Source organism: Oncorhynchus gorbuscha, linkage group LG10, assembly GCF_021184085.1.
Source record: "Oncorhynchus gorbuscha isolate QuinsamMale2020 ecotype Even-year linkage group LG10, OgorEven_v1.0, whole genome shotgun sequence".
Classification (NCBI taxonomy): Eukaryota; Metazoa; Chordata; class Actinopteri; order Salmoniformes; family Salmonidae; genus Oncorhynchus; species Oncorhynchus gorbuscha.
Window position 1 is genome coordinate 18484384 of NC_060182.1, and position 125000 is coordinate 18609383.

General features: G+C 44.0%; 7 protein-coding genes across 14 annotated transcripts; 4 read left to right on the forward strand and 3 right to left on the reverse strand.

Moving 5' to 3' along the window:
- Positions 1-8260: 8260 nt before the first annotated feature.
- Positions 8261-29207, reverse strand: slc17a9b (solute carrier family 17 member 9b). Its single transcript, XM_046365036.1, has 13 exons — positions 28456-29207; positions 27385-27582; positions 22319-22458; positions 21874-21973; positions 21350-21480; positions 14809-14905; positions 13193-13289; positions 12642-12729; positions 12483-12517; positions 12242-12357; positions 10447-10502; positions 10299-10328; positions 8261-9853 (listed from the first exon to the last, which is right to left on the reverse strand). The coding sequence occupies exons 1-13, from the start codon at positions 28587-28589 to the stop codon at positions 9675-9677; spliced, it is 1401 nt and encodes a 466-aa protein (XP_046220992.1). The 5' UTR covers positions 28590-29207; the 3' UTR covers positions 8261-9674.
- Positions 29208-29485: 278 nt separating this feature from the next.
- On the reverse strand, positions 29486-32199 carry LOC124045023 (glucose-induced degradation protein 8-B homolog). Its single transcript, XM_046364226.1, has 5 exons — positions 32119-32199; positions 31463-31591; positions 31165-31361; positions 30781-30978; positions 29486-30415 (listed from the first exon to the last, which is right to left on the reverse strand). The coding sequence occupies exons 2-5, from the start codon at positions 31581-31583 to the stop codon at positions 30242-30244; spliced, it is 690 nt and encodes a 229-aa protein (XP_046220182.1). The 5' UTR covers positions 31584-31591; positions 32119-32199; the 3' UTR covers positions 29486-30241.
- On the forward strand, positions 32146-33777 carry LOC124045024 (40S ribosomal protein S23). Its single transcript, XM_046364227.1, has 4 exons — positions 32146-32291; positions 32992-33151; positions 33246-33366; positions 33595-33777. The coding sequence occupies exons 1-4, from the start codon at positions 32288-32290 to the stop codon at positions 33739-33741; spliced, it is 432 nt and encodes a 143-aa protein (XP_046220183.1). The 5' UTR covers positions 32146-32287; the 3' UTR covers positions 33742-33777.
- Positions 33778-34280: 503 nt separating this feature from the next.
- dnah12 (dynein, axonemal, heavy chain 12) lies at positions 34281-73364 on the forward strand. Its single transcript, XM_046365037.1, has 72 exons — positions 34281-34337; positions 34681-34889; positions 35074-35161; positions 35316-35342; positions 35522-35711; positions 37020-37089; positions 37242-37400; positions 37513-37708; positions 37800-37988; positions 38141-38294; positions 38417-38508; positions 38611-38789; positions 38879-39014; positions 39412-39537; positions 39666-39800; positions 39886-40079; positions 40182-40416; positions 40936-41121; positions 41258-41458; positions 41643-41837; positions 41943-42064; positions 42750-42885; positions 42992-43138; positions 43317-43436; positions 44630-44786; positions 47923-48095; positions 48197-48349; positions 48470-48709; positions 48811-49056; positions 49691-49810; positions 49919-50028; positions 54624-54807; positions 54996-55136; positions 55250-55333; positions 55433-55621; positions 55754-55873; positions 55973-56161; positions 56252-56403; positions 56543-56681; positions 59610-59776; positions 59888-60143; positions 60321-60623; positions 60711-60889; positions 60989-61181; positions 61343-61504; positions 61697-61891; positions 62015-62148; positions 62340-62502; positions 62718-62975; positions 64069-64200; positions 64290-64379; positions 64488-64870; positions 64989-65136; positions 65221-65581; positions 65688-65880; positions 66104-66296; positions 66389-66561; positions 66689-66829; positions 67006-67164; positions 67290-67434; positions 67614-67764; positions 67861-68114; positions 68208-68348; positions 68615-68752; positions 68910-69143; positions 69362-69550; positions 70177-70280; positions 70404-70608; positions 70726-70863; positions 70999-71090; positions 71176-71243; positions 73166-73364. Exons 2-72 carry the CDS (start codon positions 34705-34707, stop codon positions 73357-73359), a joined length of 11895 nt encoding a protein of 3964 aa, XP_046220993.1. The 5' UTR covers positions 34281-34337; positions 34681-34704; the 3' UTR covers positions 73360-73364.
- Positions 73365-73437: 73 nt separating this feature from the next.
- On the forward strand, positions 73438-78192 carry asb14b (ankyrin repeat and SOCS box containing 14b). 4 transcript variants are annotated; one of them, XM_046365038.1, is made up of 11 exons: positions 73438-74403; positions 74533-74763; positions 74873-74928; positions 75341-75472; positions 75549-75707; positions 75812-76057; positions 76286-76451; positions 76557-76889; positions 77068-77269; positions 77379-77532; positions 77655-78192. In XM_046365038.1, exons 2-11 carry the CDS (start codon positions 74645-74647, stop codon positions 77822-77824), a joined length of 1737 nt encoding a protein of 578 aa, XP_046220994.1. In that variant the 5' UTR covers positions 73438-74403; positions 74533-74644; the 3' UTR covers positions 77825-78192. The 4 variants fall into 4 exon arrangements, with proteins under 4 accessions (XP_046220994.1, XP_046220996.1, XP_046220995.1 ...); XM_046365040.1 differs by having other exon boundaries at positions 73438-73955; positions 74598-74763; XM_046365039.1 differs by having other exon boundaries at positions 73439-73809; positions 74598-74763.
- A 602-nt stretch (positions 78193-78794) lies between these two features.
- Positions 78795-95333, forward strand: LOC124045619 (protein TASOR-like). 5 transcript variants are annotated; one of them, XM_046365045.1, is made up of 20 exons: positions 78795-79233; positions 80858-81003; positions 81459-81551; positions 81768-81840; positions 82568-82659; positions 82908-83202; positions 83437-83542; positions 84505-84608; positions 85282-85391; positions 85902-85974; positions 86080-86154; positions 86277-87071; positions 87699-87988; positions 88068-89306; positions 89762-89884; positions 91411-91570; positions 91910-92018; positions 92782-92960; positions 93041-93175; positions 93402-95333. In XM_046365045.1, exons 1-20 carry the CDS (start codon positions 78924-78926, stop codon positions 94757-94759), a joined length of 5865 nt encoding a protein of 1954 aa, XP_046221001.1. In that variant the 5' UTR covers positions 78795-78923; the 3' UTR covers positions 94760-95333. The 5 variants fall into 5 exon arrangements, with proteins under 5 accessions (XP_046221001.1, XP_046221003.1, XP_046220998.1 ...); XM_046365047.1 differs by having other exon boundaries at positions 93041-93142; XM_046365042.1 differs by having other exon boundaries at positions 78796-79233; positions 93399-95333.
- A 21207-nt stretch (positions 95334-116540) lies between these two features.
- Positions 116541-119695, reverse strand: LOC124045025 (amphoterin-induced protein 3-like). Its single transcript, XM_046364228.1, has 2 exons — positions 119251-119695; positions 116541-118833 (listed from the first exon to the last, which is right to left on the reverse strand). Exon 2 carries the CDS (start codon positions 118812-118814, stop codon positions 117375-117377), a length of 1440 nt encoding a protein of 479 aa, XP_046220184.1. The 5' UTR covers positions 118815-118833; positions 119251-119695; the 3' UTR covers positions 116541-117374.
- Between the last annotated feature and the right edge of the window lie 5305 nt (positions 119696-125000).

Here is a 125000-nt window from a genome sequence, read left to right on the forward strand (position 1 = left end):
AGATAGAGAGCGAGCGAGAGAGAGAGAGGGACACCACTGTTTAGTGTGAACTTCATGTTTCATCTCCCTTCACAGGGACAGTAGAGATGCTGTCAGCCACATTGCCAAATTACAACAAATCACAAGCGGCAGTGGGCTGATTTAGACAGGAGGCGACTAAGATCAACTGAGAGAGAGCATGGGGCAGGCTAGGCACATAAATTAAAGGCCTTATTCAATCAAATAACCCAGTAACGAGATCAAGAGGATACGTAAAACATCTTGCTGTGCATCTTTGTAGGCTATTCATGTACTCACCAACACAATGCATAGCCTACTGTGCCAACCAAGAAGACATTTGACTAGGTATCATTTCATAAACCCTTTCTCGCTGTGCTGAAACCACATTATTTCTGACATAGGCTATCCCGGTAATGTTTTCATTCTATCAGGCTGCAAAGTCTAAAATGAAGGAAATCCCTAACTCCAGGCTAACAGGCGCAACGCAATTAGTGTTTAAACCATGTCAATGGCCTTCCAATACAACGAGTCTCAGAGGACTTCTGGATGTCGAAGGCCTTCTGCTCTATTACCAGTGAATGATTCATCCTCCACAACACAGTGCTCGGTCGTTAACTAGGTCTTTATGTCATTAGTTAGTGTTAATATACTCCCTATTCCTTTCAAAGATGCTAACTGCCGTTCTGCTAATTAGCATTCCAAACAGGGGATCAAGAGAGGGAGTGAGAGACTGAGAGAGATTGGTAGAGGGAGAGGGGGAAACAGTAGAATAGGCTCTCCACACGAAGGCAGGACATCCGATGAAACGGTGACACGGTGACATTGTCATTAATTTGATGTTACATACGAATTAATGGGGCTATTTCATTTACAAGTATCTCTGGCTCTGTGATGAGACCTTCTTATAGTAGGTTACTCTAGCGAGGCCCTCCTATAATAGGTACCTCTAGCGAGACCCTCCTATAGTAGGTTACTCTAGCGAGACCCTCCTATAATAGGTTACTCTAGCGAGGCCCTCCTATAATAGGTTACTCTAGCGAGGCCCTCCTATAATAGGTTACACTAGCGAGGCCCTCCTATAATAGGTTACTCTAGCGAGACCCTCCTATAATAGGTTACTCTAGCGAGACTCTCCTATAATAGGTTACTCTAGCGAGACCCTCCTATAATAGGTTACTCTAGCGAGGCCCTCCTATAATAGGTTACTCTAGCGAGACCCTCCTATAATAGGTTACTCTAGCGAGACCCTCCTATAATAGGTTACACTAGCGAGACCCTCCTATAATAGGTTACTCTAGCGAGACCCTCCTATAATAGGTTACACTAGCGAGACCCTCCTATAGTAGGTTACTCTAGCGAGGCCCTCCTATAATAGGTTACACTAGCGAGGCCCTCCTATGGTAGGTTACTGTAGCGAGACCCTCCTATAATAGGTTACTCTAGTGAGACCCTCCTATAATAGGTTACTCTAGCGAGACCCTCCTATAATAGGTACCTCTAGCGAGACCCTCCTATAGTAGGTTACTCTAGCGAGACCCTCCTATAATAGGTTACTCTAGCGAGACCCTCCTATAGTAGGTTACTCTAGCGAGACCCTCCTATAATAGGTTACTCTAGCGAGACCCTCCTATAATAGGTTACTCTAGCGAGACCCTCCTATAATAGGTTACTCTAGCGAGACCCTCCTATAGTAGGTTACTCTAGCGAGACCCTCCTATAATAGGTTACACTAGCGAGACCCTCCTATAGTAGGTTACTCTAGCGAGGCCCTCCTATAATAGGTTACACTAGCGAGGCCCTCCTATGGTAGGTTACTGTAGCGAGACCCTCCTATAGTAGGTTACTCTAGTGAGACCCTCCTATAATAGGTTACTCTAGCGAGACCCTCCTATAATAGGTTACTCTAGCGAGACCCTCCTATAGTAGGTTACTCTAGCGAGACCCTCCTATAATAGGTACCTCTAGCGAGACCCTCCTATAGTAGGTTACTCTAGCGAGACCCTCCTATAATAGGTTACTCTAGCGAGACCCTCCTATAATAGGTTACTCTAGCGAGACCCTCCTATGGTAGGTTACTGTAGCGAGACCCTCCTATAATAGGTTACACTAGCGAGGCCCTCCTATGGTAGGTTACTGTAGCGTGGCCTTCCTATAATAGGTTACACTAGCGAGACCCTCCTATAATAGGTTACTCTAGCGAGGCCCTCCTATAATAGGTTACTCTAGCGAGACCCTCCTATAATAGGTTACACTAGTGAGGCCCTCCTATAATAGGTTACTCTAGCGAGGCCCTCCTATAATAGGTACCTCTAGCGAGACCCTCCTATAATAGGTTACTCTAGCGAGACCCTCCTATAATAGGTTACTCTAGCGAGGCCCTCCTATAATAGGTTACTCTAGCGAGGCCCTCCTATAATAGGTACCTCTAGCGAGACCCTCCTATAATAGGTACCTCTAGCGAGACCCTCCTATAATAGGTACCTCTAGCGAGGCCCTCCTATAATAGGTTACACTAGCGAGACCCTCCTATAATAGGTTACTCTAGCGAGACCCTCCTATAATAGGTACCTCTAGCGAGACCCTCCTATAATAGGTACCTCTAGCGAGACCCTCCTATAATAGGTACCTCTAGCGAGACCCTCCTATAATAGGTTACACTAGCGAGACCCTCCTATAATAGGTTACACTAGCGAGGCCCTCCTATAATAGGTTACTCTAGCGAGACCCTCCTATAATAGGTACCTCTAGCGAGACCCTCCTATAATAGGTTACACTAGCGAGACCCTCCTATAATAGGTTACACTAGCGAGACCCTCCTATAATAGGTTACACTAGCGAGACCCTCCTATAATAGGTTACACTAGCGAGACCCTCCTATAATAGGTTACACTAGCGAGACCCTCCTATAATAGGTTACACTAGCGAGACCCTCCTATAATAGGTTACACTAGCGAGACCCTCCTATAATAGGTTACTCTAGCGAGACCCTCCTATAATAGGTTACACTAGCGAGACCCTCCTATAATAGGTTACACTAGCGAGGCCCTCCTATAATAGGTTACACTAGCGAGACCCTCCTATAATAGGTTACTCTAGCGAGGCCCTCCTATGGTAGGTTACACTAGCGAGGCCCTCCTATGGTAGGTTACTCTAGCGAGGCCCTCCTATAATAGGTTACACTAGCGAGACCCTCCTATAATAGGTTACTCTAGCGAGACCCTCCTATAATAGGTACCTCTAGCGAGACCCTCCTATAATAGGTACCTCTAGCGAGACCCTCCTATAATAGGTTACACTAGCGAGACCCTCCTATAATAGGTTACTCAAGCGAGACCCTCCTATAATAGGTACCTCTAGCGAGACCCTCCTATAATAGGTACCTCTAGCGAGACCCTCCTATAATAGGTTACACTAGCGAGGCCCTCCTATAATAGGTACCTCTAGCGAGACCCTCCTATAATAGGTACCTCTAGCGAGACCCTCCTATAATAGGTTACTCTAGCGAGGCCCTCCTATAATAGGTTACTCTAGCGAGGCCCTCCTATAATAGGTTACTCTAGCGAGACCCTCCTATAATAGGTTACACTAGCGAGGCCCTCCTATAATAGGTTACTCTAGCGAGGCCCTCCTATAATAGGTACCTCTAGCGAGACCCTCCTATAATAGGTTACTCTAGCGAGGCCCTCCTATAATAGGTACCTCTAGCGAGACCCTCCTATTATAGGTTACACTAGCGAGACCCTCCTATAATAGGTTACACTAGCGAGGCCCTCCTATAATAGGTACCTCTAGCGAGACCCTCCTATAATAGGTTACACTAGCGAGACCCTCCTATAATAGGTTACTCTAGCGAGACCCTCCTATAATAGGTTACTCTAGCGAGGCCCTCCTATAATAGGTTACACTAGCGAGACCCTCCTATAATAGGTTACTCTAGCGAGACCCTCCTATAATAGGTTACTCTAGCGAGGCCCTCCTATAATAGGTTACACTAGCGAGGCCCTCCTATGGTAGGTTACTCTAGCGAGGCCCTCCTATAATAGGTTACTCTAGCGAGGCCCTCCTATAATTGGTTACACTAGCGAGGCCCTCCTATGGTAGGTTACTGTAGCGTGGCCTTCCTATAGGCTAGTAAGTACTCTAACAGGGCCCACTGAAGGCCAGAAGATGTGGGGTAGGTTCCTCTTGTGGACCACTCATCATGATTATGAGTAAGCTGCATGACCTCTGCCATTTCGAGACAATTTGAGTCTACCCATCTTAAAATGACAACTTTGTTCCACCCTTCCCGGTCCCCACCCTTCATAACTAAACTGGCAAGTCCAGTTAGATCAGAGGTCTCAGAGGAAAGGAGACAAGAAAAGGTATCTGTGTTCAGACTATTTGAGGCATGGTGTAAAGTGCATTTCCTGCTTGCCTTCCATATGGGACCTGTAGTCTGCAGTCTTCAGATTGTGTTGCAGGTGTAAAATAAAATAAAATCATCAACAGTGTCAGACTTTTATACATTTACAACAACTACATTGCCTAAAAACCCGCAACTCCCTGCTCCAGCCATCATAATATTTTGAATTCTATGTTGCCTATCGACTAACTACAGAACTCAATGGCTTCAACCACAACCATCCAATCCTTGGTCTCTGACTCCTCCCCCCCACACCACCTCACCATCCATTGCCCCTGTGACGGCCACAAGCCACCGGTCTCCATAGTAACCTGAGCCTTTGGTCCCTTGAGAGTGGTGTTGTTGGGTAGGGTTGACTGGCGTCTGGCCGTTCACACGTGGGGCTGTGCCAGCTAACCAACATGGCACACAGCGTCCTGCCATATGGTGCCACCCCATACATACCGCCAGCCTGGCTGAGGCTGGGCCTGAAGAGAGGGAAGGGGAGTGTGAATGGGAGAGACCTGCCTGCACCAGTTGCCACTCCACAGCTGAGACACGGAGAGATCTGGGGATGGTTGTTTGAGAGCACATGGTGCCCACTATAAGGTGCATGTTGCTTCTCTGTTGTTTTACTATTGCTCATCAGTTATCACAACGTTGTGTGTATGTACAGTTTCTACAACAAGTATGGTAAAGTACAAAAAACAGAAAAGAAAGTAGAATCCTTCTGAGTGGCCATGATACAACAAAAAGGAAAGAAACATCTGATTGGGGAGGAACAAGTCTTTGCAATCTTAAAGAAATACATAAACACACACTGGTATTTCTTCTTTCTAAAGTGAAGCAAAACAATAACTGTGCTGCCTTTTTCCAATGAGCTACTTTGTGTCTGATTAAAAGCACAGTGCTGCCCCTGTGTGGTAGGAGGTGAAAGTAAATGTCAAACAAACCACATCACTCAACTTAAAGAATGGTCAAACAACTCACTACAGATGACAAAATAGTTATTTATTTCAAGTTCAATAAAATAAGCTTACAAATACAACAGATTTTTGAAGCAATAGAATACTGCATTTCTTTTGCATAAACATGTTGCAATCTTTTATTTTATATATAATTAAAATACATATCTCACATTATCTTATCAAAAATAATCGTTAGTACGCTTTAGCAGGAAGCCATACAGCTTGGTGACATGGTGGGCGGAATCATAAAGTCAGAAATCTATGGTTCTAAGTCTCTGGACAGAACTACAAAGCTGCGTTGTGTTACTGTGTTTTACAAAATGACACAGAAGCAAAACAAAGGACGGCATATGAGAGTGGGTTGGGATCAATTCAATCTAAAATCCATTTCAAGAAAATAAAAAATCCTGATTGAGATGCCATTTTTCTATTAGAATTTCAATTCGCTCACTGATTTGACTGAATTCCTACTGGATGGACATCAACGCTGATTTGACTGAATTCCTACTGGATGGACATCAACGCTGATTTTTACAAAAATCAGACAAGCAATGAAGGCATTTCAAAACAATCATCAGCTAAGGCAAGTTAAATGAAAAGAGCTTTAGAATAAAGTTCTCAGCCAGCTTATGTACTCTAAAATGTTGGTTATTTAGTTTACAAAAAAGTAAACACAAATTGGTCAGAGAAAGAATGGCAGCGCTTTTGTACAGTAACCTGTCACTAATATGTGCGTTACCTCTTGTATGCTAGGCCCTAAGGTATAAAGCAGTTATATATGTGAGTTTACTTCATCTATGCATCTACAGGTAAACACTGATTATGCTTTCAGTAACAAGAACATTTCTATCAAAAGTTCAAAAACAGAACTCTGATTCGACGCCATCCTGTTTGACCTTATCGTGACCGGACCATAATCAAGGCCGTAGTTTCCCAGAATTCAGCTGCCCAGGAGCCTTTATTTTAGCATCAGTGGACTTTACTGATCGGTTCTCCAAGTATACCCCAATCTACAAATCCCACAATACCACTGAGGTCAATGCCAACACCATCCAGGCGTTGTACACATGACTTTTTGAAGACATTCTGCCTTCAGACAACTTTCTATGGGTTTAGCTTAAGAGCCTATGTGCCCACTCATAATCAACTAGAATAATAAGAAGACAGATGATTCAAATGATTATACTGGAAAGGGTAAGAAAAGAGTAGATGAACTTCAGACTCTTTCTTATTCAGCGAACGATCAGCAATTGGTAAAGCATTTGGTGACATGAAACAATATCAGTGAAATAATTGCCTTCACTTACATTACAACAACTGATAAATAGTGATTTTGAAACAAATGTGAAGGTGAATAAAGATGGTCCCCATGTACTAACCACAAATTCCACCATCTTGAATCATAAATACAGTTGAAGTCAGAAGTTTACATACACTTGGGTTGGAGTCATTAAAACTCGTTTTTCAACCACTCCACAAATGTCTTGTTAACAAACTATAGTTTTGGCAAGTCGGTTAGGACATCTACTTTGTGAATGACACAAGTCATTTTTCCAACAATTGTTTACAGACAGATTATTTCACTTATAATTCACTATATCACAATTCCAGTGGGTCAAATGTTTACATACGCTAAGTTGACTGTGCCTTTAAACAGCTTGGAAAATTCCAGAAAATGTCATGGCTTTAGAAGCTTCTGATTCTGAGTCAATTGGAGGTGTACCTGTGGGTGTATTTCAAGACCTACATTCAAACTCAGTGCCTCTTTGCTTGACATCATCGGAAAATCAAAAGAAATAAGCCAAGACCTCAGAATATAAATTGTAGACCTCCGCAAGTCTGGTTCAAGCAATTTTCAAACGCCTGAAGGTACCACATTCATCTGTACAAACAATAGTACACAAGTATAAACACCATGGGACCACGCAGCCATCATACCGCTCAGGAAGTAGACGCGTTCTGTCTCCTAGAGATGAACGTACTTTGGAGTGAAAAGTGCAAATCAATCCCAGAACAACAGCAAAGGACCTTGTGGAGATGTTGGTTGGAAACAGTTACAAAAGTATCTATATCCACAGTAAAACAAGTCTTATATCGACAGGAAGAAGCCACTGCTCCAAAACCACCATAAAAAAAGCCAGTCTACGGTTTGCAACTGCACATGGGGGCAAAGATCGTACTTTTTGGAAAAATGTCCTCTGGTCTGATGATACAAAAATAGAACTGTTTGGCCATAATGACCATCATTATGTTTGGAGGAAAAGGGGGAGGCTTGCAAGCCGAGGAACACCATCCCAACCGGGAAGCACGGGGGTGGCAGCATCATGTTGTGGGGGTGCTTTTCTGCAGGAGGGACTGGTGCACTTCACAAAATAGATGGCATCATGAGGAAAGGAAAATTATGTGGATATATTGAAGCAACATCAAGACATCAGTTAAAGCCAAGTTAAAGCTTGGTCACAAATAGGTCTTCCAAATGGACAATGACCCCAAGCATACATCCAAAGTTGTGGCAAAATGGCTTAAGGACAACAAAGTCAAGGTATTGGAGTGGCCATACAAAGCCCTGACCTCAATCATATAGAACATTTGTGGGCAGAACTGAATAAACATGTGCTAGCAAAGAGGCCTACAAACCTGACTCAGGTACACCAGCTCTGTCAGGAGGTCTACAAACCTGACTCAGGTACACCAGCTCTGTCAGGAGGAAAATTCACCCAACTTATTGTGGGAAGCTTGGGGAAGGCTACCCGAAACATTTGACCCAAATTAAACAATTAAAAGGCAATGCTACCAAAAACTAATTGAGTGTTTGTAAACTTCTGACCCACTGGGAATGTGATCAAATAAATAAAAGCTGAAATAAATCATTCTCTCTACTATTATTCTGACATTTCACATTCTTAAAATAAAGTGGTGATCCTAACTGACCTAAGAAGGGACATTTTTACTCGGATTAAATGTCAGAAATTGTGAAAAACTGAGTTTAAATGTATTTGGCTAAGGTGTATGTAGACTTCCTACTTCAACTGCACATGTATTTTGACTCAGACGGAGCAGCTACTAGAAGCCTACTGTGTCAGTATCCCACTGTGGCTGATAAAGCTTTACACCGTAATACATTCACTTCTTGTCACAGTTGGATTTCCTCACCAATGACATCACATCCTGTCCAGACTATGAAGTAACCATAACAAACAGGGAACCATCTATTACATGACAGTTGGTTGCCTCATCAGCTGTGGGGAACTGCAACAACCAAGTCTCCTTTAAGTGCCCAAACTCACAGCAAATATGACAAAATCTCAACCGAGTCTCTTTCTACATACATTCTGGATTGACAACATAATTGATATATACTGTAAGTCATAATATAAATTAAAGACATTTTAAAAATCTATATGATTGAGGTATCTGTATTTGAACATGTCATGCAATTATGTTCATAAAAATAAGAATAATAACCTTAGGTCTTCTTAATTTAATACAAAACAAATCCTTCTAGCTAAGTGTATGTTGAGGCTACAGTCTCTCTGTAAAAGCTTGAGATGAAACATAATGCAGTGAGGCACACTGACAAGATGATGAGCATGTAACCATGGATATGAAGACGATGGCAGATCAATTGTATAGAACATCAGAGTGGGTTTATGGGTGATTAGTCCCCTTCTAATTAGATGTCACTCACTGTCATGTCTGAGGCTGGGAGAGGGACTGAGTCTCACCTACTAGTGCCCCCCCCTCCCCAAACAACCCTTTCTTGTTCAGTCTACATTCCCCATACTCTCACCAGAGCAACGCCTCTCTCCACAACCACAAACACACATCCTGCTCCGTCTACAACTGTCAAACTGACTAAACCAACTCAAACATCTGTCATTCTCCAACATAGACACAGACCTGGGTGTGAAACCAGTTTCCATGACTACTACTCCACAATCCCAGCCCAACGACGGCTGACGATCAAACATTCAAACACTTGACTAGAAAGATGATTTAAACAATATAGATAATATGTTGTAGCACGATGACCTGACATGCTGCTTTTCAAACAGCTCTGGGGCTGACTCATTCACTTCTGTTATCGCTTCCTCAAATTCTGATGTGGACGTTTCGTTACGTTTAACAAGCCAAGGTTCTCTCTCTTCTCATCCCATAGTTAAGACTCCGGTGTGCATTCTGTGGTAGACAGATGTGGTTTCTGGTCCTATTTGAGGGACTCAGATGTGGATAGTGCTGAACCTGGTCCCGTTTTGGCCCCTCAGTTTCATGGGTGGATGTTGTGGTAGCAAGCTGTGGTTCCCATATCCCAACGTATGAATTTAGATGTGGATGTTGTGGTAGCGGCCCTTGGAAGAGTCGATGTCGACCCGGCGAGCCTCAGCGAAGGCCAGGAAGGTGACCAGGCCCACCAGGTTCACCACAGTGATGAGGGCAAAGACAGATGCCCACGACCCTGTAGCCTCGATCAGATACCCCGAGAAATAAACCATCAGCACACCTGGAGAAACCCCCACACACGATCAGATACGCAGAGAAAATACAACAAACACAATACACTCAGACACACTGAACAATTTCTGACAAAGGCATACCAATTTAGCACATGAAACAAACGCAGACCGGCACAAAGAGTTCAGCCTCCCATTCCCAGCTGTGTGAGGTATCAGTAAATCGATTGAAATGTCAAAAACCTAACTGAAGCCATAACTGTCATGCTCTATTCCCTCAATGAGTTCTGACAAACTCTTTTCATTCCAGTATGAAATATGCATAGAGGCAATGCGACTGGTTAGAGACACAACCCAAAGCTTTGCCTTCAGAACAACCAGATTAATTATTTGTATCAGAAGTTAATGAAAGGGTAAACCAACTAGTTCTGTAACTGCTGGTGAAAGATTCATCACAGAGGCTTTAGTTTATAGTCCCTCGGTACAGATGCTTACCTGAAAAAGCTCCACAGGTATTCATAACACCTGCAATGGCAAATAGACACATTTGTAATATCTGACAGGACTATAATATTCATTAGAAGGAATAAAGAAATGTGAAAACTGTTGAGAGGTTGATGAAGTGGTTATTGGTGTATCATACCAAACAGAGCCCCAGCACAGGACGGAGCCAGGTCCTGAACGTTCACAGACACACCACTGGAATCCAGACACAACAGTATATAAGGGGCTATATAAGGTGCTATACAGACTCCCAATCTGAATGTTACATGAATTGCTTCAGGTATTGCTTCATATTGAGTCATAACTTATATGTGACAGACCAGAGTCATACAAAGATAAGTGGACCTACATAGTGGCTGTTTATGTTCACATGATCTATTCCATGTCTACATCCTACATTTATCAGTCACATCCTTAAAACTTTTTGGGCAACCTGACCAAATTCACATAGAAATGTGAGTTATAGATCTGTCATTCGCATTGAATGCAAGTATAAGAAGCAGTAGATATGTTCTATGCTGCCCTTTCTGAAGTAACATTTTTGTGTCTTTTACATTTGGTTTTGTACACCAGCTTCAAACAGCTGAAAATACCATATTTTACGTTAGTATTCAGACCCTTTGCTGTGAGACTCGAAAATGAGCTCAGGTGCATTCTGTTTCCATTCATTATCCTTGAGATGTTTCTACAACTTGAATGGAGTCCACCTGTGGTAAATTCAATTGAATGGACATGATTTGGAAAGACACACACCTGTCTATATAAGGTTTGACAGTTGACAGTGCATCTCAGAGCAAAAACCAAGCCATGAGGTCGAATGAATTGTCCATAGAGCTCTGAGATAGGATTGTGTCGAGGCACAGATCTAGGAAAGTGTAGCAACACATTTCTGCAACATTGAAGATCACCAAAAATACAGTCATTCTTAAATGGAAGATATTCGGAACCATCAAGACTCTTCGTAGAGCTGGGGTCCCGGCCAAACTGAGCAATCAGGGGAGAAAGGTCTTTGTCAGGAAGGTGACCAAGAACCTGATGGTCACTCTGACAGACCTCCAGAGTTGCTGATGGGAGAATCTTCCAGAAGGACAACCATCTCTGCAGCACTCCACCAATCAGGGCTTTATGGCAGAGTGGCCAGACGGAAGCCACTCCTTAGTAAAAGGCACATGACAGCCCACTTGAAGTTAGCAAAAAAGGCACCTAAAGACTCTCAGACCATAAGAAACAAGATTGAACTCTTTGGCCTGAATGCCAAGTGTCACTTCTGGAGGAAACCTGGCACCATCCCTGTTTTTCAGCGGCAGGGACCGGGAGACTAGTCAGGTTAGAGGGAAAGATGAACAGAGCAAAGTACAGAAAGATCCTTGATGAAAACCTGCTCCAGAACGCTCAGGACCTCAGACTGGGGCGAAGGTTCACCTTCCAACAGACAACGACCCTAAGCACACAGCGAAGACAACACAGCAGTGGCTTCGGGGCAAGTCTTTGAAAGTCCTTGAGTGGACAAGCCAGAGCCCAGACTTGAAACCGATCACACATCTCTGGAGAGACCTGAAAATAGCTGTGCAGCTCCAACCTGCCAGAGCTTGAGAGGATCTGCAGAGAAGAATAGGAGAAACTCCCCAAATACAGCTGTGCCAAGCTTGTAGCATCATACCCAAGAAAACTCGAGGCTGTAATCACTGCCAAAGGTGCAGCGATTAAAGGGTCTGAATACATATGTATATTTCCATTTTTTATTTTTAACTTAAAATGTCTCTGAATCTGTTTTTGCTTTATCATTATGTAGATTGATGAATATATTTTTTAGAATAAGGCTGTGGAAAATGTCAAGGGGTCTTAACACTTTTCAAATTCACTGTAGTCAGAACCTAGGCCTAGGGGATAGTGGTCTAGAGGCTAGGGGTGTAATTGGGGACGTGCATTAGTACCTGTGGCTGAAGGTGGTGAGACCCATTGTGACAGAGACAAAGGCCACAGCCAAGGGGAAGGTGGTGGTGCCACACAGTAGGAGGGTAAACACACTGGACACACCCATGGAGAAGAACTGAAGAGGAAAAACAGAGGAACAGACACACACACCAATTTCATGAAATGGGTCCTTCAGGCAAATCCGAAGTTAACTTGAAATGGTCATTTGTGGACTGAATCTGGAACAAACTACTACAGTACCTGCATAAGCTTCCTCACAGCAGCTGTGTCATAACCTAGAGAGAGACAGAATCAATGGGACAAAGATCCAGATAAAACCCTTGACCATCACATAAGGGTACCAAAACAATGAAGCTTTTATTTAGCTTCCTGATGTCAGACCAGCATTCCGATCTGTACCTTTGCTGATGAGGTGGTCAGAGAGACAGCCACTGAAGAGTGAAGAGGGGATGGACACAAACCACGGGATAACGTTAAACACCCAACCCTGAGGGGAGAACACCATCACATTTAACACCAAGAACATTGATAACAGCTCAGAGAATGACATTAAGACAATTGGTTTAAGTGATTATAGGAATATCATTAATATGTAGAGACAAAAGGCCCAACTTGATTTACATATTTTTTTCTACAACTTCTTTTGAAATGGTTTTCTTGTAATTACTTTATGTCGTTGATTACATGAGGGAATATCTCAGTTCCTTGGCTAGCAGGGTTTCACATCTGCACCATGTCTACAGCACCCTCTATTGGTGTTACACAGGTCTGTCAGATGCAGGGTCTGACTAGCTTTGAGTCAATTTCTATGAACACTTAAGAATGTTTGTTCTCTTTGTCATTCCAGCCTTGAACTGAAATATGGAATTTCAAGTTTTGTTTTGTCTTCTGAGGGGTTGGATTGGGAGAGGAGTGAGAGGGGTAGGATAGTGGGGGGGTTGTTAAGTTACCTTGGCATCAGGGAAGGTGTCCTTGAAGTACGTTGGTAGCCATGATAACAATGTGAAGAAGGTGCTTGCCGTGCAAAGGTGCGTAATAATCACAGCACTGAAGGGAGGATAATCACAAAAGAGAGAGAACAAAAATATATGAATAAGTTAGTGTACCACTTCTATGACTCATATGCTACGCCATTTTAAAGCCCCAAAATACAAGGTGCTACATTGAGTGTACAAACTTTCCATGACATAAACTGACTTGGTGAATCCAGGTGAAAGATATGATCCCTTATTGATGTCCCTTGTTAAATACACTTCAATCAGTGTAGATGAAGGGGAGGAGACAGGTTAAAGAATGATTTTTAAGCCTTGAGACAATTGAGACATGGATTGTGTATGTGTGCCATTCAGAGGGTGAATGGGCAAGACAAAAAATTTAAGTGCCTTTGAATGGGGTATGGTAGTAGGTACCAGCTGCATCCGGTTTGTGTCAAGAACTGCAATGCTGCTGGATTTTTCACACTGAAGTTTCCTGTGTGTATCAAGAATGGTCAACCACCCAAAGGACATCCAGCCAACTTGATACAACTGCAGGAAGCATTGGAGTCAACATGGGCCAGCATCCCTGTGGAACGCTTGACACCTTGTAGAGTCCATACCCCGCGAATTGAGGCTGTTCTGAGGGCAAAAGGGGCTGTAACTCATTAGGAAGGTGTTCCTAATGTTTTGTAAACTCAGTGTATACACGAGTCATTAGTGGCTATAATGACTCATGTATAGGCCCCCACCACAGTTTACTTAATGTGCCTATTCAACATAATATCAAGCAATATCAGACTGTTGATTTGATATTATATATTTTATCAGACTGTTTCAATAGGATCCTGAGTGGGGCAGCGGTATAAGGCACTGCATCGTAGTGCTAGAGGTATCACTACAGACCCGGGTTCGATCCCAGGCTGTATCACAGCCGGCCGTGATCGGAAGTCCCATAGGGCGGCGCACAATTGGCAGAGCGTCGTCTGGGTTAAAGGAGGGTTTGGCCGGGGTAGGCAGTCATTGTAAATAAGAATTTGTTCTTAACTGACTTGCCTAGCTAAATAAAGGTTAAATAAAATACAAAAATAAATTAAATGGCTCTCTCCACTGACCTTTACTCATTCATGAACTTAACAGTGTCGGTCCGTGATATTAATCCACGCTCACACCAACCCTCACCCACATAATCGGCAACATTTGCTCTTCTGTTTAGTTGTTAGTTCAACTATGAGCCATTACAGGAAATGAAACCAATGAGCCTGACAAGTCCTGTCATTGTACACAGGGCGGATCAGTTGCATGGTCTGCTATATGGTTCTATAAATAACAGCCAATAGAGAGGCACAGAGGATATGAATGAAGCCTTTGAGATGGGAACATCTGCAGGGAACTGAGCTGATCAGAAAGGAGAGAGACTACAGAACTGAATCAATGTACTAGACCTCTATTTCAGTCAGTTAGGTACAGGCTAGGATGTTATTATATCTCCACCTCATTCAAGACCGCAGGCTGTCAGCTGTTTAGACTGTCCATTCACTCTCTCTCTCACACACACACACACACACCATTGAGTGTGGGCCTTATCTCACCAGACAGCAGGTTGTTTGAAGAGGCGCAGCCAGTGTCTCCTGGACAGTTTGGACTGGGGCCCTCCACTACCCAGTGACTCCAATGTGATGATAGGTCCTGGAACAAACAGACAGGCAGACAGAGAGAGCAAGAGAGAAAGAAAGAGAGAGCGAGAGAGAGAGAAAGAGACGCAAAGAGAGAGCGAGAAAGAGGCAATTCTGAGCTCAATGTGGTGCTTAGAGGTAGTTCATAACAGCGATAAGGTCAGATGGCTAACCCTGTACATAGCATCTTTATTCATTGTGTATTTATTCCATGTGTTATGATTTTTTTCTATATTTTTCTCAGGCATTGTTGGGAAGGGCCCGTATGCATTTCAGTGTTGTTCTACATATGTTGTTTACAAAGCATGTGACAAATACAATTAGATTTGAGTGACATCAAATACCACCACTTGCAGAAAAAAGTTGAGCTGTGAAATTGAACATTTGTTAACTTTGTTAGATATGCATATTCTCATCACCACACAGATTCATAACACACCCAGAATACACACACGGCATCTTGGTTAATCCAAGATGGCGTAGCAAAGCAGAAGTGTTTTGTCATTGTCCCGTGTAAATTAGTTTTTTTCTGTCTTTTTTGTATATATTTCCTCTCTTTTTCCATTTTAAAATTTAACATACCTTCCGGCAACCCACCTCACCCAATTGTGATACGGATCTGCTATTTTTAGACCTCATAGCTAGAACCTCCTGGATAGCCTGGATAATACCCGGCAGTCTGCACAGCGCGATATCAACCCTGAGCTTATCGGATTGCTTTTCTCCACTACTTCACCAGATTCCTGCCGTAAGCATTGGACCATTACTCCAGAGTGGCCCAGCTCCGAAGCTAGCCTTGAGCCAGGCCCATCTCCCGTCCTGCTCAGTGGACCCTATGATCACTCGTCTACACAGTTGATACCTCCCAGACTCTTCACTAACACGACTAGAAGCCACGACATCACCGGATTCCTTCCTACTCCAGCTACAACTCCTCCCCCTCTGGCAGTACATATTTTGCCATTTGGCCTGGACCATTTGTAGACAGAGCCCCGCCGATCCATCACGATTGGTCTGCCAATGTTATCCTGTCCGATGTGCCCTCAACCGGCCTTTGTTGGTGAAGACGCTTCGGCGCACTGGCCTGCTAACTTTAGGAATGCCATGTCCCCTGCTTGCTAGCCTAGTAACAACTACCTAACGGCTTCCCTGTTTCATCTATTGCTGTTCACTGGACCCTGTGATCACCTGGCTGCATATCTGATGCCTGCTGGACTGTTCATTCATTCATTAATCACGGTACTCCATTTTTGTTTATTTTGTTTATCTGTCGGCCCCCGCCTCAAACTCAGGCCCCGTATGTAGTTAACTTACCCTCTCTGCCCATTCATTGCCATTTTACCTGTTGTTGTTTTAGTCTTAGCTGTTCTTGTCTTACCCGTTGTTATCTTAGCTAGCTCTCCCAAACAACACCGGTGATTGCTTTATGCCTCGCTTTATGTCTCTCTAATGTTAAAATGCCTTGTATACTGTTGCTTAGGGTAGTTATCATTGTTTTATTTTACTGCAGAGCCCATAGCCCCACTCAACATGCCTCAGATCCCTCTTTTGTCCAACCTCCCACACATGCATTGACCTCACCCAGCATAACTAGTGCCTCCAGAGATGCAACCTCTCTAATCGTCACCCAATGCCTAGATTTACCTCCACTGTACCCGCACCCTACCATACCTATCGGTACATTATGCCCTGAATCTATTCTACCACACCCAGAAATCTGCTCCTTTTATTCTCTGCCCCCAATGCACTAGATGACCAGTTTTGATAGCCTTTAGCCGTACCCTCATCATACTCCTCCTCTGCTCCTCTGGTGATGTAGAGGTTAAGCCAGGCCCTGTGTGTTCTCAGGCGCTCTCATTTGTTGACTTCTGTAACCGTAAAAGCCTTGGTTTCATTAATGTTAACATCAGAAGCCTCCCCCGAAGTTTATTATACTCACTGCTTCAGCACACCAGGCCAACCCTGATGTCCTTCCTGTGTCTGAATCCTGGCTCCCATCCCTAACTACAACATTTTCCAATAAAATAGAACTGCCAGAGGGGGAGGAGTTGCAATCTACTGCAGAGATAGCCTGCAAAGTTCTGTCATACTTTCCAGGTCTATGCCCAAACAGTTCGAGCTTCTAATTTTAAAAATGAATCTCTCCAGAAATAAATCTCTCACTATTGCCGCCTGTTATAGACCCCCCTTAGCTCCCAGCTGTGCCCTGGACAGCATATGTGAATTGATTGCCCCCCATTTATCTATCAAACGACCACCCCTCATCACTGTCAAATGCCCCCTAAAACACTTATGCGAGCAGGCCTTTCTAATCGACCTGGCCCGGGTATTCTGGAAGGATATTGACCTCATCCCGTCAGTAGAGGATGCCTTCAAAAGTAATTTCTTCACCATCTTAAATAGGCATGCCCCTTTCAGAAAATGCAGAACAAAGAACAGATATAGCCCTTGGTTCACTCCAGACCTGACTGCCCTCAACATGCACAAAAAACATCCTGTGGCATACTGCACTAGCATCGAATTGTCCCCGCGATATGCAACTTTTCAGGGAAGTCAGGAACCAATACATACAGTCAGTTAGGAAAGCAAAGGCTAGCTTTATCAAACAGAAATGTGCATCCTGTAGCTCTTATTCCAAAAAGTTCCTTTGACACTAAAGTCCATGGGGAATAAGAGCACCTCCTCCCAGCTGCCTACTGCACTGAGGCTGGGAAACACGGTCACCACCGATAAATCCACGATAATTTCAATAAGCATGTCTCTACGGCTGGCCATGCTTTCCTCCTGGATACCCCAACCCCAGCAAACAGCTCTGCACCCCCCGCAGCGACTTGCCCACGTCTCCCCAGCTTCTCCTTCACCCAAATCCAGATAGCAGATATTCAGAAAGAGCTGCAAAACCTGGACCCGTACAAACCAGCTGGGCTAGACAATCTGGACCCTCTCTTTCTAAAATTATCCTCTGAAATTGTTGCAACCCCTAATACTAGTCTGTTCAACCTTTCCTTCGTATTGTTCGAGATTCCTAAATATTGGAAAGCTGCAGCGGTCACCCCCCTCTTCAAAGGGAGTGACACTCTAGACCCAAACTATTACAGACCTATATCCATCCTGCCCTGCCTTTCTAAAGTCTTCAAAGGCCAAGTTAACAAACAGATCACTGACCATTTCGAATCCCACCATACCTTCTCCGCTGTGCAATCCGGTTTCTGAGCTGGTCACGGGTGCACCTCAGCCACGCTCAAGGTACTAAACGATATCATAACCGCCATCGATAAAAGACAGTACTGTGCAGCTGTCTTTATCAACCTGGCCAAGGCTTTCGACTCCGTCAATCACCACATTCTTATCAGCAGACTCAACAGCCTCAAATGACTGCCTCGCCTGGTTCAGCAACTACTTCTCAGACAGAGTTCAATATGTCAAATCGGAGGGCCTGTTGTCAGGACCTCTGGCAGTCTCTATGGGGATACCACAGGGTTCAATTCTCGGGCCGACTCTTTTCTCTGTATATATCAATGATATTGCTCTTGCTGCGGGTGATTCCTTGATCCACCTCTACTCAGACGACACCATTCTGTATACATCTGGCCCTTCTTTGGACAAAACGAGCTTCAATCCCATACAACACTCCTTCTGTGGCCTCCAACTGCTCTTAAAACGCTAGCAAAACAAAATGCATGCTCTTCAAACCGATTGCTGCCCACACCTGCATCACTACTCTTGTCGGTTCTGACTTAGAATATGTTGAAAACTACAAATACATGTGTCTGGCTAGACTGTAACCTTTCCTTCCAGACTCATATTAAGCATCTCCAATCCAAAATTGCATCTAGAATCTGCTTCCTATTTCACAACAAAGCCTCCTTCACTCACTCTGCCAAACATACCCTCATAGAACTGACTATCCTACCGATCCTCGACTTCGGCGATGTCATTTACAAAATAGCCTCCAACACTCTACTCAGCAAACTGGATGCAGTCTATCACAGTGCCATCCGTTTTGTCACCAAAGTCCCATATACCACCCATCACTGCGACTTGTATGCTCTCGTCGGCTGGCCCTCGCTACATGTTAGTCGCCAGGCCCACTGGCTCCAGGTCATCTACAGCCTTGGCCAAAAGTTTTGAGAATGACACAAATGTGAATTTTCACAGTCTGCTGCCTTAGTGTCTTTAGATATTTTTGTCAGATGTTACTAAGGAATACTGAATTATAATTACAAGCATTTCATAAGTGTCAAAGGCTTTTATTGACAATTACATGAAGTTGATGCAAAGAGTCAATATTTGCAGTGTTGACCCTTCTTTTTCAAGACCTCTGCAATCCACCTTGGCATGCTGTCAATTAACTTCTGGGCCACATTCTGACTGATGGCAGCCCATTCTTGCATAATCAATGCTTGGAGTTTGTCAGACAAACTTTTGTTTGTCCACCCGCCTCTTGAGGATTGACCACAAGTTCTCACTGGGATTAAGGTCTGGGGAGTTTCCTTGCCATGGACCCAAAATATCAACGTTTTCTTCCCCGAGCCACTTAGTTATCACTTTTGCCTTATGGCAAGGTGCTCCATCATTCTGGAAAAGGCATTGTTCGTCACCAAACTGTTCCTGGATCGTTGGGAGAAGTTGCTCTCGGAGGATGTGTTGGTACCATTCTTTATTCCTGGCTGTGTTCTTAGGCAAAATTGTGAGTGAGCCCACTCCCTTGGCTGAGAAGCAACCCCACACATGAATGGTCTCAGGATGCTTTACTCTTGGCATGACACAGGACTGATGGTAGCGCTCACCTTGTCTTCTCCGGAGAAGCTTTTTTCCAGATGCCCCAAACAATCAAAGAAAATGACTTTACCCCAGTCCTCAGCAGTCAAATCCCTGTACCTTTTGCAGGATATCAGTCTGTTCCTGATGTTTTTCATGGAGAGAAATGGCTTCTTTGCTGCCCTTCTTGACACCAGGCCATTCTCCAAAAGTCTCACTGTGCGTGCAGATGCACTCACACCTGCCTGCTGCCATTGCTGAGCAAGCTCTGTACTGGTGGTGCCACGATCCCGCAGCCGAATCAACTTTAGGAGATGGTCCTGGCGCTTGCTGGACTTTCTTGGGCGCCCTGAAGCCTTCTTCACAACAATTGAACCGCTCTCCTTGAAGTCCTTGATGATCCGATAAATGGTTGGTTTAGGTGCAATCTTACTGGCAGCAATATCCATGCCTGTGAAGCCCTTTTTGTGCAAAGCAATGATGACTGCACGTGTGTCCTTGCAGGTAACCATGGTTGACAAAGGAAGAACAATGATTCCAAGCACCACCTCCTTTGGAAGATTCCAGTCTGTTATTTTATTTGATTTATTTTACCTTTATTTAACTAGGCAAGTCAGTTAATAACAAATTCTTATTTTCAATGACGTGGGTTAACTGCCTGTTCAGGGACAGAACGACAGATTTGTACCTTGTCAGCTCTTCCGGTTACTAGCCTTCCGGTTACTAGTCCAACGCTCTAACCACTAGGCTACTCTGCTGCCCCAGTTATTCAAACTCAATCAGCATGACAGAGTGATCTCCAGCCTTGTCCTTGTCAACACTCACACCTGTGTTAATGAGAGAATCACTGACATGATGTCAGCTGGTCCTTTTGTCGCAGGGCTGAAATGCAGTGGAAATGTTTTGGGGGGATTAAGTTCATTTGAATGCAAAGAGGGACTTTGCAATTGCAATTCATCTGATCACTCTTCATAATATTCTGGATTGTATGCAAATTGCCATCATACAAACTGAGGCAGCAGACTTTGTGAAAATGAATGTGTCATTCTCAAAACTTTTGGCCACGACTGTATAAGTCTCTGCCTTATCTCAGCTCACTGGTCACCATAACAACACCCACTTGTAGCACGCGCACAAGCAGGTATTTCTCAATGGTCATCCCCAAAGCCAACACCTTCTTCGGCTGCCTTTTCTTACAGTTCTCTGCTGCCAATGACTGGAACGAATTGCAAAAATCGCTGAAGTTGGAGATTTATATCTCCCTCACTAACTTTAACTATCAGCTATCTGAGCACCTTAACGATCGCTGCAGCTATACACAGTCCATCTGTAGATAGCCCATCCAACTACCTACCTCATCCCCGTATTGTTTTTATTTACTTTTTTGCTCTTTTACACACCAGTATTTCTACCCGCACACCATCATCTGCACATCTATCACTCCAGTGTTAATTTGCTAAATTGAAATTACTTCACTACAATTGGCCTATTTATTGCTTTACCTCCTTACTCCATTTGTACACACTGTACATAGATTTTTCTATTGTGTTATTGACTGTACGTTTGTTTATGTGTAACTCTGTGTTGTTGTTTTTTGTCACACTGCTTTGCTTTATCTTGGCCAGGTCGCAGTTGTAAATGAGAACTTGTTCTCAACTGGCCTACCTGGTCAAACAAACAAACACACAAACTTTACCTTCCCCTTTGAGCAGGTATTTCCACATGCAGTACGCCCAGAGGACAGAGAGCATGCCTGACACATAGAACACGCTCTCCCAACCATACAGGTCCAGCATGAGGGAACCAGCCCCCCCAATCACCAGTGTTCTGCAGGAGACAACAGCATGGTCACACACACACAGACGGTAGTTCAAAGAGCTTTAGCTGTGCACCTCATTGTGTATTTATGGTTTACTACTAAAATGGCAAAACAAGAACATCTGTGGAGAGCTCCTGACTGGAGACGTCTGTGGCCCCCTGATGAGCTGTTTATGACCAGCCCAAAATTACATGTTGTCATCCCTCCCCAACTCCAATGATAAATGTCTGACCCTGGCTTCCATAGCACATGACCTTAACAACAGCAGTAGAATCTGCCTAAGGCACAGATCTAGGACTAGTTTACCTTCACCCAAATCTATCCTAAATCCTTTGTGGGGGAAATGCAAAACAAACCTTAGATCTGCGTCTAAACAGGAAGTGCTGCAGAGCTAGACTCACCCCAGGTAGGAGCCACTGCCCACAGTGCTCATGAGGAATCCTCTCTCACTCTCCACCACCTTCTGAGAACACAGGCTGGCCAGAGACGGGTAGTGGACACCTAGAGGTACACATACACACATTCAATGCCTCTGTTCACCAGTTACAATCCCAGTCTCCCTATGTGTCCCTAGTCATAATCCCAGTTTCCCTATGTGTCTCTAGTCATAATCCCAGTTTCCCTATGTGTCTCTAGTCATAATCCCAGTTTCCCCATGTGTCTCTAGTCATAATCCCAGTTTCCCTATGTGTCTCTAGTCTTAATCCCAGTTTCCCCATGTGTCTCTAGTCATAATCCCAGTTTCCCTATGTGTCTCTAGTCATAATTAATGCGCTATTTAGGAATACATAAAGGAGTGATTTGAGATGCAGTAAAGCTTTTCATTAGCCCCCAGTGCCCCCTGACCTTGCAGCAGCCCCATAAGGAAGCGGGCCAGCGTCATGGAGAAGATGGGCTGAGAGCAGAAGTGGGCCAGGACGGGCGTGAAGGCTGTCATCGCCCCCCAGGCCGCCGCAGAGAGGAGGAGCACCTTCTCACCTCCAACCCTGAGGGACACAAATGGAAATAATACTGTTAATATAACTACAGACACTCTCCAGTAATATAACACTATTGTTACTGTTACAATTATACAGTCTCACCTCTAGCCCTGAAAGAAAGTCATAACATGGTTATTACTACAGTATTACAATACAGGTCAAACCTTGAGGGGAAGAGATGGAGTTATATAACATTATCATTACTACTGCACTACTAACCCCCTCCTTCAACCCTGAGGGGAAGTGGTGGAGTTATATAACATTATCATTACTACTACACTACTAACCCCCTCCTTCAACCCTGAGGGGAAGAGGTGGAGTTATATAACATTATCATTACTACTGCACTACTAACCCCCTCCTTCAACCCTGAGGGGAAGTGGTGGAGTTATATAACAGTATCATTACTACTGCACTACTAACCCCCTCCTTCAACCCTGAGGGGAAGAGATGGAGTTATATAACATTATCATTACTACTACACTACTAACCCCCTCCTTCAACCCTGAGGGGAAGTGGTGGAGTTATATAACATTATCATTACTACTGCACTACTAACCCCCTCCTTCAACCCTGAGGGGAAGAGGTGGAGTTATATAACATTATCATTACTACTGCACTACTAACCCCCTCCTTCAACCCTGAGGGGAAGTGGTGGAGTTATATAACATTATCATTACTACTGCACTACTAACCCCCTCCTTCAACTCTGAGGGGAAGAGATGGAGTTATATAACATTATCATTACTACTACACTACTAACCCCCTCCTTCAACCCTGAGGGGAAGAGATGGAGTTATATAACATTATCATTACTACTACACTACTAACCCCCTCCTTCAACCCTGAGGGGAAGTGGTGGAGTTATATAACAGTATCATTACTACTGCACTACTAACCCCCTCCTTCAACCCTGAGGGGAAGAGATGGAGTTATATAACATTATCATTACTACTGCACTGCTAGCCCCCTCCTTCAACCCTGAGGGGAAGTGGTGGAGTTATATAACATTATCATTACTACTGCACTACTAACCCCCTCCTTCAACCCTGAGGTGAAGAGATGGAGTTATATAACATTATCATTACTACTGCACTACTAACCCCCTCCTTCAACCCTGAGGTGAAGAGAGTGATGAAACAAAGATAATGTTGACAGTTACACTCGATATACAACCTAAGGGACAGACACGGTACTATATCCCCATGATAACAATTCAACCTTGAGGGAAGATATGTATAGGCCTATGCATCTCAACAGTGCAACATGCATTTCCTCATCTACCTTTCTTCATTCGAACTATTCTTAAAAACATGGACATACACTAAACAACAATATAAAACACAACATGCAAAAATGTCATTTATTTTATTGAGTTACAGTTCATTAAAGGAAATCAGTCAATTGAAATAAATTAATTAGGCCCTAATCTACAGATTTCACATGACTGGGAATACAAATATGCATCTGTTGGTCACAGATACCTGAAAGAAAATGGGCCTCGGGATCTCGTTACGGTATTTTTGAGCAGTCAAATTGCCATAGATAAAATTAAATTGTGTTCCTTGTCCGTAGCTTATGCCTGCCCATAACATAACCTCACTGCCACCATAGCCAGTTGGACGTACTGCCAAATTCTCTAAAACGACGTTGGAGGTGGCTTATGGTAGAGAAATGTACTTCCCTTGCAACAGCTCTGGTGAACCTTCCTACAGTCAGCATGCCAATTGCACACTCCTTCAAAACTTGAGACATCTGTGGCATGATGCTGTATGTCAAAACTGCACGTTTTAGAGTAGCCTTTTATTGTCACCAGCACAAGGTGCACCTGTGTAATGATCATGCTGTTTAAATCAGCTTCTTGATATGCCACACCTGTCAGATGAATGGATTATCTTGACAACGGAGAAATGTTCACTAACAGGGATATAAACAAATTTTTGAGAGAAATAAGCTTTTTATGCGTATTTCTGGAATCTTTTATTTCAGTTCATGAAACATGGGAACAACACTTTACATGTTGCGTTTATATTTTGGTTTAGTGTATATGAAACCAGGTTATCCAGTTGTTTCCAACAAGAGCCTTTCACCTCTCCTGTGTTGTCAGAACAATGCAATTGAAGAAAAGAAGACAAGAAAAAGGAGGCTACTTTTAAGCAACAAGGCAAAGGGGTATGGTATATAACCAATATACCACAAACCCCTGAGGTGCCTTACTGCTATTACAAACTGGATACCAACGTAATTAGAGCAGTAAAAATAAACATTTTGTCATACCCGGTCTGATATACCATGGCTTTCAGCCAATCAGAATTCAGGCCTCAAACCACCCAGTTCATAATTCCAATGAATAGCTCCATATTTCCTGGTTCCTTCCTCTAACATCTGAAAGGACTGAACAGATATCAGGAGTGATATGAAAATAGCTTCAGGTTTCTGCCAAATGTGTTTAGACCAAATATGCACTGCTCTAGTAGAGTTTAGTCAAAATACTATTTCACTTCATTGATTTTGGGGGGTGGAGTTGAAAGCAGAGGCTTCTGAACTTGGAACTCTCTGATGACTTATTTCTGTTGACATGTGACATGACCCTGAGCTTCTCCTGCCATGTGAAGAGATGGAGAGAATGATTTTACGAACACGTTTTACACTGATATTTCAGTCTGTAGGCCATTTACATGTCTTGGTACTAATATTTCTAACCAGGAAACAACTGTTAGGCAGGGTAATTAAGAAAGTACTGACTGGATGATTTGATACACTTTGAATGGGAGCAGCATACAAAGAAAACACAACTAACCAGTAACGTCATTCCTGTAACCAAGAGAACCGCACCCTTTTCACCACCTAGACACCGGCACAAGTGCTGGGTCTTCCTCAAACAACAGAGACATTATCATACTAACAGTCACATACTTCCCTTCAAATTCCACTCATGACTCTTAGCCTCTCAACCTCAAATCTCCCCAAACGACACTCCATTTATACTCTACAGCAGGGGTATTCAACTCTTACCCTACGAGGTCCGGAGCCTGCTGGTTCTGTTCTACCTGATAATGAATTGCACATACCTGGTGTCTCAGGTCTAACTCAATCCCTTATTATAGGAGAGGAACAATGAAAATAAAGAGTTTGAGGGCCTTACAGCTTGTGCAGTAGAATCTCTCTACCATGACATTCTATCACCATCCCTCGGTTCTTTTACTTTTAGGGCCAATGGGTAATAGCATTGTAATAGAGTGTTTTTAAAGTGAATATGATTCATATAAAATGCCTGGTTTTATAGGCTGTATTGTCCTGATGGAGCAGCTGTAAGATGTAAATTGTAATAGGAATATTTAAAGAAGCTACATCACACACACACACACACACACACACACACACACACACACACACACACACACACACACACACACACACACACACACACACACACACACACACACACACACACACACACACACACACACACACACACACACACTATTCAGACTCCTTCCCTTTTTCCACTTTACGTTACAGCCTTATTCCAAAATGAATTAAATAAACATTCTCAATCTACACACAATACCACATAATGAAATCAAAAAAGGTTTTGACATTTTTGCAAATGTATTTTTATAAACAAAAATACCTTATTTACATAGGTATTCAGACACTGTGCTATGAGGTGCATCCTGTTTGCATTGATCATCCTTGAGATGTTTCTACAACTTGAATGGAGTCCACCTGCGGTAAATTCAATTGATTGGACATGATTTGGAAAGGTGTCAATATAAAAGGTCCCACAGCTGAAAATGCATGTTAGAGAAAACACCAAGCCATGAGGTCGAAGGAATTGTCCTTAGAGCTCTGAGACAGGATTGTGTTGAGGCACAGATATGGGGAAGTGTACCAAAAAATGTCTACAGCATTGAAGGTCCCCAAGAACACAGTGGCCTCCTTCCATTTAAGAATGATGCTCTTTCTACTCTTCCTTGAACTGGCCGCCCGGCCAAACTGAGCAATCGGGGGAGAGCGGCCTAGGTCAGGGATGTGACCAAGAACCAGATGGTCACAGACAGAGCTCCAGAGCTCCTCTGTGGAGATGGGAGAACATTCCAGAAGGACAACCATCTCTGCAGCACTCCACCAATCAGGCCTTTATGGTAAAATAGCCAGACGGAAGCCATCCCTCAGTAAAAGGCACATGACAGCCCAATTGAAGTTTGCCAAAAGGTACAAAAAGAATCTCATAACCATGAAAAACAAGATTTGTCTGGTCTGATGAAAACAAGATTGATGCCAAGCATCACGTGTGGATGAAATCTGGCACCATATTTACGGTGAAGCATGGTGGTGGCAGCATCATGCTGTGGGGTTGTTTTTCAGCGGCAGGGATTGGGAGACTAGTCAGGTTCGAGGGAAAGATGAACTGAGCAAAGTACAGAGATCCTTAATGAAAACCTGCTCCAGAGCACTCAGTACCTTAAACTACTAGGAGCTAGGACACACTGATTATTAATGTATTGATGACATTATGAACACTGTGACTCTGTAGCAGCTGGCAAAGTCACTGTATATTGCTTTGACTTCGTACCTGCCTCTCAGCTTGATAAAGGGCCTGTCTCCATTATTTTTTTGTTGCTTCTGCTCTGGAGGGATTCTCCCTGAATTATTGTGATAAAGCAGATCGATTTTTAATTGATATTACCAACAACTGCTCTTCTTTTTGTTCACTTAAATCCCAAACAGACGTGTAAAACAGACAAAGTTTTAGGCTATTTAATTCTCAGATTTCAGGGCTCATAGGACCCCATTGTCCATCTGTGTTTAAAAGTGAATAAACATAATGCAATGGACACTTTTTATTCTAGATATCGTATGTAATGAGAGCAGCTGCAGGTTGTGCAAACAGGCAATAAAGTATAATCATCTCCTCTTGTTGCCCACCTGTCGCTGACGTAGCCTCCCAGGACCTGTGTGAAGCAGTAACCCCAGAAGAAGCTACCCAGCACCATGCCCTGATCCCTCTTGGTCCAGTTGAACTTCTCCGCCATGCTAACGGCACAGATGGGCATGGCCACGCGGGCACAGTACAGCAGACAGGTCCCCAGCAGTAGCACCACCGTCCATACCCGCGCCAGGGGTCTGCATAGCGGGGACAGAGGACATAAGTGTGACTAGCAGAAAACAGGGATGTGTGTGAGAGGTACATTAATGTGTTTGGTGTGTGTAAGTGACAATATGTGTGGGTGTGAGTAAGAGTAGGTGTGATATTCTCAGTAAAACCAACATCTGTGCATTTATTCTGATTGTTTCTTGTAAATGGCAAATTGTAACTTAAACTAAACCAACTACACATTTTCACAGAACTAGAAACGTCTAAATTTGACTGGGCTAAATTGTGTTAACTAGATAGGTTAGGCCTAAATCTCATTATATGATAATTATTTGAGTGAAAGCAAAGATTAGGCTATCATGCCTTTAATAAAATTCCAGGAATGCCTGACTATCAGACTTCCTAGACCTAGAAGCTTTTAAATTCCCCAAAGCTATGTGTGTGCAGTTTAGTAAAGTTAGCTTTAAAATAATCTTGAGACCACCAGTTGACAGGCATCTGATTAATAAGAAAGTCGAGTATTTATTTGGGAATGTCCCTCCTAGCAGTGTTACATTTGGACTCAAAAGTAGCAACAAAGTATCAAAAACAAAGCTACATGTGTATGAGTGGTAGATTTCATGTTTGCTGAAATCAAGGGAGAGAAAGATTTTCTGAAAATATAATTCGCCAATGCCAACACATTACAGTAAACTATAGAGGAGCCGGAATCATTGCAAACTTGTATGGCATTTGCTAAATAAGGAACTAACAATCTCTCATATGTTATTATATTACGTGTGGTTAAAAACATATAAAGAAAGGGTGTGTCATTTCCTTATGGTAGTTTTTACGTTGAGATGAACACTTCTAGACTGTGGGAAAAACGTGAGATTGGCTACTGAAAATCGTCGTAAATTTACCTTGGCCAATACGTATTCGGTTCACTCCACTTCTTCTGATGACCTCCAGCGACCCCGGTTTTGTCTGTGGTTTTTTCTTTGAGGCAGACCAAATCTGGACTAGAGTTCTTTCCATGTTTTTGCAGAATTGCCATTCAACGAAAGAGGTATACGATTTGATTTGCTGTCTCCTGCACTTTACAATTAAGCGCAGTAGGCTATGGAATGAGTGAAGAAAGTCGACAAAAATAAACGCTTGTTCGATGTTCGCGATGATACCGATGTATCATTTCCTTTCGATTACCGTGTAGGCCAATCCATAATGTTACTGCCGTGTGATAAAAAGTGCACGGGTGATTAGAGACGGATCGCCTTGAGTTTGACGATAAATCCACGTGTCAGTATTTTTTCAGCCACGCAGTTCTTCCTGCCAACAGTAGGTTACATCGGAAGCAGCATTAAAAAAGCGACTCAGTCCTTTTCAAAAAACAGCATGAATTTGGTCAGAGTGAAAATTCCCAGTCTTCTTTACCCGCGGCATGGCTATCCGGTTCTAGCGCTTCACCATGACTGTGCAATATTCTAGACATTATATTCTTCCCTGAATGATACCCGATCGGATTGCACAGAAAAAATAGATAAAAAACAACTAATGTCCCAGGCATAGGGTACCACAGAATGTTAGTCTATAATGGCCAAATCATCCTGAATTTCTCAACTCATGTTTGACGTTGCCCTGCTGCGATGTGATTGGCGTTGTCATCCTTGCTCATAGGACAGCCAGTGATGCTGCATAACGTATTCAGAGTTGGTTCATCTGCCCTAGGCTGGATGAGGTATCAACTACCAAGAATCGGCAGTCGGCACCGTTATATAATAACCTGCAATCAGATGAAAAAAGTAAGATTCCTGCACACGTTGGTGTCTAAACTACATTTTCCACCCTCCGAGAAAGTAAGCTATCGGTTAAATGGCATACTGACGAGACCGAAAAACACAATATCATCACGTATTTTTTTGGTGCAAATATAATGAACAACCTAAGCATATCAAGTGTTCCAAAATAGTATTTTATTCCATAATGTAAATAATCCCGTTGCATTACTGTCAACATGAACTAAATGTATGTCTCTATGTATTCACATTATTATCTTGTTGTTTCAAGATAACACAGGATGAAAGCTAAGGTTGCAACAAAACCCTGACAACATTACAGGGTACTGGCAGCTTAGAAGCATTCCGTCAGTGCCCAGCTTTGGCCCCTACACTAGAATTAATGAGAAACTGAAATGTGCATGTTTTTTGTTGTTGAGAAAAACAAAATGTACTGTAATTGAGACAGCGGACCACAGCAATGGGAACCAATTGTTCTACCCCAACCTCATTCATTTCTGTTGATTAGTTAACACGTTATAGTCCCAAGAGCCTAATTTAGGCTTTAACACACCATCCATATGCAAAGATGGCTAACTTTCCCTGCCAGTAGACAGAAAAAAAATAGTGTAACTGTGAAATCTGCAAAAAGGAAATGTTCATATACAACTATCTATTGCAGACATGAAACGAAAGTCTTATCATTTTACTTCATTAAAATACAAGGGTTTATATTTCCGATATTGAAGTTTCAGGCAGCAAGTCACTAAAATACAAACTGGATAGTTTGTACAGTCCATGTTATCAAAGTCTCCCAAAAAGCAACCCACACAAAGAAAGAAAACATATTGTTTCAGTCAGTCTCTGTCAGAGTATAAATAGGTAGGAGGGGAGTCCAATTAGTTTCCACCAGCATACACAGCCTGGTGTCCTCTCACTTTGGGTCCTCGATCGTGCCCTTGCTGAGGTCTGTCATTTTGGGGTACTTTACTTTCTTTTGGTCAAGTTCGTTCTGAGCCCACAGGAGTAGTTTGAGGAGCTTGGCCAGTTTGGGCGTTGACTCTCTGTTTTCATAGTCCAGCACAGACTGGTTCACTTCACTCCACACCTTCAGGAAGCACACAGTGGACAGGAGGTATATTAAATCAGCATCAGTTATAGGTCAAAAGTTATGGCTAGAAGGGATACAGCTTTTGTCAAAGTAATGTCAAATGTATCATTTTTGTGCATTTTAGCTAACCCTAACTCTTTTCCTAACCTTAACTTAATTCTCCCAACCTGCTACATTAATTATCCTAACCTGCAGAATAAATTATCCTAAACTACTACGAAAAGTCAAATCTGACAAAACCACTATCCCATCTAGTCAAAACCAAAGTTTGTGTACTGACAAAATACTGAAATAGTAGTAGAAACTTGCAATATGCACGTTATTATCGGTTTCTGGATTATGATAAGTGAGAATAAACACACCTTCTGCCTCTGCATTGTGTTGAGGAGGTCTCCGAAGGGTGACTCCTCAGGGTTGTCGAAGGCCAGCAGGGCCAAGGTTCTCTCCATCTCTGTCAGACACTCTCTACTCTCCTCCCCCTGCTCTGCCAGCTGGGACTGAGCAAACTCTAGTGCTGCCTCAGTCTCCCTCAGACGGATCAGCTCAATCAGGTGCTGCTGCTGCAGAGGGTAAGAGCAGTATACAGGGACGGTCAGGGGAGGAAAAGGAATATGGACAAAAAACAGTGGAGGGAGTAAGGAGACAAAAATGATAGAGAGAGGAACAGATGGCAATGAATGAAGAAAACAACAAACAAAATAAGACTGACAGAAGAATTATAACAGGAGAGGCAATCTGCTTTTTACCTGTAGGTGAAAGTACAGGTAGCGGTTAGTGTCAAGTAGTTCTGGGTGCATGCTGTTGATGAGTGCGATGGCCTCCTGTATCTGTCCCTTCAGGATCATCTCCCGGATCTTTATCCTCTCGTCCAGAGAATCCAGGTCCACGCTGGGCTCAATCCCAGACTCCATACGGAACTTCTCAGCTGCCTCCTTAAACCCCTCTGTTCAAACCAAAGATATACAATTCTGTTTAGATCAGGAAAACTAACATCTACCTGTTACCAGGTTTTTCATTGTATGTCTGTGTGTATGGTTACTATACCTGTCACCAAGTAGTTCATGATGAGCCTGTTCATGTCGGCCCTCTGAATGTGGACATTGTTGAGCTTCTCCATCCACTCTTCTCTTGTTATGTCCTCCGGCTTTTCACTATAACTCATCATGAATGGTTCTACAAAAAACATGCCCCCCCCCCATCATTGCCATGTTCATTGTAATTTGGCTAAAACTAAGGCTGAATGTTGAAGACTGCAGTTAACTACTATGGATTGAAATCGTGGATGTGTCAGCTGTACAGTACACTTAATTATTATAGGTTCAACATGCCTTATCATATAGCACATGAAAGCATTGTTAGAAAATGTAGAATAACGACCATGCTGTAAAATAGTTGTATGAGATTGCCATGGACGTCATCTTAACGCCAATAAAGTATTCGTAAATAACGTAGGGGAAAGCTAAGTGAGTGTCATTAGGTATAAGCCGGAAGCTCAATAACGTTACTGCGGCCTTCGATGAAAACCACAACATTGAAGCCTTAAACTCAGCCGCTATCAAGCAAAACAACGCCATCTATTTGCCCTCACAAAATGTGTACAATATATAAATATTTACAGGGTCAGTTTAGTAACGTGAATATCTACTCGTATGAGTCAACTGTATTTTGGAAAAGCAAATATATTATTTTAAATACTGTACCTGATATTTTGCTGCTACTATTCAGCCGTAGCAATCAAGAGCGTCACACAGGAAAACTCACGGGATTTCGTTGATTCCCCCTATATGATTGGTTAGACTGCGATGACGCCTGGGTCATGTGGTAAGAATCGTGCGTGCGGCTTTTTTTCAGTACCAGGACACTGAAGCAATGGGTGAGTCCCCAATATTCACATTGAAATAATACGTTTATTTGATTGATCTAACACACAAAAACTGTCTTGACAGTAGTCACAATATGATATGTTGTCATCACACCATGTAGAAATGATTGTCGTGTATTATACATACGAAAAGTCGGCAGCACCAGCCACATGTACCGAGCTGCCACATGTGAGAAAGACATTTCTGATATGAAAATGGATATCTAGTGGGTTAGAGATGTCAACTAGCTAGCTACCTTAACAAAACTCTCATTCAATGTCCATGTAGGATACATCATGTTGTAAGGTGTTCGTTGGCTTATCTGTCCTCTTCGTCTCTGCGATGCTGTGCGCACGCCAGATAATGATGCAGTCCTTACATTCACAGACCACTAGATATTCCCGTCCTTAGTTATTGTACATGACGGAGGAAATATGGTTCAAATGTATGCTTGTGGTGTATTATATTGATACAAGCACCTGCTATCTTTAAACTCAATCCGATTGTTTTCTTCTAGCCACATAGCCATGAAATCCATAACCATTCTAGTCACTACCTACCACTGCTGTTCAACATAACCTATTCCCACATTGGCGCTGACATGACCTGTAGAAGAAGCATGTATTGATCATTTTATGAGCTGTCAGTCAGTCTAGGGCAGTCATTTGGCCTAATCCTTCATACTGTCCATTTTGCCTCCCCTTTCTCCAGGCAAGTGCCGGGGTCTGCGTACAGCTAGGAAACTGCGTAACCATCGCAGGGAGCAGAGATGGCATGACAAGCAGTATAAGAAGGCTCACCTGGGCACTGCCCTGAAGGCCAACCCATTCGGAGGGGCATCTCATGCCAAAGGCATTGTGCTTGAGAAAGTGTAAGACAACACTGTAATTTAGCCTATTACTTCATGCTGTATGTTTTGGCTTCCACAATTTAGCTAACTCAAAAACATCTCTCCTTCTGTCTAGGGGTGTTGAAGCTAAGCAGCCCAACTCTGCCATCAGGAAGTGTGTCAGGGTGCAACTCATCAAAAATGGCAAGAAGATCACAGCTTTCGTCCCCAATGACGGCTGTTTGAACTTCATTGAGGTAAGAAGTTATTTTCTATTTATCATCACAGCGCTCTATTTCACATTACTCATCAAAGGTACATTTTATTTACTCAAGATCATCCATATATACTTTTGATTTTGTTTTATTATAAATTGGCCGTCTGATCTTTGGATTCTGTCATCTTTGGGCTACCTGCACATAATTGTTAATTGTCAGGCATTTCATCATAACCACTTTTTTCAAATCCTCTTCCTCTCCCATCAGGAAAACGATGAGGTGTTGGTGGCAGGATTTGGTCGGAAGGGGCACGCCGTTGGTGATATTCCTGGTGTCCGCTTCAAGGTGGTCAAAGTAGCTAATGTCTCACTACTGGCCCTTTACAAAGGCAAGAAAGAAAGACCTCGATCATAGAATGTATACACTCAAACAATAAAAAGTGGAAAATAATTTTTGATTTGTCTGTCCATTTTTCTAGGTGTTTATGGGGATGTCTTATTTTTTTAAATGATATGCCTTAGACTTGAATATTTTCTTTAGGCTTTGTAGTTTTGCATTAAATTGAGTAGACACACGTTTACAGGCAGCTGAACTGGATAGACACTAGTTGCTTGGTTAAATTTGTGACTTTTTATTGAACCTTTATTTTATCGGAGTCATAATGAGACCAAGGTATTTTACAGATGAGCCCAGAATTACAGAAATGCACACATCAAAAAGAAAATAGTCATACCAAACAAACACATGGTGGGATAATGGTATTGTTGCAAAGTATTCTTTATGCACCTAAATGTCTCCACATGCATAAATTGAAATGCATGATAGATAATGCCACACATTGAGAAAATGTGCATTCTGCAAGCAGCAGCAGTGTGCTGTGCCTCCAGCAGGGGTATCCATATGGTTGTTTACAGTTTCTATAGCAACAGACTTGTTTTTCCTCTACTTTCAAGCAACTGAATTCTGCATAGACAGGAGTTACAAACAAGTATTAACAAAAGAGAGCAGGGGTAAGTTATACACATTGCATGCAAACCTTGCATTTAAATAAAAAAACATTTCACTTGAAATAAACTCTCGACTATAGTTATGAATGTACATTTAATGAATAACTCCTAGATACTTCAAACTAGCATGGCTAGCTAGCCACACCAACGATTTTAACTTCGAAGGCACAATGTTAACATTAGCATAAGCAAGCAAGGCAAGTGCTTATTGATTTAATAAATTACTTTAGACTTTTTTTTAAAATATAAAACAATTATGGCAGAGGAAATGTATTGGCTGTGTTTGCAACTAAAATGCAATGTTAACTGATTGTTCAACAGGCTAAGGATTTTGCAATGTTGTTAGTGTCTTCCTTCAGTAGTCCCTGAGATGCCTTCCTCTGCAGGGGTGTTCAAGCCACCCATTGGAGATGGCCTGAACCAGTACTCTGTCCTGCCACCCATCCCAAGCACACATTTGCAGGAGGGGGCTGCAGAGGACGAGATGACTGTGCAGAAGAAGCTGCTGAGGCACAGGAGAAGTAAACAGCAGCAACAGCAGTTGCATAAGATCCTGTATGTCCCTTGAACTTTTTGTTATTAAATGTCAAGTCATACATTCACTTAATTGGTATAGTACTGAGATATTTAGGATGACAATACACATGATGATTGTCATCCCCTGTTTCAATTACATTGAGTCAACTGCAAGTTGTTTTTGGTTGCTGTAGTATTCACATTGTGCTCTTTACTCTTGTAGGGTTGCTAGTGCAATGCAGGCATATAAGAACGCTAAGGATTTAAGACCAGTGGCTCCCACGTCCCCTGAGCCAGAGTTCCCCCCTTCTGTGAGATATAATGCTTTCTTATTGAGTTTCTCAGGCGGATCTCTGTTATCTCTGTTATGCTAATGCATGTCAATTTACTGCATACATTTTGAGTTTCGCTGCAGGTAATTCTTGTGTCAGAATTTCTCAAAGTTGTCACCTTTTTATTTCACAGATGAGCAGTGAAGACCGAAGGCGTAGAGTAAGTTGGCTGCTTTTTGTTTTGTTAAGTCCCTTCTGGTCTCTGATCTGGTCTTTTTGTTTAGTTTTTTGTGAGATGCCAACAAAATACTATATTCCTAGTTATTTGTGTTCAAAATGATAAGTATCAACCTATTTTCCTATTTCCGCACTGTCGCTCCATTGTGGCCACACCTGCAGTTAAACTACATGTTCCTGAAGGAGTGTGTGGAGGGCAGTCCTGTGGTGCCCATCCAGCAGCAGTGGCTAGATGCCATGCTGACCCGCATTCCTCCCCAGCTGCGTGTGGGCCCTGGGAGAGACGAGCTGCTGCAGGAGCTATGTAGGGAGGTCAGCGAAAACTTCCTCAGTGGAATGGTCAAACACACAGGTGCGTGTATTCATGTCTATCTCTATCTCCACAATTATATACTAATTCCAAATACAGATTTTTTTTAAACCACATTGTGGATCACTCTAATTGAGTTTTAAGACACTAAAAGACAATCATTATCAAACATGGTACAGGCATAATCTATGTTACATTACATCATCTATACATACACATGTATGCATAAACCAAAAAAACAAAAATACAGTATAATAAAGGGACAGGTAGACACTTATAAAGAAACATCTCAGTTGAAAGATTAGGTTGCAGGCTTTGCCGCAGACATTTACATTGTTACCTGATAAAAGTTGACACAAATTCTTATTTTCATCCAGACTGTTAAAATGCTAATTTTGTCTGGAAAGCTGACATAACATATCATCCCTAATGTCACTGTATAGCCCACAGTAAAGCAAGACATGAACTTCTGTTTCAATGGAACCATGGTTACAAAAAGTACATACTGTACACATTTATCTAAGGGAGTGTTTGTGTCTCAATATTGAGAGGGACCACACTCCACATCTACATTTTGCAAAAGAGCTTTGATATTGGAATTGCAGGCAATTAGCTTTATAACTGCAAAATGTATTTCCACTCAATGGCAAAATGTGTAGAATTGCAGGAAATTTGCTTTAAAATAGCAAATAATTCTCTCTGCCCCATGGAAAAATGTGTAGAACTGTAGAAAACGTGCATTAAAACGGCAACATCTTATCTACATCTTAACCATGACAAAATGTGTAGAATTGTAGGACATTTACTTGAAAATGTAAAAATGTCTCTCTGCCGTCACAAGGGGGGCCACTAAAATGTTTTTACGCTTGGTGAAGGGGCCCCCCTACCAAATCTCGCTTAAAGCCCCCAAAAGGCTGGAGCCGGCCCTGGGGTTGTGTCCCTAAAGTTATTAAAAAGCAGTAGGTACGCAGTTTGTTCCTTTCGGGTTTGTTTATCAGTTGGTACCATTTTTAGTTCATTGCTCTCTAAAAGTGTTGATTTAAAAGCATTTCGGTCATTTCTAGAATACACTCTGTATCAGTGAGCTGAGTCATATGGATGAAGATGAAAGAAGGCTTTGACATGAAAAACATTTCTTTGCAATTGCAAGATCACTAGCCCCCCAAAAATATGTTTACATTCATTTGGTGTGATCTCTGCCATTTTTTTTACAAACACATAGCCACTGTTGAAGCCATAGAGTTTTATAGACCATATCGCCTTGAATAGCAGCATTATATTATTTAGTTTTTAGCCATATAATGTCGTAGATTGTGTCTCACATCAGTATTTACAATCTGTCCCCTTTAGTGAGTACTGTGCTCCAGAAACCACAGATGAAAGGGACAGTTCTGGCAAGACATAGAACTCCATCAGCAAAGTGAGTGTCTCAACAATACACACCCAGCATGTTCATAACTAATCAACACACCACAGAGACGGATTGGCATATTGTGGCAAATAATGTGCCATTTATTGATTTAATTTTTGATTAATCATATTTTGTCAATTCTACTTCATATTTATTTGCAGGGCTCTCGATTTCTCCAGACCATGGCATGACAGCTTTGTGAGAAGTCGCAAGGAGATAAAGGAGAAATTACACATTCTTCATCCAGTGATGAGGATAATCCTGGACATCGGCTATGGTGCATTTTCACATCTGCTATTGGTTGATCTTACTGACTGCAGGTAAAATTGTTCTATCACAGCACCACAAGTATAAGAATAAACACCTGATTATCTTCCATTTCTCTCTTCACATATGTTTTTACTATGTATTATTCTTTTGTGTGGTGGTAAGGTCCACGGGACCTGTAGCCTGCGAGAGCCTGAAGCACAAATTGGCAGTGGAGTGTGAGAGGATCGAGGAGCGCATCATGAACACCTGGTTTCCCAAGGTCATCCACCTGCTGACCAGCAAGGACATGCTGCAGGGGGTCAGAGCCGAGAAACTGGACTCTTTCTACAACTGTGTCTCCACACTTATCTCCAACCAGGTGAGAAGGTGAGGTTTTGATCAGTACTGGTGTTTTTAGGAGCAAGTCCAGCTCATCTTGATGTTCTGTTTTTGGTTGCGTTTTTCCACAGTTAAGATCCTTAGTGGAGAGAAGTGTGGAAGACTTTGTCAGCTTATTCGATCCGCTCAATGTCTACCAGTTGCCTCTCTTCCGCATGGATTTGACTTTTGATGACGAGAAGATGGAATTCTATCCCAGCTTCCAGGACCTTGAGGAATCTGTTTTAGAAATTCTGAACCTGATCACCAACACCATGCAGGTATGAATCTCACGAGTGTGTCAGGATATTCTTTGTCACACAAATTAATATGCTTCATAATCAGTGTGAATAAATACGTATTTGATCATAGTCCATATTTGGCTTTTCATCTTGTTGGTGACAAATCACTCCTATCTGATGTGGCTTCACAGAAAGTCCAGACGGTCCAGTCTTGGCTGGCTGAGGCCAACAGCGCTGTAATTGATGCCAGACTGGCGGACCATGTCCTGCTATGGGCTCAGACCACCATAAGGTCTGCCGTACGTAAGAACCTGGAGGAGCCTTATAAACACTTCCAGAACTATGGTGAGAAACTAGCATTCTAATGTATATCAATTCAAGAGAATCGAATAGCCCAGCTACTTGGTTGAATGAAAGTGAATATTGTAAAGGTTTATCTGTCCTAAACCCTCGTTGCTTCTTTACAGTTGACAACTATGATTGGCTGGTCAATGGAACAGCACAGGGTATAGTGGACAGGTTCGTTGAGGAGGAACACTCTTTTGATGATTATACTGAGGTAAGGGAGAGCAAGACAGGTCAGGTTTGATAGCTACACATTTTGTATCTGGAGTAGTATATGGTATGAATGTAATATGTGTGTCTGTGTCTTGTTCCACAGAAAGTGGAAGAGTTCTGTGTCCTGTCTAAGGAGATTGTCAGTCTGCCGGCGATAGCCCACTTTGCCATGGTGCGTCTGGACTGTGAGGAGCTGAAACAAGGGCTGGCCAAGACGGCTAAGACCTTTGCTCAGATACTCCTGGATAAACTAATCACCAATCACAGAGAGCACAGTCTGCAGTAAGATCACAGATTGATCCACCATTTATAAATACAGTAAATAATTGTCATATTCAGTGCAAATCTTCCTCCTCTGTGCCTCTGCCAAGGATCTGCCAGGAGTTTGAGAACATCAAGGAGAAAGCCCTGAAGGTTCCTGAGACCACGGAGGACATGACTGACATGATAGCTTACATTGGTCATGCCAAGACAAAGGGCATTGAGGAGCTCAATTCCAAAATAATGGTAAGTAGCTGATGAACAAGGGCCTAATCCTGTCTTAATACTCATGCAGTGCATAATTGGGAAAGGGAAATTTGCCCAACTGAATGCATTCAACTGAAATGTGTCTTCTGCATTTAACCCAACCCCTCTGAATCAGAGAGGTGTGCGGGCTGCCTTAATCGACATCCATGTCTTCGTCGCCTGGGGAACAGTGGGTTAACTGCCTTCCTCGGGCAGAACAACAGATTTTTACCTTGTCAGCTCTGGGATTCGATCCAGCAACCTTCCGGTTACTAGGTCCAACGCTCTAACCACTAGGCTAATTGACTTGCAGTAACTACTGTGTAACTACTGTGCAACTACTGTGTAACTGTGTGAGACTCATCATGAGCCTCTGTACCCTTTTATCTTCCGGCAGGAGACCCACCACAGACTGAACTACCTGTTGGACGTCCACATCTTTGACCCAGAAGACCTTGAGTTGAACTCTACAGTCCTCATCTGGCCACAAAAGATATACCCTGTGTTCGATCTCAATGATGAGGTAACATACTCCTTCATTCTGGATAAAGCAAAAACATTTTGTATGTCAGTGAAGGGGGTAATTAAGCCCTTCCGCTACCATTATTGCTTTACGAAGAAAGAGCAATCTTGTGCTGCGTCCTTCCCCAGGTGATGTTGAAGGCCAAGCAGAAAGGAGAGCAGGAGCTGCTGTGCCGTAGAGAGAGGCTGATGCTGGAGCTAGAGAAGCTAGGACGCCGAATGGAGGAGTTTGCAGAGTGCTCCGAGCTGGACATGATGCAGCAGGTAACAGCACGAGCACTCTGGAATGTGTCTGTCTATGTTAATCAACTTATCAGCCCATTTAGACTGATCTTTACCTTTTGATCAGTATGTGACTGATGTAAGGACAGTCCAGAAAAGGCTTCAGGATGCCGAGGAGGCCATCGACTTCATCAACAAAGAAGAGACTCTGTACAAATGGGACCTGTCGTCCTATCCCGTGGTGGAAGTCATCAAGGAGAGCATCGAGCCCTACCAGAAGCTCTTTGGTCTGGTGCTGAAGTGGCAGCGCACTGAGAAGAGGTCTGTGGGCTGTTTAGGTTGTTGTAATTCGCTCTATGTCATTTCATCTGCCGTAGGTCCGAAAACAATGTATGGCTTCATGTCCCTGTCTGAAATGTTCAGGTGGATGGATGGCTCCTTCTTGGACCTGAATGGAGAGAGCATGGAGGTGGAGGTGGACGAGTTCTTCAGGGAGATATACAAGATGCTCAAGTTCTTCCAGCAGAAGCAGAAGAAGGCAGAGCAGACGGCGGGAGGAGGGGTGAAGAGGAGGCCCGGGGAGGAGGACCCGGGGAAGCAGGAGCGCCCCACTGCACTCATCTGTTCCACAGTCATGGAGCAGGTCAAGGACTTCAAGGTAACTACGTGGTAACAATTTCCATGTGAGAACTTTTGTTTAGTGTTGGTCGGTTGTTTGTGGAGTTATAATGGATGTTTAAAATATAGACCAGTGGTTTTCAAAGTCGACATCACTGCAGTGGGGTCGCCAAAATTAAAACTACATTTTCTAGGAACAAAAATTAAGAGTATAGATTATTGTATGAGACAATGTACAAATGTTTTTGAGAATGATAATTTGAAGAAGGAAAAGAAATGTTGAGTAAATGTATTTATTGTTTTTTTTCTTCATTTTGATGAGATATAAGTGCAATGAATTGAAGGTTATTTATTAATGTAAAAATTGAAGAAAATTTTGTGTCATTAGATTTGGGGTGGTGTCGCAAGAAATTATTTGGCAAAAAATGAGGTCCCCAGAAATTCTGCCCGAAAAAATTGGGTTCCTGCTGAAAAAGTTTGAATACCACTGTTATAGACCATAGATATACTGTAGATGTATGACCTAATGACTTGACTTCTACTGCGTTTTTGTTCCCAGGAGCACATCCCCACGGTGTCCATTCTGTGTAACCCAGGTATCAGGGCTCGCCACTGGGTTCAGATATCTGACATTGTGGACTATGACCTCACGCCTGACTCTGGCACCACCCTGCGGAAAGTGCTCAAGCAGAACCTCACCCCGTACCTCGAGCAGTTTGAGACCATCAGTGCTGCTGCCAGCAAGGTGGGAAAATGGGGATCATTTAATGAGAGAGACTTGTGACATGGGATAGCCCACAGCTAAGGATGCTCTGAACTGAAAAGCTCTAGTGTGAAAAGCCAACTTAAATGGCTGATGAATATCTTCATTTCTCCGACAGGAATTCTCTCTGGAGAAGGCCATGCAGACCATGGTGGAGGTTTGGGATGGAGTCTCCTTCCACCACCACCCCTACAGGGAGTCTGGGGTGTCTATTCTCACCGCCGTGGATGAGATCCAGACCATGCTGGACGACCAGATTGTGAAGACCCAGACCATGAGGGGCTCACCCTTTATCAAGCCCTTCGAGAGTGAGATCAAGGTGGGCTTTATGTCAAAGCAACATTTATTGTCCTCCCTCTCTCTTTCTCACCCTGGATAAATGCTTCCTGTAGGTGCTCTTCCCCAAATCCTAACCTTAACCATTATTGGAGAAAACGCTCAGCTGACCCTAGAACAGCATCCAGGGGCGATTTGATCCTACTCTGATCCTCTTTGTGTGTCAGGTGTGGGAGGAGCGTCTGATCCGTATCCAGGAGACCATAGACGAGTGGCTGAAGGTGCAGGCCCAGTGGCTCTATCTGGAGCCCATCTTCTCCTCCGAGGACATCATGCAACAAATGCCTGAGGAGGGGCGGCTCTTCCAGACCGTCGACAAGGTCTGGAAGGAGGTCATGAGGCACTGCGTCAAGGACCCCAAGGTAGGACAGCTTTTAGGTGGCCTCACAGGTGCCAGTATGGGGAGGATAAAGGGGTCTTTATAAGGGATGTCTTTGCGTGTACATAGCTATTTTGAATTTGTGCAGATATTGTCAGCGACCTCATTGCCTGGCCTGCTTGAAAGACTCCAAGATTCCAACAACCTTCTGGATAAAATCATGAAGGGACTGAATGCCTACCTGGAGAAGAAACGACTCTTCTTCCCTCGGTAATGAAATGTAGAGTGTTTTGAAATGTTTGTCTCTAGTTGTGCAAGAATTCAGATTTAATTCCTATCCCTCTCTCCCATTCCTTCACCTCCCTCCCATTCCTCCACCTCTCTTCCATTCCTCCACCTCTCTCCAATTCCTCCACCTCTCTCCCATTCCTCCACCTCTCTCCCATTCCTCCCATTCCTCCACCTCTCTCCATTCCTCCACCTCTCTCCCATTCCTCCACCTCTCTCCCATTCCTCCACCTCTCTCCCATTCCTCCACCTCTCTCCCATTCCTCCACCTCTCTCCCATTCCTCCAACTCTCTCCCATTCCTCCACCTCTCTCCCATTCCTCCACCTCTCTCCCATTCCTCCACCTCTCTCCCATTCCTCCACCTCTCTCCCATTCCTCCACCTCTCTCCATTCCTCCACCTCTCTCCCATTCCTCCACCTCCCTCCCATTACTCCCATTCCTCCACCTCTCTCCATTCCTCCATCTCCCTCCCATTCCTCCACCTCTCTCCCATTCCTCCACCTCTCTCCATTCCTCCACCTCTCTCCCATTCCTCCACCTCTCTCCCATTCCTCCACCTCTCTCCATTCCTCCACCTCTCTCCCATTCCTCCACCTCCCTCCCATTACTCCCATTCCTCCACTCTCTCCATTCCTCCATCTCCCTCCCATTCCTCCACCTCCAGTTTTTTCTTCCTGTCCAATGATGAGATGCTGGAGATTCTGTCAGAGACCAAGGACCCGTTGCGCGTGCAACCCCATCTGAAGAAGTGCTTTGAGGGCATCGCCAAGCTGGACTTCCTCCCTAACCTGGACATCCAGGCAAGTAGATCAATCAGTGGTAGAAGATCATGTTAACTTAATTTACTAGAAAAGCAAGTGAAGTTTTTCTCCATCCATTTATCTATCCATCCACCCATCCCTCCAGGCCATGTACAGCAGTGAGGCGGAGCGTGTGCAGCTCATCCAACTGATCTCCACTTCAGAGGCACGGGGAGCCGTGGAGAAGTGGCTGGTGCAGGTGGAGGACATCATGCTGCGCTCCGTCAGGGACGTGGTTGCCCGCTCCAGAGTGGTGAGATTACTCCACCACTACCATATGAATATAAAGTATGGTATGATGGGACACAGTACAAAAGCATATAGTGTAATCGGACATTCTACTATTACCATATATATGCTAGAAAACAATATGATGCCAAACTAAGATGTTCTTACCAAGAGAGATTACATCCTCCCTCCTGTGTGTGTAGGCTTACGGTGAGACCCCTAGGAGTCAGTGGGTCAGGGAGTGGCCTGGCCAGGTGGTGCTCTGCACCTCTCAGATCTTCTGGACCCTGGAGGTCCATGAAGCCATCGGAGAAGGAGCTCAGGTAGGGGGACCAGAACACACATCACTGTCATCTCTACCATGATGAACATGACCAAATATACAGTTGAAGTTGTAATTTTACATATACTTAGGTTGGAGTCATTGAAACTCGTTTCTAGTTAACAAACTATAGCTTTGGTAAGTCGGTTAGGACACCTACTTTGTGCATGACACAAGTAATTTTTCCAACAATTGCTTACAGACAAATGATTTCACTTATAATTCACTGTATCACAATTCCAAGTTGACTGTGCCTTTAAACAGCTTGGAAAATTCCAGAAAATGGTGTCATGGCTTTAGAAGCTTCTAATAGGCCAATTGACATCATTTGAGTCAATTGGAGGTGTACCTGTGGATGTATTTCAAGGCCTACCTTCACACTCAGTGCCTCTTTGCTTTACATCATGGGCAAATCAAAAGGAATCAGCAAAGACCTCAGAAAAAAAATTGTAGACCTCCACAAGTCTGGTTCATCCTTGGGAGCAATTTCCAAATGCCTGAAGGTACCACATTCATCTGTACAAACAATAGTACGCAAGTATAAACACCATGGGACAACATAGCCATCATACCGCTCAGGAAGGAGATGCGTTCATTCTGTCTCCCAGAGATGAATGTACTTTGGTGCGAAAAGTACATATCAATCCCAGAACAACGGCAAAGGACCTTGTGAAGATGCTGGTGTAAACAGGTACAAAAGTATCTATATCAACAGTAAAACAAGTCCTATATTGACATAACCTGAAACACCGCTCCAAAACCACCATAAAAATGCCAGACTACAGTTTGCAACTGCACATGAGGACAAAAATTGTACTTTTTGGAGAAATGTCCTCTGGTCTGATGAAACAAAAATAGAACTGTTTGGCCATAATGACCACTTATGTTTAATATATATAATATATAATATAATAATATATGTTTAGAGGAAAAATAGGGAGGCTTGCAAGCCAAAGAACATCATCCCAACCGTGAAGCAACCGTGAAGCCCGGGGGTGGCAGAATCATGTTGTGGGGTTGCTTTGCTGCAGGAGTGATGACTGGAAGTGACTTGAAGTCTATGGAATGCAACCTAACGCCTACCCCCCCGCTACCCTTGCCTTCACTGCTGAAAAAAATCCTAGGGAAACACTGCCACTTAGTTGAGGAGATTTGTATGATAGTCAACACACTAAGAAATGCATTTCTCTTTAGGGTCTGAATAAATACTACCAGCAGTTACAGAGCCAGCTGAAGGACATAGTGGAGCTGGTGAGAGGCAAGCTGCCCAAGCAGACTCGCACCACGCTAGGGGCTCTGGTCACCATCGATGTCCACGCCAGGGATGTGGTGATGGACCTGATAGACAAAGGTAATGTTCACTAGGCTTTAGTAAATTGTTATATGGTACAATGATGTTCTAATATACACCAAGAAAGGAAATTGAATTAATATCAGATATGTCCAGTGCGGTGTCCCTCAGAGCAGTTGCCTTAGGCCGTTACTTTTATCATGTTTTTACACAAAGCTAGAATGACTATGTATGCGTGTGATTCCACACTCTACATGTCAGCACACAAAGCCAGAGAGCTCACAGAAGTTCTAAATAAGGTGTTAAAGTCAGTGTCAGAATGGGTGATTATTAATAAACGGGTCTTAAATACATCTAAAACTAAAAGCATTGTATTTGGTTCAAAACATTCTCTAAAACCTGAACCTCTACTGGTTGTTTCATGAAATGTGTGACCATTGAGCATGTTGAGAAAGCGAAGTTGTTGTGAAGATTTTGTTCTGCGTTTTTGTCACAAAAATCAACGGTACTAGCTGTTCAGGCTCTGGTCTTTCTCATCTTGATTAGTGTCCGGTAATAAGGTGCAGCAAGTCCCCTATTCGGACGGGATTAGTTTTACTTTTACTTGGGGAGGTCGTGCAAGAGCACAAACCACCAAAACATTTTAGTCCCATCTGAATCTGCCGTGTCAGTCATTTTTACATTTATTTTAATTTTTTTAATTTGATTTATTTTACCTTTATTTTACTAGACAAGTCAGTTAAGAACAAATTCTTATATATATTTTTTTTAATTTTTTTTATATTTTTTTTATTGGAAGGAGAGTAAACAATTCCAGCCAGAATAACCTAGTGTTTTTTTACATTTACATTTAAGTCATTTAGCAGACGCTCTTATCCAGAGCGACTTACAAATTGGTGCATTCACCTTATGACATCCAGTGGAACAACCACTTTACAATAGTGCATCTAAATATTTTAAGGGGGGGAGGAGGGGGGGTGAGAAGGATTACTTTATCCTATCCTTTTTGCAAACTCCTCTGATAATACTAGTCCTGTGCTAATCGAAATCCCTGTGTTTTGAGAGAAATGTCTTGAGTTTGACAGGTGTTGCTCACGATTTGAGCAAGAAAACAATAAGTGATTAGATAAATTGAACAAAGTGCTACGCATAGCCTATGTATGAAGGGCCTCCATGTATCAACTTTCACAGTGAATGCTTTTGTTTATATGTTTTGTGTGAATTACTTGAACATCGCCAAATGCATCATTAAAAAATATTGCGACTATTTAATGTAACCCTTGCTGTTAATAGATCGCAAAGCAGCATATAACTGAGCTAATTGATTGGAAATGACAAATTCACTTTCTCATCCATAGCCTAAAAATGCATATCAAGTGCAGGTGACCTGTTTAGTTCGCACCTGAAGGCTGGGGGGGCATTTAGGATTTATTCTACTGCTGATCGCTAAAATATCCTAATTATTATGATCACACTTCTTCAATTCAAATATTATAACAACACTACAGTATACCAAAGATCGTTTGGAATGGTTTAGAAACTTGGGAACCAAGCTCGAGTTATCAGTGTAGTCTCTAATCGCCTGAACTTGTTGAAATACAGTATCTTCACGCAATTTATAGAAAATGTCAAAACGCCTAGCCCAAGTCCAAAACGAATTCACGGCAACACACAGTTTTATACAGAGTCATGATCGTATGAAACTCCCTTCCATCTCCAATTACTCAAGCAAACAGCTAAATTACCTTTACAAAATTGGTTAAACAACAACTCATGAAACGTCGGGGTCTGTGAGAGGGCACACACAGACACTCTAACACATATATATATATATATATATATATCTTTGTTGTATTGTTCGTTTCATTGTATTTTAAATGTGTGACTGTCTATCAGTGTTTTGTTACTTGTCATGTTTTGTGTTTTTTGTTGACCCCAGGAAGTGTAGCTGCTTCTTCTGCTAAAGCTAATGGGGATCCAAATAAATAAACAAATATGATGTCATATTTTCCTTTGGGCTGTGAAGACAGATACCAATATCGCAATATTTTTTCAATGTCAAAAAAAATTAATTGCGAAGCAGTCCAAACTCGTTGGTCTTCAAAAACCTGCTGTATGTAACCATTTGTGTGATATAGCTTGGAAAATAAACACATGTGACTAGATGACAATGTTTGTTTCCTACATTAGGGCTTTCCAACATTAGGGCTGTTTCCAACATTAGGGCTGTGTCCAACATTAGGGCTGTTTCCAACATTAGGGCTGTTTCCAACATTAGGGCTGTGTCCAACATTAGGGCTGTGTCCAACATTAGGGCTGTTTCCAACATTAGGGCTGTTTCCAACATTAGGGCTGTTTCCAACATTGCTTTTCAACATTAGGGCTGTTTCCAACATTAACATTAGGGCTGAGGGCCATTAGGGCTGGGCTGTTTCAAGGGCCTCCGGGTTTCCAACATTAGGGCTGTTTCCAACATTAGGGCTGTTTCCAACATTAGGTCTGTTTCCAACATTAGGGCTGTTTCCTACATTAGGGCTGTGTCCAACATTAGGGCTGTTTCCAACATTAGGTCTGTTTCCAACATTAGGGCTGTTTCCAACATTAGGTCTGTTTCCAACATTAGGGCTGCAGGGCTGTTTTCCCGGGAGGGCTGTGCCATCAGAGTCCCTGGGTTCGCGCCCAGGCTCTGTCGTAACCGGCCGCGACCGGGAGGTCCGTGGGGCGACGCACAATTGGCCTAGCGTCGTCCGTGTTAGGGAGGGCTTGGTCGGTAGGGGTGTCCTTGTCTCATCGCGCACCAGGGACTCCTGTGGCGGGCTGGGCGCAGTGTGCGCTAGCCAAGGTGGCCAGGTGCACGGTGTTTCCTCCGGCGCATTGGTGCGGCTGGCTTCCGGGTTGGATGCGCACTGTGTTAAGAAGCAGTGCGGCTTGGTTGGGTTGTGTATCGGAGGACGCATGACTTTCAACCTTCGTCTCTCCCGAGCCTGTACGGGAGTTGTAGCGATGAGATAGTAGCTACTACAACAATTGGACACCACGAAATTGGGGAGAAAAAGGGGTAAAATTCAACAAAAAAAAAGAAAAAGAAAAAAAAGAAATGAAATCGGCTAATATGTTTTGTTTCCTTGCCACGATACTAACGAGTGTTGCGATACTGGTGTCTTCCCGGCCCTAATTTCCTGTTATTCTATGACAGGTGTATCCCATGAAACAGACTTCCAGTGGTTGGCTCAACTGCGCTACTACTGGATCAACGAGAATGTGCGTGTACGCATCATCAACTGTGACGTCAAGTACGCCTACGAGTACCTGGGAAACTCCCCTCGACTGGTCATCACGCCACTGACAGACAGATGCTACCGCACACTGGTAAACCACCCCGAGAAACATGTAGTCTGAAAGATATCTCACTCAGGTCACTCCCAAACTTTAGACATTTAGACATTTCATATTTTTACTTTATGTCTTAGATTGGGGCTTTCTACCTGAGTCTTGGGGGGGCACCCGAGGGGCCGGCAGGGACGGGGAAGACTGAGACCACCAAGGACTTGGCCAAAGCCCTGGCCGTGCAGTGTGTGGTCTTCAACTGCTCTGACGGCCTGGACTACCTGGCTATGGGGAAGGTAACTGAAGCTGGGAATAACAGCGGATGTCAATCAATGTCCAATCCCTGTTTACTACACGTGTGGTCTTTATTATAGCTGGCGATAGTGCACCTTCATCTCTGTCTTCCTGTCTCTCAGTTCTTCAAAGGCCTTGCGTCATCAGGTGCCTGGGCCTGTTTTGATGAATTTAACCGCATTGAGCTAGAGGTACTGTCTGTGGTGGCCCAGCAAGTCCTGTGCATCCAGAGGGCCATCGAGTTGAAGCTGGAGTACTTTGACTTTGAGGGCACCATGCTCAAACTCAACCCCAACTGTTTCGTGGCCATCACCATGAACCCGGGCTATGCTGGACGCTCAGAGCTCCCAGACAACCTCAAGGTACAGAGGAGGATACACTCTTTATCCTATGCAATAGATTGATTTGAAAAAAAACATCCATGTTGATTCAACAGTACTTCACCCCTATTCATCCACAACAGGTGTTGTTCAGAACTGTGGCCATGATGGTGCCTAACTACGCCCTGATAGCAGAGATCTCCCTGTACTCCTATGGCTTCCTGAACGCCAAGCCCCTGTCAGTAAAGATTGTGATGACCTACAGACTCTGCTCAGAGCAGCTTTCCTCCCAGTTCCACTACGACTACGGCATGAGGGCCGTCAAAGCTGTACTGGTGGCCGCAGGGAACCTCAAACTCAAGTTCCCAGACGAGAATGAGGACATACTGGTGTGTTTACAAAAGTTGGCTTACATTGATATGTTATTATGTATAAATGGTATATATATATATTTATAAACTGGGTGGTTGGAGCCCTGAATGCTGATTGGCTGACAGCCGTGGTTTATCAGGCTGTATACCACGGGTATGACAAACATTTATTTTTACTGCAATTACATTGCTAACCAGTTTATAATAGCAATAAGGCACCTCGGGGGTTTGTGGTATATGGCCTATATACCATGGCTAAGGGCTGTATCCAGGCACTCCGCAATGCGTCGTGTCTAAGAACAGCCCTTAGCCGTGGTATATTGGCCATATACAACATCCTCCCGTGCCTTATTGCTTAAATATATATATATATTTTAATGGAGTAGATCAGCTTTAATATTGCAGATTGTAGATTCCATCAATGTAATTGTCTGCATCACTTCCAATCCCCCATATATTATTTTGGCAAATGTATTTATATATATACATACATACACATACCCACATATATATAAACATACATATGCATACATAAACATATATATATATATATATATATATATATATATATATATATATATATACATGGTATAGTTAAAAAATAAGGGCTATGTCGCTTACGTTGAATGTTCTATGTTTTCGGCACTACCAGCTCCTGAGGTCCATCAAGGATGTGAATGAGCCCAAGTTTCTCTCTCATGACATCCCCCTTTTCAATGGAATCACCAGTGACCTGTTCCCCGGTATCTCTCTCCCTGTGGCAGACTATCAGGTTTGAATTTTCCTTGCTTGTTTTTATGTACTCTGTGTTGATAGAAGATGCTGATACTGTATGTGATTTGCATATTTAAATGTCTGCCATCTGTCATGTGTTTCCCAGCTGTTTCTGGCTTGTGCTGAGGAGTGCTGTAAGAACCACAATGTTCAGCCAGCTGAGGTCTTCAAGGAGAAGATCATACAGACCTATGAGATGATGATAGTCCGTCATGGGTACACTTTTTCAAGCAGCATCCTTTTATTTATTTTCTTTCTGAACTGAAACTCAATCTAAGTTGCATCTCATAGGTATTTGTATTTATTATGGATCCCATTAGCTTCTGCCAAGGCAGCGTGTGTTATCATGTGTGAGTCTTTGCCTATGTGTTGTTTCACAGTCCCCGCTATTCCATAAGGTGTATTTTTATCTCTTTTTTAAAATAATATTTTACTGCTTGCATGAGTTACGTGATGTGGAATAGAGTTCCATGTAGTCATGGCTCTATGTAGTACTGTGCACCTCCCATAGTCTGTTCTGGACTTGGAGACTGTGAAGAGACCTCTGGTGACATGTCTTGTGGGGTATGTATGGGTGTCTGGGCTGTGTGCCAGTAGTTCAAACAGAGAGCTCTGTTCATTTAACATGTCAATGCCTCTCACAAATACAAGTAGTGATGAAGTCGATATCTCCTCAACTTTGAGCCAGGAAAGATTAACATGCATATTATTGTTAGCTCTCTGCGACAAAATTAGGGCCTGTAAGACCTGTAAGACCTGCCTTGTTGATAGTGTTGTTAAGAAGGCAGAGCAGCGCTTTATTATGGACAGACTTCTCCCCATCTTAGCTACTGTCAAAACAATATGTTTTGTCCATCACGGTTTACAATCCAGGGTTACGCCAAGCTGTTTACCTGCTCGATTGCCGCATTATTCATCACAAGATTTTGTTGAGGTTTAGGGTTTAGTGAATGATTTGTCCCAAATAAAATGCATTTAGTTTTTGAAATATTTAGGACTAACTTATTCCATGCCACCCATTCTGAAACTAACTGCAGCTCATTGTGTTGCAATCATTTCAGTTGCTATAGTAACTGACATGTATAGTGTTGAGTCATCCGCATACACACTGGCTTTACTCACGCCAGTGGCATGTCGTTAGTAAAGATTTTTTAAATTAAGGGCCTTGAAAGCTGTCCTGGGGAATTCCTGATTCTACCTGGATTATGTTGGAACAAATTCTTATTTTCAATGACGGCCTAGGAACAGTGCCTGTTCAGGGTCAGAACGACAGATTTGTACCTTGTCAGCTCAGGGTTTTGAACGTGCAACCTTCTGGTTACTAGTCCAATGCTCTAACCACTAGGCTACCCTGCAGTTTTCTAAGCATGCTGAAATTCTGTTTTCAATTTGTTTACTGTAAAATAGCATTGTTTCTGGTCAAGAAAATGTTTTACAAAAGTTTATTAAGGGCTTTACTCTTCTTAGGTAGTGGAATGACTTTTGCTTCCCTCCAGACCTGAGGGCACACACTTTCTAGTAGGCTTAAATTGAAGATATGGCAATATCATCTGCTATTATACTCAGTAAGTTGTCAGACCCTGGTGGCTTGTCATTTTTCAGCTCTTCCACCCTCACTTTATGTAATTCTACATCATAATGCTTGTCTTTCATAATTTGGTCAGATATACTTTTTATTTTTATTTAACCTTATTTAACTAGGCAAGTCAGTTAAGAACAAATTCTTATTTACAATGGCGGCCTACCCCGGCCAAACCCCTAACCTGGACGGCACTGGGACTATTGTGTGCCGCCCTATGGGACTCCCAATCTCGGCTGGTTGTGATACAGCCTGGAATCGAACCAGGGTCTATAGTGATGCCTCTAGCACAGAGATGCATTGCCTTAGACCGCTGCGTTTGTGTCAGCATTTGTTGCTGGCATGCCTATGTTTGATCATCTTGCCAATGAAATAATCATTAAAGTAGTTTGTAATATCAGTGGGTTTTGTGATGAATGAGCCATCTGATTCAATGATTCAATTAATTTAAGGTGCTCTAAAGCTATAATACTTTGTCATTTATCTTAGTTTCATAGTGTTGTTTCTTCTTTTTTTTCAGTATAGTCACATGCCATTTTGTCATTCCTTTTGTCTCATCCCTCTCAACCATACAATTTTTCAATTCCTCATCAATCCACAGGGATTTAACAATTTTTACAGTGATTTTCTTAATGAGTGCATACTTATTAGTAACTGGGAGAAGCAATTTCATAAATGTGTCAAGTGCAGCGTCTGGTTGCTCCTCATTACATCCCACGGAAAATATTATTTACATCAACAACATAGGAATCACTGCAAAACTTATTGTATAACCTCTTATACACTATATTAGGCCAGCCTTTGGAACTTTTGTTTTCCTTGATATGGATACTATATTGTTATCACTACATCCTATAGATTTGGATACTGCTTTAAAGCAAGTTTCTGCAGCATTAGTAAAGATGGGGTGGCAGGGTAGCCTAGTGGTTAGAGCGTTGGACTAGTAACCGGAGGTTGCAAGTTCAAATCCCGAGCTGACAAGGTACAAATCTGTCATTCTGCCCCTGAACAGGCAGTTAACCCACTGTTCCTTGGCCGTCATTGAAAATAAGAATTCGTTCTTAACTGACTTGCCTGGTTAAATAAAGGAACATTTTCTAAAAGATGTGATCAATACATGTTGATGATTTCATTCCTGTGCTGTTTGTAAATACCCTGCTAGGTTGACAGATAACATGAACTAGGTTGCAGGCACTGGTTACAGTTTAAAGCTTTCTCTTGAGTGGGCACCAACAAACACCCCATAATATCTGGCCCCCTGCCCTTCCTAAATCGTGAATCAGGAGGATGATATTTAAATCCCCCCGAAAATATACCTCTCTGTTGATATCACATACATTATCAAGCATTTCACACTTTATCCAGATACTGGCTGTTAGCACTTGGTGGTCTATAGCAGCATCCCACAAGAATGGGCTTTAGGTGAGGCAGATGAAACTGTAGCCATATTACATCAACAGTTTTTAACATGAGATCCTATCTAAGCTTTAGAGGAATGTGGTTCTGAATATAAACAGCCACACTTCTTCTACCTTTGGCATTTCTGTATTTTCTGTCGATCTTATAACCTTGAATGTATATTGAATGGATCTTATAACCACTATCAAATGTATTATCTAAGTGAGTTTCAGAGATTGTCTGAATATAAATGTAATCGGTTACTAGCAAATTATTGATTTCATGAACCTTGTTTTGTGACTAGGGGGCAGTATTTTCATTTTTGGAAAAATAACGTTCCCCTAGTAAATGGGATATTTTGTCAGGACAAGCGTCACAATGGTAGGGATTAACTGACCTGGGCTTGGGTCATTGAGAAGTCATTGTCTCAATGCAGAATTATAATGCTGTGAAAGGATCCAAATGATTTGGGTGGATCCCATCGTCCTTATAAAACAAGCTTTGTTTCCAGAAGGTATCAAAGTTGTCAATAATTGTTACACCCACAGAGCTGCAATAGTCTGGTAGCCAGTTATGGAGGGATACAAGTCTGCTGAACTGTTCAATGCCATGATTTAGGAAGGGCAGGGGGCCAGATATTATGGGGTGTTTGTTGGTGTCAAGTAGTGACATCCTCCTGATTCACGATTTAGGAAGAGCAGGGGGCCAGATCTAATGGGGTGTTTGTTGGTGTCAAGTAGTGACATCCTACTGATTCACGATTTAGGAAGGGCAGGGGGCCAGATCTTATGAGGTGTTTGTTTGTGTCAAGTAGTGACATCCTCCTGATTCACGATTTAGGAAGGGCAGGGGGCCAGATATTATGGGGTGTTTGTTGGTGTCAAGTAGTGACATCCTCCTGATTCACGATTTAGGAAGGGCAGGGGGCCAGATCTAATGGGGTGTTTGTTGGTGTCAAGTAGTGACATCCTCCTGATTCACGATTTAGGAAGGGCAGGGGGCCAGATCTAATGGGGTGTTTGTTGGTGTCAAGTAGTGACATCCTACTGATTCACGATTTAGGAAGGGCAGGGGGCCAGATCTTATGAGGTGTTTGTTTGTGTCAAGTAGTGACATCCTCCTGATTCACGATTTAGGAAGAGCAGGGGGCCAGATCTAATGGGGTGTTTGTTGGTGTCAAGTAGTGACATCCTACTGATTCACGATTTAGGAAGGGCAGGGGGCCAGATCTTATGAGGTGTTTGTTTGTGTCAAGTAGTGACATCCTCCTGATTCACGATTTAGGAAGGGCAGGGGGCCAGATATTATGGGGTGTTTGTTGGTGTCAAGTAGTGACATCCTCCTGATTCACGATTTAGGAAGGGCCGGGGGACAGATATTATGGGGTGTTTGTTGGTGTCAAGTAGTGACATCCTCCTGATTCACGATTTAGGAAGGGCAGGGGGCCAGATATTATGGGGTGTTTGTTGGTGTCAAGTAGTGACATCCTCCTGATTCACGATTTAGGAAGGGCAGGGGGCCAGATATTATGAGGTGTTTGTTGGTGTCATGTAGTGACATCCTCCTGATTCACTGTCATTTTAAAGAACTGACATGGCTTCACCGGTACCTACATGTTCATATCAAATCCCATTTTATTTGTTGCATGCTTCGTAAGCAGCAGGTGTAGACTAACAGTGAAATACTTACTTACGGGTCCTTTTCCAACAGTGCAGAGTTTAAGATATATAAATAATAAATACATTGTAAATGATAGATGATTATAGAAGATAATGTTAAGTGGAATATTGTTTTGAATAATTGTTTACACTGCCCCTACTGGTGTGTATCTCAGATTTATGCTGGTAGGAGAGCCATTTGCTGGTAAGACCAAAGTCCTCCACGTCCTGGCCGACACCCTGACCCTGATGAACGACAGGGGTTACAATGAGGAGGAGAGGGTCCTCTACCGTACGGTCAACCCTAAGGCCATCACCATGGGACAGCTTTTTGGGGAGTTTGACCCAGTCTCACACGAGGTGGGGCTTAACCCTGGAATATTCACATTCCTCTCATATCATTACAATCATATATTCAGACTATCTTTCAATATCAATAGTGTTATTTTTATTTCTTTACACAAATGGTTTTGCTGTTTTGGATTGTGTCTTACGTTGTGTTTGAGTTTTTTATTTTCTCTCTCCCTGTCTCTGTTGGTGTTGCTCAGTGGGCAGATGGGATTGTGGCCAACACGTTTCGTGAGTTTGCGTCGTCTGAGACCCCGGACCGTAAGTGGGTGGTGTTCGACGGGCCTATAGACACACTGTGGATTGAGAGCATGAACACTGTGCTCGACGACAACAAGAAGGCAAGAATATAAGTCCACAACAAATATAATCCAATATAATGACTTAATGACATACCAGGAGGATGCGTAAAACAACTGTAACTACTTGCTGTATGCTTCCTTCTCTCCCACAGCTGTGCTTGATGAGTGGAGAGATCATCCAGATGTCCAATCAGATGAGTCTAATCTTTGAAGCCATGGACCTTTCTCAGGCCTCTGTAAGTCAACAAGCCATCAACAGACTTGCAGGTACAGGTAGACTTCTTCAGTATCTTTCACGAATCGGTAATCTGTATATCTATCTCTCCCCTCCCCAGCCGGCGACAGTGAGCAGGTGTGGTATGATCTACATGGAGCCCTCTCAGCTGGGCTGGGAACCCCTGGTGACCTCCTGGATCAACACCCTGCCAGAGCCCCTGCAGGCTCCAGACAACACAGGCCTGCTCATGGAGCTCTTCCACTGGCTCCTGCCCCCCTCCCTCAGGATGCTACGCAAACAATGCAGGGTGGGTGGACCACAAGCTTTAAGTCCAGAAGTATCAATTGGAGTTTGATCCTGTATATCGGCTATTGCCCTGCACCACATATATATAGTTTACAAGCTCTATAACATGTCTGATTACTTTCATATGTTCTAGGAGGTTGTCCCCACCAGCAACAGCAACACAGTGGTCTCCCTGACTCGGCTCTTTGAAATGCTGCTCACCCAACCTTTGAAGGAGGACACGGGGAACAAAAACATACGGACTTGGGTCATGGTAAGATATTTAACAGAGTACTGCTGTGCGTGGCTATACTGAATTGAAATGACAGAAATCAACATACTCAGCTCAACTCCATCTCTCTTTCTGTGGCAGGCAGCCTTTGCCTTCTCCCTGGTGTGGTCGGTGGGGGGCAGCTGTGATACGGACAGCAGGAAGAGGTTTGATGAGTACCTCAGAGACATTATCTTAGGGAAGGCAGACAACCACCCCATCCCCGCTTCCGTGTCCAAATGGGAATGTCCCCACGATGAGAAGGGTCTGGTCTATGACTATTACTATGAGGTCTGTAACATTCCACTGGTCAATAAGGCTTCTGCAGTGTAAAACAGTATTGTTCAGTTTCTATGAAAATACATATAATTGTTTTCACAGTTTAAAGGGAAAGGTCGCTGGGTGCACTGGACTGACTCGATCAAGAACATCAATCTGGGGGACAAGAACACCAAAGTGCAGGATATCATCGTCCCCACCATAGACACGGTCCGATACACCTACCTCATGGACCTCTGCATCGACTATGGAGTGTAAGCATGCGCCAACACACCCAGACTAATGGGGATGTCATTTGTGTTTACGCACTTGCATTGTGGTCAAACATCATAATATTCAGTTGATGCGTTCTATTTTAAAACAGCCACTGATCATATGTCTGTCTCTGTGAAGGCCGTTGCTGTTTGTGGGGCCCACTGGGACAGGGAAGTCTGTGTACGTGAAGGAGAAACTCATGAACAACCTGGACAAGGACCGCTACCTGCCTTTCTTCATCAACTTCTCAGCACGCACCAGCGCTAACCAGAGCCAGGTGAACAATGAAGAGCTACAGATGCGCTATCTTAATTTTACCCTGTTTCTCGCAGCAGGAAAATAATCCTGCAGCAACAGGCAATGTGAATGATTATGTAATTAATGGAGTTTATTTTTTTTGTAGGGTTTGATACATTTTTTGTAAGGGCAAATCAAGTCTGACATTTTTTAAAGTGGAAATTACAAACTTTAAAAGCCTTTTTGAACATTGAATAAACTACAATTTGCATTTCCTGCTATGCAGGAACATTGTCTGTGACAACAGAGTGATCGAATTAAGATAGCAGTTCTGTATGAAACAGGATCTCTTTCATACAGTATGTTGATCACGTCTGATCACTGGATAGTCAAATTCATTTCAAAGAAAAGCAATTTTTTTTCTCCATTAAAATAACATCAAATTGATCAGAAATACAGTGTAGACATTGTTAATGTTGTAACTGACTATTGTAGCTGGAAATGTCTGATTTCAATGGAATATCTACATAGACATACAGAGGCCCATTATCAGCAACCATCATTCCTGTGTTCCAATTGCATGTTGTGTTAGCTAATCCAAGTTTATAATTTATCATAAAAGGCTAATTGAGCATTAGAAAACCCTTTTGCAATTATGTTAGCACAGCTGAAAACTGTTGTGCTAATTAAAGATGCAATAAAACTGTTCTTCTTGAGAAAAGCTGAGTATCTGGAGCATCAGCATCAGCATTTGTGGGTTCGATTACAGGCTCAAAATGGCAAGAAACAAATAACTTTCTTTTGAAACTCGTCAGTCTATTCTTGTTCTGAGAAATTAAGGCTATTCCATGCAAGAAATTGTCAAGAAACTGAAGATCTCATACAACGCTGAGTACTACTCCCTTCACAGAACAACGCAAAACTGGCTCTAACCAGAATAGAAAGAGGAGTGTGAGGCCCCGGTGCACAACTGAGCAAGAGGACAAGCACATTAGAGTGTCTAGTTTGAGAAACAGACGCCTCACGAGTCCTCAACTGGCAGCTTCATTAAATAGTACCCGCAAAACACCAGTCTCAAAGTCAACAGTGAAGAAGTGACTCCGGGATGCTGGCCTTCTTTAGACCGGTGAAAATGTGTCCTTTGGTCTGGAGTCCAAATTGGATATTTTTGGTATCTTTGTGAGACGCGGTGTGGTTGAACGGATGATCTCCGCATGTGTATTTTCCTCCGTAAAGCATGGAGGAGGTGTGGGGGTGCTTTGCTGGTGATGCTGTTTAAGTGTGTCTTGAATTGTAAATAAATCACAGACAGTGTTACCAACAAAGCACCCTCACACCATCACACCTCCATGCTTCACGGTGGGATATACACATGCAGAGATCATCCGTTCACCCACACCGCGTTTCTCAAAGACATGCCGGATGGAATCAAAAATCTCCGATTTGGACTCCAGGCCAAAGGACAGATTTCTACCGGTCTAATGTCCATTGCTCGTATTTTTTGGCCCAAGCAAGTCTCTTCTTAGTAGTGATTTCTTTGCAGCAATTTGACCATGAAGGCCTGGTTCACAAAATCTCCTCTGAACAATTGATGTTGAGATGTGTCTGTTACTTGAACTCTGTGAAGCATTTTTTTGGGGCTGCAATTTCTGACACTGGTAACTCTAATGAACTTATCCTCTGCAGCAGAGGTAACTCTGGGTCTTCCATTCCTGTGGCGGTCCTCATGAGAGCCGGTTTCATCATAGTGCTTGATGGTTTTTGCGACTGCACTTTAAAAGTTCTAGAAATGTTCCACAATGACTGACCTTAATGTCTTAAAGTAATGCTAGACTGCCATTTCTTTTCACTTATTTGAGCTGTTCTTGACATAATATTGACTTGGTCTTTTACCAAATAGGGCCATCTTCTGTATACCACCCCTACCTCTTCACAACACAACTGATTGGCTCAAACACATTAAGAAGGAAAGAAATTCCACAAATTAACTTTTAACAAGGCACACCTGTTAATTGAAATGCATTCCAGGTGACTACCTCATGAAGCTGGTTGATAGAATGCCAAGAGTGTGCAAAGCTGTCATCAAGGCAAAGGGTGGCTATTTGAAGAATCACAATTATAAAATATATTTTCATTTGATTAACACTTTTTTGGTTACTAAATGATTCCTTATGTGTTATTTCATAGTTTTGATGTCTTCACTATTACTCTACAATGTAGAAAATAGTAAAAAATAAAGAAATACCCTGATTAGGTGTTCTAAAACTTTTGACCGGTAGTGTGTGAATATGCACTTTAGATTTGAATTTACACAGTGACTATGAGGTTAAAGTGCAGACTGTCAGCTTTAATTTGAAGGTATTTTCATCCATATCAGGTGAACCGTTTAGAAAGTACCACACTTTTTGTGTATAGGGACCCCAAATTATTGGGATAATTATGTGTATTAAAACACTTATGTGTATAAAAGTAGTAAAAGTGAAGTATTTAGCCCTACATTAATGTGGATGCTATGCTGATTACAGATCATCCTGAATGAATAGTGAATAATGTGAACTTTACAGGTGCACATATCATACCCCCAGGACATGCTAACCTCTCACCATTACAATAATGGGAAGTTAGCATTCTGGAGGGGGTATGATATTTGTGCATCTAACTTTATCACTCATTATTATTCACAATTTATTCAAGATTATCTGTAATCATGGTCGCATCCACATTAATGTAGAAGCATTTACAAACATATTCTTCTCGTATTTAATTACAGTAAAAGTGACTCTAAAATAACACAAGACATTATTTAACATTCATTTCTACTGGACAAAAAATGATCTGAACCACAACCAAAACAAACAGCAAATGCATCCAACAAATTTGTAGAGTCACAAGCTTGATCTAGTCACTGTGTGCTATGAATACTTTTGGAGCTCACTGTTTATACAGTATATTCTTCCACTGTTTGTAGAACATCATCATGTCCAGGCTGGACAAGAGGAGGAAGGGGGTGTTTGGCCCCCCCATGGGGAAGAAGTGTGTCATATTTGTGGATGACATGAACATGCCTGCCCTGGAGCAGTTTGGGGCACAGCCTCCCGTGGAACTCCTACGCCAATACTTTGACCATGGCAACTGGTTAGAGACTACTACATTACAATGCCATCATATCTTGCTTTAGGCTATAATGATCAGTGACATACCTGGAACTTATCATGTCTCTAAAGTTGACTTTCACTGTCTCCCCAGGTATGACCTGAAGGACACCACTAAGATAACCCTAGTGGACCTGCAGCTGATCTCAGCTATGGGGCCTCCTGGTGGCGGGAGGAACGCGGTGACGCCTCGCTTCCTGCGGCACTTCAACATCACCAGCATCAACGCCTTCAGTGACGACACCATGGTGCGCATCTTCTCCAACGTGGTGGCCTTCTACCTCCGCAACAACGAGTTCCCCCCAGACTACTTCACCGTGGGCAACCAGATAGTGGCCGCCACAATGGAGGTGAGAAGGTTCAGGAGATTACATTGGTAGTTATTTTATTTCCACAAGCATAAAACCCACTAGATTTAATCATATACAAGAGTAAAAAGTTGTAATTTCATTCTGACTCTTTTTAAACCATGTAAAATCAAGTTATTTCACTTTCTGTTTTTCTTCTTCGCCCACATCTCTCAAAAGGTCTACAAGAAGGCCATGGACAACCTGCTCCCCACGCCAGCCAAGTCCCACTACACGTTCAACCTGCGTGATTTTAGCCGCGTGGTGCAGGGTTGCCTTCTCCTCAAGAAGGAGTCCCTGGAGAACAAACGCACCATGATCCGCCTCTTTGTCCACGAGGTGTTCCGCGTCTACTACGACCGTCTGGTGGATGACCAGGACCGTGCCTGGCTCTACCTCCTAATGAACGACATTGTCAGGGACCACTTCAAGGAGAACTTTGAGCAGGTGTTTGACCACCTGAAGGCTCCAAGCAACAAGGCAGTAAGTACAGAAGATGTTGTTTTTGATGGTGGTTTGTTTACTGTTGTTTAGTTGTGGTGATGAGGTTCCTGTGTTCCCTGTCACTAGCCGCGTGAGGAGGACATGTGTAACCTGCTGTTTGGGGACTACATGAACCCTGACCTGGAGGACAATGATCGTCTGTACGCTGAGGTGCCCTCCATGGACAGCTTCGGCCAGGTGGTGGAGCTCTGTCTGGATGAGTACAACCAGACACACAAGAACCGCATGAACCTTGTCATCTTTCGGTAAAGGCCTTTAACGTCAGGGTTTAGGTTTTTATAAGCACAGCATGAGAGGTTAGCTACACTCACTGGAAAACTGACTATTTGTCCATTTGCATTTAGCTACGTGCTGGAGCACCTGTCTCGTATCAGCCGTGTGCTGAAGCAGCCAGGGGGCAATGCCCTGCTGGTGGGGGTGGGGGGCAGCGGGCGCCAATCCATCACCCGCCTTGCCACCTCCATGGCCAAGATGACCCTGTTCCAGCCAGAGATCTCCAAGAGCTACGGCCTGAACGAGTGGAGGGATGACCTCAAGGTGAGACTTTAGACTATTAACATAGAGATTATTCCAGGAAAGGTTGGACAGGAATGACAACAGTATACAGATAGTTGAAGAGTTGTCACTAGAGGACTTGGGCTGGTATATTTGTTGTGTGTGTTCCATATAATTTTTCTGATTGTTTTCCTGTGCTGCAGCTCCTGCTGAAAAGTGCAGGGGTGAAGGGTCAGAAGACTGTATTCCTACTAACTGACTCTCAGATCAAGGAGGAGGCCTTCCTGGAGGATGTGGACAGTGTCCTGAACACAGGAGAGGTGCCCAACCTGTTCGCCACGGACGAGAAGGCGGAAATCATGGAGGTAGGTTTTCATAAACCAGTCAGATGGATAATAGGCTTTGGCTTATTAGAGTTAGGCTATGGTTGAGGTTGGAGTTGCTTGGGGATACTGCCCTTTTTTCATCACATCATCTAAGCAGAAGCATTCACAGTGAGTGTTGTGAATGAGAGGAATAATCATTGCAACCTCTGCCTGCTCCCTCTCTCTCCCCAGGCGGTGCGGCCTATTGCCCAGGCTGGCAATAAGAGTGTGGAGTTCAGCCCCCTGGCCCTGTTTGCCTACTTTGTGTCGCGCTGCAGGGAAAACTTGCACATCATAGTGGCCTTCAGTCCTATAGGAGAGGCCTTCCGTAACCGACTACGGCAGTTCCCCTCCCTCATCAACTGCTGCACCATCGACTGGTTCCAGGTACAGAGGCAGTACAAACCCTATTTAATCTTATGGCTTACACTGTATACTAACCATGAAGTAATAGCAACAATCTTTTGCTTATCAACTTCCCTCACCTCCTCTCTGAACTGCATCTCCCAGCCCTGGCCAGAGGAGGCGCTGGAGCGCGTGGCCAACAAGTTCCTGGAGTCGTTGGAGATGAGTGAGCATGAGAGACAGGAGGTCATGCCCATCTGCAAGACCTTCCACACTTCTGCCATCCAGCTCTCTCACAAGTGCATACAACTCTTCCTTTCCATCTAATTTAACACAGATATCAGATATTCTCTTCTCATGCTACAGAAGTCATTGATGACAAAAGAATCACAGCAATTCCATTTGAATGACTTTATCAAAACAGAGTAAAATCAAGGACAGATTTATTACATATTTATCGCACGATAGCTGAGGATGTTGTTGTTCCCAGGTTCCTTTCGGAGCTGGGTCGCCATAACTACGTGACACCCACCTCCTACCTGGAGTTGATCGCTGCGTTCCGTCAGCTGCTCACCCAGAAGAGAGACATGGTCATGAAGGCCAAGAAGAGGTACACCAACGGCCTGGACAAACTGGCCTTCGCTGAGTCTCAGGTACATCAAACCGATTGTTTTTATCTTGCATGAATGTAGGGATCTATGTGGATTGTGTGTGTCATGGTTTGTTGCCTCATTAAGTACTGTGACTTGATACCTAAGGCAATTTAAATCAAGTGTTCTTGAACCTTTGATGTGTCTGCGTTCACCCCTTTGTATTACACTGTGCTCAGCCTTAGCTCTGTCCCTCATGAGTATGATCTGTTGTGTAGGTGAGTGAGATGAAGAAGGAGCTGGTGGACTTGCAGCCTAAACTGGAGCAGGCCAAGATAGACAACACCAAGATGATGAAGGTGTTAGAGGTAGAGTCAGTGCAGGTGGAGGCCAAGAGTAAGGTGGTGCGTGTGGACGAGGAGGCTGCCACTCTGAAGGCCAACGAGGCCCAGGCCCTGAAGAACGAGTGTGAGAGCGACCTGGCAGAGGCCATACCTGCCCTGGAGATGGCCCTCTCAGCCCTGGACACCCTGAAGGTAGGAAAGGGGGAACAAATCAAATGTATTTATATAGCCCTTCGTACGTCAGCTGATATGTCAAAGTGCTGTACAGAAACCCAGCCTAAAACCCCAAACAGCAAGCAATGCAGGTGTAGAAGCACGGTGGCTAGGAAAAACTCCCTAGAAAGGCCACAACCTAGGAAGAAACCTAGAGAGGAAGCAGACTATGAGGGGTGGCCAGTCCTCTTCTGGCTGTGCCGGGTGGAGATTATAACAGAACATGGCCAAGATGTTCAAATGTTCATAAATGACCAGCATGGTCAAATAATAAGGGGGTGCAGCAAGTCAGCACCTCAGGAGTAAATGTAAGTTGGCTTTTCATAGCCGATCATTAAGAGTATCTCTACCACTCCTGCTGTCTCTAGAGAGTTGAAAACAGCAGGTCAGGGACAGGTAGCATGTCCGGTGAACAGGTCAGGATTCCATAGCCGTAGGCAGAATAGTTGAAACTGGAGCAGCAGCACGACCAGGTGGACTGCGGACAGCAAGGAGTCATGCCAGGTGGTCCTGAGGCATGGTCCTAGGGCTCAGGTCCTCCGAGAGAAAGAGAGAATTAGAGAGAGCATACTTAAATTCACACAGGACACCGGATAAGACAGGAGAAGTACTCCAGATATAACAAAATGACCTTAGCCCACCGACACATGAACTACTGCAGCATAAATACTGGAGGCTGAGACAGGAGGGGTCAGGAGACACTGTGGGAGACCTTGTCAGTTGCACAATTGATGGCATTCATCCGAAATGTGTCTTCTGCATTTAACCCAACCCCTCTGAATCAGAGAGGTGCAGGGGGGGCTGTCTTAATCAACATCAGCTTCATCGGCGTCCGGGGAGCAGTTGTTGTTGGGGGTTAAGTGCCTTGCTCAAGGGCAGAACGGCAGATTTTTTTCCACCTTGCCTGCTCAGGATTCGGACCTGTGACCTTTCAGTTAATGGTCCAACGCTCTTGGGATTCTGATCAAGCAGAGATCAGCCTGCCCTGCACAGTCTTACCAAAGGGGATTGAAAGACTTGCACAAAGCAAACAGACAAGGTATGATCTTATCTGATCTCTCTTCCCTCTCAGCCCTCTGACGTGACCATCGTGAAGTCAATGAAGAGCCCTCCGTCGGGGGTAAAGCTGGTGATGGCGGCTGTGTGTGTGATGAAGGAGCTGAAACCTGATAAAATTGTTGATCCTGCTGGGACTGGACAGAAGGTCAGGAACTGCTCTACCTATTTTTTAAATTTATTAAATAAAATGTGTTTGTTTATATGTTTAATTATGTTTTCTTATCATTTGAATAGATTCTTGACTACTGGGGCCCGAGCAAAAAGCTTCTTGGAGACATGAATTTCCTACGAGACCTGAAAGAGTACGACAAGGACAATATCCCTGTGAGTCCCTGTGAAAAAACAAACAAATGTGTTGAATTGCATTTAAACTGAAGTATCAATGTAAATCTATATACTTTTTAATTGACTCTCTTCTCTTTTCCCGGCTAGGTCCCTGTGATGCAAAAGATCCGCAGTGAGTACATGACTAATCCTGACTTTGATCCCACCAAAGTGGCCAAGGCCTCCTCAGCCGCCGAGGGCCTGTGCAAGTGGGTCACTGCCATGGAGATCTACGACAGAGTGGCCAAGGTAGTGGCCCCTAAGAAGGCCGGCCTGGCTGAGGCTCAGCTGTCTCTGGCCACCACCATGTCCCTGCTGAACCAGAAGAGAGCTGAGCTGAAGGAGGTGGAGGACCGTCTGGCCCTGCTTCAGAAGACCTTTGAGGAAAAGACTGAGGAAAAGGCCCAGCTGGAATTCCAGGTGGACCTGTGTGCCCGCAAACTGGAGAGAGCCGAGAAACTCATCGGAGGCCTAGGAGGAGAGAAGACCAGGTGCTCTGGATGATGGAGATTATTAAATATATTGATTGTTTCAAATGGCTTGTGTAGGCCATTAGTACCTGAGGTCTTTGCTATGTCCTGAGGGACTTTGTGTGCTTTCCCTCTACAGGTGGTCCAAAGCAGCAGATGACCTTCAGAACACCTATGATAACCTGACCGGTGACGTGCTCATCTCAGCTGGCGTCATCGCCTACCTTGGAGCCTTCACTGCTGCCTTCAGACAGAACTGTGCCAAGATATGGACCAAGCTCTGCAAGGTACAGGCACTTACAGCAGCACCTCAGCTCAACACCAATTCATTGTCACCAATCTTAATCTCGTTATTTATTCCTACCCTCCAGTCTAAGAACATTCCGTCATCAGATGATTTCTCCCTGAGTAAGACCCTGGGAGACCCCATAAAGATCCGGGCGTGGAACATCTCAGGTCTGCCCACCGACAGCTTCTCCATAGACAACGGGGTCATCGTCAGCAACTCCCGCCGGTGGCCCCTGATGATCGACCCCCAGGGCCAGGCCAACAAGTGGGTGAAGAACTCTGAGAAGGACAACAACCTGAGCGTGATCAAGCTAACGGACGGAGACTACATGAGAACCCTGGAGAACTGCATCCAGTTCGGGACCCCTCTGCTGCTGGAGAACGTAGGGGAGGAGCTGGACCCGTCGCTGGAGCCCCTGCTGCTCAAACAGACCTTCAAACAAGGTACGGAAAAGGTCGGCACGCTCTGGTGAACATCATATCATGTGCAAGGATTTATCATTACATACTGGTGTCATTTGATCACAGACTATTTGTTTGTGTCATCCAGGGGGCATGGACTGTATCCGGCTGGGGGAGAGTGTAATCGAGTACTCATGTGACTTCCGGTTCTACATCACAACTAAGCTGCGGAACCCCCACTACCTTCCAGAGCTGGCAACCAAGGTGTCTCTGCTCAACTTCATGATCACCCCTGAGGGCCTTGAGGACCAGCTACTGGGCATTGTGGTCGCCAAGGAGAGGTGTGTTGCAACACACGCTACACTACTCGCTATGCTGTTTATTTATAGTGGATCATTTTCCAGTAATGAAGTTATAATATAAACTCTTAACCTGTCTACCAGATACAGCACAGACTGCACAAAAAGCACTGATGTGTTTATGACCAGTCGTACTGTGACTGTATATGATGAAGATATAAATCTAGACGACTAACCCCTGACCTCATCATGTCTCTCTCTGCAGGCCGGAGTTGGAGGAGGAGCGGAACGCCCTGATTCTGCAGTCTGCATCCAATAAGAAGGTCCTGAAGGAGATCGAGGACAAGATCCTGGAGACACTTTCGTCGTCCGAGGGGAACATCCTGGAGGATGAGAGCGCCATCCAGGTCCTCGACTCGGCCAAGATCATGTCCAACGAGATCTCCAAGAAACAGCAGGTCTGGACCACACTGGAAAAACTCAGTCAAAATGTGTTGAAAGCCAATTAGAATGAGATGGTCTAACTTCTACCCCATCTCCCAACCCACAGATTGCTGAGAAGACAGAGGTCAAGATAGCAGAGTCTAGGGAGGGCTACAGAGCCATCGCCAAGCACTCCTCCATCCTGTTCTTCAGCATTGCTGACCTGGCTAACATAGACCCCATGTACCAGTACTCCCTCAGCTGGTTTGTCAACCTCTACATCAACTCCATACAGGACAGGTGAGAAACATGCTCCTACACAGATAACAAGGGTTTAGACCTCGTAAGTCGCTGGTTAATGAATATGATGTACAGTTAGAGCGAAGCTCCTTTGTGTCCTAGGTAACACATGGCATCTGTGTTTCAGTAACAAGTCCAAGATCCTGGAGAAAAGGCTGAGGTACCTCATCGACCACTTCACCTTCAACCTGTACTGTAACGTGTGTCGCTCCCTATTTGAGAAGGACAAACTGCTCTTCTCATTCCTCCTCTGCTCCAACCTCCTCCTGTAAGTCCATACCACACACTGAGGTCAAACATTTAAGATGGATTTTTGTGAAATGAGTGAAGTCGTTTATTTATTCAAATAAAATCGTCTTTAAGCATGCTATTTAAGATAAGGTGGGATAAACGTGATTGTTTGTGTCTGACAAGTGGCTGTTTTTTGGGAGGGGGGTTTCTCAGAGCGAAGAAGGAAATAGAATATGGTGACGTTATGTTCCTGCTGACTGGAGGGGTGGGTCTGCAGAACAACGTCCCCAACCCAGACCCCCACTGGCTGCAGGACAAAAGCTGGGACGAGATCTGCCGGGCCAGCCACCTGCCCAACCTCCAGGGACTCAAGTATGACATAGACAAACCGCTGAGCTTGCCTCTTTTTGTTTTGGGGGATTAGAGATTTATTCAGTTTTTTGTTTCTGCTAATACTCAAATATGGAATATGTCGTCCTTCTCTGTGATTCTCATAGGGAGAGCTTCATCAAGATCCCAGATAAATTCTTGGTAATCTATGATAGCAAAGAGCCCTATAACACCAATCTGCCTAAGCCCTGGTGTGACTGCCTCAATGACCTGCAGAAGATGATAATTTACCGCTGTCTCAGGCCAGACAAGGTTAGAGAGAGAAATGAACCAATCCCTATTTACTTTTGCTGTCCACCTAAAGTCAATGCAAAGAGGACACTCGAAAATCAATACAGAGGTTGCTGAATGTAGATATAGGTGTGTGTGTGCGGACATATCATATGTTTGCATGTACGCTTACTGTTGCATGCTACTCCTTATGTTTCCAGATTGTGCCGGCCATCACAAACTATGTGACTGACAAACTTGGGAAGAAGTTTGTGGAGCCGCCTCCCTTTGACCTGAGTAAGAGCTACACAGACTCCAACTCCACCATCCCTCTGGTGTTTGTGCTATCTCCTGGAGCCGACCCCATGGCCAGTAAGTAGCACCCGACTGATCTCATACACAGACCTCAAACCTGCTACTGCTTTTGTTTGATACGGAAAATGACTCCGCCCCACCCCTCTCCACCAGGCTTGCTGAAGTTTGCCAACGACAAGAACATGGGCGGCACCAAGTTCCAATCCATCTCCCTGGGCCAGGGCCAGGGCCCCATCGCTGCCAAGATGATCCGCTCGGCCATGAAGGAGGGCACCTGGGTGTGCCTACAGAACTGCCACTTGGCTGTCTCCTGGATGTCCACCCTGGAGAAGATCTGTGAGGACTTTAACCCAGAGACCTGCCACCCAGACTTCCGACTGTGGCTCACCAGCTACCCCTCGCCCAAGGTAGGGTACAACACATTCCACCTTGGTCAACCAGTATACAATAGGGTGACCGGCATCCATGATGTGGATTCATAACCCTCTTCCCTGCGTCAGTTCCCAGTGACCATCCTGCAGAATGGGGTGAAGATGACCAACGAGCCGCCCACAGGTCTCAGGCTCAACCTGCTGCAGTCTTACCTGTCAGACCCCGTCTCAGACCAGGACTTCTTCAACGCCTGCACGGACAAAGAGCTGGTGAGTGGTGACATGGTTCACACACACACAGACACACACACACACACATAGTCAGTCGCTCTGGATAAGAGCGTCTGCTAAATGACTTAAATGTAAATGTAAATGTAGTCCTCTGTAGCTCGGTTGGTAGACTAATGCCAGGTAATGTGTTCTTGCAATGCCAGGATAGTGTTTTTGATTCCCGGGGCCACCTATACATAACAAATATGATGATTTATTTTATTACACACACACTCTGCACTGATTGTTCCTCTGGTTGTTTCTAGGTGTGGGAGAAGCTTCTGTATGGCGTTTGCTTCTTCCATGCTCTGGTACAGGAGAGGAAAAAGTTTGGTCCTCTGGGCTGGAACATCCCCTATGGGTTCAACGAGTCTGATCTGCGCATCAGTATCAGACAACTACAGGTAGTAATACACATCAACTCAGGGCTGGAGTATTTGAGAGAGATTGTCATTTTTAAAAGACTGCGGACTTAATGTGGTTGTTGAATATAAATATATGCGATTGCAGATTGTGTGGTTCCCCTCTCTCACCCTGTTGTTTGTGTTCCTCCTCCTCCAGCTGTTTGTGAGGGAGTACGATCAGGTGCCGATGGAGGCCATCACTTACCTGACAGGGGAGTGTAACTATGGGGGCCGTGTGACTGACGATTGGGACAGGAGGCTCCTGATGACCATCCTGGCTGACTTCTACAACAAGGACATCATCGAGAACCCCCGCTACACCTTCTCCCCCAGCGGAAAGTATTACGCCCCGCCAAAGTCCAACTACGAGGACTACATAGAGTTCATACGGGTAAGCAGGAGTTAGACAGGGAAGGGATGAGACATTAATTCATCAGGTGTACAGCTGTGTGTTGTCAGCATAACTATCAGAATCAATACCATTCTGTCTGATAACATTACCATGTTCAAAGTGAAGAGAATTGGATCCAGAATGGAACCTTGCAGGATGCCGCATGGCTCACATTCATGCGTTCCATCATGTTTTCCATCTTGTGTTGATGTCTTCAGAACCTTCCGTTCCTCCAGCACCCGGAAGTGTTTGGGATGCATGAGAACGTGGACATCTCCAAGGACCTGCAGCAGACCAAGCAGCTGTTTGACTCCCTGCTCCTCACCCAGGGAGGAGGGGCCAAGGGAGGAGCCAGCTCCGGGGGAGACAACACCCTCTTCGACATAGCCAATGACATCCTCACCAAGGTAAAGCCAAACCAGTCCTTGTACTGCTGAAATGTACTGCCTTTTCCCCCGATATATGTCTCATCCGAATCAATGATGTTAAGTTTGTTTCAAGTTCTATTAGTCGTATGAGCGGGATACGCATGGTATACATCGTCCAACCAAATGCTGATTTGCAGGTTCCTTCTTGACAATGCAACAACAATAAAAATAATAATAAAATAAAAGGATACAAACATAAAGTAAATGGCTCAGTAGAATAGAATAAACATTATAGCAAATGTATAATACTGGAAGACACAATTTATAGTCCAATATGTACATATGTATTGGTGAAGGGGAGGGGGCAGTGTATAAATTGAGCAGTATAACAAGAGTCTTGCAGCAGTTGTGTGTGTGTGTGTGTGTGTGTGTGTGTGTGTGTGTGTGTGTGTGTGTGTGTGTGTGTGTGTGTGTGTGTGTGTGTGTGTGTGTGTGTGTGTGTGTGTGTGTGTGTGTGTGTGTGTGTGTGTGTGTGTGTGTGTGTGTGTGTTTGTGGCATGAATGCACTGTATATGTGTGGGTGTGTGCATGAGGGGGTGTATGTGTGCTAAGGTACTGAGAATCAGAGCAGGTGGTCAGTTAGGTCACTTGTCTGTTCTTTGTAGCTTCCAGCGAACTTTGACATCGAGGCTGCTCTGTTGAAGTACCCTGTTCTGTATGAAGAGAGCATGAACACTGTACTGGTGCAGGAGATGGAGCGCTACAACACGTATGTCATCTCATCACCCACCCAAAAAAATAGAACTCAGAAAAACAACTAAATTCTAATGTAGATCTTAATGTAAATGACCAAAACCCACAATAGGATCATATCACTGTCTTGGTCTTCCAGGTTGGCAGTTACGATCCGTGTGAGCCTGCAGAATCTGCTGAAGGCCATCAAGGGCCTGGTGGTGATGGATGCTGAGCTGGAGGCCCTGTCAGGCAGCCTGATGGTGGGCAAGCTGCCAGAGAAGTGGGCTAAACGCTCCTACCCAAGCCTCAAACCCCTGGGCAGCTACATCACAGACTTCCTTGCCAAGCTCAAGTTCCTGCAGGTCAGTCCATTAGCCTCAGTATTGTTTTTAAATCCATCATCAGCATGTATTTGGTTTTCTCATGAAGAGGAAACACTTTGGTTTTGTTTACTAATGTGTTCTCTTTGCCCCCTGCAGGACTGGTATGAGAGCAACAAGCCCCATGTCTTCTGGCTGTCTGGGTTCTTCTTCACCCAGGCCTTCCTGACCGGGGCCATGCAGAACTATGCCAGGAAATACTCCATCCCCATCGACCTGCTCTGCTTCCACTTCCAGGTCACACAAACAGCTGAATTAGAAGAAACTGTTTTTTTGAGGCATTGTTGTAAACAAGTTATTACTTAAAAATGCCCCTCTTCCTCTTGTTTGTCTGTTTTGATTAGCCTTTTCCTTCCCTCTCATTGGTAACAGGTTCTTCCCATCGACACCTCAAACTCCTCTCCTGAGGACGGGGTCTACATCCACGGTCTGTTTTTGGACGGCGCTCGCTGGGACAAGAATAGGTAGAAGACTCTTTCAAACAAGGCTATTCTTTAAATGATACCAGAGGGTGTGCAGTGAACTGAGACTGATCTCTCCCACTCACAGTGGAGTCCTGGCTGAGCAGCATCCCAAGGTTCTTTTTGATACGGTCCCCATTATCTGGATCAAACCAAGTAAGTTTGTCTCTCATTCTCTATGCACTTCCCTCTGTTATTCTCTCTCTCTCTCTCTCTCTCTCTCTCTCTCTCTCTCTCTCTCTCTCTCTCTCTCTCTCTCTCTCTCTCTCTCTCTGACTTCCCTCTGTTATTCTCTCTCTCTTTTCTCTCTAACATCCCTCTGTTATTCTCTCTCTCTCTCTCTCTCTGACATCCCTCTGTTATTCTCTCTCTCTCTGACATCCCTCTGTTATTCTCTCTCTCTCTCTCTCTCTCTGACATCCCTCTGTTATTCTCTCTCTCTCTCTCTCTGACATCCTCTGTTATTCTCTCTCTCTCTCTATCTCTGAGTTCCCTCTGTTATTCTCTGTCTTTCTCTCTCTGACATCCCTCTGTTATTCTCTCTCTCTGACATCCCTCTGTTATTCTCTCTCTCTCTCTCTCTGACATCCCTCTGTTATTCTCTCTCTCTCTCTGACTTCCCTCTTTTATTCTCTCTCTTTCTCTCTCTGACATCCCTCTGTTATTCTCTCTCTCTTTCTCGCTGACATCCCTCTGTTATTCTCTCACTCTCTGACATCCCTCTGTTATTCTCTCTCTCTGACATCCCTCTGTTATTCTCTCTCTCTGACATCCCTCTGTTATTCTCTCACTCTCTCTCTCTCTGACATTCCTCTGTTATTCTCTCGCTCTCTGACATCCCTCTGTTATTCTCTCTCTCTGACATCCCTCTGTTATTCTCTCTCTCTCTCTCTCTCTCTCTCTCTCTCTCTGACATCCCTCTGTTATTCTCTCTCTCTCTCTGACTTCCCTCTTTTATTCTCTCTCTTTCTCTCTCTGACATCCCTCTGTTATTCTCTCTCTCTTTCTCGCTGACATCCCTCTGTTATTCTCTCACTCTCTGACATCCCTCTGTTATTCTCTCTCTCTGACATCCCTCTGTTATTCTCTCTCTCTGACATCCCTCTGTTATTCTCTCACTCTCTCTCTCTCTGACATCCCTCTGTTATTCTCTCGCTCTCTGACATCCCTCTGTTATTCTCTCTCTCTGACATCCCTCTGTTATTCTCTCACTCTCTCTCTCTCTGACATCCCTCTGTTATTCTCTCTCTCTCTGACATCCCTCTGTTATTCTCTCTCTTTCTCTCTCTGACATCCCTCTGTTATTCTCTCTCTCTTTCTCACTCTCTGACATCCCTCTGTCATTCTCTCTCTCTCTCTGACATCCCTCTGTTATTCTCTCTCTCTCTCTCTCTCTCTCTGTCTCTGACATCCCTCTGTTATTCTCTCTCTCTCTCTCTCTCTCTCTCTCTCTCTCTGACATCCCTCTGTCATTCTCTCTCTCTCTGTCTCTGACATCCCTCTGTTATTCTCTCTCTCTCTCTCTCTCTCTCTGACATCCCTCTGTTATTCTCTCTCTCTCTCTCTCTCTCTCTCTCTCTCTCTGTCTCTGACATCCCTCTGTCATTCTCTCTCTCTCTCTCTCTCTCTCTCTCTCTCTCTCTCTCTCTGACATCCCTCTGTTATTCTCTCTCTCTGACATCCCTCTGTTATTCTCTCTCTCTGACATCCCTCTGTTATTCTCTCTCTCTCTCTCTGACATCCCTCTGTTATTCTCTCTCTCTCTCTCTCTCTCTCTCTCTCTGACATCCCTCTGTTATTCTCTCTCTCTCTCTGACATCCCTCTGTTATTCTCTCTCTCTCTCTCTCTGACATCCCTCTGTTATTCTCTCTCTCTCTCTCTCTCTCTCTCTCTGACATCCCTCTGTTATTCTCTCTCTCTCTCTCTCTCTCTCTCTGACATCCCTCTGTTATTCTCTCTCTCTCTGACATCCCTTTGTTATTCTCTCTCTCTCTCTGTTATTCTCTCTCTCTCTCTCTCTCTCTCTCTGACATCCCTCTGTTATTCTCTCTCTCTCTCCCTCACTCTCTCTCTCCAGCGGAGAAGAAAGGCAGTGACCTTCCCCAGACCCTGTATGTGTGTCCGCTGTATAAGACCAGCGAGAGGAAGGGCACCCTGTCCACCACAGGCCACTCTACCAACTTTGTCATCACCATGATGCTGCCCACTAGCAAGCGCCCCCAGCACTGGATCAAGAGAGGCGTGGCCATGCTCTGCCAGTTGGATGACTGAGGACACTGAGGAGTAGGGAAGGACACGCTATTTAACTTTGTCATTACACCGAGACTTCGCTCCCTGGTGGATTCTCTATTCACTTTAATCATATAAAAAAATACTTTGATGTAACTTGTGTGGCTGTTGGTTTTGTTTGGGTCTTTTGAGTGGGAATACATACATACAACACCTGATTAGGACCATAGCAGACCTACAGTATGTGATGCCTGCCTATGGCCACTGGGAGGTGCGTGTGTGTGGGCGTGCGTGCGTGTGTTTGTGTCAATCAGTTGAGCTATGGGTAGAGTTGCAGTGTGCTCAGTGGGTCAGAGCCAGGTGCAGGGTGGGAAGGTCCCGTGATCAGATATAAATAGCTGGGGAGATATACATAGACTTGCTTTGGAAGCTTAGTGTGATTGACCCACTGAAGATTGTAGGGCCATCGGAGAAACAGCCTGTTGACTGAAGGTAAATGGAAAACAAAAGACATAATCCTCTGGGAGGTTTAAGGATGGAATGGTGTGGTGCCTGAATGCCATTGTTCATCTGAAATGGTGTGATATGGTGCCATGTAGTTGTTGAACTTGGAGTGGCCATTGCATGCTCAACCTACAGTAAGTGGCTTGATAACTGTTGAATAATAACTTTTTAAAATCCTTTTTTAATGTTTTATCCACAGTTCCCTATAAAGGCTGATGTAGTTTTCAATGTGCAATACCCAACACTACAGCCACACATATAATGCACCAACCCATGCCTGTTTAGCCTTTATTGCACTATACTGCCATCATCAAAGTCACCCCACAGCAGAGAACTGGGGCAGCTATTTCAAGCAGAACACAACCATTAAGCATGTAAATATACTGTAATGTATCAATGTATTATCTTGTTTTCTACGTATGTGAAATGATAGTCAGCACAAACTCACAAGAATGACAGTGTGCAACATGGCTGCAATGCTCTCCAGTTTTACTGTTGTCTATGAAATGTCTGCCGAGGTCCTGTTGGTATTTGAGGCTGCTGGCTGGTCATGTGTATGGTCCCTGCCCTGGTAGGTAACATGTTGCTTCTGTAGCTCAGTTGGTAGAGCATGGCGCTTATAACGCCAGTGTAGTGGGTTCGATCCCGTAGAATGTATGCACACATGACTGTAGGTAACTAAATGGCATATATTATTATTATTATTATTATGTTGCCCCTTTAAAATAACAGTAGTTGAACAGAGAATGAAGGTTCTTAACATAATGTCTCCCCAGCTCAAGTTAGTAGATTCTTGGTGAGTTGACCCCTCCTGGAGTGACAGATGAACTCCGAGACAGAGGCAGGATATGTTTTTGACCAACCAGAAGAGGACGAGGTCACACAGTATATGATTGAACAGAGCCTTCTGAAATACAACAAGCACAAAGGCTCACTCCCTAAGTAAGACCTCTCAAATGGCAAAATACCTGCTGCTTTATTCTGTGTATACCACATGGGTTAGCTGTGGAATATCCAAGTGATTCTGTGTTTATACATATATTTCACCCAGTGATCCTGCAGGCCCTGAAGGTGATCCTGATGAGGTCTTTACAGTGATAAAGGAAGGTGAGCATGGCTTTTTCCTTATCTTAACTCCTTAATAACTTCTGCTATGTGCGATCATCTCTTTTCCCGTCTCATACATTGTCTGGCCCCTATATGGTGTGTGTGGAGTTGAGTCAGAGGTGGAATAAGATGGAGGGATATGACAGCACTGCCATAGAGGTTACAGCCGGTCTATTGACTTTGGCGCTGTTCCAGTGCAGGATACTAGAGGGCCCAGCAATGAATAACAGTTCTGGTCTTCGGATGCATCTCAATAAATATAATTCCTTTACTTGCCTCATCTCATTTCAGAAAGTGAAAATGTCTTTCACCTGTCCAGTTCTCACACAATTCAACCGAATGAAAAGGACAGGAGAGGTAGCCATGTCAGACTATTGAGATTTACCCCGTACCTGTCTTCCTGTTCTGTTAGGTAATGAGGAGGCCCTAATAAGGCTAGCTGAGCAAACAGGAGCCATGTCCAGAGTAGACGACAGAGGATGGATCCCGTTACATGAGGCCGCAGTGCAGGAGAAGAAAAGTATACTGGAGATCGTCTTCTCAGGTACTGGTTTTGAGACATATCTCAAGGGACTTTCCTGGTCAAATCTAGGTAGTAATATACAGGTTCATGTGTCCAGCTTCCCCCCAGGGCGCAGAGCAGTGCCGGACTCTGAAAGGAGAGACACCTCTCTTCCTGGCTGTAGTGTGCGGCCTGAGGGAAAACGCTACGTTCCTGCTTCAGAACGGATGCTGTCCAGACCTCCAGAACGATGACGAGGAATCTCCACTTGTGGCAGGTATTCAAAATATATCTTAGATGTTCGTAGATTTCGATTTTTGCTTATGGAGCACAACTTGAACCTTCTGCCATTCTTCCTGCTCTGTCACCTATTTCCTACAGCTATAGTAAATGACCAATATGATTGTGCATCGCTCCTGCTTCGCTGCAATGCCAAGGTGGACCAAACAGGAGATCTGGAGCGGACTGCCCTCCATGAGGCATCCCTCCTGGGTCTGGACAATTTTGTTAACCTGCTACTGCATTCCGGAGCCGACCCAAACGCAAGGGATGTTGACAAGCTGACCCCACTGGCACTGGCTGCAGAGACAGGGCACCTTAATGTAGTGGAGGTCCTGCTACAGAAAGGTGTGTGTGTGTGTGTGTGTGTGTGTGTGTGTGTGTGTGTGTGTGTGTGTGTGTGTGTGTGTGTGTGTGTGTGTGTGTGTGTGTGTGTGTGTGTGTGTGTGTGTGTGTGTGTGTGTGTGTGTGTGTGTGTGTGTGTGTGTGTGTGTGTCTGGACCATATGGAGTGATTCACTTTCTGTCTCTCCTCTCTCTCTATCCTTTTCTCTCGCTCTCTCTGTCATTCTGTCAGGAGCCAGTGTGCAGTCTCAGACAGAGGGCTCTGTGCTGTTTGAGGCGGTTGCATCAGGTAATCCTGACATCATCTCTCTGCTGCTGGACTATGGGGCAGAGCCCGACATGCCCAACCACAGTGGGCACCTACCCATCCACCGTGCTGCATATCATGGGCATCTGTTGTGAGTGGAGAAAGATCTTTACTTTATATACCCCTTTTATATTTATTTATTTTTCTGCTGTTAGGAGGTACAGATATTGAAAGGTCTTCTCCTCTCTCTCCTCAGGGTGTTGGAACGGTTGATCTCAGCAACAAAGATGGAGGCAGTGAAGAAGAGTGGTATGAGTCCCCTCCACTCTGCTGCTGCTGGGGGACACACCCAGTGCCTGGAGGTCCTTCTCAATGCAGGCTACGACCCCAACTTCATGCTGCACCCACGCGTGCGCAATAAATACGATGACGAACGCAGGTCGGCTCTCTACTTTGCTGTATCGAACAACGATGTCCAGTCCACCCGTCTGCTGCTGGAGGCTGAGGCCATGGTCAACCAGGACCCTGTCAACTGTCTACAGGTGGCTCTGCGGCTGGGCAACTATGAGCTTATAAACACTCTGCTGAGGTAGGAATCAAATTCAAGTCAAATCAAACTTGATTAAATAAAGTGCATTTCAAAATCTCAATATACTTTACAGTAAAATATATTATGTGAGTGAGAGGAATTAGCCTGTAGTATGTATTTTTGATTAGTGTGTACTGTTAATGTAGGCCTAATTAATTTTGTTGTTCTTATCAATCAGGTACGGTGCTAACGCCAGCTACTATTCTCGTGTCAACACAACACACTTCCCATCAGCACTGCAGTATGCGCTGAAAGATGAGGTCATGCTGAGGATGCTTCTCAACCATGGATACGATGTACAGCGCTGCTTTGACTGTCCCTATGGAGACAGTTCCCATGACTACGCACCCTGGATGACCTCGTTCACCAAAGACATGGTGGTTAGACAACTAGTGCTAAGGAGGAAAACAAACATTATGTGGTCATTGTAAATGTGGTTATTACAAACTCTATCTCTTGTCTCTTTTTTTTCTGTCTGTCTGTCTGTAGTTCTGTGAGGTGATAACAGTCAAGTGGCTGAAACACATCTCGGCACAGGTAGTGCGCATCATGCTAGACTACACAGACCACGTCACCCTCTGTGTCAAACTCAAGGAATGCCTGAAGACACAGAAACAGTGGCCTGAGATATGCTATATCCAAGGTACAATAACGGAACTGCACTGCACAGATGCCTTTTCACAATAACTATTATGTAATTACCATTTGACCAAATTTTTAAGTAAATTCCAGGTAAATAAAGCATGACCCCTAATGCCCCCTCAGAGAATGTGCGCAGCCTGAAGCACCTGTGTCGGCTGTGTATCCGGGACTGCCTGAGCCGTCTGCATCTGCGATCCCCAGCCTTCATCAGCTTCATGCCTCTCCCCACCAGGCTTAAGGACTACCTCCGATACAGAGAGTATGACATCTACAGCAGGGGCAGCCCTGATTGATCATAACATAATGGCACTCTCTAAGAAAGTTCCAGTTCCTTATCAGTTTGTCTGGACCTTGTTTACTTTTGTAAGTGTGTGCCTCTTTAGTTCCTACTCGAGGATCAACAAACAAGCCATATTCTCTCCCTTTTTTCCTACTCTGAATGCATGTCATGTCATAGGCAGCACAATGTGTGTTGCTCCTAGGTTGAGCATTTTGGGTCACTGAACCAACTGGGATAAGCTTGTTTAGTTAAAATTATATTTTTGTATAATTATTGAATTTGTAAGGAATGACACACTTAGGGATTATGTGTAATGTCCTATTTTTATCTTTGATCTATAATAATTGTATTTTGTCATTAAACATTTGAACAGAAGTCTTAGAACTGAGTTCAGAAACCTTATTCTATTTTCATTTACTGACATTGAAATCTATGTCAACTGTTGTGCACACATCATATGCCATCATTGGAGAAGGCATAAAAATCTGAGGAAATAAGATTTTTTTTCTTATAGCAGACTTTCATTTGTCAGATGTCATTCAAATAGACCAGCCAAAACGCAATAAGCATTTCCCAGTCATACCATCAGTCTGTATATCAAATGTCCGACTGAAAGTGGATAGGTCATGGTGTTATTGGGCCTATACTATTTATGGATATTACTTTGATTCAAACAAATGCCTTTTTATGTCAATACGTTATCATGTGTCAGTCACAGACGGTATAAAATCATAACTTTAGAGACAGAAACGGTTTAATTTGACCCAAAAAAATGGTCAAGATTTCTGTAGTGGCCAGGTCTAAGTGGATCCCCCCCCCCCGAGGTAGACAGACAGACAGACACAGACAGACAGACACTAGTTCAGCCAGCTGCTGTCTCAGACACTGAGGTATAATAACGGTCTCAAAGGAAGTTATTCGACTCAAGGGCCTGTAGGAGGCGCGGCTTTGCTTGAATGTAAACAGATTGACGCCAGCGCTTTGCTGTGGTGGAGAAGAAGGCATACGTCATATTCACAATGGCGGAGGCAGGGTGAGGAGTAGAGTGTGTCAGTTAAGTGGCGCAGTAACCAACTACATTGCCCGCGAAAGACGCTAACGGTGCCCGAAAAATGGCCCTGAACCCTGAAGTGGAGAGAAAAACTGACATAGAGTGTCTGAAGACCGGTGAGCTCGACTTGGAGAGCTGCGATAGCAAGACAAATTCGTTGTCAGCCGCCATCTCGGCCACATCCAACCAAAATGGCGATCAGACTGGATGTGAAGACGGTGTAATGCCCGAACAAGAAGCCTCTGAGCGGCGGAGGAGCGGGCAGACTGCCGCGAGAAGCTCCGATAATTCACCTTTACCCGGCCAGAGACAGGCTGAAGAGTTGCCAAGGAGAAATTTTCAGATCCCGAGGAAGATCAAGGAACGGAAAGGTTGTGCCCTTTCTCTAGTACTAGCTAGCTATTTCCAACAGAGGCTGCCCTGTGTTTCATAATTCAAGTGCTGCATGTTGCAGACCCGCGTTCCCTACCGTCAGAATTTAGATTATCTATTGACATGGATTAATGTGATCCATCTTCAGAGGATAGTTATCCTTAGTTTATTGCGCACAAATAAACTATTGCCTTGGTAAAGGTACAATCGCTTCCCGTACTCATCTCGGTCAGCATTGCAGGTAAGTTTCGGCCCAGGCGCGACGAAGAGAAGCACGTGAAGAGATGCTGTTCATCAAGCCTCCATATTACATGGGTCTACATGGAGGCTTGTGGCGAGTGAAATTAGTTTTGATGGTGCTATTCAGCTGAGGATTTTGAAAGCTTGTGGAAAATGAACATAGTAGTAAAGTCCCTTGGGTTGTACACACCACACCCATCTATGGTCTAGGCCTAGACTGGTTACCATGGCCCTTCCATGAATCTCCAGAACATAGTCATCATCCTATATCTTCATTGATTTGATACAGATTATAGTAAACAATTCCAGACCCCATTTGGAGCATTCTGGGGTAGAATACATGTATCTAGCTATACGGTGAGACCATTGGTCAGTCATCCAGGAATAGCCAGACTGGGAGAAGCTGCCAAGAACTGTTTTAGTATTAGCTAGGCTAGTTCATTCTTTAGAATGTTTGCTGTGCTGGTCTTGGCTCTTACATAAGATTAGCTTGAATTGTCATCAGAAAGAGCATCCAATCTATACAAATGGTGCCCACTTTATTCACAGGTTGGTGTGTTTGGTTTTCATAATTGGGGAGATGCCGAATTATGATGCACAGCCTGCATGCAAAATACAATCCATCATACAAGTTTCTATCATGGGCATAGCTACATCAAGTTTAGTTTGATAATATTGTCTCTAGATTCTGGCCTTTGCCATGACGGATATGTGTCATGCATTCTGACTAAATAGTATTTCTACCCATTTTCAGACTGCATGTGCTAGTTTTTTAAATGTTCCCATTCCTTAGTGTGATGTCACTGCATTTGGAAAATAGACTGGTGGGTGAGACTTGGTTGGACATATTGCATCATCATAATTTGGCACAAAGTACACAGAACTTTGCCCCTTTTATCTTGAATTAAACTGACCAGATACCCATCTGGTTCTGTAGCTCAGTTGGTAGAGCATGGCGCTTGTAACGCCAGGGTAGTGGGTTTGATTCCCAGGACCACCCATGCGTAGAATGTATGCACACATGACTGTAAATCGCTTTGGATAAAAGCGTCTGCTAAATGGCATATTATTTGTAGCCTATTGTGTTCTTTAAATTAACAGTGCATACAATTTAACAATGTAATCCAGTCCCTGTTCTATGGCTGTGTTTACACAGGCAGACAATTCTGAGAATTTTTCCTTAAATTATTTTGACCAGTCATGCCAAATCTTTTCACATCAGATATTTTTTAGAGCTGATCTGACTGGTCAAAAGACCAATTAGTGAGCGGGGGAATTGGGCTTCCTATCTGAACGCAGTACAATTTGTGCCAATCACATCCCTGAATGATACTAATCCTCTGTTTCTCTCCTCCCTCTCTTGTCATCCCTGCTCCACGGTAGGCCTGTACCAGTTTCTGGCCCCTGACTCCCGGGAATTTGAGGGCCTTGTGAAGATCCTCTCCTCCTTCTACCTGGATGCATCGTCCAGAGGGACATTCTCCTACTGCAAGGCCAGGCTCATTCACAATGAGCTGCTGGAGAAAGAGGTAGCATCACCAAGCTCAACCACATTATTATCATACTCCCAGCTTTTAAAGATTTTTCTTTTTTTAGAGACTGTTCCCCCCCCATCATATTTAACACAAACCAACCACATGGTACACCAAACTATACAGGAGCCCAGTGGGCTACAACAAATAGGATTTAAAAAAACAATAAGACAGGCCATCAGCTGATCAGTCCGCCTCAGGCTGTTGTCAACAGCATGGCCCAGAGGTCTGTTATAAGAATTCCCATTTGTAATCACTTTAGTCAAATCTCCACTTCCTAATGTTCAAAGAAAAGAAAATGCATACCCGCTGCTGATATTCTCCCCCGACTGGCACAAAACACTAGTTGATAGTTTTGCACGACCAACAACAAATACATACATCCCACCCTTTATATTGTTGTTTGCATTGTTTCTCATGATGCCATATTTTCTCCTGTTTGTGTGTGCCAGTTCATTGAGAAGAGGAGGGAGCTGAAGCAGGAGGGCCGTACAGACCCAGAGCTGGTGGAGTCCTACTGCTTCCTGTTCCCAGACAAGTCCAAGGTGAACCTAAGGGCCTGCCTGCCTCACCAGGCGGTGTGGTATAGCGCCATGATCTAGTACTCTGATCTAATGTTTCTGCTACAGTCTGGATCTTTACAATTGGATTATGCATTCGGCCTACAATTTTGAGTTTGGCTGCTGGGCTCCTGGTTGTTATTTGAAAACCACAGTTTTCTATTTCTTTGTTAGTATGATGAAGTGACGTTCTTTTTCCAGCTCCCGTGGATATGTGAGAAGGGTCTGTCTGTGGGACACTCCAGGATCACTACACTAGGAAATCCTGCTATGGGTGAGTGTGTGTGTGTACTTACTATTGAATGTCATGTATGATATTGTTTTTAGGGAGAGTTTGCAAATGTCCAGAAGGAAGGCTTTTCTCTGTAATGCACTTGTCTAACTGTTCTAGATGTTGGGGGTATGTCAGTTAGACATGGGGTTGTCACCATACCTTATTTTACCAATGCAAAAAGGAAAACACAAAGCAGACTAAACACGTTTGTCCTTTAAAAACCTTCTGTATGTAACATATTGTGTGCTAAACGTTATTCTGGATGTCAACATGTGGCTGTTTTTGTTTCCAACATTCGGACTGTTTTCCTCAGGAAATGTAGTCCACTTAATGTTTTGTTTCCTTTCCATGATACCTCTGAGTTTCGTGTTACTGGTATTGTGACTACCCTGTTAGATGGATGGATCTGCTTTTGAATGTTAAGGTTTAATTGACTCTCTGTAATAGAGGATAATCTGTATGCCTCATTACTGTAAGAGTAGCTTTATCCACTGCCAGACAGCTTAGAATGTCTACCAGATACCATTACATAAGAAGATACCTAATACATGGCCTAGCAACAGCTGAGTATGGTGGAAATGTTTATCACTATCCCTCAAACCTCAGTCATAAACTACAAACCCACACATAGCTATTTCCATTTGTTAGGCAAAAGTTAAAGTTGTCTATGCATGGTTTTTGCCTCCTTAGTATGTTCTTGACTTGCCTTGACTTTTTGTCGTTTCAGGTGTTTATCTGTCTAAATTCTCTGATTTGCTTCAAATGAACCCGTTTGAAGCAGGCAGTTGTGGAGACATTGTCATATTTAAAGTCATGAGGGTAAATGCATCTATCACACTCATTATGGACCCAATTTAAACTATATATGTGTGTGTGTGTGTGCGTGTGTGTGTGTGTGTGTGTGTGTGTGTGTGTGTGTGTGTGTGTGTGTGTGTGTGTGTGTGTGTGTGTGTGTGTGTGTGTGTGTGTGTGTAGTTGCTTACTTTTCAACAGCCTAGCATTATCATCATTGAGTGCAACACCAGTTTCTATAATGTTTGACCCAGTGAGTGTGTTTGTCCCTTCAGGGCCGGCTGAAGAGCATCTTTGAGAACATGCCTAAGAGTGTCCTGGACCCCACACCCAAGTTTGACTGTCACATCTCCAAGAACGCCACGCGGGTCACCTCGTTGCTGTCCTACAGAGCCTTTGAACTCACGCAGCAGTACTTCTATGAGTTTGCTTTTGATGAGATCAAGCCTCGGCCCAGACATGTGTGTCCCTACGCCGTGGTGTCTTTCCAGTACAAAGGCAAGGAGTCTGCTGCTGCACCTATGGCTGCACACAGGTTCAACAGCGCTGTCTGTGAAGGAGGAAGCAAAGGTACACTCCTGTTTCTGCTTCTTTACCTTATCTCTCTGCTTTAGTCTATTTGTATGGACATTTGTATTAAAAATAGAGGCATATTTATTTGTATAATGTAGTTTGATAGCTACCTTGGAAGTTTGGCATACTGTGCCCTTTTTTGACCTGTGACTGTTGACTGGGGCCATTGTTCCTATTGCAATTGTGAAGTGTTTTGAATGCACTTTAAATAATGATTGATTTGCCTGTCAGGGAGGAGTAGCTACACTGTGTGGAGTGGGCCACTGGTGAACAAGGGACAAGAGTTGTGCCAGGTGTCTCTACGCTCCTCTACACGCCACTTCCTCCCTTTCAAACTGTGAGTACCTCTTTATTGTCCGTACATGAAACACATGTATTTGTTATCAAATCAAGTATTATTGGTCACATGTTATTGCGGATGTAGCGAAGTGCTTGTGTTTCTAGCTCAAACAGTGTAGTAATATCTAACAATACACACAAACTTAAAAGTAAAAGAATGGAATTAAGTAATATATAAATATTAGGATGAGCCATGTCGGAGTGTCATAGACTAAAATACAGTATATACATATGAGATGAGTAAAGCAAAAAATATGTAACATTATTAAAGTGAACAGTTTTCCATTATTAAAGTGGCCGGTGATTTCAAGTGTATGTATATAGGGCAGCAGCCTCTAAGGTTCAGGGTTACGTAACAGGGTGGAAGTCGCCTAGTGATGGCTATTTTGATGAGCTTGTGACTAACTGTTTTTCGGTCTATGTCCCAGTGTGATGCACCTGTACTGACTTGGTCTTCTGGATGATCGCGGGGGAAAGGCTGTGGCTTGGGTGGTTGTTGTCCTTGATGAGCTTTTTGGCTATCCTGTGACATTGGGTGCTGTAGTGTCCTAGAGGGCAGGTAGTTTGTCCCCGGTGATGCGTTGGGCAGACCGCACAACCCTCTGGAGAGCCCTGTGGTTGCGGGCGGTGCAGTTGCTGTGCCGGGCGGTGATACAACCCCGATTAGATGCTCTACATTGTGCATCTGTAAGAGTTTGAGGGTTTTAGGCGCTAAGTCAAATTTCTTAAGTCTCCTGAGGTTGAAGAGGCGCTGTTTGCACCACCTTCACCACAGTGTCTGTGTGGGTGGACCATTTCAGTTTGTCAGGGATATAACCTACCTAAAACACGTATTTGTTTTCCATGCCTAAAATGCATCTATTTGTTGTCCGTACCTAAAACATGGATATCAGTAGTAATTCATAGTTAATAAGCATGTTATGAGTACTGTAATAAGTTTATTGTGTGTGCCCTCTGCAGAACGGAGAAGTTGGAGATGAGTATGGGGATGCAGCTGGACCAGGTGAAGAGGAAGATCCCCTCTGTTCTGTTCTCCTGGGACACCTACAGCAGAACCCGGGAAGGTCCGAACCGCTCTACCCCTCTCCTCTATTCTACTCTACTTCTGCTCTCCTCCTTCTATTCTCCTTCTATTCCTCCTCTATTCTCCTTCTAATCCTCTACTCTCCTTCTAATCCTCTACTCTCCTCTCCTTCCTTCTAATCCTCTACTCCTCTCCTCCTATCGAGCCTTAGATCTAGTCTGGTTAATCTATACTCCAAGACCAAGACAACAGTCCATAGATGCTATAGAACAACATGACAACACTTAACAGTCCCTCCAATATTTTGCATTGTGTATGTGTGATGCTTGCTTTTACTGTCAATTCTGACATTCTAAATGACAATTTGCAATCATTTTGTCCAATTTGTCACATGCGCTGCTGAGGAAAAAAGCTTGTTGACCTGTTCTTTGAGCCATTTTATGTGCTAAAAGTACAGTGATTGCTTAAAATTGCGAACCCTCTTTTTCTAGTGAGGCGAATGGAAAGTTGTATGCGGTACTGTTGCGACGATTTGAGTTTTATGCGGTGATTGGTCAGATTTGCAAGCCCTCGCATAATATTGTGCTTGCTAAATCTTGGAGGGACTGACTTACTCTGACTAACAACAATGTAAGACCTATCACCCGGAATCACTGTGTGGTTGTTTTAACTTTGGAGTGGAACTTGTTCTGACCGAGCTGTGTGTGTTTCAGTGCTGAAGTGTGGGATCTACTGCAGCCTGTTTGAGGTGGTGGATGGGAAGGGTAAAGCGACCAGCAGCACTCTCTCAGGACTCATACATAAACTGGAGAGAGAGCGGATGGTGAGTCACTCCCTGACAGTCCCTCTGCAGGATGTTTTAATGGACCGTGTTTAATGATTACACAGCAACACTAGACTGGGTAGGGAGTGGATGTATCGTGGATCGTTATGTTACACACCCAGGCTTTCACATGGGTTGTCATTACTTTGGTCCCCCATAATGTTTGATATGTAGGTCAGCTAACTGGTCAGTTCCCTAGAAATGGGCATGTCTTGAAGACTGGTTGTCATTTGGTTTCCATATTTGTTTAAAGATAGAGCTAATACCAATCAGGGAATTCCCATGCCATATTTGTTTAAAGATAGAGCTAATGCCAATCAGGGAATTCCCATGCCATATTTACATTTACATTTGAGTCATTTATCAGACGCTCTTATCCAGAGCGTCTGCTAAATATTTGAAATGGATTGTCCCTGTTTTACGTGTGAATTTCTGTAGTTGCACAGCTGCACTGAATGAAAAGAGTTTGTTTAGATGTATTGAATGTTAACGTCTCCTCCTCCTGTGTAGGTGCTGGTGAAGCCGTTAGTTGATAAAGGCTTTCTCTTCCTCTTGTCATCTACTCAGATGTTCAATCCCAACGGTACGTCCTCTCTCTCCTTATCTCAGGTGTCTCCGACTCTTTCCATTGATCGGACATGTTGTTCTTCGTGTGGGTTAATTCTGAGGGAGTTGTTTTGTATTCTAGAACGTCGGGGGAGGGTTGAGAAGAGCCTGCAGGCACTGTTTGTCTTTCAGGAGTTCAGGGGAGTCACCAAGTTCAGTAAGTATTCTAAAATGTCCTTCCTCAACCACAGTTACATATTGAATGTCAGGAACAGCCTTTATGAGCAGTATGTTACTTATGTCTGCCTCCCCCGTTGACCATGTCCCTGCCTCCCCCAGCGCCCAGAATGTCAGAGCAGGAGCCCCTGTCAGCTGAGCCCCTGCCCCCCCTCCTGGCCTCCATGGACCCCTTCATTCCAGCCCTGCACTACGCCTTGCTCAAGATGCGCTCCACCCCCGATAACAAGCACCTCAGCACCGTGGTGGAGCGCCAGGCCCTAGACTACCTGACCAGGAGGGACAGCGGCCGGGCCTTCCTCCTCCCAGAGTACCAACAGAACCTGGACGAGAGGGGCAATGTGCACCCTGCGCCCCGCCCCAAATCCAACATGGAGGGCCTGCTGCGTTCCTACCTACACGGCCTCTCCTCGGCCTATGTCCTTCCCATTGTCAAGGCCAGGGACATGATGGACAGGATCAACCAGCCCCCGCCTGCCCCAGCTCCAACTGTCCCGGACTACAGCCCTGTGTCAGACTGGGGAGGGTCAGGAGGGTCGGACAGACCAGAGAGGGTGGAGAGGCAACCTCTAGAGAGACCAGAGAGCAGCAGGAGGAGAGGGGGGCCGTCCCAGACACATTCTAACGGGGCCGCAGCAGGGACAGGGGCCCCGCCCCAGAGGTCCAGGTTGGCCCAGAGTGAGTACGATAAGGACAAGATGAAAGAGTTGCTGAAGCTGATCCAGCTGCATAAGGCCCTGGTGAAGGAGCCAGGAGGGAAGGAGAGGGCAGAGGGGGGTGACGAGGGGGCCTGGGAGGGCCCCCACGGCCTGAAGAGGAAACTAGAGGAGGACGAATCAGGGGCCATGTCTAAATACCTACGAGGAGCCCACTTCAGCAATGGAGAGCCCAGTAGAGGTGAGACTGGTTTCTGTGTGGGAGAGGCGTGAGTCTGTGTAGTAGAGGTGAGACTGGTTTCTGTGTGGGAGAGGCGTGAGTCTGTGTGGGAGAGGCGTGAGTCTGTGTGGGAGAGGCGTGAGTCTGTGTGGGAGAGGCGTGAGTCTGTGTGGGAGAGGCGTGAGTCTGTGTGGGAGAGGCGTGAGTCTGTGTGGGAGAGGCGTGAGTCTGTGTGGGAGAGGCGTGAGTCTGTGTGGGAGAGGCGTGAGTCTGTGTGGGAGAGGCGTGAGTCTGTGTGGGAGAGGCGTGAGTCTGTGTGGGAGAGGCGTGAGTCTGTGTGGGAGAGGCGTGAGTCTGTGTGGGAGAGGCGTGAGTCTGTGTGGGAGAGGCGTGAGTCTGTGTGGGAGACTGGAAGAATAAGGGAAAGAAAAGTGGGAGGGAGACAGTTTGGTAGGGAGTTGTATGGACTGAGCAAGTTAACTTTAATGTTTCAACTTTTGGATGCCAACCACAGAGAATATTGCCATTTTAAAACTAGGCCTTTTTCATAAATAATATCCTTACGGTTGTGTTTTTTAAAAGCCTACCTTTGTAAGCCTGATAAGTAAGGCTTCATCCCTATTAGCCCCACTGTCTTTGTCCTCCCAGTAGCCCAGGGGGAGGAGGTAGAGAACTACAACCTGGCAGCAGTAATGGAGAGCATGGGGATCTATGACACTGACCTGAGGGACAGGGGAAACACTTCCCAGGCCTCCTCAGCCAACGAGACACAGCGCCTGCTCAAGATCCTGCTCTCCACCCTCAACAAGGCCATGGTTCAAGGTGCTGCCGCGGCCCCCACCGACCTGCCTGACCACGTGGAGTCCTCCACGGAGAACCCCCTGACTGGAGCTCTGATTGAAGGGCGAGTGGAGCATGCCCGACAGGACTTCTTTGAGGTGAGATGCGTTTGTAGGAGGAAAAAAATGAAGTATGGACTGGTGTTTGATGTGACTGACCATGTTGTTGTGTGTTTAGGAGCAGGCTGTGTGCAGTCTGACCAGCCCCTTTAGCACTGACTCTCCAGGACAACAGCCACACACCTCAGACAACCCATCACTCACCTGGGAACTGGCCTCTCACACAGAAAAACCTATCCCCTTCTTTGAATCTCAGAACGACAGCAACTTTGAGCAGAGGGGAGGTCTGGAGGGGGGTGAGAGAGGTCTGAGAGGTGCCTCTGTGGAGCAGGAGAGGGTAACCAAGGAAGCCCCAATAGAGAGGGGAGCCAAGGGGGCTTCCTTGGAGAGGGAGATGGCTCTGAGGGGAGCTTTTCTGGAAGGTGGAGCCAGGGACACCTCCCGAGAGGGGGAAAGCAAGGTGGAGAAGCCAGCCAGGGGTGTTTCTCTGGAGAGGGTAGCCAGGCCGTCCAGCACTCTGGACACTATCGTAAGCCAGGAGCTCCACTGCCTTTCCAACTCCATCCAGGGCCTCATGGACAACCAGAAGATCTACTACAACTCCCAGCTGCCCCCACGGCTGTCTCCACGCCACACCTGGCAGCCCAACAGCTCATTCTCAGACTTTGTGGCTCCCTATGTTGTGTCTGTCCCTGTTCAGGGCCACGTCAATACCCTGTGTGAGCGAATGGGCCGACTAGTACCCAAACCTCGCCACACAGACTCTGCTAAAACACCTGGGGCCCGTTCTACCCTCCATGTTCCCTCCGCCACTACCCATCCTATTCCTTCTTTCCCTCCCCCGCCCCATTCTCTCTCCTCAATCCCTCCCCTTCCTTCCATGCATCACCTTCCACCCCCGCCTGCCCTCGTCCACTCTCCTGCCCCTGTCCTCATCACGTCCCCCACTGCCAAGCCTGTCCCCAAAACCAAAGCACAGCCCCCTCAGGCTAAGAGCTCTTCTTCCCAGAACCGGCCCAAACCGGTCCCATTCAAACAGACCCACAAGAACCCCTCTGCAGCACAGAAGCCCTCCACAGAGAGGAAGTCAGAACCATCTGCCTCAAAGAGAGAGGTCTACTCTCCCCAGGCCTCAATGGACTCCTCAGACTCCACCCCAAAACGGCCTAAACAAGATGCCATCACAGCCCCCTCTCCCCTTACCCCGGCGTCAGCCGCTGGACTACTGATGGGCCAGCTGAAGCCTGAGGTGTTCAGCAGCCTGGTGGAGATCTTCAAGGATGTGCAGAGGAACACGGTCAGATTCTACATCCACTCTGGAGAGGAGGAGGAGAGTGACATCTGTGTGGAGATCAAGGTACTGTAGGCTTCAGTAATGATCAACACTCATGTCCATGTTTGCCCCACGTAAGAAGAGATTCGTTCTCACTGATTGAGCAAACACTTCACCAATACCTCTATTCAAGCTTTCTCTGACACGGGCACTGCATTATCAGCTGTAATTATCTGCACTGTGATGGGACAATCAGTGTTCCCTCGTGTTGTTGATCTGAAAACATGTTAAACTGACGTTGTCCTCTGGAGGACGAGTAGAGACACTTCACACTTTTTTTTACTGCAACAAGAACACTTTATGGCTGTCTGCATTCTCTGCCATATTAAATTGTAGTACATTACTGAGATAATATTGCACCACTATTCTGTCTTCCTCACCCCCCATCTGTCTGCCCCTTGTTAATTTGGTTTTGTGTTGTGCTGCTGACTTCTGTTCCTGTTTTTAAACTCCCTCTTTCTGTCTCATCCCTGTGACAGGAGTACTTGCTGAGCCTGGGCAACACGGAGTGTAACCCACAGATGTTCCTGGAGAATAACAGCAGTCTGGATAAGTTGCTCATCGTCATTCAGAACGAGGACATCTCAGCCCACGTCAACAAGGTAACATTACCATCCTGGCTGGCTGCTAGGATGAGTCAATATTGCCTCGGCACCAGACAGAATGTTGTCTGCATGGGGAGAATTCTCCTCAGCCCCCAGAAAATAGTGGAATTCTAATTGGACCTGTTGAATTGATTTTAAATCCACCAAAAACAACAGATCCTTTCGGTCATGTAGTGTATGTGGACAGCTGCTCATCAAACATCTCGTCCCAAAATCATGGGCATTAATATGGAGTTTGTCCCCCCTTTGCTGCTATAACAGCCTCTTCTGGGAAGTCTTTCAACTAGATGTTGGAAATTACTGTGGGGACCTGCTTCCATTCAGCCACGAGCATTAGTGAGTTTGGGCACTGATGTTGGGCAATTAGGCTTGGCTCGCAGCCGGCGTTGCAATTTATCCCAAAAGTTTTCGATGGGGTTGAGGTCAGGGCTCTGTGGAGGCCAGTCAAGTTCTTCCACATCGATCTCGGCAAACCATTTCTGTATGGACCTCTCTTTGTGCACAGGGGCATTGTCATGTTGAAACAGAAAAGATCCTTCCCCAAACTGCTGCCCCAAAGTTGGAAACACATAATCGTCTAGAATGTCATTGTATGCTGTAGCATTAAGATTTCCCTTCACTGGAACTAAGGGGCCTAGCCTGAACCATGAAAAACAGCCTCAGACCATTATTCCTCCTCTACCAAACTTTACAGTTGGCACTATGCATTCGGGCACGTAGCATTCTCTTAGTCCGTCGGACTGCCAGATGGTGAAGCGTGATTCGTCACTCCAGAGAATGCATTTCTACTGCTCCACAGTCCAATGACGGCGAGCTTCACACCACCCCAGAGCCGATGCCTGACATTGAGCGTGGTGATCTGAGGCTTGTGTGCGGCTGCTCGGCCATGGAAACCCATTTCATGAAGCTCCCAACGAACAGTTATTGTTCTGACATTGCTTCCAAAGGCAGTTTGGAACTTGGTGGTGAGTGTTGCAACCGGGGGCAGGTTTTTTTTATGCACTTCAGCAGTTGGCGGCCCCGTTCTGTGAGCTTCTGTGACCTACCAAATCGTGGGTGAGCTGTTGTTGCTCCGAAACGTTTCCACTTCACAATAACAGCACTTACAGTTGAGCAGGGCAGAAATTTGATGGACTGACTTGTTGGAAAGGTGGCATCCTATGACGGTTCCACGTTGAAAGTCACTGAGCTCTTCAGTAAGGCCATTCTACTACCAAAGCTGGTCTATGGAGATTGCATGGCTGTGTGCTCGGTTTTATACACCTGTCAGCAACGTGTGTGGCTGAAATAGACGATTCAACATATTTGAAGGGGTGTCCACCTACTTTTGTATGTATATAGTGTAAACAGTGTCATTTTAATTGAATATATAGACCGAGCTGGATGACATGATCTTCATGGCAACTAGTCTAGACAGTCATCACCTCTGTCTCACACAAATGTTCATTTCGATGTTAAGGATGAATTTAAAGCTGTATGTGTCTTATTTAAAGGTTGATTCTGAACCATGTTCCCCCTGTCAGATCCCAGCTCTGGTGTCATTGAAGAAGCTCTCCACTGTGAGCTTTGCAGGAGTTGACAGTCTGGACGATGTGAAGAACCACACCTACAATGAGCTCTTCGTCTCTGGAGGATTCATAGTGTCTGACGAGTTTGTCCTCAACCCAGACTTCATAACCCACGGTGAGTCTGCTGAAGCAGTCTTGTTTCTGACCTTGTTTCTTTCTATACAGTTGGATACATTCCACAGTGACTGGGGATTGTGTTTGTTAATTAGATCCATCTACATTCTAATTGGAAACAGTATTTGGCCAGTTCTTTTTTTCCCCTTACAATTCAATCATTGTTTTATGTACCATGTAGCTGTGCCATTCCATTCTGGTTAAGGAATATATATATAGTTATATATTGACTACAGATGGAAAGGGAAAAGACAACTCATGACTGGTCATTGATTTGATGGGATCAGCGTGTGTTGTGTTCCCTGTGCAGACTGGTGTTGTTATTGTGTTCCCTGTGCAGACCGGTTGCAGGCGTTCCTGCGGTTCCTAGAGGAGCAGAGCTCTCCAGAGAACCCCTGGCAGTGGAAGATTCACAATAAGTCTCAGAAGAAACTCAAAGAGCTGGGCAGGTCAGTAACTATCTCTACCATTCAGCATGACCCGAGACATTGACCTCTCTCAATCCATTCAGTAACTACCTCCATCCTATAGGACTGCCAAGTCAACCAATTAGGAACGTCTCTGAGAAGTCCAAAGTAGTAGTAGTGACTGTTTTACATTTTATATTTTATTAGGATTTATTAGCTGTTGCAGAAGCTATTCTTCCTGGAGTCCACACAAAACATGAAACATAATACAGAATGACATAATACCAGAACATCATTAGACAAGGACACAAGGACAGAACTATATACATTTTATTAAAGGCACACGTAGCCTACATATTAATACATACACACAAACTAGCTAGGTCAAATAGGGGAGAGGTGTTGCTTTATCTGTTTTCTGAAACCAGGTTTGCTGTTTATTTCAGCAATATGAGAAGGAAGGAAGTTCCATGCAATAAGGGCTCTATATAATACTGTACGCTTTCTTGAATTTGTTCTGGATTTGTGGACTGTGAAAAGACTCCTGGTGGGATAAGTGTGGGCCAGCTGCAGCTTAACTAGGTCTTTCCTTGCGGCACTGGACCACTCAACTGGACAATAATCCAGATTAGACAAGACTAGAGCCTACAGAACTTTCTTTTTGGAGTGTGGTGTCAAGGCTGAAAAACTAAACACACAATCATATTATCATGCTTTCATCCAATACTTTTTTTGTGTGCTTTTTGTCTTACCTATTCAGACTGTTTTAGTAACAGACAGCCCCACCTCCTCTCTCCTCTTATAGGTTGAACAGTGATGCCATGGCTCTCCTCAACCTGCTGACAGCCTATCAGAAGAAGCACCTGGTGGAGTTCTTGCCTTACCACGAGTGTGACGCCCAATCACGTCAGGCCCCTGATCTGGACTGCCTGGTCAAGCTCCAGGCTAACCACACCCAGCACCGCCACTTTATCTTCCTCACAGGTACCACAGCATCGTCTCCTAACCCTCGGTGGTACAGTATGTGTATTAACTGACCAGCCCTGTCTTGTTTGTCCCTCCAGAGAGGCGCTTTGAGATGTTCATGCAGTACTCCAGGAACGGCATAGTGATCGCCAGCATTGATGACATCATGACCAGTTTCCACAGCCTGATTGGCTCCAGAGGTCAGAAACAACTGCCCACACCGCCCTCCACTGGTGGGTGATGTCAACAACTTCACAATTACATTGCTCTTTGGCACTGTTTTAAGTACTATCATTTGCATCTCTTTCCTTGAAGTGAAGTCCAAGTGTTTTATGGTCAAATTGTCAGTATTGAATACATCAATCTTTTCCCCTGTCCCTTTATCTACTCCCCTCTCCTCTTCTCCCCCCTCTCCTCTTCCTCGCTTCCCCTCTACTCCGTCTCTTCCTCTCTCAGTAGTGCATGATGAGTGTATAGAAGAGGATATGTCGCTGGACTCTGATGACGACAGCCACAACCAGGTGATCGTAGAGCATCCTGCCCAATCCCAGGAGGGGGTAGCAGCAGCGGGCATGGGGGACTCAACCCAGCAGCCCCCCTTACCAGAGTCAGATGAGTTCCGCCCCCCTCTCCCCGACCAGCTCAACACCCCTGGCCGACACACCCCCTCCATCTCCTACTCCAGCAGAACCCCCAACCTGTCCAACTTCGCTGCTCTCAAATCTGCCATCTCCCAGTTCAAAGCCTCCAACCAGATTGGTAGGGCGGACATAGGCAGCACTTCGCCAGGAGGGTTTTCTGTCAACCCCCACCAGAGCTTCCTGTGTCCGTCTACCCAGTGGGTGTCCTACTCTGGCTCCTCCGGCTACACTGCCTCCCCAGCCTACCCCGCCTCGCCCTGTAGCACCACCCAAGAACAGGACTACAGAAACCCAGCCGCAGTACCTACTACAGCCCCAGGTTCCACTCTGACCAGCCAGGCTCCCCTCACCCTACCGGACATCCCCCAGCCTCCCCCGCTTCCTCCACATCTCAAGATGGGTGGGACTCTGTCCCAGTCGTTTAGCCTACCTGGCTCTGTTAGTGGAGCGGCCGGGGTTGGTGTTGGAGCATCTATCTCCACAGTCAGCAGCACTAGCACTCTGCCCATCACAGCCATAGTGGCCTCTTCCTCTTCTCTCTCCACTGCACTAACATACTCCGACCCTACTGTTGCCACCACAGCCTCTTTAGGCCTGGACTACACTCAGAGCGACATGGTCCAGCTTGGCTACCCGGCAGCGGTCAGCTCCAGCGCTAACGGGACCCCCACCCAGCAGGGGGACAGGAGACTCAGTGGGCCCGGGGAGAGCCCATGGGGGTTAGGAGGAGGAACCCCTAACAGCCAGGGAGGGGCCAGGCCTGGCTCTGTCTCCCATAGCAGTCTCACCCAAGGTGGGGAGAGGGAGAGGACAGGCACTCCTGGTGGCAGTACCCCTGGAAGTCAGGGGGGCAGGACTCCAGTGAACAGTTTAGAAAGCCTTGGAGTGGGTATGGGTGTTCCCTCTGTGGCCACCAGGGGGGGCTCAATAGCTAGGCCCATGCTGCCCATCCATGGGACTGGAGGCAGTCGAGGTGGAGAGGCCAGTGTCCAGCCACTCAGCGGTGGTGGCTACGGCTGTTTAGGTGCCATGCCTGGACAGATGGGCATGGGACGCGGCGGCATGGGACGCGGCGGCATGGGACGCGGGGGTATGGGTCCCGGGTCGTTAGGGGGGGTACAGAGGGAGAGGAGCCCCACAGAGAGGCCCCTGGCCCAGGCCAGGAGTGGGACCTGAACGGCCGGATGGAGGTGGACCCTGCGGACCCTCCTGGGGTTACCCGAAGGGGAGGGGAGGGGGACAAGATTACTACTCAGATTACACATACTCACACAACTACTCCCCCTGAACAGACAATCATGATTACAGAGGGGGGAATGGACATGCCACACTCAGAGACTGGTAGAGCTGTCTGAATGTACATATTGACTTGTCATAAACACTTTGAATTGATAATGATCAGAAGGATCCTGTTTTTTTTACAAATAAACTTGATACAGGCAGTGCCGAGTGTCGATACTGTCGTAACCGTACGCTCTTTACATGTAAGCTGTTTCAAACCCCTGTTCCGACCACTATATTTATAATTGTCAAGAAATGTAATGGCCTTCCAAGCGTCTCGGTTTTGTTTTATTTTTTTATTCTTTTATTTTATTTTTTCGGTTTGTGAACAAGGGGAGAAAGGCAGACTATTTTTTTAAAGAAAGAAAAAAGATCAGTGAAAGGCACCACTTTCGCTGTTGGTTTTCTTTTTTACATCCTTGGTTGTTCCCCCCCAAAAGATCTATTAAAATAAACATGTTTCAAATCATATGTTGCTTTTATGACTTTTAGCATGATCATGATGACTAGCAATCAAAAAGCATGCTCCACAGCTGTCACCACCTGTTATTGGGCTTTCTTTTAATACTTCTAGTATACCCCCTTCAGGTCTATCCCTCAGTTTAATGATGAATGAATAGTCCTGACAGCCTATTGGACAGATGAGGCTTAGCCTATCGTGGAGGTGTCCAGCTTCTTAACTCTAAAGGGATGGATTGTTGTAGAAAAAAATGTGTACTAACATTTTGGTATGGAGTGCTAAGAACTTCCATGAATCTATAACTGATATCTGTCGTAGGTAGCCCGTCAGAGCTTTTTTTTAGAGTAATCTGATTGGTCAAAATACCATTCATTGAAAGAACAGAATTGGGTTGCCTGTGTAAACACAGCCTACTACTCCATCACAATAAATGGGACTTTGGTACAGAAGAAATGACAAATTCTGATATTTTTTTTACACAAATTGACTAATCACAGAGTTTTTTTAAGAGCTTATGTGATTGGTCAAAATACCAATTGGTGCAAAAAAGATCAGAATTGGGCTGCCTGTCTAAGTGCAGTCATAGTGTCTAAGGAGAGGATAAAATAAAGCCTGGATTTTTTTTGCTCCAGTCCACTATTATCAGCTGATTCATCAAGACCTTGATATTGTGTCAGTTGTTAATGCCTGGCTTGACCCAAAAGGCTGCATACAAACATAGCTAAGGTCAGAACTCGGGGTTGTCTTGGAGAAATATCCTATAAATAATTGATGTCTTCATTTTCCTCTCTGTATCAGAGGGTTTCAATCCACCAGATGGCACTCCTTCTATTTGATAATATATAGCTGTGGGTTTCACCACTAGAGGGCACACATTGGATAAGCTGTGGGTTTCACCACCAGATGGCACTCCTATTGGATAATATGTAGCTGTGTCATACCAACCAACACACCCTTTTTAAAAAAATGTTACCTTATTTTAACTAGGCAAATCAGTTAAGAACAAATTCTTATTTACAATGACAGCCTACACCGGCCAAACCCATAGGGCAAATTGTGCACCACCCTATGGGACTCCCAATCACTGGAATTGAACCAGGGTCTGTAGTGACACCTCTAGCACTGAGATGCAGTGCCTTAGCTCACTGCACCACTCGGGAGCACAGTCCTCCTTTTCCACCTCCAAGGCATATGCCTTTTGCATTTGACTTTTTGTACATTATTTGGTCACAAATATGGATCATATGGAGCTCTGACATACCAACATCTGCATAGGACACTGATTTTCAGCCAGGTAAGATTTTCATACAACATTAAAGTTGCTATTCAGTTACCTGTCTCTTGCCATTCAGATGAAATGGTACAATGTGATATGATTTGTTTTGGTTTATTGTGTTAGAATATGTATATTTAGGTCACAAGTATAAAGTCCATGTTCCAATTACCATACCCCCATCCCTAGGTGGCAGCAGTGAGGCCTGATAAGAAAGTGATTGCTCTCAGATGCAAGTTATAAATGACTGCAGGTGATTGCAGAGGAGGCTGGTGGGAGGAGCTGTAGGAGGGCGGGGACAGTCCTATAGCACCTCCAACCGGCCTCATCTAGATTGTAGATTCATGTATGCCTTTTGCATTTAACTTTTTGTACATTATTTGGTCACAAATATGGATGATATGGAGCTCTGACATGCCAACACTCACATCTGCAGGATGCTGATTTTCAGCCAGGTAAGGTGTTGATAACGTACAGCATCCAAGGCTGCATTTACACAGGCAGACTAATTCTGATCTTTTGCCCAATTATTGGCAAAGAATCCGATCTGATCTGTAAAAAGACAAATTATTGGCAAAAGATCAGAATTGGGTTGCATGTGTGATCTTTTGCCAATAGTTTGTCTTTTTACAGATCAGATCCAAGTTTATATTAAATAACCTATTTCTTGCTATAGAGTACCACAGTATGAGTCATAATGCCCATAAAATCTAGGTGTCAAGGGAAATTGTTCTCCACCATTCATTTCTCCCATAGGAGTTTTTAGAAACACTTAAATAATGGCTGTGTTTTGTGTAGGCTTGATGTTTGATAACCGTGTAAATCCCTATAGACAAGGTGACTTATTATTTACCCCCCAAATTGAAATTCTAATTAGCTGTTAATGTGGCTATCATAAAGAAGTACAAATGCCATCATGATCTGGACGAGACTGCCAAATCGAGGCAAAGGAAATAATCTCTGGATTAATGACCTAAGAAATTGGCTACATTTCTTTAAATGGACAATTCTGTGAACTGTCTAGTGTAAATTTAAAATTGATACAATACCTGTTAGCAAAGGTGTCTGCTAGAGATGATGTGCAGGAGCTTGAAGGGATTTGTAGTCTTGCATGATGTCTATTTTGATGCTAATTAGCATTTTTGAATCTGAGAGCAAATGGAGCTGGTTGTTTTGATAAAAGTAACCTTTTCCGGGAGAGATTTACATGGTTATTAAAATGTCACACCAGAGTAAGCCTACACGAAACAAAACCCTTATTTTAAGTGTTTCTAAAATTAATGGTGGAAAAACGATTGGAACCATTTCCCTGTTTGGCCGCTAGGTTTTATGTATATTTTTATGTACATCTTCACTGTGGGTCTCCATTCAGATGAATTGGTACAAGGTGATATAACATGGTTTATTTTATTATGTAGACTTTTGGTTTACATCAGTTCAGGAGTAAGATCACAATGGATGATCGGGCATTTTTGCGAGAGTAGGACGATGTTGCCCATGCGTCTCAGGTCAGATTGGTATCATCCGCTGTATAGTAAAGGGTAAGAATCGGAGAGTGTAAACTGAGGCTAGCTAATGCTAGGTTAGCTAATGCTAAAGCAACCCATTGAATTCGACAACACTTGGTACCTACTCGCTCCAACCCTATGAGTCGCATTTTCATGGAACGCAATGGGTTGTGTTCGCATTAGCTAGTCTAGCATGCTGACGAAAATGACAGTTTAATAAGAATATTTAAATTGAGGATATTTATAATTTATCTCATTCTGGGATAATTAGGGTTACAGCGCCATCTCCCATCACAGGATTGAAGTAAGTTTTTCGAGCCATATCTCACGCCGTCTCTGCGGTATCCACATTCTGTCACAACATCGTTCTGACTAGAGAGCGAAGTAATGAACGTCTAGTCAGGTTTTTTGGGGCTTATCCCAACGAGCTAAAGCTTTGATAGTAACGCCAGAAGTTAACACATCTGTCTTACTCGAAAGGAATTTATCAATGGCTGCCCCAGGATGTTTGTCAAATGAGGTTGGAACACATTATGCCCACTAAGGTAACACTATGATTGCAGCGCGCTCTATAGACCAGACTATGTTTGTTTAGTTTGCACAATACATACAGATGTGGACCTTCCTGCACCATAAATCAGCATAATTTCACTTTGACGTTGTTTGCTCCATATGACTCATCTAGAAGTCTTGACCCCGTTTCTTTATTGTTTCTCAGAGAGAAATGTGATATTGTTTTGCTTCATGTTATGAGGCACAATCTCTGAGACAAAACTTTCAGAAAATCTTCACTTCAGATGCAGAGATGAGAAGACAAACATCAAAATGCCTGGCATGGAGCATGATGACTCTACTTGCTTTTCAATCAATGACCGCTATCAAACAGAAGTTAATGTGGATTGAGAGTTAGGGTGTGGTTAGAGTTGACATTAGGGCTATGTTTACATGACATCCTGTCATCACTCTGCCTGTGGGTGTCATGTCTGTCTGGGATGTGATAGAGCCTTCTGAAGCTGCATGCCTCTGTCATCTCTAGCCTGATGGCTGTTTTGACAGTTCAGTAATAGACTCATGAGACTGAGAGGGGATAATTCTCTCAGTACTGAATGTCATTTCAATTTTGCTGTTCAGAATTAACCCCCCACATCCACTGTAATTGGATTCCTGATTTGAATCATTTTGAGTCCTTTTGGATCCAATTCAAATCCCTGCAAAACAAATAGGCTGGAAATAGGACCGAGTTCACTAATTGAAGTGTAATGGAGTATTTTACTCTGGGGGAGGGCATCTTTTCACCCATTCAGTGGGCTTCCCTGTACATCCTGGTAATTTGTTACATCTCCATTCAGTGGGCTTCCCTGTACATCTTGGTAATTTGTTACATCTCCATTCAGTGGGCTTCCCTGTACATCCTGGTAATTTGTTACATCTCCATTCAGTGGGCTTCCCTGTACATCCTGGTAATTTGTTACATCTCCATTCAGTGGGCTTCCCTGTACATCTTGGTAATTTGTTACATCTCCATTCAGTGGGCTTCCCTGTACATCTTGGTAATTTGTTACATCTCCATTCAGTGGGCTTCCCTGTACATCCTGGTAATTTGTTACATCTCCATTCAGTGGGCTTCCCTGTACATCCTGATAATTTGTTACATCTCCATTCAGTGGGCTTCCCTGTACATCCTGGTAATTTGTTACATCTCCATTCAGTGGGCTTCCCTGTACATCCTGGTAATTTGTTACGTCTCCATTCAGTGGGCTTCCCTGTACATCCTGGTAATTTGTTACGTCTCCATTCAGTGGGCTTCCATGTACATCCTGGTAATTTGTTACATCTCCATTCAGTGGGCTTCCCTGTACATCCTGGTAATTTGTTACGTCTCCATTCAGTGGGCTTCCATGTACATCTTGGTAATTTGTTACATCTCCATTCAGTGGGCTTCCCTGTACATCCTGGTAATTTGTTACATCTCCATTCAGTGGGCTTCCATGTACATTTTGGTAATTTGTTACATCTCCATTCAGTCTGGAATGCACAAACCATTAAGCCCAGTTTCACTCAGTTCCAAACCCACCTACTCTCCCATTCTCTTTCGAAAACTCTGCATCTGGTAGCCTGCCTATGTGGGTTAGTGGAAACTAAGTTTGACTTGAGCCTGCTTGAAGCGTTGATCCGTAAACTGTCAAATGGATGGTAAGCAAATGGAATGAATTTTTAGGTATTTTTTTCTGTGCTTTTCATCACCGTCCTGTATTGCAGTGTGGTTGCATGATTTTTGAATGTGATTAGATTGAGTTGCATTTGGATGTGTATTATGTTCTTGTACATGCCCTCACCTATGTATTTAGTTTTCAAGGCCATCAGACTGTTAAACAGCCACCACTAAAATTGAGTGGCTGCTGCCAACATACTGACTCAACTCCAGCCACTTTAATAATGGAAAAATTGATGTAAAAAATGTATCACTAGCCACTTTAAACAATGTCACTTAATATAATGTTTACATACCCTACATTACTCATTTCATATGTATATACTGTACTCTATACCATCTACTGCATGTTGCCATCTTTATGTAATACATGTATCACTAGCCACTTTAAACAATGCCACTTTTATGTTTACATACCCTACATTACTCATCTCATATGTATATACTGTACTCGATATCATCTCCTGCATCTTGCCTATGCCGTTCTGTACCATCACTCATTCATATATCTTTATGTACATATTCTTCATCCCTTTACACTTGTGTGTGTGTGTATAAGGTAGTTGTTGTGAAATTGTTAGGTTCGTTATTACTGCATTGTCGGAACTAGAAGCACAAGCATTTCGCTACACTCTCATTAACATCTACTAACCATGTGTATGTGATTTTATTGTTGATTTTATTTGGGCAGTGAAGCTAAAACATTTAATTTGGCTCTATATTTCAGCATTTTGGATTTGAGATTAAATGTTTCGTATGAGGTGACAGTACAAAACGTCGCCTTTTTCTTTAAGGTTATTTTCAAACATATGTTTTACTGTTATAGAAATGAAAGCAATTTATGCATCTAGTCCCCACCCATTCAAGGTGTCATAAGCACAAATTCACTTATTGTATTACTTTTTTTTTCAAAAGTTTATTATTGTTTGTGACTTTCGAAAAAATGTTGGATGCATTTGCAGTTTTTTTGGTTGTTTCAGATGATATTGTGCCCAAATAGCTATGAATGGCAAATCATGTATTGTGTCATATTGGAGTCGCCTTTGAATTATAAATAAGAATATAATATGTTTCGGAACACTTCTACAATAATGTGGATGCTACCATGATTATGAATTAATTGTGAATTATGATGAGTGAGAAAGTTAGAGGCATAAATATCACACCCCCCCCCAAAATGCTAACCTTCCCTGTTGTTGTTAATGATGAGAGGTTAGCATGTCTTGGAGGTATGATATTTGTGTCTGTAGGAGACGGGCAACTTGAATATACTGAAGTAGTTTAATATTTTCCAGAGAGCAGTAATATACAACGATGCATGTTAGATCCACTAGGTGATGTCTTCCCATGATTAATCATAAAACCACCACTCAACACCCCGCATGTACTCGTTCACATTGCAGCCATGCTGATGCTTTAACTGGAGGACACAGGACTCTCAACCCAGCTGTGTCTTTCCTTTAAATGGACAGGGGGAAGAAAGAAAAGATTAGCGGGATTTAGCAAAGGAACAATTGACAAATCACCCTGGATCTATCCCTGTGGTAATCTCTGTAAACCTGACCCTAGCTCATGTCATCTCTCATGCAATAGCCCTGTCCTCCCTGACAAAACTGGTCATGAATAACAGACTAAACACAACGTTATCTCTAGTGGGTTAGAGGAGTGACGGAGAGATTAGGTAATGCTTACAGGGAGAATGACCTGTATGTACGTACAGCACCAGTCTAAAGTTTGGACACACCTACTAATTCAAGGTTTTTCTTTATTTTTACTGTTTTCTACATTGTAGCATAACAGTGAAGACATCAAAACTATGAAATAACACATGTAATCATGTGGTAACCAAAAAAGAATTAAAAAATATCTGAGATTCTTCAAAGTAGCCACCCTTTGCCTTGATGACTGCTTTGCACACGCTTGGCATTCTTTCAACCACCTTCACCTGGAATGCTTTTCTAACAGTCTTGAATGAGTTCACACATAAGCTGAGCACTTGTTGGCTGCTTTTCCTTCACTCTGTGGTCTAACTCATCCGAAACCATCTCAATTGGGTTGAGGTCGGGTGATTGAGGAAGCCAGGTCATCTGATGCAGTACTCCATCACTCCCCTTCTTGGTCAAATAACCCTTACACAGCCCGGAGGTGTGTCTTAGGTCATTGTCCTGTTGAAAAACAAATCATAGTCCCACTAAGCGCAAACCAGATCACTACAGAACGCTGTGGTAGCCATGCTGGAACTCTAAATAAATCACAGTGTCACCAGCAAAGCACCCCCACATCACACCTCCTCCTACATGCGTCACGGTGGGAACCACACATGTGGAGATCATCCATTCATCTACTCTGCATCTCACAAAGACACGGCGGTTGGAACAAAAAATCTCAAATTTGGACTCATCAGACCAAAGGACAGATTTTCACTGGTCTAATGTCCATTGTTTGTATTTCTTGGCCCAAGCAAGTATATTTTAATTGGTGTCCTTTTTAGTAGTGGTTTCTTTGCAGCAATTCAACCATGAAGCCCTCTGAAGCATTTATTTGGGCTGCAATCTGAGGTGCAGTTAACTTTAATGAACTTTTCAGCAGAGGTAACTCTGCAAAGTAGAGTTGCGGCTCAACGGATCATGTGGCTGGGTCTACAGTCAATCACGGATTACAAAACGAAAACCAGCCCCGTCGCGGACATCGTCTTGCTCCCAGACAAATTAAACAACTTCTTTGCTCGCTTTGAGGACAATAGTGCCACTGAAACGGCCCGCTACCAAAGCCTGTGGGCTCTCCCTTCTCCATGGCCAACGTGAGTAAAACATTTAAACATGTTAACCCTCGCAAGGCTGCTGGCCCAGATGGTATCCCTAGCTGCTTCCTCAGAGCATGCGCAGACCAGCTGACAGGTTTGTTTACGGACATAATCAATCCCTTTCCCAGTCTGCTATGCCCACTTGCTACAATATGGCCACCATTGTTCCTGTCCCCAAGAGAGCTAAGGTAACTGAACTAAATGACTATCGTGAAGTCATCATGAAGTGCTTTGAGTGACTAGTCAAGGATCATATTACCTCCACCCTACCTGACACTAGACCCACTCCAATTTGCTTACCGCCCCAATAGGTCCACAGATTATGTAATCGCCATCACACTGCACACTGACCTCTTAGCTACAGTTGAAGTCGGAGTTTTACATAAACCTTAGCCAAATACATTTAAACTCAGTTTTTCACAAGTTTTTCCTGACAATCCTAGTAAAAATTCCCTGTTTTAGGTCAGTTAGGATCACCACTTTATTTTAAGAATGTGAAATGTCAGAATAATAGTAGAGTGATTATCGTGGTCCTTCTGTAGCTCAGTTGGTAGAGCATGGCGCTTGTAACGCCAGGGTAGTGGGTTCGATCCCCGGGACCACCCATACGTAGAATGTATGCACACATGACTGTAAGTCGCTTTGGATAAAAGCGTCTGCTAAATGGCATATATATACATATATATTTATTTAATATTTTATTTATTTTATCACATTCCCAGTTGGTCAGACGTTTACATACACTCAATTAGTATTTGGTAGCATTGCCTTTAAATAGTTTAACTTGGGTCAAATGTTTCAGGTAGCCTTCCACAAGCTTCCCACAATAAGTTGGGTGAATTTTGTCCCATTCCTCCTGACAGAGCTGATGTAACTGAGTCAGGCCTTGCTCACACATGCTTTTTCAGTTCTACCCACACATTTTCTACAGGATTGAGGTCACAGTGCTTTGTGATGGCCTCTCCAATACCTTGACTTTGTTATCCTTAAGCCATTTTGCCACGACTTTGGAAGTATGCTTGGGGTCATTGTCCATTTGGAAGACCCATTTGCGACCAAGCTTTCACTTCCTGACTGATGTCTTGAGATGTTGCTTCAATATATCCACATAATTTTCCTTTCCTTGCCATCCCTCCTGCAGCAATGCACACCCACAACATGATGCTGCCATCACTGTGCTTCACGGTTGGATTAGTGTTCTTCGGCTTGCAAGCCTCCCCCTTTTCCTCCAAACATAACGATGGTCATTATGGCCAAACAGTTCCATTTTTGTTTCATCAGACCAGAAGACATTTCTCCAAAAAGTGCTATCTTTGCCCCCATGTGCAGTTGCAAACCATAGTCTGGCTTTTTTTATGGTGGTTTTGGAGCAGTGGCTTCTTCTTTACTGAGCGGTCTTTCAGGTTGTCGATATAGGACTAGTTTTACTGTATATTTTGACACTTTTGTACCTGTTTACACCAGCATCTTCACAAGGTCCTTTGTTGTTGATCTGGGTTTGATTTGCAATTTTCTCACATTCATCTCCAGGAGACAGAACGCATCTTCTTCCTGTGTGGTATGAAGGCTGTGTGGTCCCATGGTGTTTATACGTGCATACTATTGTTTGTAGAGATGAACAAGGTACCTTCAGGCGTTTGGAAATTGCTCCCAAGGATGAACCAGACTTGTGGAGGTCTACAATTTTATTGTCTTGGCTGATTTCTTTTGATTTTACCATGATGTCAAGCAAAGAGGCATGGAGTTTGAAGGTAGGCCTTGAAATATATCCACAGGTACACCTCCAATTGACTCAAAGGATGTCAATTAGCCTATCCGAAGCTTCTCAAGCCATGACATCCTTTTTTGGAATGTCCAAGCTGTTTAAAGCATAGTACACTTAGTGTATGTACATTTCTGACCCACTGGAATTGTGATACAATTTCACTGTAAGTGAAATATTAGATGTCCTAACCGACTTGCCAGAACTGTAGTGTGTTAACAAGAAATGTGTGGTGTGGTTGAAAAATTAGTTTTAATGACTCCATAAGTGTATGTAAACTTCCGACTTCAACTGTAAGAATGCTGTTCATTGACTAACTCATCATTTAACACCAAAGTACCCTCCAAGCTCATCATGAAGCTCGAGACCCTGGGTCCAGGATAGAGGTCGACTGATTAATTTTCAATGCCGATACCGATTTATTGGAGGACCAAAAAAAAGCCAATACCGATAAATGGCCGATTTATTATTATTTTTAAATATTTTTTAAAAGTTTATTTTAATATTTTAAATTAGATTTATTTGTAATAATGACAATTACAACGATACTGAATGAACACTTATTTTAACTTAATATAATACATCAATAAAATCAATTTAGCCTCAAATATATAATGAAACATGTTCAATTTGGTTTAAATAATGCAAAAACAAAGTGTTGGAGAAGAAAGTGAAAGTGCAATATGTGCCATGTAAGAAAGCTAACGTTTAAGTTCCTTGCTCAGAACATGAGAACATATGAAAGCTGGTGGTTCCTTTTAACATGAGTCTTCAATATTCCCAGGTAAGAAGTTTTAGGTTGTAGTTATTATAGGACGATGTCTCTCTATTGCATTTCATTAACCTTTGGCTGTTCTTATAGGCACTTTAGTATTGCCAGTGTAACAGTATAACTTCCATCCCTCTCCTCGCTCCAACCTGGGCTCGAACCAGGAACACATTGACAACAGCCACCCTCGAAGCAGCATTACCCATTCAGAGCAAAGGGAACAACTACTCCAAGTCTCAGAGCGAGTGACGTTAGAAACGCTATTAGCATGCACCCCGCTAACTAGCTAGCCATTTCACATCGGTTACACCAGCCTAATCTCGGGAGTTGATAGGCTTGAAGTCATAAACAGCGCAAGGCTTTATTGAAGCATTGCGAAGAGCTGCTGTCAAATGCATGAAAGTGCTGTTTGAATGAATGCTTACGAGCCTGCTGGTGCCTACCACCGCTCAGTCAGACTGCTCTATCAAATCATAGACTTAGTTATAACATAATAACACACAGAAATACGAGCCTTAGGTCATTAATATGGTCGAACCCGGAAACTATCCTCCTGAAAACAAGACGTTTATTCTTTCAGTGATATACAGACCCGTTCCGTATTTTATCTAACTGGTGGCATCCATAAGTCTAAATATTCCTGTTACATTGCACAACCTTCAATGTTATATCACAATTACGTAAAATTCTTACAAATTAGTTCGAACTGAGCTAGGCGGCCCAAACTGTTGCATATACCCTGACGCTGTGTGCAATGAACTCAAGAGAAGTGACACAATTTCACCTGGTTAATATTGCCTGCTAACCTGGATTTATTTTAGCGAAATATGCAGGTTTAAAAATATATTATATTATTATATGCAACGCAGGACACGATAGAGAAACTAGTAATATCATCAACCATGTGTAGTTAACGTGTGATTATGATTGATTATTTTTTTACAAGATAAGTTTAATGCTAGCTAGCAACTTACCTTGGCTTACTGCATTTGCGTAACAGGCAGGCAATGTAATCAGGTGGTTAAAACATTGGACTAGTTAACTGTAAGGTTGCAAGATTGAATCCTCGAGCTGAACGGTGGGTTAACTGCCCCTGAACAAGGCAGTTAACCCACCGTTCCTAGGCCGTCATTAAAAATAAATGTGTTCTTAACTAACTTGCCTAGTTAAATAAAGATTAAATAAAGGTGTAAAAAAAGAATCGTCCAAATCAGTGTCCAAAAATACAGATTTCCGATTGTTGTGAAAACTTGAAATCACTAGTCACTTTAAATAACGCCACTTTAATAATGTCTACACATCCTACATTACTCATCTAATATGTATATACTGTATTCGATACCATCTACTGCGTCTTGCATATGCCGCAAGGCCATCGTTCATCCATATATTTATATGTACATATTGTTATTAATCTCTTTACATTTGTGTGTATCAAATCAAATGTATTTATAAAGCCCTTCGTACATCAGCTGATATCTCAAAGTGCTGTACAGAAACCCAGCCTAAAACCCCAAACAGCAAGCAATGCAGGTGTAGAAGCACGTGTGTGTATAAGTTAGTTGTTGTGTATTTGTTAGATTACTTGTTAGATATTACTGCACTGTCGGAACTAGAAGCCCAAGCATTTCGCTACACACGCATTAACATCAGCTATGTGTATGTGATCAATAAACTTTGATTTGAATTTAAATGCATTCTAGCTATGCATTCTACCTCATGAGGTAGTCAGCAGGTTGAGAGAATGCCAAGCGTTTAAAGCTGTCATCAAGGCAAAGGGTGGCTATTTTGAAGAATCTCAAATATAAAATATATTTGGATTTGTTTGACACTTTGGTCTACTACGTGATTCCATATGTGTTATTTCATAGTTTTGATGTCTTCACTTATTCTACAATGTAGGTGTGTCCAAACTTTTGACTGGTACTGTATGTGTATATGTATGTGTCACCCGTGTGGCTGGTCCCCAGTCCAGGGCCATCTTTGAAAAGGTGCTGACATCATTTATTGACCAACACACTCTGGCTGCATTTACACAGGCAGCACAATTCTGATCTTTTTTCCACTAATTGGTCTTTTGACTAATGTCAGATCTGTCTAAACGCAGCCTCTGTAGTTTAGACATGAGATTGGAGTGGTGATGACTGGTGCTTTGCATTCATTCTACGTGGGCATGTCTGCATGATGCCATGAAATCAGGTGCTGTCTATTTCCATATTAAGCATTTATTGTGATGATGGGGTTCAAGAAGAAGAAGATTATGGTGATTAAAGATGATTATAATTAGCAGTGACTTGGTTTTGATAAGACTGATCGTCACCCTCTCAGATTCAGACTGCACAATGATAATTTAATTAAAGATTTAACATTAATCAAAGACTTATAAAACTTATCTGACCGGCTTTCCTTTGCGATACAGTATGTCAGATTGCAATTTATGGCTACTGGTGACATCTCCTTGACATGATAGAAAGGATTACATCTAATCCTATGCAATCTCAATCCTATCCTGACCACCTTTCTTCCTAAAGTTTGCATCCAGATGAAACAACATCTGAAAACATTGGTTAGTTAGAGGACTTCGATGTGGTGGCTTAGACGAAGAGATATATTATTCCTTGAAATCACTCCTTGTGTCTGGCCTTATGATGAAAATCTCTATGCACCCATATGTAATATCTGATCTCTTTGCCATTGACCTAATGTTCTCACAGGCAGCAGCTATTGCTGTGCTGAATTATCCTATTGCAGCTCTACATGTATGTCTGATGTGTGTGTGCGTGTGTGTCCACCTCTGTTTTTAGTTTGATCCATTTCTGATACTGCAGCATGTAAGCCTGTCATTTGAAGCATGCTAGATTAAAACAGAACAAAGCAAAAAAGAAACCAGCACATTTCGCCTCAGATTTGCTTGGAAAAAGTGGCAGCACGCCATCGTAGCGTTTATCAGTACAGCTCCCATTTGTGTGGCGTTAGTACCAATGTTGCAAGTGTTCAGTGCTGATGGATCACAGAGATGCCGCCTTTGTCGGCTATTCCAGTTGGTGATTTGTTTTTTTGGGGCTTGTTGACGCCTGTTGAGGTTTCCGTTCTGTCACATGCCATATAAACAACCATTATAGACATAAGTTGATAGGAGATGTGTGGTATTAGGAGTTTCAACTTCCGGTTACATTTTGGGTTCTGTGAAATGCTAATGTTACTACCAGGTAGACTCCTGTCACAGGTAGATTGGGGTTTTCAGGGAAGGCTTGTGCACAGGCACTAGATTGTTTCTACAGTGTCCTAGTTTACATTCATTGAATCACAAATTCAGGATTATTGGATTAAAACCCACTAGAGTCGATTGATGCACCGTCAAAATCTGTCAGTTTAAGCAAGAGATTTTTGAAATCTATTTTTTTGCATCGGATGCGTCTTAAGCCCTCACATCCGCCAACGTGGCACTTCCTCATCTGCGGTGAGAGGTGGCAAAGAGAGCTGTTTTGTCAGACCATGAGACATTTCTGAGAAGGCTGATTTTTGGGATGTCTGTAGTGTCCAAACGAATTGACCTATAAACTATTAAGACCACTCTATGGAAAGGGGAGACTCACGAACACAATGGTTCTCTACGACCCCCACAAGTGTCAGGGGACTTGTCTGAAGTTGGTACCATCGATGAGACAACTTCTGTCTGTAGCATAAGAACAACTACTCAGTCAAGGGGTTTTCTCTTTCATTGTAGAATAATAGTGAAGTCATCTGAACTATGAAACAACACATATAGAATCATGTATTAACCAAAAGTGTTAAACAAATAAAAATATATTTGAGATTCTTCAAAGTAGCCACCGTTTGCCTTGATGACAACGTTGCACACTCTTGGCATTCTCTCATCCAGCATCATGAGGTAGTCACCTGGAATGCGTTTCAATTAACAGGTGTTAATTTGGGGAATTTATTTCGTTAATGCGTTTGAGCCAATCAGTTGTGTTGTGACAAGGAAGGGGGGGTATAACAGAAGATGGCCCTTTTGGTGAAAGATCAAGTCCATATTATGGTAAGAACCGCTCACATAAGCAAAGAGAAAATACAGTCCATCATTATTTTAAGACATGAAGGTCAGTCAATGTGGAACATTTCAAGAACTAGTGCAGTCACAAAAACCATAAAGCGCTATAGTGGCTCTCTGGAAGACCCAGAGTTACCTCTGCTGCAGAGGATAAGTTCATCAGTTAACAGCCTCAGAAATTGCAGCCCAAATAAATTATTCAGAGTTCAAGTAAGAGACACATCTCAACATCAACTATTCAGAGGAGCCTTCATGGTCGAATTGCTGCAAAGAAACACCAATAAGAAGATACTTTGCTTGGGTCAAGAAATAAGAGCAATGGACATTAGATTGGTGGAAATCTGTCCTTTTAGTATGGTGGTGCTTTGCTGGTGACATTGTCAGTGATTTATTTAGAATTCAAGGCACACTTGACCAGCATGGCTACCACAGAATTCTGCACCAATACGCCATCCCATCTGATTTGCGCTTTTTTGGGACTATCGCTTTTTTTCCAACAGGACAATGACACAAAACACACCTCCAGGCTGTGTAAGGGCTGTTTAACCAAGATGGAGCGCTGCATCAGATAAACTGGCCCCCACAATCACCCAACCGCAACTCTATTGAGATGGTTTGGGAGGAGTTGGGCCACAGAGACAAGGAAAAGCAGCTAACAAGTGCTCAGCATATGTGGGAACAGATTCAAAACTGTTAGAAAAGCATTCATCATAAAGCTGGTTGAGAGAATGCCAAGAGTGTTAAGAAGAGGGTGGATACTTTGAAGAATCTAAAATTATAAAATGTTTTCATTGGTTTACACTTTTCTTTTGGTTACTACATGATTACATATGTGTTATTTCATAGTTTTGATGTCTTCACTATTATTCTACAATGCAGAAAATAGTAAAAAATAACTAAACCCTTGTAGGTGCGTCCAAACTTTTGACTGGTACTGTATGTTTGATACCCACAGTGTCTTCAGAAAGTATTCAGACCCCATGACATTACATTACATTACATTTCAGTCATTTAGCAGACGCTCTTATCCAGAGCGACTTACAAATTGGTGCATTCACCTTATGACATCCAGTGGAACAGTCACTTTACAATAGTGCATCTAAATCTAAAAGGGGGGGGGGGTGAGAAGGATTACTTATCCTATCCTAGGTATTCCTTAAAGAGGTGGGGTTTCAGGTGTCTCCGGAAGGTGGTGATTGACTCCGCTGTCCTGGCGTCGTGAGGGAGTTTGTTCCACCATTGGGGGGGCCAGAGCAGCGAACAGTTTTGACTGGGCTGAGCGGGAACTGTACTTCCTCAGTGGTAGGGAGGTGAGCAGGCCAGAGGTGGATGAACGCAGTGCCCTTGTTTGGGTGTAGGGCCTGATCAGAGCCTGGAGGTACTGAGGTGCCGTTCCCCTCACAGCTCCGTAGGCAAGCACCATGGTCTTGTAGCGGATGCGAGCTTCAACTGGAAGCCAGTGGAGAGAGCGGAGGAGCGGGATGACGTGAGAGAACTTGGTAAGGTTGAACACCAGACGGGCTGCGGCGTTCTGGATGAGTTGTAGGGGTTTAATGGCACAGGCAGGGAGCCCAGCCAACAGCGAGTTGCAGTAATCCAGACGGGAGATGACAAGTGCCTGGATTAGGACCTGCGCCGCTTCCTGTGTGAGGCAGGGTCGTACTCTGCGGATGTTGTAGAGCATGAACCTACAGGAACGGGCCACCGCCTTGATGTTAGTTGAGAACGACAGGGTGTTGTCCAGGATCACGCCAAGGTTCTTAGCGCTCTGGGAGGAGGACACAATGGAGTTGTCAACCGTGATGGCGAGATCATGGAACGGGCAGTCCTTCCCCGGGAGGAAGAGCAGCTCCGTCTTGCCGAGGTTCAGCTTGAGGTGGTGATCCGTCATCCACACTGATATGTCTGCCAGATATGCAGAGATGCGATTCGCCACCTGGTCATCAGAAGGGGGAAAGGAGAAGATTAATTTTGTGTCGTCTGCATAGCAATGATAGGAGAGACCATGTGAGGTTATGACGGAGCCAAGTGACTTGGTGTATAGCGAGAATAGGAGAGGGCCTAGAACAGAGCCCTGGGGGACACCAGTGGTGAGAGCGCGTGGTGAGGAGACAGATTCTCGCCACGCCACCTGGTAGGAGCGACCTCTCAGGTAGGACGCAATCCAAGCGTGGGCCGCGCCGGAGATGCCCAACTCGGAGAGGGTGGAGAGGAGGATCTGATGGTTCACAGTATCGAAGGCAGCCGATAGGTCTAGAAGGATGAGAGCAGAGGAGAGAGAGTTAGCTTTAGCGGTGCGGAGCGCCTCCGTGATACAGAGAAGAGTAGTCTCAGTTGAATGACTAGTCTTGAAACCTGACTCATTTGGATCAAGAAGGTCATTCTGAGAGAGATAGCGGGAGAGCTAGCCAAGGACGGCACGTTTCAAGAGTTTTGGAGAGAAAAGAAAGAAGGGATACTGGTCTGTAGTTGTTGACATCGGAGGGATCGAGTGTAGGTTTTTTCAGAAGGGGTGCAACTCTCGCTCTCTTGAAGACGGAAGGGACGTAGCCAGCGGTCAGGGATGAGTTGATGAGCGAGGTGAGGTAAGGGAGAAGGTCTCCGGAAATGGTCTGGAGAAGAGAGGAGGGGATAGGGTCAAGTGGGCAGGTTGTTGGGCGGCCGGCCGTCACAAGACGCAAGATTTCATCTGGAGAGAGAGGGGAGAAAGAGGTCAGAGCACAGGGTAGGGCAGTGTGAGCAGAACCAGCGGTGTCGTTTGACTTAGCAAACGAGGATCGGATGTCGTCGACCTTCTTTTCAAAACATGACATTTTCCACATTTTGTTACATTACAGCCTTATTCTAAAATAAATGTTTTCCTCAATCTACACACACAACCCCATAATGACAAAGCAAAAACAGGTTGAGACTTTTGCTAATTTATATATATAAAAAGAAAAACTGAAATATCACATTTACATAAGCAATCAAACACTTTACTCAGTACTTCGTTGAAGCACCTTTTGGCAGGTATTACGGCATCCAGTCTTCTTGGGTATGACGCTACAAGGTTGGCACACCTGTATTTAGGGAGTTTCTCCCAGTTTTCTCTGCAGATCCTCAAGTTCTTTCAGGTTGGATGGGGAGCGCTGATGCACAGCTAATTTCAAGTCTCTCCAGAGATGTTTGATTGTGTTTGGGCGCTGGCTGGGCCACTCAGGGGCATTCAGAGACTTGTCTCGAAGCCACTCCTGCATTGTTTTGGCTGTGTGCTTTGGGTCGTTGTCCTGTTGGAAGGTGAACCTTCTCCCCAGTCTGATGTCCTGAGTGCTCTGGAGCAGGTTTTCATTCAGGATCTTTCTGTACTTTGCTCAATTAATCTTTGCCTCTATCCTGACTCGTCTCCCAGTGGCTTCCGTCTGGCCGCACTACCATAAAGGCCTGATTGGTGGAGTGCTGCAGAGATGGTTGTCCTTCTGGAATGTTCTCCCATCTCCACAGATGAACTATGGAGCTCTGTCAGAGTGACCATCGGGTTCTTGGTCACCTTCCTGACCAAGGCCCTTCTCCACTGATTGCTCAGTTTGCTGCAGAAATGTTTTGGTACACTTCCCCAGATCTGTTTCTAGACACAATCCTGTCTTGGAGCTCTACGGACATTTCCTTCGACCTCATTGCTTGGTTTTTGCCTGACATGCACTGTCAACTGTGAAACCTTATATAGACAGGTGTGCGCCTTTCCAAATCATGTCCAATGAATTGCATTTACCACAAGTGGACTCCAATCAAGTTGTAGAAACATCTCAAGGATGATCAGTGTAAAGAGGATGCACCTGAGCTCAATTTCAAGTCTCATAGCAAGAGGTCTGAATACTTATTTACATAAGGTTTTTGTTTTATTTTAAAATACAATTGCAAAAATTACTAAACCGGTTTTCGCTTTGTTGTTATGGGGTATTCTGTGTAGGTTGTTATTTAATACTTTTTTGAATAAGGCTGTAACATAATGTGGAAACATTAGTGGTATGAATACTTTCCAAGGTCACTAAAGGGGTACTAAGATACTATCTTACATTTAGCTATTTGATTTTGTATGGGATCCAACCCTTTTTTTCAATTTTGCCTAAAATGACATACCCAACTCTAATGACATACCCAACTCTAACTGCCTGTATCTCAGGACCTGAAGCAAGGATATGCATATTCTTGATACCATTTGAAAATAAACACTTTGCAGTTTGTGGAAATGTGTTATATTCTCCTACATTAATTTCACATTAGATCTGGTAAAAGATAATACATTGAATTTTTGTTGTTGTACCATCTTCGAAATGCAAGTGAAAAGCCATAATGTATTATTCCAGCCCAGCCGCAATTTAGATGTTGGCCACTAGATGGCAGCAGTGTATGTGCAAAGTTTTACACTGATCCAATGAACCATTGCATATATGTTCAAAATGTTGTATCAAGACTGCCCAGATGTGCCTAATTAGTTTATTAATACATTTTCAATGTCATCATTGTGCACTCTCCACAAACAATAGCATGGTATTATTTCACTGTAATAGCTACTGTAAATGGGACAGTGCAGTTAGATTAACAAGAATTGAAGCTTTCTGCTCATATCGATGTCTATGTCCTGGGATTTTTTTTGTGTTACTTACAACCTCATGCAAATCACATTAGCCTACGTTAGCTCAATTGTCTCGCGGGGGGGAAACAACAATACTGTAGAGGTTACGAATTAAAATGTGACCTCATGATAATTCCTGTTTTTGAAGTCCAATCTTTCAAAGCCTATTTTCCTACAGCAAAAATTGTCTTCATATTCTTGCTGAATCTTTTTAACCCTCCTGTTGTGTTCGTTTCATGTTAATTAATTCTGTGTTCCCAAAATTACCGCCCCATCATAGCTGATTGTAAATACATTATATATGTATTATTACCTAATGTTGTGTTAGATATTAATCAACTTAAGTTATTGTGAACATTACAAGTTTTGAACTTCTTTTTGCTATTTATGGCCTGTAGGCCTCATTGACCTGAGCTCATACAACTCGTTTTTGAGTAGAAAAGCATAATGTATGGATTGTTTTGACTATAACAAATACTCAGATGAAATGTATTGTGCTATTTATCACAGATTACTTTCTGTCAAAGTTTAACGAGGACATTTGTTTTGAAACCATTTCAAATTTTTAAAAAGTGGCAGTATTTTGTCATCAACCCAGGATATGACGTATGTTGTTGGCCCTGAGGTCATCCTGATAACATTTTCAGCTGACAGCCGACCTCCTCTCAGGTGGGGATGAAAACCAGGACAAATTCCCATTCTTTGACTGGAATGTAACAACGACCTCAGCAGGGCCCTCTTCCTCATCACTGGATGGTTCCACATCAGTTGTCTCTTGGTCTGGATCATATTCTGTGTTGTCTTCAAATTCTGACACTTCCTCCTCTAATGCATCTTCACTGTCAGTTTCCTGGTCTCTCTCCTTCTCACCAGTGTCATTATCAAAGAGATGATCAAGAGCCTCACATACAGTATACAGTGCCTTGCGAAAGTATTCGGCCCCCTTGAACGTTGCGACCTTTTGCCACATTTCAGGCTTCAAACATAAAGATATAAAACTGTATTTTTTTGTGAAGAATCAACATCAAGTGGGACACAATCATGAAGTGGAACGACATTTATTGGACATTTCAAACTTTTTTAACAAATCAATGGGCGTGCAAAATTATTCAGCCCCTTTACTTTCAGTGCAGCAAACTCTCTCTAGAAGTCCAGTGAGGATCTCTGAATGATCCAATGTTGACCTAAATGACTAATGATGATAAATACAATCCACCTGTGTGTAATCAAGTCTCAGTATAAATGCACCTGCACTGTGATAGTCTCAGAGGTCCGTTAAATACTTTCGCAAGGCACTGTATCGTTTGGTCATTGTGCTGCCACAAAATGAATTGTAAGCAAGGCCTGAAAACAGCTTTATACCAGAGCTGCAAGAAAAGTGCTATATATTATTGAAACAATGTTGCGATTGTTTGAAAATGCTAACAGGTGTGGTTCCTGTGGGGGAAAGATTCTATTGGGGAAAGGTTCCCGTGGGGCTTGCCATGGAAGCCAAGAAGAGGTGTGTGTGTGTGTGTGTGTGTGTGTGTGTGTGTGTGTGTGTGTGTGTGTGTGTGTGTGTGTGTGTGTGTGTGTGTGTGTGTGTGTGTGTGTGTGTGTGTGTGTGTGTGTGTGTGTGTGTGTGTGTGTGTGTGTGTGTTTGCTCAAACACGCATGCATGTGTGGGTCTGGGAGAGGAAGTGTGTTCATCTGATGAATGGGCATGTGCCTGAACTCAATTTTATACACTAATTGTAGTCTCACCCATTAATTTCTAATGACCGGTTATTTTTGACCGGGAACACCACAGGTGTACGAAGTTAAATAAAACGGCCCATTTTTTAAATGAAAATCATCAATGTATTTGTGTGTTCAGATGCCCTGTGTGGACAAAGTCATGGAGCCTTATGACAATCAGAATGAATGAACTAAATGTTTCAAATAACTTTTTGAGAACTTTTTGTAATCAAACCCACAAATGCTGATTCTCCAGATACTCAACTAGTCTGAAGGCCAGTTGTATTGCTTTTTTAAAATTAGCACTACAGTTTTCTGCTGTGCTAACATAATTGCAAAAGGGGTTTCTAATGATCAATTAGCCCTTTTAAAATTATAAACTTGGATAAGCTAACACAACTTGCCAATGGAACACAGGAATGATGGTTGCTGATAATGGGCCTCTGTATGCCTATACCCCATTAAAATCAGATGTTTCCAGCTACAATAGTCATTTACAACATTAACAATGTTTACACTGTATTTCTGATCAATTTGATGTTATTTTAATGGACAAAAAAAACAAAAACAAGGACATTTCTAAGTGGCCCCAAACTTTTGAACAGTAGTGTGTATTTGCGGGGGAGTGTGGTTCGCCGGTGAACTGATATACTCACGCTTAACTTTAATCCCATGAAGGAAAAAAAAATACAATTCCAAAAACTCTATTACTCTAACAGCTTTTGTGGATGTCAGCCAAGTCCAAAATGTCCCAATAGGACTCCATCAGTGTTCTCCAATTCTGTCCCAGACCTTTCACCCGACGGTGTCTGCTCATGCACTCACCATCCATTTATGGATTTAAAAGGAATTAGCTCATGTTAAATATAATAGGAAATCTGTCTACGATCTTCCCATACTTACACCAATGCAATATTTGTACACTTCAGGGAGGACCAATGCTTTTGGAGTTCATGATTTTAAGGAGAGAAGATAAGTCTCTCCAGTGCCGAAGTTCGTGCCATTCAATTAACCTTGCTCTAACCTTCCACAATAGCATGGACAGAAATATACAGTCTTGCAAAACTCAACCTGGTTTGCAATGAGACGGAGGAGAGGAAAGAGGAGGAACATTAGTTAGAGCCCTTATACAGACCTGTGAGGGTCTCTCTTTCACACTCTCTCCAGGGCTCAGCGATCATTTGAGGATAGTCCGGTTAGATGAAGCATTCCAGCAGAGAAAGAGGAACGAGGATGTCATGTTTGTGTTCCATTCAGACCACCTGATGCATGTCTATTGTAAGTCATGCGCTCAATTCTTAAAGTGCTCTTTGTCAGCGACAGGCTCTGATAGGTTAACTAGGAGAGTCCGCTGGCTCCCCACTCCCACTGCAACCCTGGTTGCTCCCTGGCCAGGGTGGCCCTCAGATCCCCGTTCTGCTCCTCCATCAGAGGCTCCATGAACACCACCCGCTTGTTGATGTTGGCCTTGGTTGGGTCCCTGTGGCTCAGTGTGGGGGAGAAGATGGAGGCCAGGGTGTTTGGGTCGTAGGCAGGGATCGGGATGGCTGGAGGCAGGGGCTGCTTACAGCACCCACAGCGGCAGGGCGTTAGGTAGAGGTACATTAGGATGACTACCAGGGTGACCACGCAACCCAGTAAGGTGGTGTAGCCCGTGTTGAAGGTGTCAGGCATGGGGCGGATCACGGTGACATTCACCTCCCTGGTTGCATTCAGCATGTGTTTGTAGTCCAGGGCTGTACACAAGTAGAGTCCCGAGTCATTCAGCTTGGCTGCTGGGATCTCCAAGGTCCCGTTAGGGAACACGTTGATGAGGGTGTCGTTGAAGCTCGTCTGGGTCAGGTATTCCTGATTTGGAGAGACCCACGTGTATGACAGCTCTTTACCTCTGAGGGAGGTTTGGCAGTCCAGATGGACCCTCTCCCCCTCGTTCACCATGAGGTTGGAGAGGAGAACAGCCATGGGCAAAGAGACCACCTTCCCCACTGTGCAGTTTTGGAAGTAGAGGGAGTGTCGGAGGAATCGGACCGAGGCGCGCGGCTCGCCGTAGATCAGGCAGGTGTGCTCATCTGTGAAGTCCCTGACCGAGTCGAAGCCCCTCTGCTCCCAGTGCCAGAACACACTGTACATGGAACACTCACACACCAGAGAGTTGTTATGGAGGTACAGCCCCTTCTGCACTGACCCCGGCAGTGCCTTCACATCCTCCCAGGGTAGTGTGGTCATACGGTTGGAGGACAGGTCCAACATGGTGAGAAACGGATGACTGTGGTCCCGTATGGAAAAGAAGGGGAATTCTGTGACTTGGTTGAGGCTGAAGTAAGCCTTCCTGAGACTGCTCAGACCGCTCAGCGTCCCACCCTCCACGCGGGTGATATGATTGTTGTAGAGCAGCAGCTCCTCCAGCCTCCACAGACCCTGGAGGAAGTGCTGCTCCAGCACCCGCAGCCTGTTGGAGGACAGGTCCAGGTGACGGAGGCTGGAGGTGTTCTGGAAGACCCCATGGCCCAGCGTCGTGAGCTGATTGTTTGCCAGGCGGAGGGTGTCCAGTTTGGGCAGGCTGGAGAAGCTGCCGGGGCCCAGCCAGCCCAGCCGGTTGTAGCTGAGGTCGAGGGTGACGGTGGTGGGGGGCAGGAGGATGGGCAGTCTCGTGATGCCCTGGGAGCCACAGCTCAGTGTGTCTGAGGTGCAGAGACAGATGGAGGGGCAAGTTCCCTCTGTGGAGTGGAGGAGGAGGCACAGCAGCACTACAGTGTCTGGAGAGAAGAGGGAGGTCATTCTGCTCTGGCCTGTTCTCCTAGGGAGGAAAGAGATTTGTTATATAAATGACCTACCATGGTTGAATGAATGCAGTGGGAAGAGATTGTCAACGACCAGTGACTATTACAATGGTCAGAATACTTTTACAAGGCTGAGAATGGAATAGAGTATAAACCATAAAAAGCCTTTAATCTATAGGTCAGTTTTATCATGCATGCACAAACAAAATGTATCCAGGGGATACAGAATTTGAAAAAGAAATAAAGATTCTTATCACATGACTTATCACATATCTTATTGTCAAGTGTAACTGAACATTTTGGTTAGGAAGAAAACAGTCACAGCAGTAACAACTCTTGAGATATCCTGATGCATGTTTTTCCATAATGTTCTGACTGTGTCGTCAAGAGTAGTGGTACAGGAGTGGAAGAACAAAGGGTTAATAAAGAAATACCTTTTCCCTGAAGAGTACTTTCCCTCTCTGTACAACTGACTCAAAGGCTTGTCATCGTCCTCACCAAGAAGCAATTAAAACCGCATCGTCCTCACAAAGAAGCATGAAGTTATTCAGATATTCGCTCTACCACACCTCCCAAGACCCGCTAAAACAAACTACTCAAACAGCACAGAATCCTGACTGTTTTGTCTCTTTCCCAAAAGTACTATTTAATTCTAAGCAATCCTTCACACGAGTATCCAATTGTTCAGTCTAACTTCAGGACTTGTCCTTTCCCCAAAAGTAGTACTTCACGTTAAGCGAGCCACAGGTATCCAACAGTTCAGTCTGAAGTGAGAGCTTATCATCCCTTTCCCCAGCCAGAATCCTGAGCAAAGGTGTCACTACTCTCTCTTCTATCACTCACTCAGTCTCTGTCCACTGGTAAAGTTGCTCTGTGAGCTTTATCTGTCTGCCAAATGTGAGCGGTGCTTTATAAAAAAATCCTGCAGTGCTTTGCGATGTTACAAACACAGCTCACTTAATCTCCTACAATCCCCTCCTCCTGCTGTTTGTCATTTAGAGCACAGCCCTGTCTCCCTCACTGTCATCTTTTAAATAATGATGCTTTCCTTCCTTAGTCACTACTGCTATGTTTTCTCTCAAATTCCATCAACTTTATTGACATGGCGAGTTAAATCACTTGCATTGTCAAAGTATACATATACCAACAGTGGTTTGACTAACAGTAATAAGGTAACAATAATAGTAGTAGTGATAATGATTTTAACATTAAAAGCAACTACAGCAATGAGAATAATGAATTAAAGTAATAGGAGTTTAGTTTTAACATGGTTGAAGAGTCACATGGCATGAAAGACGAGACAAAACAAAATGGCAAATGCTACTGTTGCATTGTACTTTTCACTGGTCGTCCCTCAGGTTGTGGGAGGGGGTCGTACATTTGGCTGCCAAAACTGCACATTTAGTTTTTTCACCCAATAACTTTTAAAAGAAAAAAAATATATATATCTATTGATAGTTTCAAATTCTTTCTAATTAATTTTGGGAAAGAAAGATTCTTAGGTCTGAGTATTTGTTACAGTGTAATAGGAAATGCAGCTCTGTCTCTACCTCTCCCCAGAGGTAGAGTGAGCACAGACTGTCCCCTCTGGGGGGGGGGGACAGACTGCTGTCTGTCCCTCTGTCCTCTCTGGGCAGCCTGGCTTGCCTGTGATCACCGGTCTCTATGGCCAGACTGCTGTCTGTCCCTCTGTCCTCTCTGGGCAGCCTGGCTTGCCTGTGATCACCGGTCTCTATGGCCAGACTGCTGTCTGTCCCTCTGTCCTCTTCTCTCTTTTAACTCCTGTGACTCTCTTTCTGCCATTAACAGACATTGGATGATTGGGGGTTTAACATGAAATATTCAATAGAGTGGTCATTGTCCTGTTGACAGTGTTCTACTTGATGAATCCCAGACGAGTATTATAGGGATATACACTACATGTATGTAAACCCCCGATGTCTCTCTCTCTCAACACACCTTTTTCTCTCCTCTAGGTTTGCAGTCATTAATGCTTCTCTCTCCACATCCTTTGCTCTCTATGTGGCAGGAAGATGTCTATTCCTCTCCACCCACCTCTCCTGTGCACTGTGTGGGTTTCTCTCCTCTCTCTCCCCCTCTGTCCCATCCTCTGTGGAAGTCTTTGATCCCTTCCTCTCTCCCACCCTTCTGTCTCTCTGTGAGTTTGCCTCTTTCTCACTCTGTTTTCTTCCCTTCCATCCACTTCCCATCTCCTTTCTCCTCTCTGTGGATTTGTCTGGATAGATGCAGTCTATGCCTCTTGGTCACGGTGGTCCTGACAGCTCTGATTTCTGTCACAGTACATTAGGTTCACCTCCCAGATAACACCTCCGCACTATACCTCATCGCCAGTGGGCGCATCCTGACTCCCACTCACTCATACAACCACAGAGTGCCAACCTGAGCCAGCCACGGGTGTAATGATGCATCTGGATCAGGCTTACTGACAGAAGGTGAACAGAAGGGAGCAGGTGAGGATGGGGATTGGCTCCACACGTAGCTGTAGTACGTAAGGAATCAGATTTGACAATTCCTGAGATTTGTTTGATTAATCTTTTATTTTTTAGTAAAATGTTATCCGTTTTTTGATGTGTTGCTCCAGGACAAGCGTTTGTGTAGGTGTTTTGATTTCAACAATAGTGGGTTAAAGATACTTGTATTATACTCCATGTTTATGCCATGGGCATATCACTGCCATGGATAGATGGGAGAATTACACACAATCTTGCCCCAAGGCTGTTGTTGTCAGTCAGCTTGGCAGAGATACACCCACCCACCCACCCGCACATCACACATGCAATACTTGCATACATTAAATGTGCTTGAAAGTATTCCAAAATACCTTGAAGGTGTTATTTTGTCCAATCTTATCCAAATAGTAAAGTAGGTCATGTAATAGAATGGATAGAGAGCTGGTTAAGACAAAAGTATATTGACAATTTTATAATAAATGAGCTGCTCCCACCAATATAGACAGGGTCATTAATCCCATACATGATAGTGTGTTCATCCCCTGGATGAGCTATAGACCTCTGCTTGAGAGCTGGTTCTTTCAAGTGCCGTCTGCTGTGTGTAGACGTGCTTCTCAGTCGGGTCGAATGAATCTCTCAGTGTATGACAGTTGTGTTGGATATTTTGACAGCTATGACAGAGGGGTCATGATCATGCCCCGCTGGGTGTAATGTTATTGTAGCCCATAGCCTCTGTCCATGCATTGGACAGTTCAGGTTCTTGTGATATACTGTATATTGCATTTGATATATTTTTTAAATGTAGTTATCATTAAAAGGGAAAATCTTTTCCTGATTTAGAGATTATTAAGTGATGGGTAACCCCATTTAGCTCCAGTGACCTATTACAATACATATAACCCTATTGGCCTACATAATGGGTCCTGTGTGTGTTCTTGAATTTGTTGCTTGATTACGCACTCCTAAGAGAAACAATTCTGATGCTTTTTCCACTGATTGGTCTTTTGACCAATCACATCAGCTCTTTTCACATCAGATATTTTTCATAGCTGATCTGATTGGTCCAAAGACCAGTTAGTGAAAAAATATGAGAATTGGGCTGCCTGTGTAACCGCAGGGTAAGAAGAATATAAGCCCATAACGCTCTAGTTACAGAACATACTGCACTGTAATAACCTCTACAACCATGTCCATGGTATTAGGAGCCTTCTCCTCTATACTGGATGATTGACTGGGAGTCCTGTCTATCTACCTGCTTTGCAAATCCTACCTCCCCCTGCATACATTTGATTAGACTGAGCATATATGCAAACTAGTGCTATCAAATCAGCCAGGTTCAGAGTGGACCTCAAAGCATAAACCCTGACCTGATGCTTCCTGCTCCCAGCAGTAAGTGATTTGCTGCACACCATCTGCTGCCTGCACAGGGACAGTTAGAGTGCTGCACAGGGACAGTTAGAGTGCTGCACAGGGACAGTTAGAGTGCTGCACAGGGACAGTTAGAGTGCTGCACAGGGACAGTTAGAGTGCTGCACAGGGACAGTTAGAGTGCTGCACAGGGACAGTTAGAGTGCTGCACAGGGACAGTTAGAGTGCTGCACAGGGACAGTTAGAGTGCTGCACAGGGACAGTTAGAGTGCTGCACAGGGACAGTTAGAGTGCTGCACAGGGACAGTTAGAGTGCTGCACAGGGACAGTTAGAGTGCTGCACAGGGACAGTTAGAGTGCTGCACAGGGACAGTTAGAGTGCTGCACAGGGACAGTTAGAGTGCTGCACAGGGACAGTTAGAGTGCTGCACAGGGAAATGTCTGCTCTTATCGTGTCCTTCACGTCCACTGTAAGCTACTATCTCTGTGGAGGCACAGATTGAAAAAATTGGCTCATTCTGGGAAAGCAGAAGTCGTTCTTAGTTTTAGTCAGATGAACAGCTGCAAATGTCCGATCACCTCTGCAGTTGTCCTGCCAATAGAAGAGTGGCTGAGCTGCTGTCTTGTGGTTTGAACCATGGGTCTCTCGGTTCTATTTTCTATTGTATCCTTGGAGGTCAGTATGCATCTCTATGGATGCAAGTAGCTGTAACTCTAATGCATGGGCAAACTGTGACAGAGAAAGAGGGAGGCTACAGTAGGTCCATCTGTCTGTTTTGACTATTGTATTGATCCAGCTGAATCCAGTGATCAACTCTGTAAACACATGTTGGGTTTGTCAATCCGAATGTGTTTTGTATAGCCTCCTGTTCTCTCCCTGCCAATTCTTAACCTGTCAACATGTACCCACTTAATTCCCCTCCGTTTGAGCGGCTTGCTGTTAGCCTGGCCCACTGCCAAATTCTCTAATATGAATGGGTCAGTGGTGAGGATGAATAACATGGAGTTTACTGTCTATTTATTTTGGTATCATTTTGCAGTGTATTTTTCACACAGCTTGGACAAGTTTTCTAGTATGTTCAACGATACTGTTTCATTGTGATGGGAAGGTCAATTGTTGTTACCCAGATCCATGCACCCCTTGAATAATGTAACGAAACATGTACTCTCCTATTTGAAAATGTCAGCGATGGCAATCCTATTTTATAGGTTACATAGAGAAAGAAGTTGCATGTGAGACTTTGCACTCAAGTTACCCCACCTGGCAGTCACAGATCAGGGAAATGCTTGTATGAAAAGGTTCAAGCCTGCCATCTAGCGGCCGGTGAATAAAGAACGATCAAAACATTAATAAAATGAATGTCCATTTCTCTCAGAAAAAAATACTTTTAGATACATTGCTACAAAAGTGGATTAAACATGTGGGAATACAAAGCACAATAAAGCATACAAAATACTGCAAATATATAATTCCTTTTGAAATATTGGAGAAAGGAGATGAGTCTCTATGGGATCAGATACTGCCCAGCACATCTTCCCAGTCGAGCACATGTTTCCTGTATATTTCTCCTGCTAATGTATGTTTGGGTCTGTGATTGCAAGTCAATAAACATTTAATTGTGTGCAGAACAAAGGCTATAGGCTACTTGTTGTTTTTAATGCTTCCATGTTACGTAGCCCCTCACTGTCCGTAATGATTACTAAAGGATTTAAATTAGAACTCAAAGGGATTACTACAACAGCTTGCCGCTTCCCCCTCATCCCATGATAAATGATTATGCGTTGTGGCTGGACTTCGGTAATAACTGCACTTGTCTCTGTGTTCCATTACTGAGGGATATGAGTTGTGAAATGAGATCAGTGACTACTCTGCTATCATTGATTGAGCTATAAAACATTATGGGCCAGAACAGAGTAAATTACATGACGTGATGGTGAGCGGGGTGCTCCCTCCTCTCTTGGGTCGTTCCACCTAAAAGCACAAGAAAGAGGATTTTGACACCCACCATCTCAGATTGTTCTGAAATTGTTTCTGTATTTACTAACATATATGATTAGCATTCCTGAAACATGATTTTGTTGAAATAACATTTCTGAGAAATGAAGGTAATTGATTGCACGCATATTATCCCTATGTTTCTTTATTTATTGGATTCAGATAATATTCTAAAAATCTAGTACTCAACATCCGATTTGGACCAAATGAGTAAGACATGACGATTCTTCCAAAAATGGTCCAATGCCACCCATGGACTACTCACACCCCATGCCAATCCAACAACCAGTATACAGTATCAGTTCTCTGTTTGACAAGCAGTATGGAGCTGCTGCTTGGAGTATTTCTT

Coding starts and splice junctions, on each gene's coding strand:
- asb14b (XM_046365038.1), top strand. CDS start 74,645: ATGAACTCCGAGACAGAGGCAGGATATGTTTTTGACCAACCAGAAGAG. Junction 74,764..74,872: donor CACAAAGGCTCACTCCCTAA/GTAAGACCTCTC, acceptor TATTTCACCCAG/TGATCCTGCAGGCCCTGAAG. Junction 75,473..75,548: donor ACTGGAGATCGTCTTCTCAG/GTACTGGTTTTG, acceptor TCATGTGTCCAG/CTTCCCCCCAGGGCGCAGAG.
- LOC124045619 (XM_046365042.1), top strand. CDS start 78,924: ATGGCCCTGAACCCTGAAGTGGAGAGAAAAACTGACATAGAGTGTCTG. Junction 84,609..85,281: donor CTACAGCAGAACCCGGGAAG/GTCCGAACCGCT, acceptor TGTGTGTTTCAG/TGCTGAAGTGTGGGATCTAC. Junction 89,307..89,761: donor ACATCTGTGTGGAGATCAAG/GTACTGTAGGCT, acceptor TCCCTGTGACAG/GAGTACTTGCTGAGCCTGGG.
- LOC124045025 (XM_046364228.1), bottom strand. CDS start 118,814: ATGACCTCCCTCTTCTCTCCAGACACTGTAGTGCTGCTGTGCCTCCTC.
- slc17a9b (XM_046365036.1), bottom strand. CDS start 28,589: ATGGCAATTCTGCAAAAACATGGAAAGAACTCTAGTCCAGATTTGGTC. Junction 22,459..27,384: donor GGAGGCTACGTCAGCGACAG/GTGGGCAACAAG, acceptor TGTGTCCCTCAG/GGTTGGAGGTGAGAAGGTGC. Junction 10,503..12,241: donor CTCACCACCTTCAGCCACAG/GTACTAATGCAC, acceptor TCTGGATTCCAG/TGGTGTGTCTGTGAACGTTC.
- dnah12 (XM_046365037.1), top strand. CDS start 34,705: ATGCCTTCCTCTGCAGGGGTGTTCAAGCCACCCATTGGAGATGGCCTG. Junction 70,864..70,998: donor TGCTCTGCTTCCACTTCCAG/GTCACACAAACA, acceptor CATTGGTAACAG/GTTCTTCCCATCGACACCTC. Junction 71,244..73,165: donor CATTATCTGGATCAAACCAA/GTAAGTTTGTCT, acceptor CTCTCTCTCCAG/CGGAGAAGAAAGGCAGTGAC.
- LOC124045024 (XM_046364227.1), top strand. Junction 33,152..33,245: donor GGCATTGTGCTTGAGAAAGT/GTAAGACAACAC, acceptor CCTTCTGTCTAG/GGGTGTTGAAGCTAAGCAGC. Junction 33,367..33,594: donor GCTGTTTGAACTTCATTGAG/GTAAGAAGTTAT, acceptor CTCTCCCATCAG/GAAAACGATGAGGTGTTGGT.
- LOC124045023 (XM_046364226.1), bottom strand. CDS start 31,583: ATGATGAGTTATAGTGAAAAGCCGGAGGACATAACAAGAGAAGAGTGG. Junction 31,362..31,462: donor CATGAACTACTTGGTGACAG/GTATAGTAACCA, acceptor TGGTTTGAACAG/AGGGGTTTAAGGAGGCAGCT. Junction 30,416..30,780: donor ACACAATGCAGAGGCAGAAG/GTGTGTTTATTC, acceptor TGCTTCCTGAAG/GTGTGGAGTGAAGTGAACCA.